Source organism: Seriola aureovittata, chromosome 4 (assembly GCF_021018895.1).
Source record: "Seriola aureovittata isolate HTS-2021-v1 ecotype China chromosome 4, ASM2101889v1, whole genome shotgun sequence".
Lineage (NCBI taxonomy): Eukaryota > Metazoa > Chordata > Actinopteri > Carangiformes > Carangidae > Seriola > Seriola aureovittata.
Genome location: NC_079367.1, coordinates 4,030,003 through 4,143,599, shown reverse-complemented (window position 1 = coordinate 4,143,599; position 113,597 = coordinate 4,030,003). Strand labels below are relative to the sequence as shown.

Sequence of the window (113,597 nt, the reverse complement as noted above, 5' to 3'; positions counted from 1 at the left end):
CGCATATTGATTTTCTACTTTTTTTTTTTTTTTTTGCTAATAGCGCTTCGCTCAAATCATTTAACCTCCATCAAAAAAAACAACAACAACAAAAAAAAATCTATAAAATTTTTATGGACCCTGTCTACGTTTTAACAGACCCTCTTTAAGTGTCTGTCATTCGGGGTGCGCATGAGAGTTTGCAGCATGCAAGTGCTGGGTTGGGTTCACTGGACAATCAAAAGGTGTAATCAATTGTTTGAAGGTGAAGCAAGCAGTGGAGGTGTACAGCCTATACTGTTCACACTTAAAATGTCTTATACAGGCCATGGTATTATTTGATAATTAATTTAATGTTCTTGCATTAATGCTATGTAGGTGTTAAAGAGTATTTATGACGCTATACTTTGACAACAGACACTAAAAAACGAATGACACTAAAAAGAGATTGCATAATACTGTGGTATGTGAATGCTCGAGAATACTATGTTGGAGTGATGGCATGGTGTAGATTTTGAATTCAATATTATTTGAGACCTTGACCACTATCAAGGTCTCTGCTCCACACCTCCCTTTCCATTAACCTTTAAACAAAGACTTCCTCTGAGTTGTTTGTTAGAGAGTAACTAAAGATATTGAGTTGTGCAAAAAGTCAGAATTTTTTCAGTGGTTTTTGTTCTTGTTTCTTCATAATAAAAAACATCTACGTTTTTATAGTCTAATTGTTTAGCAGCTAAACAACATGTAACAGCTACAGTGACAACAGTGTATTAACACTGGGCAGGCGACAGTTGAAATATGTCTGAAGTTAATCACGATGATGTCACTTACCTTTTGAAAACTGAGTGGAAACCGGCTGGTTTGTTTTTATGGAGACAGCACGTTGACTCTTCCCTTTAAACAAAAGACTAATCAGCGCGAACAATACAGACACTTCCCGCCAAAGCCTTCAAACAGACGTGATTAAATTTCTCTAATTTTTTTTTACTTCTCTCCACGTGGTCGCTGCTAAATCAAGGTGTTTAACTTTACAACGAGGAAACGTTACCGTGTTTGTTACCTGCTCGGACTCGCCTTTCTCTCTCTCTCTCTCTCTCTCTCTCCTCTCTCTCTCTCTCTCTCTCTCTCTCTCTCTCTCTCTCTATGATGCTGCCACAGACCTGGTTGTCACGCACTGGCGAGCTGCTGAACCGGCTCACGTTCTTTGTACGCACACCGCTGGAAAGTCGGGCGCGCGCTTTCTGATGTAGCACAAGGCGGAAGTGAAAATGACTGAGTCGAGAGGAGGACTTTGAAATGCCAACCTATTCCTGTTTCATTTTCTTCCAAATGTAGAAATGTCTTTTTTTTTGTTTTGTTTCCTAAATCTTATTCTGCTTTGACGTCATAGTATTTCTTCCCCTTTGGCTTATATTTTATGGCATGAGAAAAAAATGGTTTTCCACGTGCTGATTCACGAATGACTCCCTACCATTTAGTTTAATTTTAATTTTAACTTTACTTCTTTTATTAATTTGCTAAATGCAGCCGTCAGTTGAGGGGAATGTGTGTTTTATAAATATATACACTATAAAACTTAACCATAAACTTTAAATACTGACTGAGTCATACACAATTTGAGTACCCGTCAAAACAATCTGGTATAGGCAACATTTTTTAACCATCAGTGCATTTAAGTAATGACTTCCTAAAAGTTCAAGTTCCTGTCCCTTACACAACAAGCTGTAAACATGCTTCCTTTTTTTTTTCATCATCATGAGAAATAAACAAAGCAAAAGAAAGTAGGGAAAGTGGACTGATTAATGCGTTCTGTAAAAAGAAGAGGAAACACTTTCCTTCTCCTTTAAGACTATTAATGCACTAGTGATTGCACTAAGGTGTGTGTGATGTGAGAAAAACTTTTCTTCTTTTTCCTTTTTTGAATATATTTTTAGTATATTTAATTGTACAAATCTTAGTGACCATGACCACAAAAATGCACTATATATTTTAAATTTCAAAAGCATCACTCATACAGTTATACGCAGACCCACAAGTAATTACAAAGATAACATAAGTGAAAAAGAATATAAAAAAAACAATAATTATAATAAATAATTTTTTTAAATAAAATATGAAATAAAATAAAATAAAAGCAGATTTGCAAATTGCTTGGAGGGCATGCTGGCAGGAAACAAATTTAAAAAAAAAAAAAAAAAACAAGTAAAAAGAGAATTAATGTGGAGTATTATAATTGACAGATATCTGACTCATGCTGTTCTATGGCTGAAACATCAACTTTGTGTTTACAGCTTTTTGCTGCCTCCAAGTGGCCAAAATAGGTTTAAGGTTCAAGTTAATCTTTATTATTCCAATTTGTTGCACAGCCAGCAGTGAATGAATACAGTTACTACAGTAATCACACACACCGACCTACACTAAAACAATTTACACAAAAGACAAAGAGTTAAAATTGTTCAAAAAACCAATAGTAGTAGGGACAAATTCATTTTTGAGTCTATTAGTCATCTAGAGATAATATATCTGCGACCAGATGGGATCAACTTGTACTCAGTGAACAGGTTTCTGTTTTCAGGGTAAATGACTCAAACCAGCAGATAAATGAAAAGGTTAAAACAGACTCAATAAAACAAGAATAAAACATTTTCATAAAAGAGGTGTCGGCAATAAAACTTCTAAGCTTTCGGTAAAAGTACATACACTGTTAAAGAAATCTTTTTAAAAACGGTCAAGTGACTGGCAGCAGTTCAATTCAAATAAAGTGTAAAAATAATACATTTATAGAAAGTTTCTTTAATATTTCTGCAGAGAAAAACTATTATTTTACAGATTTCTTCTGATTTATTATGATCAAACACCATCAATAAAGTGACACCACTAAAGTTTCTGCAGAGAAACTTTTTCCAAATAAAAAAAATGAAGTGTCCATCAATTAAATATTAACACAAGATTAATATTGTAAACTTGCAGTATATGTGTTAACATTGAATCTTTAAGTGTAAAGTAATGCTAAAACCTGTAGAAGCACAATCTAAATACAATATTTAATGATTCAGATTTAGATCAATTTTCTTACATTTCTCATAAAATATAATAAACTGAAGAAAAATGCAGGTCAAACTGTTAAGTCTCTGTATGTCGTCTTTCAACTACAGTGGGGTTGGAAACTTAATTACAAATAACAAACACACCACTATTGACTTTATAACACTTTTATTTAATATATTCAGATATAAATTTACAATATCAACCAATTATTCACAAATAGTTCTTCAGAGCCCCGAGATGATCTGAAGAACTTGGTCTATCTGCCTGTTAAGGTTCCTATAATCAGGAGGTGATGATCCAAAAATCCACCTTCAAACTGCCAGTAATCATCTGGATCCTTGGAACATCTGGGGGGGAAAGAAATAACAGGAGACACTAAGATTCACTGTAAAGTCCTTAAATGCTTTCATTATTTTGTGTTTACATTATGTAGCAGGATGGTCTTCTGTCTGTCCCATCCCCCTCCTTCTTGCTTGAGCCACATCAGGTGTGGGTGTTTAGCTGATTGCGGGGTGGAGCCACCAGCACTACAGCTGTTCAGGTGTGTTCAGGTGTCCCTTTGTTCAGTTTGCTCTGGTGTTCATGTGTGGTGTGGCGCTGCCTGTGGTCTGAACCGGGTGACGGTTGGCGTGGCTGATGTGCTGGATCTCCTCCACCGCTCCAAAATTGTAAGTCCGTCCCGCTTGGTGGCATTGGGGTATCTTGGGGTATCTTGGGGTATCTTGGGGTATCTTGCGGTCTCTGGGCATGACACCTGCTCTTTATTGTGCCTTGCAGTGGGTTGGTCTGCTGGCTGTGAGGAACCGGAGTTGATTCATTTCCTGTTGAGTTTGCATGTTCTTTTTTTTTTTTGCGTGTATTATTAAATGATTTGCTTTTGCTTTCTTGTGTTGGTTTGGTTTTCTTGTGTTTACATATTTTGATTTGCTTGATTTATTTGATAAATATTTTGTTTGTTTATTTGATAAATATTTTATTTGTTTATTTGATAAATACTTTGTTTTGATTGTTTTATTTTATTTTCCTTTTCAAAACGTCCACAACTCATGTGCTAAAGCACCTGTTGTGAAGAGTGTCTGTGTTTAATGTGTTGCAGCATTGAAAAAAAAATAACGTCATTGTTGAATTGTTTTTTTGTTTTTTTTTAAATTCCCACAGGTGGCGTTGTTGGTAACCCTTACAGTAATTTATCAATTTATTTTATTCCTTACTACACCCCTCGCGCCACATTCACTTTAATAAAGCTTAAACAAATGTTATTTGAATGATCTGTACCGACAAAGAATGTTCTGACCTTCTGTGGCTGCTTTCTAATGTTCCACCGGACAAAACATCACACACCTGAAGCTCATGCTGTGGACACACAGCTGTGGACACACAGCTGTGGACACACAGCTGCGCTCACTAACCGGAGCTACAAACAAAACAGCTTGTTAGTTATTACTGACAAATCCCTGAGTTTTCATCTGGAACATGGTGAACAATGAGGAACTGGGTGATGATGGGAGACTTCTGCTCCTCAATGTGTTTCCTGGTCTTCTCTAAGTGAACAAGTGTGTACAAGACAGTTTTCTCATTCACTTCACTCATTTACCTCTCATCAGTTCATTTAAGCTCTAAACCAGCTGACAACATTAACACATACTAGCAACACACAGTAAAATAAGCTGCTTCTACGTTGAAAAAATGCTGTTATGTCCAGCGTGCTAATCGCGGTTAGCTTTTCACTTTAACACGTTAATGACGCAGTATAAACATACAGACATTTGTTTGTCCGTCTATAAAATTAATGAACTACATGAACACAAACAACGTCACCAAAACAATAGAGTAAATGTTTTTCTTACCTGATATTTTTGCAGGATATAAATTCACTTAACTTCTCTAAGGTGACCGAACAGATTCTTTCCTAATATTCCAGTTCTCCATTAAAACCCTACAACTCAAATTCGCTCAAAATAAGAATTTGGCAGATATAAAATGATCCAGGAAACGGAAGTCCGAGTAGCAGTGCGGAGTGCCGACAATTAAGTCAATTATTGTTTTTGTTGGGTATGAATAAAAATGAATAATGTATGGTAAAGTTTTAAATGTGGTACTGTCCAGTGACGGAGCGCCATAACGCATTCCGATGTGACCAACACTCTCCGCGCGCCATGACGCACGGGATACAGTCTGTGGGGAAACCACCCAACGCTGGAATGCCCTCATGTGAAGGCGAGCGAGACGGATTGCGAGGATGGCAGAAGCACATCAGTCCCAGTAGTCGAAGACACGATCTGAATTGCACAGATTTGGATGAAAGAGTCACGCGCTGAAAACCTGTATCCGCTCCGCCGAGAGGCGCGCGCTCTGAAACACACCGAGTCCAGCACACCAGAGAACCGGAGAGAGGACGGCATTTTATTTTATTTTATTTTATTTTAATTTTAATTTTGGGCCGTCTCTTGGTGACGTCAGTGACATCATACTGTTGTTTTCCAGTAGGTTAAGTCAGGAGCCGAGTGTTCTGCATTAGCATCCGTGCTAGCTAGCGCTCCCAGTGGGTGGATGCACAATGTTGACCAAATGCCTGGATACAAGAATTTAGCATTACTTCATATTGCATTTAAATATATCCTGTGTTTTCCTGTAGCCTAGCTAAAGAGATGGCACTTTAAGATTAAGCTGCATTTGATATCTAGTCAGGGTGACAATGTGGCGTAAAGGAAGCCAGAGCTGTGGCTTCAGGCCCATTATTACAGCCTATGCTGACAGTAAATATACAGATGTGGTTACATAATGCATATATTCATACATACAGCACGAGGACTCTGGAAATAGCTTCCCTCATGGGGATGACCTCCTCTCTCCCAGCCTTGGACATTTCATTGTCATTGTGAGAAATTTCTCGGCTCTTTCCCCGATGTATTGACCAGAATGGATGGTGACAATCAAGTCAAACAGAAGAGGAATGTTAATCTCATGAGAGAAATACTACAATGACCAATCAGATAATCGGATTAATAGGGGCCAGGAAAGTGCTGCCCCACATTAGCCCCCTCAGTCTGAGCATGAACAAACGCACAACTGTTTGGAGACGTTATCATCAAAATCATATGCCTCCTCTCTTCCTCCCCTGGCTTGTTGTCATGTGGCTTGAGCCCAAGCAAACCATTAAACAAAGCTTCAGTACGGGCCGAAGCAGGGATCTCTCCAGCTACCTTAATTATCATTATAGTTTAATTAACATGTATTAAAACGATCTCTGTGAATATTTGTTTCAATAACACGAGTAGGCAATTAGAATGAGCGCTTGAACTATGTCATGCATGTGTTGAAACCGGGCTGCAGCAACGATTTTGAGCGCTAACGTCTTCCAGATGTGCTGCGACACGCTGACGGATGACGTCATGAATGCATAAACCATTTTGTGTTGGAGCTCGCTGCGGTGGAAAGTCCCTCTGTTTCTGCTGCGATGTGACAGCGATGATCACAACACTCGCTCCTGACCTCAGCTACCTCCGCTTGTTTTATATATATATGTGTGTGTGTGTGTGTGTGTGTGTGTGTGTGTGTGTGTGTGTTCCCAGGGGCCTGCAACAGGTGCAGCTGATTAACTAATTCCCCTTTGTGTCTGATTTGTTGTTAAGGAACTTATTGTGATGGAGTTTAACCAGTTAATCCACAACCATGTAATATGTAACATACCTGCTTTATGCTGAGAGGTGTGTATTAGTGAGCAGATGTTTTTAAAAACCTTTTCATAAGATTGCTAAACAAGTTGGGGGCTAGCTAGCATTAGCATTAGCAGCTAGCGTTAGCATTTTTTTCTTTATTAGTGACAACCACACAGAATAATTGTAAAAATAATGACGACATTGATAACAAGTATAAAGCTAACAATGATATATAACAGCTGCAATAAATCATAATAATGATAATGGAATTTGTCATTGATGAATGAATTTGATGATTTCATTACAAGATTGCAAAATAACAAGTGGGGGGGCAGCTTGCTAGCATTAGCAGCTAGCCTGCTGGCATTGTTCATTGATGAATGAATTTAATGATTTATAAGATTATTCAAAATAATACAATGTAAAAAAAAAAAAGTGAGTACTTTCTACTTTCTTCAACTGATTGATCTGTCCAACAGCCGTCTCTAGTTTTCTTTCCCACCTGGGAGTTTCTCTAGGATGAGGTGTAATTCAGTTCATGTTCTTACAGCTGCTTTTACACCACTGCTGTGTGTGTACTAAATTCACACACAAATAGTAACATTTGAAACCTTTCTGTCTTTCTCTCTCTCTCTCCCTCCAGGTGACAAAGAAGCTGCTGGTGCTGCTTCTGAAACAGTTGCCTGGGTTACCGATGTTGGTGTGTTGGCTTTCCAGGATGGCGGCCCGATTGACGACGCTGCATCTTCGAGGTGGATCCTCGGAGGAGCCTGTTGTCACGTTGAGGCATAGCGGTCCGAGCTGGAGGGGAAGCTCAGGATGCTCGGCCTGACTGTTGCCATGGTGATCCAGAGGATCTCCTGGGAGGAGTGGAGTCTCCACTGTTGGAGGAGGACACATGGGGCGGAGGAGACGCTCCTCCTCATCCAGGATCTCCACGTCACCCTGGACGTCTCTTTGCTGGATTCTCTCTGTATCCAGGACACCTGGAGGAAATGCCGATAAAAGGTGAAAAAATTCCCATGGTAAAAGGGAATTATTGGCTCTGTTGTACAATACCTTATGCAATTTATACTGCCAAGCACAGAAGCACCGACACTTTCAAAAAACAAGAGTCTCAAAAAGTTCGATCTTAGAAGCGATCGTCTATATGGGGATGTAGTGGTAAAGCTTTGTTGCAGATCAGCTTCTGTTAGGACATGTACATGTGTGTGTGTGTGTACATGTGTGTGTACATGTCTCTCTGTGGTTTGGGGACAAATTTGTGTTTGAAACCATCAGTGAGGTTATTATGGCCAGTCATGACAGCTTCAAAAGGCTGTTTGAGGGACATCTGCAGTGACTGAGGTCAGTGTCAGGATGAGTCTCTACGACATGAATGAAACTTAAAGTAACGTCCTTTGTACAGATTGAAACGAGAGGAGTGAAGTTCAGGCACCAAGCAGCAAGAACATTAAACATTTCTCCAGGAGTTTTCTAGTTGTTTATTATTCTCTGACCTCAGTGTTCACAGATTCAGCTTCTTGCCTTTTACTTCTTTTCTACTGTTGTTGATAGATTACAGCTACAACATGTGAAGAGCAGAATGTGTTCAGCTCCAGCACAGTCACCTCCTTCACAGGTGAAAGTATCGACCAGTTTAACATGAAAACGGTTCAGTAGGAAACAGATGGAACCGACCCACCAGAACTGCAACCTGGAGCAGAACCAGACTCTTCATGGATGTGATGCTGTGACCTCAGAGACGGATGTGTTCACCTCACACACTCTTTAGTGTGAACTGAACACTGACAGTTCAGATTGTGAAGCAGGTGTCAGTGTAGTACAGCTCATGTTCATTAGTTTTATTCACAACTTCATTGTTGTCATTGAAAAGGTTTTTTAATAAATAAACCTTCTGTGATTAAATTGTACTGAGTGTTTCTTCATATTTACCATCTGCCTCATGATGAATCTAACAGTCACTTTGGTGAATTAGTGTTTTCATTGTTATTAAAATTGGTAAGTTCATAAGAGAAATTAGAAAAGCACAAACTCTGGTATCTGTCTCTAGATCCTGTGTTGTCACTGTTGAAGGACGGACACATTTAAACATTTCTATCATGTTTGTTGTTGATTAAATCAACATAGAAAGTCTTTGATTAATTACAAATTCAGTAAAACTTCAGTGTGTTGTGATTTCTATACTGCGCTGCTGCTACTGTTAAAATTCACACCAGACACGCTCCATAAAAACCATCAACATAGCAAAGCTTCATAAAAAACTTTATTTCACATTAAAACTACATTAATTTCAACAATTTACAATCAACTGGAGACGTGTACAAAAGAATGTGATGAATGGATGATTTAAATGTTTGCAATTTACAATCAACTAACTTCACAGCTCAGTGAGGACGGTGCATCAGTCCGACAGGTCGACTGGAAGCTGTTGCAGCCGTCCATAAGTGATAGAGGGAAGGTGCAGAAAGTCCAGGAGCCGTTATTCATCAGTCTTAGTGTTAGAAAATGTTTTACACTGTGGTTTTACAGTTTAACGTTAGCACACATGCTAACTTCAGCTACAATAACATTACAAGTTACTGAAAAAAAGTTTGCTACATTTGCATCCAGAATTACAAAGTTTGAATGTAGAAGTCACATAAATGTAAAACTAATAAGATTTACTCTAAAATTACAGAGAAAATCTTTAAAATGTTAGTATGGACATTAACCTTTATAATAATAAGATACACTTTCAATTACAGATAATTAGTCATTTTACATAGATTTGTATGTAATTTAAAAAAGCTGAAAAATACTGTGTAAATAATACAGTAATTTTTCTTTACAAAAATGGGAAATAAATATAATTCATTATTATTGGCATAATGCTTAAAATAGAAGTTTGGCTGTTAATTCACAGATAATTTCTGTAATTTTACAGACTTTCGTACTCACACCAGTCATTTAAATCATCCACCACTGGACCAGGGTCAAAGTCTTCATCACTGAGCAAAGACACAAATGACAGGATCATCCACAAACTTGATGATGTGTCAGGACGCACCCTCTGCGATTTTACACCTGAATTTGACAGGAAAATGACAATAGACAGAAAATACAAACCACTCGGCCATCAGGTCACGTCAAACGCTTTATTTCTCTAGTGGAAATACACAGATCACTCAGAAATCAAGCTTCCTAACTGGATTTTTTGCAACTATCCTAAGGACTGGAGCCTTCCTGTTAGTAATAATCTCTACAACTGAAACACCAGTAAATCTTTCCCACTATCGCTGGCACTAATTGCTACACGTGGGACGATGGAGAATCTGCCTTCATGAATGGCTTCGATGGATCTGTCCTCTGGATTGGGTGTGGCATGACCAAGTACTGGATCAGCACATTTAGGAAACACAGACCTAAACCCTTAGCGTTTACATAAGATTGACATTGGACCAATGAAGGAAATATCACTTTATCACTAAAGTTCAGAGACAAGACATTCTTATAATAAAACATTGTAATCTCTAAAGGGTTGTCAAACAGTGGTTAAACTCTGTCTGACTTCAGTCATAAGAGATAAAAAACCATAAATCCACTCACTGAAAAGTCAAGAGGTCATATATAGTGTGGTGACTCGGCACTGGGTTGGGTTGCACAAATGTTTATGTTGCACATATGAACAGCTTATACTGTCAAGCCGTTATGAAGCTGCATCCAGCCGTAAACCAGCTATGTGCAAGTGTGGTGTTTCGTCATTGTTGGACGGCAGCGACTACTCACGGTGTAAGAACACTTTTAGTGATTAGATGTAAACACAGTGGAGCATCTAACTGCTGCAAAGCCAAAACAGAGCTTTAAGGAGAATAAACATTGGTTCTTGATTTGTTAAGTGGCCAGAAACTGAACTCTGAATGAACGGTAATGTTGCTCCGTATCTGCTGGATCTGTAAATACTGTAAGGATTTTAATACCATTACAATACTTTTAATAGATAGAATAGAGAAATCGTATGTATGTATTTTTAACGAGGCTGTACTGAAGTTTCCAAGTGTCAGAGTAAGAGCTCATTGAGCTACTGTAACATGATTATCAGGGTAACAAAATAATTCACACTGACAGTTAGACATCCTTTTATTCTTTTACAACTCTGCAATAAAATACAAGGAGAGCGAACCAAGTATGTATTCTTCAATAATTACATCCAACATCCACAATATAAATGACATACGCTGTTGCCCATAAAGCTGGAATAAAATATGTTTTACCTCTTTCATGAAATGATTGTGACAATGTGATTTAATCGTGACAGATAAAGTGTTTATCTTCTCAAAACTTTAGTAGTCACTCTTCCAAAGTGATTACTGATGCATTTAAATAGGAATAAACAGAGGATTGTGTCTGAAAACAAAATGATTCCAAATTAATGTGCAACAGTGTAAATACACATGTATTAACATGTTTATCACAGAACTGCAGCAATAAACAATAACTAAACCAAACAGTACTTGTCCACGTTTTTCTTTAACCAGAAATAATGACATTATGTGTCTGCAAGCTACAGATCCGTTACGGAAACATGGCTCCAGCCTCCCTGGTGTCTGTGTGAGTAAACCTTTGTGAAGCACTTTGCCCAGAGCGCTCCTCGCCACAGAGCTGCTATTTCTGGGATGCAATGTACTGGGGCAACAGTGGCTGGCCTTTCCCTCTATTTCCTGCTTCGCTCGTCTGCGCCAATAACTGAACACTTTATATAAGAGGATGGATTAATTGTCTGTGAAGCAGCGTGTAATGACTCGTCAAAAAAACATTTTAATCTAATAATAATGATGGTGATGGTGTTCATTACATTATTTACATGGATTTGGTTGACCTCAACATTTTTAAACTTAAAGAAAGAAACAAGTTCAGAGATAAGCTGTAAGTAAGTGTTTCTCAGCACATTCATTTTGAAATTAAATTCTGAATACTACATGAAAGACCCGAGTCTCAGCTTTAATTGAAGTAAGCTTACATTAATAAAGAAAGAACTGCATGGGAGATATTGTCCTTTTAACATATAGTGCCCTGAGTTTAGGGGTTCACAAGTAAGTGAACAAATACATATGAAGTCAAACAAAATATTTATTAATTATATCATTTATCAAAAAACACAATTAAATGTAAAAAAAAAAAAGAAAAATAATAAAATAAAAATAAAATAAGTTATATGTCCCTATATCAAAAGTGATGTTGCCATATATGTCACCTATATTAGTATCACATATATACATCCTCTGGATATATATGAAGATATAAGTGACATATGAAAGATATGAAGTGTACATATATGATAATATCTATATTATGAATTTTTATATGGTATAAGACCATATATGTTAATGATATTTATTTAATTTATATATGCAAGATTATTAAAACAACATACATATAAAATTCTATATATTGTAATGACACAAGCCATTAAAGAAGTTCACTGTAAGGACATGCAGAGTTACGGAGCCACAACTCACACTTTGTGACTCTTCCCAACTTCAAACTGTCAAAATGACAGGAAACAGAGACGAAGGACCCTTCTCTCACAAACAGACCGTGCTTTTATCATGACAGAGAGATACACAACGAGGCCGAGGGTCAAAGGTCAGCTCCAGTTTCTAACACTAAGACTCTGTCTAATGATATTTGATTGTTTCTTATAGAGGACAAGTAACACCAAAAGGACTGATTATCACTAAGGTGTGAATCCTGTGAATCCTGGCCTCTCTGTGCCATGCATGAACACACACACACACACACACACACACACACACACACACACACACACACACACACACCAACCTCCCTTCCTCTGTCCGTCTTTAGATAAGAATCATAAACTACAACCCACAGTCCGACCCTGAGCAGTGACCAGCTGAACACTCTGCTCATCACTGGGTTGATGTCGAAATATAGTAATATTTAATCATCAAATCTCATTCGTAGACGCAGTATCATTAGCTGTATAGCCATAACATATTCTCTCCCACCATTGCCAACTCATCACACCGCTCATTTCATTATGGTTTTCATCTTTATGATTATTACATGTTGCATTTACTCTGCAGATCATAGTTTAGTTTATAAACTCCTTTATTTACACCCAGTTGTTGTCCTGTTGTCTTCTTTTGATGTAGAGACTGGAGATCCACTGAATCAAGAAGTCATGGCTTCTGATATGAGATTGATAAATTTATTAATGAAATAATTCACTGCTGTCCTCCCAGAGGACTGGTGCCCCAATTCAATGTATATTTTAATGACCCTATTGTATATAATATCCATATATATTGACAGGCTTTGGGAAGGATATGTATCTATGTAACATATAAGAATACGTACCTAAACATAAATATTTGTATGGGCTAGACATGTATGTCAATATATGACATTATTCCAATTTCTAACAGGTTTCATATATAATTTTTCCATATGTCCTTTTATATTATATTTACATATATGTCGTTTTTGGAAATTCAATAGATGCATATATATTACTGTACATACCCCAGGTCCATAAGTAATTTTGATTTAAGTCTTGTGCTGCAGTGTTTTCTAAACAAGTCGTGGACTCTGAAAAACCTTCTGTGACAATATTGTGCAGCAATATGGATCCTGGGTTATTATTAACCAACAAGGAGCTGATTGTTGGTGTTGGTGCTGTGGTTTCAGCTATTTTTTTTGCTGCATGTTTCCATCAGCTGTCATTCTTCAGCTCCAGTCGACAGACACAGGCTGCTCTTTGTTCCCCATCATGCTACAGTGGGTATTTTGAGGTAATGTCCTAAATGTATCATAGAAAAGAACAAAATAGCTTTTTTTGTTTTTGTTTTTGTTTTTTTATGTCTGTGAAGCACTTTGTAAACTTGTTTTTTGAAAAGTGCTGCACAAAAAAGTTCATTATAATCATTATTATTATTATTATTATTATATTCGTAAATCAAGTGTTAAAAAATAAAACTGCTGCTATGCACTTGAGGAAACACAACTTCCTCCTTCCATCTGTTTACCATGTGCAGAGATCTGACTAAAACACAAATATGTCTGTGAATGATCTTCCAGTTTTTTTTCTGATCCCTCTATATTACACATTTCCTCATCCTTATCAAACAAGCAGAAAAAAAAGCATTTACAAGGTTATTGAGGTGATTTTCAAGCAGTGACACACAACAGCTTCAAATATGCTTTACTAATTGCGTTCAATCTATATTCAGTGATGAGACTGCTGTTGGGCACAAGTTGTTCTTGTGGGAATTTCCTAGATGTAGGGACGGTAAAATGAATTCACTATTTATATTCAAGTTATAGGATCTGAAACTAGGCCAAGGCACAAACATGGGGAAGTTACACTGATGTTTCCTCATTCAGATACTTTACCTATCTTGAGAGGGAACTGAGGATGCAATGATATGTACTGATTCAACGTTGGAAAGTTGACTTCATCAGTTCAGAAACAAGATTAAATAAAACTAATAAATGTTTTGCAAGGCGATAGTTCGACGTCTTTTGGGAAAATGCTCACTTGCACAATTGTGGAGATTAAGGTGAGAAGACTGATACCATGAGAAGTAAAGCAGGTTCTGGCACAACTTCCCCTATCTACATACACAAGGTGGGTGGAGAGAAGAAAAAGTCTAAAGAGGTCAAAACTCCAGCAGCACTTTTGTAGACCTACATCAGGGTCATCACATAACATATTACAAGCTACAACTTAGCTTAGCATAAAGACCGGAAACAAGGAAAAAGTTGGAGACTAATCTGATGGCATCTATTTTATCTATAATTGTCTATAATGTGAAAATGTGATTAATTCTAAAGGCCAAAACTCATCCTACAATGATATTTCCAGATGGGCACCATAAGCGTCCATTTTATTTAGCTGTATTTTTATGGTTGAAACTAATAAATAATCTTAAACTTGAAGGTGTTCTCCTGAACTTCTATCGACAAAGCAACTCATTTAGAGGATTGTGTGATGTCTCTTTCTCAGACTAGTGCGGACTAGAGAGACCAATACATAAGAACTGATGAAGCCGCTTGGATAAGAGGCGAAACGTCTTCCACAGACAAATACAAGTCCAGTTGCCTTCGATTTAATTCGAAAAAAGAGATAACAATGACCTGGACGAATGAGAACTTTCACAGACAGATTGTGTGATGTGAGTGATTTTTAGCTCTCGATGAATCCTAGAAATTACTACCACTCTTATGTAGCTGTGCTAAAATTCATCCGCTATCAGTAGAGGAGTATAAAGTTCACATACATTATGTTGTATGTTATTTATTGTTGCTTTGAAATTATTCAGCCAAACTTGGTCCAAACCCCTTCAGATGAATTCAATAATGAGATTAACTGTCTGATTGTTGATGGTGTTTGCTGTGTGATACAGTGTCTGTGCTATTTCTCTTTTTCCTGAAGGTTAATGTTATATATTACTGTACTGCCGCACAATCACCTGCCCTTAGTTTCACCTATACTATACAATGTTCATTGGCGTTCATATAGATAACGCAAAGTGGGAGCTGATAAAGCTCTATGATGCATGTGCTTCCAGCTTGGAGGAGGTTCTGTCTTGTTAAGTAAAAAACATGAAGGGAAAATATTGAACATGAACTGGCTTGTAAACCCATTCTGATCCACTTTTCAACAGTTGGAGCTGTCAACTTGTCAAGACAGCCATATTGAATATATGAAGTAGTAAAGATTTCAGACCTACTTCACTTTTTTTCCCCAGTGAAAATGTATGAAATATCTTTTGATTGATCAAAGACACGATTCCCCCATGAACTCCTGACTCCTTAGTTGAGTAATAACCCTCTTGTCTATATGAGCAATTTAGATTCTGCAGGAATCTGACCTGCACTTCTGCAACCTTTGTGAGGAAACACAAAGAGCATCTCTCGTGCTGATCCACCTTTCACTGCCCCCAGTGCAACCATAAAACCCTTAGTACACCTCTCTGGGTGATATAGATAGATTAATTGTACTGAGCGACAAGCAGATATCAGGCACTGATTTCACTCGTGTTCCATATAAATTCAAAAGTACAAAGAAAAAAAAAATCCCCAAATGCTTCAATTATTCCAGAAATAGAAGTTTGCAAAAACAAAAACAGGCGGATGGTGCATGTGCTTCTTCCTCCCTCCCAACTACTCATCCAAGTTCATCTGTTTTCCCTCATCCCGACACATCTGCATGCACACTTTAAAAAAAAAAATGAAGTAATGACTTTGTGAAATAAAGAGCTGCTTTCAAAAACTGATGAATGCTGCCACGGTGATTTTGGTACTTGTCAGTAAGATCAAGTGATTATCAATGAATAAGTTACCATTATCTTGTGATCACAGAGTACTTCTGTTTTGTGAAGGCTTACATAAGAATGAAATCGCTGTGTGCTTGCCTAATTATCTGACTGTTTCAAGGGGGTGTGACAACCAGGAGGACAATATAAAGTCTTGGAGAAACAGCAGCACCACAGGACAAGTGTGCAGGCCTTCGACACTGCTACATACTCAAGAGATAAAGCTACAGCCATGGATACCATCACTCATCAACAGAACAATACCGCAGGTAAAGATCTGACCAGCTACGCACAATTCAACTTCACATCAGATATTCAATCAATTGATAATAACATCCTTTGTTTTGTGTGAAGAAAATCATGGAACATTTGCTAACTTTTTTTTTCTGTAGAACTGAAAAAATCCAAGTCCAGGAAGCACATCAACCACTTCACAGATGTGCACGGTCTGCCTTCCATTGAGAAGCTTGTGAGCTCGGTGGAGGACACCCCCGAGCCCATCAGCACCAACATCACCGGCAGAATCCCAGAATGGATCGACGGGAGCTTCTTGAGAAATGGGCCTGGGAAGTTCGAGATCGGGAACCATAAGTGAGTGCATTTGAGAACATTTGTGATTTGAAATGTTGGGCTTATTTGGATAAAAATTGTCTTGACTTGACTTGATACATCTGCTGCACAAAGATGACTCCTCTCTCCTCTTCCCTCCACTCTCATCAGGTTCAACCACTGGTTCGACGGTATGGCTCTCCTGCACCAGTTCAAAATATCGAATGGTCAGGTGACTTACAAAAGCCGCTTCCTGTCCAGTGACAGTTACCAAGCCAACAAGGAGCACAACCGCATTGCAGTGTGTGAGTTTGGGACCATCACCATGCCGGACCCCTGTAAAAACTTCTTCCAGCGCTTCCTGTCAAGATTTGAACTTCCGAGTGAGTCTCTTATCGTGACGAATCTTTTAACGCAGTTAATAAGAGACAGTTTACAGTTTACTTCCACATATTCAGAGGCATGAAAAGCTATTAACTTTGGCAACATCTCCCTCCTCTCTAGAGCCCACAGATAATGCCAATGTGAGCTTTGTGACCTACAAAGGTGATTATTATGTCAGCACGGAGACCAATGTCATGCACAAGGTGGACCCTGAGACACTGGAGACGACCAAAAAGGTAACACGATGTTGAATGTAGTTGTACAGCGTGAGTTTGTAGTTGATATTTCTTCAGAAGCATAGCTGTGCACAGCAGTTTGTTTTATTGGTCTGCTGCTTTGCACAAGAAAGTCATAAATGAGCACAGTATCACTCAGCTGCTGGATCAGTCAAAGAAAGAGAAAATAAATTGTTAAACAAAGTCTAGATCTATCTTTGCACTCATGTATTTGTTCCTGTAAGGTGGACTGGAGCAAATTCATTGCTGTCAATGGAGCCACTGCGCACCCTCACACCGAGCCTGATGGAACAACGTACAACATGGGGAACTCCTACACCTCGAAAGGTATTTTAGAAGCATCAACTCCGTTTGTTCACACAGCTTCATGGGAACCTGAAGAGTAAGGGTCACTCTGATGACCTTTAGCAAGAAACTAACCGTATCTGTGCTGACAGGAGCGTACTACAACATCATCCGAGTGCCTTCCACCAAGAAAACAGCAGAAGAAACCCTGGAGGGAGTCACAGTGCTGTGCTCCATTCCCTCGGTGGACAAGACCAAACCCTCCTATTACCACAGCTTTGGTGAGTAAAAGGTTCTGGTGCTCAAACCAAAGCCCTCACTGCTTTGACCCTTTAGCCTTGACTATACATCCATTCATATGAGCAAGATTCGCTGTTCATGTGTAAATTTACTAAGCTTATTAAGATGCCGGATAGATGTGACCGATTCACATTAATAAATTCAGTTTCAAATATTAAACATTTAGTCGTAACTGGTTGGCATAACAATCCCCGAATTTCACCTGTGAAATGTCAAGAAAATAGTGAATCTATTGCTATCGCAGCTCTCCGGAGGGCAAGGTGCCATCTTCAAATGTCTGATCAATAGTCCGCAACCTAATGATATTCAGTTTACTATGATATATGCAAAAGAGAAGCAGCAAGAGGAGCTGGAACCTGAGAAATTGAGGCATTTCTTCACTATTTTTGCTTGATAAAAGACTGAAATGATTACTCAATCAAAAGGTATTTTATATCTAATACCTCAACTCTCGTTCAGAACTTTGAATAGATACTAATATGATCTTCTCAATCCATCACAGCAATGTCTGAGAACTACGTGGTGTTCATTGAGCAGCCCATCAAAATGGACCTGTTGAAGATTGTGACAGGAAAGCTGAGAGGAAAGAGCATCAGCGACGGCTTTTTCTGGGACCCAAAACTCAACACGATCTTCCACTTGATCCACAAGCAGACTGGGAAGGTAAAGCTCTAACCCGGACCCCGAGTCCTCGTAAATACAGTCTGTTCACTAGGTTTGTAATGTATATAAAACAAACGTGGGTTGCTTTCATTCCCCTGTTCAATCTTGTGTTTCAGTTGAGCTCCATCAAGTATTTCGCCAAGCCACTGTCAACCTTCCACCAGATCAACGCTTACGAGGAAGACGGCTTCTTGATCTTAGATATGTGCGCTTCAGATGATGGACAGGCGATCGCTAACTACAACGTCCAGAACCTGCGCAAGTCCGGAGAAGCACTTGATGAGGTAAGCAAGTTAAAAGTCACTACCTGACAAGGTGTACCTTCCATGACTTTTCCTGATGCAGTAGGTGCTTTCTGTTCAGTCGAACGTTTGCTGGTTTGCTAAAAAGCTTCATATTTCCTCGTCAGGTGTATAACACCTTGTGTAGAGTGTTCCCCAGGCGTTTCGTTCTGCCTCTCAACGTGGACAACGATACACCCTATAACCAGAACCTGAACGGGCCCAACAGCACAGCCACTTCTGTGAGAATTTCCAAGAACAAGGTAAACTGCCAACATGATCCACAAGCATGCAACACACAGGAAACTGTGGAAGTCAGGTGTGTAGTAAAAAAAAAGAAAATTGATGCCGGCTCTTGCTGATAGCACGGATGAACATTAAGTAACTTTGGCTGATAAAATAGTACCACTTACCACTTAGAGAAGGGATACGCAGTTTCTGACCTACGTACAGTCTAGACCTGCTCTTTATGAAAGGTTTCCTGAGATAACTTCTGCTATGATCAATTAAATTTGAACAGACATGTTCATGCTTTCCACATCACCACATACTTTTGAATACATATACTGTGTTGTATAGTTCCTCACTTGTTTCATACTCATACTATTAATGAGTATGAAATTGCACATACACTACCTCACAGTATTTCACACAGGATTGTCTCTGTTTGCTGCTGTTTGGCACTAATTCATTAAATGCCATAATGATATAATTTAGAAACTATACACTTCTTCTTAAACTTGGGATGTTATTTTAATGATTTTTTTTTTAAGGTTTAATTTAATTTTACCACAAAATGGATTTTGATGTCATGAAAATCAAACCCATTTTTGATACTATTTATGGTCAGCATTTTTTTTTTGTAATATACATTCTATGTATTTATATTCAACAATTATCTCTCCAGTATAGATGATTATTACAGAAGATTTGATTGCTGCCATCCCATGTCACATTCACTTTGCGTTCCTGCACGAGGGATTCACAGGAATCAGTATGATTTTATCTGACTGATACCAGCTTTGTGGTTCAGGGTTGTTATTAATTTATTGCTAACACAAACAGAAAGTTCTGCTGTTTCACATTTAGTGTTACACCAGTGATGTATCAGGTAGTTTTTATTGTGAAGCAGCCAATGGAAGTTTCTCACCACCACTTTGTCATCTAAAAGGAAGTATGTTTGTTGTATCATTGCGCCTTTCTTGGTGTACAACAAACTGTAGTTTCTCTGACTGCCAGTTTTCTCCAGGTCTCATTACCTCACGTTGCTTTTTCTCTCATTTTTCTCTCGTTGCAGGTGTTCTGTACCCATGAGGACCTCCACAGAGAGGATCTTCATCAATACGGTGGTCTGGAGTTCCCTCAGATCAATTACGGCAAGTACAACACCCGCCCCTACCGCTACTTCTACGGCTGTGGCTTCAGACACCTCGTAGGAGACACGCTGATCAAGATGGACCTCCAGGGGAAACACATGAAGGTGAGTCCCGCAGATGTTTCCAGCTGTTACAGAACAGCAAAATCAATCAATCAATCAAATTTGAAGCCAAACTGTAAGACTCATGAGTCGCTATTTTCTCACAGGTGTGGGAACAACCCGGTCTTTATCCCTCTGAACCAGTCTTCGTACCCGCCCCTAATGCCACAGAGGAGGACGATGGTGTCGTCTTGTCTGTTGTCATCACTCCAAATAAGGTCGGTCGGGTTCAGTCAAAGATTTTGGACAAGGGGGATTGTTTGTCTGTACCTCAGGGAAAGGAAATCCACGGTCACACATCATTATTTTGTTAATTAATTTCCTCCCAGCTCTCTGTGCAGTGAGCTGGGAGGACAATGTAGGATTTGGGGAAACTATACTGTACCAGAACCAAGGAGAAATATTTCTATATTTACAGAAGCTCATTTTGAATACACTTGAATATATCAAGTGTGTAAAATTTAATTTTGAAATGCAAACAGCTGATAACTGGAATGTGGAAATCTTAAAACAGTGAGTAATTCTTTGCCTCTTGTCTTCACTATTTCCAGGACAAGAGCACATTCCTTCTGGTTTTAGATGCCAAGACGTTCGAGGAGCTGGGCCGGGCTGCGGTGCCTGTCAACATCCCCTACGGTTTCCATGGGACATTCAACGCCACAGCATAGACGTGTGAGGACGAACCCAACTGGGACCTCACATGAATAAACAGAGGTCGTGGCAGATGTTCTATAATGTAAATACTATCTTTTGTTTGTGTCTTCATACATGCAGTTTTAGAGGTCTCTCTGCACCGATATGAATGTATAGTTTTCTTGGATTGTTATCAAGAAAAAGAAAAATTTCCAGTGTGTTAGAAATATTGTTGTAAATAAGTTGCTTTTTTTCTATATTTTCAACCATTTAAACCATTGTTTTCAAGTGCATTTAGAGTTTAAGACAAAAAAAAAGAAATATAAAAATATTTAGAAATAAAAATACAAAAAAAAAAAAGTATTGTTTTTTTATATGCATTCCTGCTAGTCTATAAATACTATTTTGTAAGAACCAGAAACTGATGGGAGACTTGACCCACATGTTGGAGTGAGCTATGTTGATATAATGAATTAATAATGCATGGATTAAAGAAAATGTGCATTTCCTAATACATGAATAAAACCCTAAATATCCTCTGAATAAAAATCTCCACTTTAACATCATATGTGCATTCATCTCCTCCTTGTAATAATGTTTCCATTAGCTCAGTTCATGTAACACAAACACTTATCAAATGTTTGGCAGACACTGATATCATACTAAAATATTTACAGAACAAACCTTAACTTCACAGCATCATGAGCTTACGTCTTCTAGATATTTTTAAGTACTTCTTAATTTCAATTATTGAGGCTGAGGCAACCTGGAACGTGGCTCAATAGCACTCTCTGCTGGCCACCTACTGAAAATGAATATATTGAGAGCAGAGAACACATGGAAACACTGAAGTGCAACAAAGGTTTCTCCAAAATTGTTTTAGTCATGGATCTCGGTCTGTGCAGCTTCTGTTCTTTCATAGTTGCCATTTGTGTTTTCTATTTGGTGTGTGCGTGTTAACCTTTTATATTAGTTACCAAATGATGGTGGCATAAAAATATTTTTACTTGATAGGCACTTTAATTATTAACAATTATACATACACTGGTGAACACTGAACTTTAAGTATTCTTTAAAAAATAATGGCATTGAGTGTGTTGAGATTTGAGGAGGAATAAATACAATCCTATTCTAAATGAGTTCTTACTCAAACTCATAACTCAGCAAGTTTATAACAGTAAACATATATTAGTATATAGTATATAAAGCGTGGCACGTATTACTTAATATGACTAACACATGAACTGCAGAGAGCACGTGTACACAAAACTGTTGACAACAGAAAACAATTCCTGAGTAAAATGGACTGTGACATGTTTCATCATGTTGGCGACAGTTTAACCCAGAAGTTTATCAGAAATCAGAGCTAACGTTTGCTTCAGGTGCTTTTTCTTCTCTTTCAGGAAGGACTCCAGGTTTCGAGCTTCTGTCAAAATGCCCTCCAGCTCTTTCATCTGTGCCGTATCAGCTTCAGCTCTCTCACTGAAACAAACCATTAATACTGATAATACAGTTGTGCAAAAATGAAGATATAATAGCTAAAAAAACCAAGCACATGCTTCTTCAATGAAAACTGTGTATTTTAGAAGAATAAGTGCTCACACCTGAAGACTATTGTTACTGAGCTGGTGGGTAGTTTTACTGATGAGAACGAGCGACTTAACTATGTGCAGAATTGCAATATTCATGTGTTCAAGTCTGCAAACCTGCAAACATTTTGTTTACTTTGTTGGCATTCATTTCAATGTAGTCATCAGTAAGAAATGTGACTAATGAGGGGATCAGTGAAGTCATTAGAACTGAGTTCCTGAGTTTTCATCACAGTTTCCTCTCTTCAGCAAAAAGCCAAAATCTATTTACTGCATAGATTTTAAAATAGCCATTTGGTTTAGATTTATTAGTGATCTGATTTCTCCCCCTTTACTTGATGTCTAAATATGATGAACCAGCACCTAACCTCAACATTTTTGGGGAATATTTTTTCAAGTTTTTAAGCATAATTGATAATCAAAAGTAGATTAAGCAAGTATACAACTTAAAGTCACTTAAATGTAGTTGTTTAAATACGACCTACCTTACCACTGCAGCAAGTTTTGAAAGCAGCATGCTGACCTCTCTGCTGCCACCTGTGACAGAAAGCATATCATATTTCATTCAATGGTGAAAACATCCTAGCTCGACAATCAGAATGAATCCCCATTTTGTTTGACTACATTATTTGTCCATTATACTTTTTTTTCAATATTCTACCAAAAACTAGGCGTGGCCACTGAGCAGCAGTTCAAAGGTGCAGAACCAGGACAAACCTGGACTGTGTGATTCTGAATATTTCAATCAGAGGAGCAAAGAAAAGCAAACATACATCAGCCACAATGTGTCTTGGTCATTTCACAGCATGTGTTTACAAGACGACCACATTCATGACACTTGCCACATATTCTGTTCTTGTTTCACACCTCTTGAGTTTATGGGTACCTTCGTTCTAACTTCCTGTGACCTGTTGCTCATGTGGCTAGCAGCCTGAAAGCAGCTTGTTTGTTGCTTCTCTCATTAGTTCAGGTGTAAATAAGACGTATGAAAAAGTATGCATAAACACAACCTAACAGTGTTATATTTCTCTGTAGGCTAGAATGTAATTCTCCATTGCAACAATAATTTGTGTAACTGGCAGTATGACGGTGCACATACCTGCAGCTGTAGCGTCAAATAAATCTCCTGACTTCAAAGTGGATGGTTTGCAAGGCGGTTTTTTCTTTTTAGGTGGAGATTTTTCTTTTGCAGGTGTTTGTTCAATCTATTTCAATGGGGGAAAAGACTGGCTGTACTAAAAAATGATTTATATCTACCTATCTGAAGTCAAAATCTCAATAATAAAAATGCATTTCCAACACAAACACTACTTTGACCATTTATTGTTTTGTTGGACTTTGGTTTTCTTTTTACTTTAAAAAAAACATGATCATTGTCATCTTACTGAAAGAAAAATAACATTTGGATGTATGTGGATTACAAAGTGTAATATTTTTTCACATATATACTTTACTAGACTAGGACATCAGGGGGCTATTAGCAGCTACTACTACTACTTACCTCTTGGGATGTTGTCTGTACAGGGCTTTGGTTGTTCACTGCCCTCTTGTTTACTTCTGTTTGAATCAGGTTTCCTGCCATTGTTGCTTCTTTCATCATGAAGTAATGTTACTGCAAATATAATTACACCAATTAGTTTCTTTCATCTGATTGATACAGTATAGTTTGCACAAAAATAGGCCTATAAAGCATCACTTTAAACTGATGATTACCAAAACATTGGTTTGTTATAAACCATTAGCTTAGCTAGCAAAACGGGCCCAGCTGATGGTCAGGAATACACATTGTTGTTTTAAGTGTTGTTTTTAACCTGAAAGTATTGACCTTGTTATTGATCATGTAGGCTGATAATAACCTATGACTGTGAACTTAGCTACATTTAATAATAATGCCATCTTCTTGGTTACACAGCTAATAGAAATTAGCAGTGTAACAAAAAGGTGAAATTTGCACAGTGACTAACTTGATGCTGCTAATAACATTTCTGTCTTAGATAAGTAAAACCATCATGACTAGTTTGATTAACGCTAGTTAATAATATAACTACTTCACCCCACCCGGCCATTCAATTCAACATCACAGTGTTTATCCAACGAGTGCTACTGGGCTAACTAGCAAACACAAAGCTAAAGATTAAGTTAGCAGGTAAGCTAACCGCCAAATAACTGCCACTGTATTAAATAGCTAACGGTGGGGGTTTTAAATCGTTAGCTAACATCTACTTACAAGACACAGAAGTTAAATATGTCATATATTCATTCAGCTAACAGACGACAACACGGACTGTCTGTTAGTTCATTGTTAATATGAGAACAATCGATACAGTTTGGAGGTGGTTATCGATTTTTTCTTTTTAAAGTAAAATTCAAAATAACGCTCGTGCAGTTGCGCGTGTCTGTCACTTGCTGCATTCAGGGAAATCTCGTAAATTCAGTTGTTCAACATTCACTGTTGACAAGTGAATATCTCTGATGGATAAGATAAGAAAACACACTCATTTACTTTTTATAACAATAATTAATGATGATCATACACATCATTGACCAAACTTTGCTTTTAGCTGTTAATGGAAGTAAATGAGAAAGTTGTTTCAGACTTTTAGACCCCACTATTTCTCTCTATATATACAGTATCTATCAATATATAGATGAATTATTTTCAGATATGTGATCAAATTTTTTCAAATATGTGATCTGTATGTATCTATATCACACATTAAATATTGTATCCCTTAATAATACAATACCATCTGTTAGGATACTTTATTTGTTTGTTGGTTGGGTTTATGAATTGAATTTCTTATTCCTGTGCCCCAGAACAGTTTCGTGAATATTTGTGAACATGCTGCACTATCCTCTAAAGCTAGAAACCAAAGGGAGAACCTTAAAATGTGCAATGTCATCCTGGTTTGTTCTATAACAATGACTGGGGCTCTGAAGCTGTGAGGCCTGAAAATGTTTGTCTAATTTCTCACACCAAAGAGTGTTTTATATCTTAAACCTGATGTCCAATTTAAAATCTGGATGAGACCTTTTAGGATGTGCACTACACAGCTACTGTAGATTATTGGGTTAGTGAGGTAATGCATTTCTCACAGTGGCTCAAAGTAATTTCAGCTTTATAACTTCAGTAGCCTGACTGATGAAAACAAGCCTTTGGCGTTTTTAGAATATGACATTTGCAGGTTTATACTTACAGAGTCTGTTTATCTACTGTATTAGTTCATCACTTGCACTCATTAGCTCTTAATGTGGGGGGTTCAATTAAAAAGTGCAATCAACATTTTCATTAGTCACTTATGACATTTAATCGATATTTTAATGGATTACACAACTGTTGACACAGAACAAAGTCAGTGCCCTTGTGTTGTATGTGGAGGATTTGGGGATTCTCTGATTTCTAGCTTTAAGACAGATAATACAGACTTAACTGTCCTTGGGCACAGGAATAACATGTGACATTTAAACCTTTTATTTAGTTAAAATTGCTTTCAAATGAATGAACTGTATGTTTATGAACGTTGTGCATATTATTTCTTAGTATTTTGAACTTCATGCACAGCTGCTGTTGGACTTAGGACTGGGGCAGCTTATGAATTTTGAAACTTCCTTTAAGGATTTTGTGTCACTTGCAGCTGGACTTCATGTTTGCTGGATCACTCTTTCCTTCCCTGTGCCCATGACACATGACATGAATAACAGCATTAGAAAAATAAACAGCCTATTATAAGACATATTAGGTTGAAATAATACAACCACGGTGGGGAACAAACACACACCTGTAACAGACAGCTGAGCAGGAAGCGGAGGGGAAGAAACCTTGTTAGCATTAGCAGCTAGCTTACTGGCATTGTTCATCAATGATTTAATTATAAGAAGGTAGCCTTAGCACCTAGCATTAGCAGCTAGCTTGCTGACATTTTTAAATTCATTCATTAATGAACAATTTCATTGTGTAGAAGAAGAGAGAAAAAAACAAAAACAAAATGTAAAGTGACTGAGAACTTTTAAATGCACTGTACGTCTAACTGATCTGTCACCAATCTCCAGTGTTCTCTCCTAACAGGTGCTTCCCACCAGGGAGTTTTTCTAGGAACGGGTGAAATTCACACACAAATATCAACATTAAGATTTGAAACATGTCTCTCTCTGGCTGCATCCAGGACATATGGAGACACATCAGCTGCATCAAGGACCCAGCAGGTGTGCAGCTGCACACAGAGACTGGTAGACTGACAAAGGGCGGGGTCAGCCTTCTGGTTTCCACCTTCACCACTTCATCCCAGGTGCATGAATGTGTCTCATAGCTTGTGGTGAAGTATATTGTGTATTATCCTTTCATGCAAACATAAAATTCTGCTAGAGCAGGAGAAATAGCGAGTTGTCTTCCCTCCCAGACACCAGGAGAGGCAGCCCAGGTGACGGGTCAAGGCAGCGACGAGGAACAACACCTCCTGTCCTGGGAAGGAGAGACTCCAGAGGTGAGATCAAACATCTGTCTGAGATCTGTCTTCATTTATAACTTTTAATTTACATTGTTTGTATTATTCACCTGATGTCTCATGATGATCTCAGTCCAGTGTTCCCTCTCTTTCAGCTCTGTGTTTGGTCTCCACCGGCTCCTGAGGGAAATCTGTCTCTTTAGCTGCTAAATGCTCCACTATGTTCAACAGCTGTTCAACGCTGCCACACCCGCAGGCTGCTGGAAACCGATGTCCTTTGTTTGTTATTAATTATTGTTTATTTCTTTCAAATTATGTTTACCTTCAATGAATCTTAATTTATGATTTTATTTGACTTTACTTGTTAGTAAGGCAAATGGTTGTAATTTAGAAGTTGTATCCTGCATTTAATTTTGTTCTTTGTTAACAGGATAAACAGCATCCTGGTGAATGTTTGAGATTCTTTTTTCTTTTTTTTCTCCCCCCTTTTGATGCATTAAGAGCTTAAGATGTTTTAGTTACCCTTTCTTTATTATTTGTGTGTTTCCTGAACAGAATATATGGTTAAATGGCTCTTGGATCCATGTGTTTAATGTGCACACCAGTCACCCCTGGTGACCTGAACGGTTTAATGAGGATGAAATGATGTGAATCTGATGCTGTGGCCTTCAGGCACCAGTTTTCAGCCCAGTTTAACAACTTTTTGTGTTGTTTTGTCTCAACATCTTACTACTACACTTTATCTTGGTTTCTTCATTCATTTATCAGCCGTCTGGTTTATTATACATCACTGTGACGTTTGGTGATAAGCAGCACACAGCTCTTGTGTGGCTCTATACATATATAGCCTTTAATGTTCACTCAAAGTAACACATTAAGTAACCTTACTCAAATCAATAAATTGATGAATAGCTACATACATGAATCGTTAGATATTATAGTAATTCCAGTGTTCGAAATTTAAACCCTATAACAGTTGTGAATTATGTTCATTTTTTAGACAGTCTGTTTATTTAGTTTAGCTCTCCTTAAATTGGCAGCTGCAGCCGGCACTTTGTCCAAAACGTGCAACCTTTACTTTGAAGACGATCCTGACTTCCTTGTTCAATTTTTATTGTACAAGTTGGATAGTGGAACAAACTGGAGGTTTGGTGCGCTGAATTGAATTGCATGTCTTCATTCAGTGGGACAATAACACACGTAAAGCTCTAACAGCATTAATGCAGCATCGGCTACTGAAGAAAGACGTCAACATACATTTACACTCAGCACAAATAGGTCAATGAAATTAGGCAAAACCCCTTAAACTTTTCATCATACAACGTGAACAACTGCAGAAGAATTATACTTCATGCACGGACTAATAATACAACTTAATAAAAAGACCACAACTTACGATGGCAAATAAACACAATGCATAGCTCAGTCTTAATATACTGTACACCTTTACCTACCAACCAGCTGGGAAAGTGACAGATTAACAAATTAAGAGTTGTTTACTTTTTTACAAATGGAAAATATCTCTTTTAATGAGACTAAAATAAGATGGCTGTCATGGACATGCAGTGTGTCCCAACCCCACCATATAGTCTCAGTGGATAACATCAATGGGATTATACAAAGGACGATTACCACACTGTAAGTAAAGTGGAAGCAGCTTAAGTGGTGGGTTTAAACCGCAGATCAATGCTGCTACCCAGTGGCAGCAAAGTGGATTATTTCACTGTGTCAAATCAAACCATAAAGCAGCAACATAAACCAAAGAGTAAATTCACAACATCAGGATACACAGCATGTTCAGTTCTGATGAGAGGTGCAAACGTCTTCAACAACCTCAAGAAACTCCAATTACCTTTGTTTAGCCCCTGAGGGAAACCGTGACCCGGACGACTGAGAATCTTCACACACTCCTGGAACTAACTCATGTAAATAGACTGAAGTCATATATTATGTTATTAATTACACCTGTGCTTTTCCTGCTAGGACAGGCCAATATGTCTGCTGTGATAAGCATCTATACTTAGGACTCAGAGGTCAAGAAGGCCTTGCATGGCCACACCTCTCAAATATATGCTATTTAATAATTAGGTATATTTGGTGAAAGGACTTGTAAAAAGAAAAAAAACACATTTCACACAGCTCGGATATGAAAATGTTTAAATTACAGTTAAATTTTCAAGACGTGCAATTATCTTAACTTGCAATTTGTTTATGAAAACTTGACCTCAAGGACCTGAAACTTTATTTGAGACTCTCACACTCTTGAAACTTTACTGGGGACCTAGGTTTGGGGCCATATAATGATATATACTGATATCATAGTTTTTAAACAGACGTAAATATCCATTTAATATCTCTGGGTATATTAGGCCATTGTGGGCAATGCAGCAAATCAATGGTCATTGATTGGAACAGTCAAAACCAGACATTTCTCCATAAAAAAAAATTCTTCCATAAGAAACAGAAACAGGATTAAGATTTAAAACAGGTGAGGAGCCTAATACTTGCACATTATTCATTTATTATCATTATTGTTGTTGTTATTAGTGAGTAAAATGCTTCTGCTTGTCCTTAATTTTACATAAATGTATCATTCTTACGTTTCTTTTCACAATAATGTCAATACATGAAATATGCACACACAATTTGTATATGCATATATTAACAATATCTATATGATGCATTTTTATATGGTATAACATGTTGCAACCATATATATTAACGAAATATATTCAATTTATATTGTAATTTACATACATAAACATACATATAAAAAATTCTAGAAGCCTACATATGTTTTTCTTATTGATTTCAAACATGCCCATCTCGCACATACATAATATATGTCTAAATACAAGCATACAGATACAATTTCTAACACGTTTCATATCAATTTTTAAATATATATTTTCATTTTAACCTCCTAGGACCTGGCGTCCACATATGTGGACCTCACATTTTGGGTTCTCTAGACCACAATACTAACTTTTTCTCAACAAGGGCCTGGTGACCACATATGAGCCATGTTCAGAAATTGAAATGAACAGTTTAGAACAGTAACAATGCAAAATGTTCTGAATGTTTTTTACTTCGTTACAGACATACGTCTTTCTGCAACTGTTAGCAGTACTTCAAATGAGCCATATTGCTCAAAGGGGCACAATTGTTCTTTCTCATTTTGTTTTTGCACTCAGGAAAATGCTGCTGTGTTCTGGCACCAAATAAATAGTTTTGCACATCATTACTCAATTGTCTCTTTATTGGTTTCTATCGAAATTTAAAACTAATGTCCTCATATGTGGACATCATTTTTCTCAGAAACTACATCATGTAAAAAGATAATTCTTTGTTGTTACACTCATCAGGTCCCAATCAGCCTAAATAGCAAAGAGAAATTAAAAATACACGGGTCTTAGGAGGTTAAATGTTCTTATATTTCATATATATGGAAAATCAATATACTGTATGAACACATATAACATTTACATATGAGTAGGTTGAATATGGCTGTGTGACGTTTGTTTCTGTTTTCATGTGTTTTTTTAAATTTTATTTTTTATTATTGTTTTTTTTTATTCGTGCGTTTTTAATGGTGTGTTTCTCTTTTATTTTTGTCTTTCAATAAAAAACAATAAAAACTAAAAAAAAAATGCGTGGAACACCTTAGGCTTGCTAGCTGCCTTTTGTGTGTACCACTAAGCCGACAGATGCATGCTTTGTGGTGGGAATGCTAATCTTCCCGACATTCCCATGGTTCGTGAACGCAGCACCGGGGACATCGCCGCCTGTAGAAGGAGCTCTTCAGTCTTACCTAACCCAGAGCCAAACGTACACAAACATGGCGATAACACAAGCGGGCAGGATGCAGTCGTCTCTTCGGTGTTCGTTGTATTTATTAGTCCTCGGGGTCGCTGGAATAAATTCGTCGACCCTTCGTCTTCACCCGGAGCAGAGCTACGTGCTGCCTCAAAACAGAGGCTTTTTCACGATAGAAGCGAATGAGGATTTCCCAGACGGAGATGGAGGAGGCGCCGCGGCTCCAGCGCTGCATTTGGCCGACCGCGGTGCCTCCGAAGGCGGGTCAGACTCCGGCACCTACCCGCAGCATCGAAGCCGCCGGAGCACCGGAGAATCGACCATGCCGAAGGTGTACGGGCAGGTAATGTAGAGCATCCCCGGTGATCCTGTTCACTTACAGTCGGAACATTGTGCATCACCTCAGACTGGCCCTTAGCTGGCAAAGATGTCTTGCAAGAAAAATTACGCAAGCCCCACTGTTACTGTTGTTTTCTAAGTCACATCATTTCTTTGCACCTTTATTGCTGAAGTGGCTCCGGTTGTGTTCACGGTCGTCGGGAGGGAAAACGGCGTAAAGTGACTCGTTTTAACCTCAAAGCGACGAACAGAGCAGTTCACCTGGTGTTTCCAGTGCAGCTACACTGCGTTACACTTCACTAAACATGTGTGCAAATGAATGCCAGCTCTCATACTTGCTTTCTCTTTTCTTTTTTCTTTTTTTTTTTTAAAGTCTGTTAATGGAAACCTGTCTGTGGCAGTGAATTAGATGCAGAAAGTACACAAAAAGTAAGAATTAACCAGGAAATATGGAGATTAAATGTGTGCCAAAGTTACCAGAAAACACTTAAGAGTCTGTAAAGGTTGTGAGCTTCCAGGTGTTGTGGTTTGTGAACAGGAAAATGAAACAATATGGTTGTTGTTGTTGTGGTTGTTGTTGTTGTTGTTGTCAGTAGAAGAGAACAGGAAGCGAAGTGTAGGTGGCAACGAAATGGTTTGAAGCTGCTCTCTCTGCTGTCTCAAGAGGAAATGCTGAAATTTTGGAAAGTTTGTTAACAGCAGGAGTTCCCCAGTCATGGATCCCTTAGAGTCAAAGTAACTGTAAGTGAAACCCAGTAAAATATCACAAAACTTTTTAGAAAACTTAGTTGTTTTTCTTCTTCTTTTGGACATGCATCGTTTTGGTTGGAGCAGAACAAAATAACCAAGAGTTAAAAGTTTTAACTTTCAAGTCATTTTTTTTTTTTAGTTGATAAGATGTTGGAAAAACGGTGAAATAATCCCGAAGGCACCAAGTGGACGTCTTCAAAAGAGCTTGTGTTGCATCCAAATAAGCAAATTCTCACATTTGAGAAGCTTGAACCAGGAAATATTTGACTGCGTTCCCCAGGAGGTTCCACTTTTTGAAAAGATTTGAAAATGATTATATATTAATTATTATATATTATACTATTATACCAGCAGACATTTTGAGTCGTCACAGTAGGAAAAGCTCAGGTGTGTTACTAATAACATTCAGGTGTCTCAGCAAAGCCCTGACAGTGATGGCAGCGTGAACGACACCAGGACTTTAAGCCTGAAGCAGCTAAATGGAATTCAGCCGTCATTGTTTTCACCTAATAAATGTTTTTTAAACCTCCACATTCGTTAACAGAGTGGTTTCAGAAATATAATCAGAATCTCAAATGGCCAAGTGTGAAAATTCAAATTACAGGAGCTGCAAAAGTTTTGGTAAATTTTATATGTTTTCATTGAAAATAAAATGTAAAAATGATCAATCCAACTGGAATCACAGTATCTGCCAAAATATAATATAATGCATTTCGTGCGGCCCTGTTTCTCGCCGATCAATCTAGACTCAATATCCCACCATGACAAAGTGAAAACAATATTTTTGCAAATCTCTTGAAAATTTAAAACTGAAATCTCCCATTTACAAAAGAAATTCAGGAGCTTAATTAATTACTGTTGTAGAAGTCTTCTCGGTTAATTCTCTTCAAGCTTCGCTCATCTGCGTTTTCAGCAGTTTATCTCATCAGATTGGACGGGGAGCGTCTGAGAGCCGCCGCCCTCAGCTCCCGTCACGTGGTCGTCAGGGTTTAAGTCTGGGCCTCGGCTGGGACTCGTCCTGAAGACACTCCCGTGTTGTCCTGGCTGTTTGCTCCGGGGTCATTGTGCTCCCGACAGGTGAACCATCACCTGAGTCTCAGGTTGCGTGCACTCTGCGTTCGGCTTGATTCATCCCTCCCTCAGTTCTGACCCGTCTCTCTGTCCCTGCAGCTGAAACCTTCCCACACAGAGTTCTGCCCAAAGGTTTCGATCTTTGTCTCATCAGGCCGAGACGGAGAATCTGTTTTCCCTCTCGCTGTCGGAGGTTAAATGCTGTTTGAAATCGAGCACGCCGTCATACAACTTTCTCTCAAAGTGGCTTCAGTCTAGAAGCTTCTGTCCGTCTGTCGGGTCCTTCCCTCTCTGCAGAGGACTTCTGAAGCTCTGTCAGAGGGACCATTGGGTTCTTGATTACCTCCCTGACCGAGGTCCTTCTTGGGCCATTAGTCAATTTGTCCAGACGCCAAACTCAAGAGTCCTGGTTCCAAACTTCTTCTATTTCACAATCATTGAGGTCACTGTTCTCCTGGGAACGCTCAGAGCTTTAGAAATAGTTTTATACCTTTGGCTGACCACAGTTTTATCACACAGCTCCACAGAGAGTTCTTGCACTTTGTGGTTTGGTTTTCGTCCTGATGTGCACCTTTTTATATACACAGGTGTGTACGTCCAATCAGTTCAGTCGACCACAGGTGGACACATCTCAAGGATAATTAAAGCAAACAGGACGCACCTGAACACGAGTGCAGACAAACACAGTGTGCTTAAGCTAATAACACAAAACAAATATAGTGTTTCATGTCCTTGTTGAACACAACGAGCTGAAACCAGCTCTTCCAGTAGCTGCTCAGTGTTCAGGAGGAAGTCTGGACCCGTCTTCCTCGTAGAGCTCGGACACATTCTCAGGATGTCTGGTGTTTTTCTTCAGCTCAGTCCACGGCGTCTCCACTGGATTAAGGCCTGGGCCGCTGCAGAAGGTGGATTTACTGTCTGTAGTAGATTTACTTTGCTGTTCGGGGTTGTAGCTTCTCCTGAGCTTCAGCAGGTGCACAGACACCCTGACATTATCCTGGAGGAGACCCCCCCCCCCCCCCCCCCAAAGACCCAGATCATGAAGCTCATAATGCTGCACATAGATCTGCGTGTTCTTCCCAAACAGTTCAACCTTAGTTTCTACTTGGAGAGCAGCAGCTTCCTCCGTCGCGTCGCGTCGCCGACTCCGTGCTCCGGTGATTTGCATATGGTCGACTGTGGTCAGATGAAGATCTAAACTCTTTGAGGCGGCTCTGTAACTTCTGAGATCTTGTTTCTGTGAGACATTGTTCACATCAGCAGATGTATAGATATAAATGAAAGCGTCTCTAACCCTCTGATCTGGGGCCAGTCTCACGAAGGCGCCTTGCTCCATGTCTTCATGTTGCTCATAGATTAATGCGAGTCAGACCGTTCCACATAAATAAAGACTGACTCATTTTTGAAACAAAAACATTAGACACCTTTCCCCCAGACTAACTCAGGCCTAAGACCAACGTTACCATGGTAACAATCAATGACGTCTATCTGAAGCGGTTTTTAAAGCCGAACAATACAATGATTTGTGTTTTATCGGCTTAAATAGATTGTGATTGTTCATAACTGTAATTTAGATGAAGTTGTGATCATATTTTAAGACGAATTGATATATAAATTCAGGAAACTCCAAACGGTTCCCTGACTTTTCTTGCCACTGGATTGTGGAACATTTTGAGGTTGTTATAAAATGAGCGTGGAGGAGAATCAGCACCTGTCTGACCGTCGCTCTATAAAGAGAGAAGGTCATCGTCATCGTATCGTGTGGAACATTGGGTGGTTGATTGTTGCTGCTCGGTTGTGTGGAATTAATCCGCTGTATTTCCACTGTTTAGAAACACGAGGCAGGTTTGCAGAGGAGCGTCCTGGTGAAAAGTCAAACAGTTTTAAATCCTCGTGTCTGCTGTTCTTTCACCAGCTGCTGCTGCTGCTGCTGCTGTTGTTGTTGTTCAGAGACGTGTCACTGCTATTTCTGGTCTCCTGATGTTACAATTACCCCTCTTAATCACCGTGTGGAGTGTAAATAAACAGTGAGAAGCCACATGCAGGTTGTGCTGCACGTTGTGGCGCGTTAACCTGTATTTTTACCACCATCTTCTCATTTCAAAAACACAATTTCTAAAAAAGTACATTTGAACTCTCGTCTGTTTCCCTTCAAATCTTTTACATATATTAATGTATTCAGTATCATACACAATAATTAGAAGAAATAGAAAAAATAGAGTGTCTGTTTGGTTTTTGGAAGAGGAAGTGATGGTTCCCCTGTTTCAGTTTTAGTATAAATGAACTGAGTCTGATGATGAGTCTGTGGCACAACTCATGTCCAGTGTTGCTGCTGTTGTAGTGTGAGAGAGATCAGGGTGATGGGGTTCGCTGTGTGGCAATATCCACCTTAACTATTCTGGAGATACCACGTACAGGTTCTGCAGAGGCTTTAGTCGATATATATGTGATATTTTTCATAATATCACATTTTATTTTATTCTGACTCCCATTTCACTGCTTTGCTCATTTCACATTTTACCTTGGCATGTGATAATTAAACTTCCTCATACCTGAAACATAAGAAATAATAATATAGTTATATATAATAAAAAATCTGAAAGATCAAATACAGTAATATATAAATATATTATAAAAAAGCAACTAAAACATTAAATTCATAATATGATTATATTATAAAAATATTTTTTTATAATAAAACAAAGATATTAAACAAAGATACTTGGCTGGACTGTATCAGACATAAATGTTGGATATCTCCCAGGTCTATAGTAACTGGTAAAAGAGTTTCTGTAAATCTCAGAAATATTGAAACTGAATGTAAAACAGAGTTTTATGTTGTCCCGTATCTGTTTGTTGATACCGATCATCTTTGTCGTGCTCTGCAGACGCCGTACGTTCTGTCAGTCCCTCACGCCTTGTTCCACACGGCCGACATGTTGTTTTGTTTTGGTGGCGCAGTGAACAAGGCGGGAGGCGGGACTACACCACACAGTGCTTCTCTCAGCCGCAGACACCAGGTATTAACCACAGGTGATCGGTGACTAGGAGCGTTAATGCTGATCTACAGATCACGTATTTATAATGAAAACTGGCCAATAGTGATTGATACTTCTGTAAATGAGAGATTTCAGTTTCTGGTTTTTAATAAATCTGCAAAAAAACTTTGTCATTATGAGTTATTGAGTGTAGACTGATGAGCAAAATGGCAATTTTATTGATTTTAAAATTAAAATTGTAAGGCCTGTGTGTGTGAAAGTGAAGCCCCTGTAAAGCTGGAGTCACATCCAGGTGACTGATGATTATTTCACCTTGTGTCAGTGCTTCAGGAGACTGCTGCCGGGCAGTCAGTGTGTTCACAGTATGATTTGAAGCGAAGGTGGCTTCGCTAGATGTGTGTTCCTCTTCAGCTTCTCTAATGTTTCCAAGGAAGCAGCTCGTCATGACGAGTGACAGCTGCTGCTGTAGCCTCAGCACGTACTCGCCTTTCTAAGGAGGTGAAGCTGTAACCCTCTGAACACGCAACCATAAAAAGGTAGCTCGTTGCTAACTTTGTCTGCGGTTTAGATCGCGGCACGTAGCACGTCTTTGTTTACTTCCTGTGGCCGATGAGAGCTGAGAGACTGAATCAAAACAGTGAAGCCGCAGGATGTGAAACCAGAACAAAGAGTTGAAAAGCTCCATAGAAACTGAGAGGAACTGCAGAGTCGGCTCATAATTCTTTGTGGGTTACGACGCCACTAGAAGCCCCCGTCACAATAAAAGCAGTGATGTGATGTGATCATTGTGATTATTGTCATTTTATGGGAAGAAAATACAAATTAAAAGTTGTCAACATGGTGGATAGAGATCTACAGCAGCATCAGCCTCCCAGAAGCTGCACTCATGGCTGGAGGCACAACAGCCCACTGCGTGTGTGTGCGTGTGTGTGCGTGTGTGTGCGTGTGTGTGTGTGTGTGTGTGTGTGTGTGTGTGTGTGTGTGTGCGTGCGTGCGTGCGTGCGTGCGTGCGTGCGTGTGTGTGTGTGTGTGGAAACATCTTCATTAGCTTTTTGCCTCTGTTCACTTTTTGGCTTTGTGCTGCTGCTGTTGAGCTGTTTTGTTGCGGAACAACTTCTGTCGGCGTCTGATTCAGCCTCAAAGACTTGAATCTAATATTTATCACTTCTTTCTACCCGCTGCCTCGTTTCCACACAATAACTAATGTCCTCCACACAATCACAGCGGCCAACCTCCACATCCCCCCTAAGTAAATGATAATTATTTTGTCTGGAGTTGTCAACACCTTGCTTTCTATCAGTGACGGCTCCTCTGAAGAGAGTCTCACTCCTGCTGTCACACAGCGCTGAGAGCAGTGGCTCAGTCATGCCTCCTCCCTGTAGCCGCTAGCACAATGGTCGCTAACAGCACAGGCTAACTTACACATGCAAACTGTGCTCAGCAGCGCCTGGTGAGAGTGCAGCCAGCCTTCAATGCCTGCCAGTCCTGCAGAGATGATGTCATTGTTTGAGATCGGCTATGCCGCCAATGCTCTGTTGGCCATGATGCCCCCCCCCCCCCCCCCCCCACACACACACACACACACACACACACGCACACACACACACACACACAACCCCTCCACCACCACCATCCCCCCTTTGCTGCTGAATAATGGAGAGCTGAGGAGAGGGGAAGGTGGAGAGAGGAGTGTGGGGTAAATACCTAAGCTGGTTGTTGCTCCCTGTAGGAAATGAGCTCAGTTCTGAATGTGGGGGAATGTTAATCAGAATTACCATCATGCACCGAGGTGGCTGCGTAAAGTCAAGACTGATGATTTGTCCTCAAGTTGGGTGGAGGTCCTTTTGGTCCAGAGGAAGGTGCGAGTGGATGTGTGTGCATGACTCCTGGACCTGGTCTGCCAGTTTTACTCCATGTCTTTGATTTCAGATTTTTACTTGAGTCGGTCCTGTTGTGCTGGAGAAGGACGGTGTTCGGGGTCAGGCGCTGGTCAGCCGTGGTTTACACACACTGGCGTGGTGATCAGGCCGAAAGATCATATCGCAATCTTTTTACTGATAATCGCAATCCAAGATCTGCATTCTGTGTCAGCTCGGATTTTATTGTGAAAGTCTTGACTGGAAGTTGTGATTTTGCATCTTTCAGCCAGTGTGACGCTTTCTGTGACGCTGCTTTTCTCCAGCCCAGTCCTGTCCTCCGTTTACGGATTGTGTCACAACCATTTTTGTTAACAACAAACATTTTTAACATTAAATATCTATATATAGAACCTTTTTTAATGAGGCGATCTGTACGATTCATCTGCAGAAAGTAAAAAAGTAGGATCATATGACAAAGTAAGATCGTCCACCACTAGTTGCGCACACTTCTTCCCTTTGGTTACACCTTCATGATTCTGTATTTTATAACACAGTCTTAATGAAAGACGCCCTGGATTGTGTGTTTATTGGAACCCTGATCGATTTTCAATTAAAGATGGTCAGAGCGAGGTGTAGCTCATTGTTATCTGTCTGTTAAATCCCTCACCGCTCCGTGGTCTGTACCAAACACCGAGGCCGACCCCCCCCCCCCCCCCCCCAATAGATTGCCAGTGGCAGAAAGGCGGGAAGGAAGGAGAGGAATGCAGCAGATAGCGATAAAGTGGTTTCCTTATCTGCTCTAAAGCCTGAGATGCAGAAAAAAGAAAAAAAAAAAAAAAAAATCCTCTCAAGTCAAATCAAGAGTCATTTCCCTGATGTGTACGTTCAGTTTCTGTTTCCTTATAAGATCTTCTGTTCCCAGACAGTTCTGAGACGAGACGGCCTGAAATGAACTGAAATGATCGAACCTGAGCTAACCCCAGCGGGATGATGGGAAGTGACACTTGTCCCTACACCTTTCCAGCTGGTGCTGAAGAGGCTGGGTTAACAGCATTGTCTAGAGTTTATTTAACTGCATTTGGTGGTTTCCAGGTTTCACATGCATTGCTAATACTCTGACAGGATGTGTCTGGCTTGGACTTGTCTGGTGTAGATGACTAATCCTACAAGACTTATCATGGTATTACAGCTAGGCTTTTTTACTTCCCCATGCCAATTAATACGCTTTGTGAATATAAAACACTGCAGGAAACTGTTTATGGGCTTTTTCCATGGCTCTGCTCCCATCCTAAATAAGCAATATACATTAGTGGAGCTTGCATAACCGGTGAAGATGCTTCTTAACTGTTGTCAGACGGCCAGATTGAAACGCCGCAGCTACACAAGACCAGCGGCTTTTCCTTTTTTTTTCTTTTTTATTTGGATCCAAGCGCAAATGAGGAATGCAGCCAGTTTCTCTGCTGCATGTAACGGCTTGTTAGTGAAAAGAAAAGCCTGACACAAATAAACATGTAAAGGCGAAAAACACGCCGTTTTAAAAGTGATTGAGAAGAGTGATGTGTAAGGTGGGATATTAGAGAGAGAGAGAGAGAGAGAGAGAGAGAGAGAGAGCATGAAAGGCGGTGATTGTTTATCTGGTTCAGCGATGCTCTGGGAAATTAGTTGAAAGTGCAGAGTAGTGACGGACCTCCTGCTCGGGCACAGTGAAGTGATTTCAGGCCAAGTGATTCAGCTTTTTCAGGACTAAAAGTTTTTTCCGGCAGCAACTATTTTATCTTTTGTCTCATCCATCACGAGGTAAACAGTAGATATGTGCCCCTTCATGTTGCTCAGTAATTCACCGGGAATGTGTGCTTGTGTATTTGATCGGTCCGTGGTCAAATTTGAATCGTGGACGTTTTAGGTCGTGGTTGGTGTCTTAATCCATAAGCCCCCAGCGAACCCCTAAGCTGTTTAGTATCAGTCCACTTTTATTTAAAGCTCCATATTTTCTTCTTCTGTGTTTCATTTGAAGTGTTGATCCATTAGAAGATATATTTTTGTGGTTTTAAGAACCAAAAACCATCTCAGTGTAGTTTTACATCTCCTCTCTCAGGCTTCTCTCTGGAGCTCTAGTATCAACAGGTCTGTGAGCCAATCAGAAGAGAGGAGGCTCTGAGCCTCTCTTCTGATTGGCTGACTGTTTTCTGCGTGAAACAATGAAAATACAGCAGATTTCAGGTAAAAACACTCAGAGAAACCAAATCCTGCAAGGTTTGGATGGTGGGTCCAGGTGGGCGGGGCTTGGTGACTGCTTTGTTGTGACATCACAAAGTTCCAGAAGTCCTGACGGCTGGTTTTAAGGCTCAGTTTCTGAATACAGGCTGTGTGCATTTCTCTGTGGACTGAGGCTTTGATACTTTCACAGTATTAATATAGAAGCTAGAGCTGATCTATAATCACACTACACATGGACACAGACCTTTACACTGGAGGAGCTTTAACCTCTTCTGCTAAACTGCTCCACAAAGGAGGCAACGGTTGGTGCAACACCTCCGTCTCTGGAATAAACTGTGTGAATTCAACTTTCCCATTAGCAACAGCACACAGCTGTTAATAGAGCTATTGTGATTAACTAGCGTTAGCATGTTCCTGGCAGGACAGCATTTTAGAGGTTGGCTCGGCAGCTGCAGCAGTTCAGCTAGCCTAACCGTTAGCACCACCTGTTTCTGCTGTAACTGGCTTTTATAACAAAGAACTGCACACTAACTCAAAACCACAAATTATAATTTTAACACTTTAATCCCAGTTGGATCTTGATCAGATTAAAGAAGATGTACCAGCAGTGTTAAACTGGTGGAGTCCTCTTCAATTCAAACTCAGGAATATCATTTTGTCAGTATTACTTGTTCAAACTGTGTTTGTTATTGTGACAGCAGTGCTGAGTGAGATTCTGTCTTTTCTAGGACTCTCAGATCTATAATGGTGAAGCAATAAACTTAGATTTTCTAGTGCAATTAGGGGCTTCAGATCGGTCTCATAAAAATCAGTCTCATGAATGATTAACCACACACTTTAGAATTTTAATTAATAATTAAAATAAATGGAAAAAGTAGTAAAATGATCAGTGTTTAAATTTAGTCATAATCATATTACAACCAGATCTATAACACTAATGAATGCAGGCAGTTGGAGATTGGTGAGACGTGTGTGAGAGAGACCGAAGCCCCTTTTATACAGCGTGTTGAATGAAGGTAAATGACAAATAAAGCTTTTAAAAATGTATTTTTAGAAAGTTTTTTCACAATAGATAATATGCATATTTTTCAAAATCTGAACTCTTATTCGCAAAACATTCTTTTTTTTTTTACTGTATTTTTAACTTCACCGATCTGAAAATGTCAGGTGGTGCAACCAAATGTTTGTAAAAATATATATTCTTCTTCTTACTTCTTTTTAATGGAAATATGGCGGCATCTCGGGGGGTGGGGCGGTTCTGCAGGAGGGGGAAAGAGTGGGCTGTGTGAGAGCGAGCAAGACAAAGGACTTTGAGCATGAAACAGGATTTTCCCACTTGGCCTCAAAGCAAATCTTTCTATTGTAACTGGCTGTTAACACTGAGGTCTGATGTAGAAGAGAGAAATCATACAAGATCTTTACAGTGATCGAACTAAAACACAAAATGAATTCCCAATAAATCATCCAGCACTGATATACGACCGTTTAGCATCTGTCAACACATGTTGCCCAGACGTCGGCTATGACTGGGCGATTAATCTAATTTTATTTTTTCGATCACGGTTTTATTTTCCAACGATTATGAAAACAGGATAATCGAGATAAAACGATTATTGTGTCGCAACAGATTTCATCCCCCCGTGTAAAAACCTTCAGCCCCATCCACTTCCTGGTTACGTCTCGGCGCATGTTAGCGACGTACGTAGGAGTGCGTCATCTTGAGTCGGAGCAGCCTTTAATTTCCTTGGACTGAGTTACTGAGCAGAATATGTTGAAAATTATTTTAACAAAATGTTGAATATATGTTTTGGAGTTTTCAGTCTGTTGGTGCGGATTTATTTTGGTCTAATTTATTTTTATTTATCATTTTTATATACTGAATATTTGTTTAGTTGTTTTCAGGAGGTTGTGGAAGTACATTAATATTACAACATAGTTGATCTAATTTATTTTTTATTAATTTTTATATTATATATTTACATATTATGTATTATTTATTATTTTATTTATCTAATCTTTTTAATTTTTTTAATTTAATTTTATTTCAAAGTCCAGTTAAAAATACCTTTTTTTTTCTTAAAGTTCAATAAATGTGTCAAAAAGTCAGTGAGTAATCATGTTAAATAATCGTGATCTCAATATTGATCAAAAATAATCCTGATTAAGATTTTTACCGTAATGTCAGCTTCACTTTGCGTATTTATTAATCCCTCTGCATCTCGATGGCATGGAGCAGATCCAGAGAGGAAGGTGTGAGGGCCTATTTTTCCTCGCCTGTCAGCTGAGTCAGGCCTCGTGTCTCTGGCGCGGTGGAGGGATCCCAGAGAGTCGTCAGCGTACGGAAATAAAAGCGAATCGATCGCCTTCTCTTTCCTGTTTGAAACTGTGAGGTTTTATCAGATAATTAGCGGATGAACAACACGAGGTTATCTTCCAATAAAACCGGGGTCAGTGATAATGTAAGAAAACACGGCTCTTTGTTCTTTGTCCTTTTTGTTCTGCAGAAAAAGGGTTGAGTCCTCAGCGCCGCGGGTGGCGCAGCAGAGAGAGAAACAATTTAGTGTGACCGTGGGTTTTATTGATAAAATCACATCATGGATCACCGATCTACAGAACCAATCACTGACAGGAGAGGAATCCTGGTCTGCTGGGTTTAGTGGAGCCTATCTGGCTTTAGGTGAGACGAATACATTTTGTATGTGGCTGTGAGAGAGACGAGCAGAAACCGTGACTGTATAGTAGCCCCCCCCCCCCCCCCCCCCCCCCCCCCCCCCCCCCCAAATCCTCCATCCAGCTCCCTACTCCTAAATTGACCAGAAAGCTGTCACAATGATTGACGGATGGGAACACCTCTCTACCACCTCTGCGCAACCCCCCATGTTGGAAACATACCACATACCACAGTATTATACTGTGCTCCTATTGGTCTGAAGGTGCCGTCATCTTCATCATGGTAAAGGAGCTTCGTCTGTCTCATCATGTGTCTCTCTCCTGCTGTTACTAGGCTACAGCTTCTCCTCCTAAAGCAGCGTTGACACTGTTTCCATGAGATAATTGCCTCAGATTAATGTTGTGATGTAGTTTCCCATTTATTTGATTGGTTGGAGTGTGAAATATTTATAAAAATTTTATTTTTTATAAATACCTTAATATGTTGATATTGAAGTATTTTAATCACCATCATGTTAAACTTATTAACAACAGAAGAAAGATTGTTTAACTGTTGCCTGTTGTAATTAAGCTAAGTCTATCTGATTCGGTGACATCCATGGTTACCTTGGTAACAGCAAGAGCAGTTTAAAGCTCCATATTTTCCTCTTCTTCTGCGTTTTATTTGAAGGGTTGATCCATAAGAAGATATATTTGTGGTTCATCTCAGTGTAGTTTTACATTTCCTCTCTCAGGCTTCTCTCTGGAGCTCTAGTTACAACAGGTCGGTGAGCCAATCAGAAGAGAGGAGAAGAAACGTTGATAGTTCGTCATGCATTCATACACACTGGAAAGGTGAAGAAACATGCCAGATAAACCACGGTTTTGTCTGTTCTGAATTTCGTAACGGTGACTGAAGGTGAACTCGCGCACGCCTCACCCATCTCCGACTTTATTACATATGCGATACTCAATATTATCGAATATCGGCCCAAGCCTATGACGTAGCGATAATAAAATAGTGATTTGTACCTGCAGCACATCACCTTGACAACGAGTGCTGGTAAACATAGTGGCCTGTTTATGAGCTATGATCATATTTCACACTAGAAACAGAGAAATATGCAAATAGGTAAAACTGTATATCATGAATTATGTGTAGGTGATCACAGACAGAGTCGGAGCGCTGTCGTCTCTCCGCCTCCTTTTCTCAAATTTCTTCTTCTTCTCATTATTCTCATTCAGCATTAAAAATGAATTTCACGCCTTAAAGACGCGAGGCACTTTTGTCAAAAATAGACCCGGTGCGTAAAGATAACGAGAGCTGGGCAAGAAGAACCGGGTGTGAGACCACACACACACACACACACACACACACACACACACACACACACACACACACACATCCAGCCACAGCAGGGCTGTGACGCGTCGTTTGCTGTGCACATCGCCTGTAAAGAAAATGAAATGAAAATGCTTGCTGGTCAAGCCTACAGTGATTTAAAGCTTGTGGGTGTGTGTGTGTGTGTGTCTGTGTCAGTGTGTGTGTGTGTGTGTGTGTGTGTGTGTGTGTGTGTGTGTGTGTGTGTGTTGTGTGTGTGTGTGTGTGTGTGTGGTCGGGGGGGTCATGAAAAGGTCAGCCGAGCTTGAAGGAGCTTGTGAGTCAACAGCACTGAGCCAAACCACACAGCCAGCTCTCTGCAGGCGGAGAGCAGCAGTTTATGGAGCTTATAACAAAGATGCTGCGCTGCACACGCAAATAAGTCCAAGCTTTTATGGTGCGCTACACAAGCGCTCCTCATTATGGTCGAGACGGCCAATGTTTAGTGGTGCTGCCTCCATTTTGAGCCACTACCTGCGGACAGAGCGGCGAGTTAACCCTTCGCTGGTAGTTCTTACCTCCACAGTCATCATCCATGTCTAGGTTCAGCCGTGTTGGTCTGCAGAGCTGCTCGCCCCCCTCTTCTTCTTCTTCTTTTTTGGCCTGTTCTCATCGCGGTCAATGAAGCCGAAAATGCAGAGATTTACTGCTGCAACACCTTGGCCTGACAGGCAGCCCCGGCTCTCACCGAGGCGGCGGCCCTGAGGGAGGGGGCAGAGCAGAGGGCTGTTTACTGAAGCCAGAGGTTGAAAAGCAGGTTGTGTGTCAGTGGAGCTGGCGTCCTGACAGCGGCCCATAGTCGTGCCTTTGTCAGGAGCTACACGGGGAAACGCTTTAATGTGTGTCTGGCCCGCGGCACTCAGTCTGGTCGCCTCGCGGTGACATCATCGTCACACTAAAGGAAAACGCATCATCATCATTATCTATCTATCTATCTATCTATCTAAGTATTGTAATACTCTCTGCAGTCTAACCCTTTAATGATTTCCTACATTTCCCAGAACCCCCCCTCCCTGTTGTTGCTGCATTGGTGTATAGATTTCTGAGTGCAGATATTAGTGTGTCTGCCTTTTCTGTCGATGCACGTCTACTTTTTTAAGATTACTGTTGAATGTTGGTGAATTTAAAACCCGAACGTTAACAACACGACAGGCCCAGCGACGCAGCAGCTGCTCTCAACTGCTGACATGTTTCAGGATGAATAGTTTATTTGGCTCCGTTTCCTCGTGCTCTCGAAGGCGCCAGCGTTTTTTTGGCACCGTCGTCCGCATCGTTGTCGTGATAGTAGAAGTTACAAAGCAGAACTGGGTCGAGGGTTGTGTCTGATCGCAGCTGACAGGGGCGGCAGAGATACTTGTTGTTTACTCCACAGTGTGAGACGCTAGGAAAGTGCAGAAAAAGGCTTGGAAGCAAAAAAAAAAAATATAGTCCTTTCAGAGGCCGGCCCCTCGCAGGATCATCAATAAAAGATAAGGGAAGGAAAGCAGCGAGGAGATGAGATGGCGAGGCAGTGACAATGAAAAAGATGAAATAGCCCATTTCTTTTCATTGATCTATGTGCCCGATGGGAGGTGCGCTGAAGGGGAGGCCGTGTGTGTGTGTGTGTGTGTGTGTGTGTGTGTGTGTGTGTGTGTTTTAGAGTAAGTTATTGTTGCATTATCCAACCTACACATGGGATGCGTCCATATGCACGTACACACACTGTCAGAGCTCGATCAGCCAGGTGTTTACACGGTTAAAGGAAAAGTCTGCGTCGTGTTTATTTTTTATCAAAAAGACCAAAACCAATCTTTCTGGTGTCCGTCTGTGTAGCTCATTTTTCTCCGCCAGCGTTGGCAAAAAACTATTACATCACTGAGCCTCACTATTGCACTGGGTGACACCTGCTACAGTTCGACCTTCTTTTCACTGCTTTCCTTTCTGCACATTGTAACTCGGCATGTGCTAAATAAAACTGCTGTTTATTGGCAGCATCGTTTACACATGAAACATAAACTACAATAATATAATTGTATATTCAAAAAAATACCTGAAACATAAAATACAATTATATAATAATATATTTTAAAAAATTAATGTAACATAAACTACAATAATGTAATTATTTATTTAAAAAAATAAATGAAACATACAGTACAATATAATTGTTATAAAACATTTTTTTATTTATAAAAAAGATATTTATATATATAGATATTTATATATATATATTTTTTATATATAATTTATATATGATAGAACAATAACATAATTATGTATTATTAAAAACACAAAATGAACTGAAACATAAAATACAACAATAACAATATAATTATATTAAAACTCCTCCTTGATAATATTGTGTATCGTGATATTTGATCTGCATGGAGATATTACATTTTGGATATCACCCAGGCCCAACATGTACAAACACACATTGTAGTTTATTTTGACTCAGTCGGTCCTCACTAGAACACCAAATGTGTATTCATCCACAGCAGGAAATAGTTCCCAACAAATTCACTGTTTCCTCCTGTTTGAGTGATATTTGTTAAAAAAAAATAAAATAAAATAAAACAAATAGTTTCCAGCCTTTTTTAAGAAAACAAAATATTTGTGATGTGTTTTTAAAGATTTGCACTTTCAATTGGAACCAATGGGTTTGTGCCATAGACAGAATAAAAAGGCCACACCTGCCATTCCCTTAAAGACTGTGAAGGTAGTAATTATAATTTTATTGAGCTGTAATATTCAAATACTCTGAACTGTAACGCAGGTTTAAAGTGCAGTGTGAATGTTACTGACACCGTAAGTGACGGTTATGATGTTGTTAAAAACTAAAAACACAGTGTAACAGGAGCACGAGGAGAGAAGAGTCGGACTAACGTCATATCTGAGGTCTGCAGACATGATCCTCCAACACTGTAACAGCAGAACCAATGTGTGAGTTCAGCTGAGCCAGGGTGTGTTTTATTGATTATGGATTTAATTTCTCATTTGTAAAGGGAAGATGTCAATCAACAGATGAATATATGAGCAGATAAATTCCAGCTAATCTTCATTGATTAGCTCAGTAGTACACCGAGCGTTCTTACAATGATCAGAGCTCTTAATCCTTCCATTTGCTGCTTTTTCTGTTTTCATTTTTTCCATTTACTTCCACGGTGTCTCTGCAGCAAAGTTTCATCTTTGCATCAGTCTGAGGAGAGATTCTGTGCAGTGTTTCCCTGACATGCATTTCCTCCTTCCCGCAGGCCAACCTGAATGACTCCCACAACCAGATGGTGGTCCACTGGGCGGGAGAGAAGAGCAACGTCATCGTAGCCTTGGCCCGAGACAGCGCTGGAGCCACCGGGCCCAGAACCAGCTCAGTGAGTGCACCTGAACACATCACACTTGTTTAACATGTTTCTCGAGTTTCCGGCATTGTTATGATTGTTGAGCCACACGTGAAGCGCAGTCATTGAACGTAGCCTCCTCTCTTCTGTTTCCACTTCCTGGTCCGGGCTGCTGCAGACTTCAACAACTTTAAGAGCTTAAGAGACAGAAACTCTCTTTAATCTCTTTACTTATCGGGAGTTTCCAGGTTCAATACTAATATTGATATCTTTGGATGGAAGCTGCTGTTTTGTCTGATTTAAAAAAGAATATCTTTCATTTTTAATGTTTTCCTGTTGCGGAGTCCCAAAAATCATACACCAAATGTTTTGACAGAATAGACATTTTAAAATGTCAAATTGTCTCCAGTGAGATACTTCAGCCTTTTTGGTTCATTACAGCTTAATTCATTTTAGTATCTCATGTCTCAGTGAATTTGCTTTTCCATTTCTTCATCAGAGTTTATCTGATTGTGATTTTTATGACCAATATTGCCATTTACATTGGGATTATTTCTTTTAATCATCAATTAATAGAAATAATCCCAATTTAAATGGCAATAATGGTCATAAAAGTTACAATTGTGGTCCGTTAAACAAGGTGTGTTTGTAGTGTTTAGTCGCCAGCATAAAGAGAATATTGCATAATTCCTGTTAATAAACCACAGCTGAGTAAATTTACCTGTGACAGGTGTCATTAGAGCAGTCGAAATCTTAAACTTTCCCTTCCTTAGCTCATTAACTTTTACTTTCAAACCATATCTTAGATATAAAAGTAATATCAATCATTCAGCTGTAATCCAGACGTTTTTTTTCCCCCCAGTTATCGTGGAGCGTGATTGTGCAGGTGTTGATCACCTCCTCCCCTCTTTGTCTCCAGGTCTACGTGTCCTACGATTACGGGACAACCTTCACGCTCGTCTCAGAGAAGTTCCAGCTTCTGGGGCCGAAGTTCAAGGACGGCAGCAAGCAGGTCATCTCCCAGTTCTACCACAGCCCAGCAGACAACAGGAGGGTGAGTCGCAGTCTGGGACCAGCGGCTGGTGTTACAATATGGTCGTCACATGATCCAGGATACAGATTAAGTTTTTACTGTTCTCAGGCAAATGTAACTGTGAAGGTGGGGTTAGGAAAATGAGGTGACTGGGTTTATCCGGTCAAAATTCATGCACAATGAACACATGTAACACCAGGTACAAAGGTGGAAAATGAATTTAATCCTGTGAGATCTCTCATTTCCCGCTTTGCTCTTTGTGTCATCTCTGTTCGAGACACCCTTTTTTTTTTTCAGCCAAACAGTGTCTCAGTTTTTCTGTTTTACAGCGGCGTTAACCACCGTGCTCCTTGGTGTTGTTTATGTTGAAGGATTGTGGTTATTTTATCACACGTCCTCTGCGATCTGTTCCTCAACACCAACCTCTCTTGGCGATCGACCAAAGATCAGACATCTACAGACTGATTTTGACTTTGTGGCTTTGGATTCTTAAAGCTACAGTATGTCTTTTTTTTTCTTAAATTTTTGTGTAGTTTAAATATGCTCAAAAAAAATGTAATTATTAAAATTATTTTATTTTGACTCGCACACAATTGGACCATTTTAAAAAATAAAATAAATTAATTAATGGTTTTCTCGCTTTTTGTTTAGAAACAAAAAAAAAAATAGACCATGTGATTAAACTCAAACTAAATAATGATAAAAGAAAGTGCTGAAGACAAAAAAACAGACCAGTTCATTTTTTGCTTCTGACACCAAAAACCTTTTGTCAACAGATTTACGTTTTTTGTTTTGTTTTGTTTTTTAAATTACAAATGAATTATGGATTATCTGATGACACCCAGACCTGAGGTGCTGTCAAAGGCGTCTATGAGCCGGACTCATTGAAGCAAGTCTTGCCCTTCTAACCAATAAGAGAAGGCCAAAGTCAGGGGTGGGATCTCCAGCTGTCAATCAATACATGAACATCGTCCTGGTCCACTGCTCCTCTCGCACTCAGACTTCAAGTTGTTATTACCAGCTGGGAGACGTCGCTATGGCTGATTCACAGGCTGGCAAGCTCCCAGTTCCTGCATTATGTGAGGCAGTGAACATGACGAGGATGTAGGATGAAGGGCTGGGCGGAGCGTAAAGGAGCAGGAAGAGGGAGGGAGGGAGGGAGGGGCGGAGCTAACACTAGCATCACTACCTGAATTTGCATGTTGCAGGTTGACTTCCGTTCAAACGGCATTCAAACATGATCAGATATAGTACAATCTGAGTCACATAATGGAGGAGGGGCCAAGTCATTTAACATTTTATACACAAAACAGAATATATTAGAATATAACATGATGTTTCTCCAGTGTCCTGCAGTGATGATGGTGAATCAGTTTTTTACGTAGAGTCTGTTTAATACCACATTTAAGTCACACGTCAAAGAATCATAGCATGCAGAAACATCTTTCTAATTTTTTTATAATTTATCTATAATTTGCCAAGTTGTATTTGATGGTTTTACCTCTTTTGATATGTTGTCTCAAATTAATGTTCAGATCCTTTATTGCACCAATTTTTATTTAAGTTCAGGTAATCGTGTAATCGATCTTTGTATCCTTAAAGAATGTCAACATTAGGGGGATGTGCACATTACTTTATTTTGCAAGTGCATCCTGGGACATTCTTGTGGAATAGATAAAATAACCAGGGGCCTAACACAGATCCCTGAGGTACACCCTTTGTAACTTCATGTTGCTGGATTAGAGTATCATTAACTCATTGTGGGTTATTAGACATAAGACATACATACTCCAGATAAAAAGATAAAAAGAACTTAGCTTAGGTTTTGAAGCTACACATTTATAACAAAAAGCTTGAGCTGTGAAGTGGAGTTGAGTTGCATTGTGGGTAATGTAGAATCCAGTGTTTTTGCAGGTTAACCCACACCAGGGACTAAAAGTCAGGATATCTCAGCCTCTGCTGCTTTGCTGTAGCACGTCTTGAAAGATTATTAAATGCAGCGTTTTACTATAACGTCAGTAATGTTTCCTGGATAACAGATTACCACAACCCCCCATATTGGATATTATTCTTCTTTATTTCATCCTTCTTTATTTCTCCTGTGAGTTCATCCTGATCCTGCCTTTCGTCAGTGAAGCTGTACTGTACCTGCTCACACACAACTGAGGGTTTACAGTGACACAGCACATTAAAGCGAGCTGAGAAAAGTGGGATTAGCGCAGTACAATAACATAATCAAACTCCGTAATGAGGCTGGGGAATACATCTGACGGAGCATCTCAATGCTTTTCCTTTCCAAGAATATTTTTTCTTAGGACTTGTCAAATTAGTTTAGAGATTACATCATATTTCGGTTTCATATATTGCCTCCAGGATAAAGCCTCACATCTCGTTTTGGTGCTTTTCTTTTCCTCTTCTTCTTCAGTACCTTTTCGTAGACTCCACCAACAACTACCTGTGGAACACCTTTGACTTCTGTAAGAGCGTCCAGGGCTTCTCCCTGCCCTTCAAACCCACAGACCTGCTGCTGCACAGCAGGAGATCCAATCTGGTGCTGGGCTACGACAGCTCCCACCCAAACAAGCAGGTACCGATCTTTGTTTTAAGGTCAGATATCATGCGAGAATGACATTCAGTATAAATCTGATTTGAAAATATTAATTTGACAGCTCGAGCTGCTTCAGAGCTGTGCTGCCGTTTTGCTTTACAGGCAGCAGTCGGTCGAAGTTCGACCACAACTGTAAACGTAACATAAAATTGTCTATGACGGAATAAGTTCATTCATTTTCCTTTTTTTCTCATTTGCACCAGTTTAAGACGTTTTCTGCTTCTCTCCAGCTGCTGTTACATTTTAAAGCGCTTGTCAGATTAACTGCTTCAGGTGTTGTTATGGTAACAAAGAGACGAAACTGTTGGTTACTTTTGCACGTGAGCTTTTTCAGTTTCATTGTCTCCAGTTCGGAGCTAAATGTCTCTCCTCAGTGTTCTTGTCACATGTGAAAGAGCCAAAGCAAAGGAATGAGCTTGACCTACATTTTACATTGCACCACCCCTCCTCCTCCTCTTCCTCCTCCTCCTCCTCCTCCTTCTCCTCTCCCTGTCTCCCTCCTCCTCCTCCCTCTCCTTACACCCTCTCTCTCCCCTCCCTCCTCTGTAGCTATGGAAATCGGACGACTTTGGGGAGACATGGGTGTTGATCCAAGAGCATGTGAAGACCTACTTTTGGTAAGACAACCACTGAACACACGAGCTTCAGGAGGTGATACTGTGGCACGTTATTACTGCACAGTAACTGTATGAGGTTAAGAGAAAAGCAATGAGCTGGTTAAAGGAGATTCATTTCTACAGTAATTCAGCAGGCACAGCTGACCATCGTAAAAGTCTCAAATATTTAGACTTTTTTGCACCAGAAAATCAAATTTCAACCATTTCTAAGCTTCAGTTCAAAGGACAAACATTTGAAAAATTTTCCAGATAATTGAAAAAAGAGCCAGAGATTACTGGTTGATATTATGTGTCTTTTATATATTAATGATATTTAAAAGATTAAAATAATTATGTTGATAATACACATATGATAAAATCATTATGGCAGATCTTTTATTAATAATAATTATAATAATAATAATAATAATGATGATACAAGAAATGCAGCACAACCTGCTTTACAACAAAGAAATGACATGAATCAAGTGCTTCAGCTGTGAGCTGGTCATTCTGGTTTTTCCTCTTTACCCTGGCGTTTGATCAGACGACTTTTCCCGTTTCATGTGAAGGCAGCGCTGGTCAGTTCCTGTTTACGGTGGTTACAGACTGTGTTTGTCTTTCAGGAAGGACAAGTGAACGCTTCATTATTCACTGCAAAGAGAAACCCGGTTTTAAATGTGACGCCATGAAATTTGCGGGTTTAAATGAGGAAGTAGATGTTGAACCTTATCGTCACATCATCTTCACTGATGTGACTATATTATTCTGAGTGATATAATTTGCATGGCAGGTTTATTTATACAGCACTATTCAAAGTGCTTTACAGAGGCATGGAAATACATTAAAATAGAACATTAAAATGACATTAAAATGTTTTTAAAAGAAGTGTTTTAGTGATAAAAGACATTAGAAACAAGCAAATGCAAACATGGCACAAGATGAAAAAGATGTTACGTATGTAATTTATTAGTGAGCTGCAGTAAACGCTGATATTTCTTAAGCCTCGATTTGAATAAACTAAAAGCTGCTTCAGGCTCGGCTCTGAGTAAACCTGTCCGGATGACCTGCAGCCTGGGGGGGGGTTGCACAAAACACCTTAAGTTTTCTACTTAAGTATGTCACTTAAGGGTTAATTTCTCCTTAGCTGAGGGAGTAATCTCTTAAAAAGTTTCCTTAGTTAAAGGAAAAAGTTAAGGTGTTTGCACAGTCCTTTTTGGATGCAAAGGTCTTTTGTGCAACAGTTAAACTGACTTGAATCCTTAAGTATAAGACGAAGACAAGGAGAAAAACTTAAATACTGAAGTTAACATCTTAAGGAAACTTTTGTGCAACTGTATTAATTTAAAGAAACCTTAGCTCAGACTTTAAGGATTTGTAGTGTTGTCATTATATCTATTTTTTTGATATCAGAGTTGATGATATTGTGACAGTTATTTCATTATGTTTTAATAGTGCTGTTTCAGGTGAGAACCAGGTGAAAACATTTTGTTTTTACTGTTTCCGCCCTGATGAAGACCCGGTGAGGTCAAAAAACAAGTCGTGTGTTTTAGCCAAAGTTCCCCCTAGATGAACTGAATGAAAGCTTTGATCTCCTCCTGAAGAGACCCTGAGGAGCTTCTTTTTTATTTTGTCTTTATTTGTGTCTGAATTACATCCTTTATTCAGTTTGTGCACAGATCCCTCCTGGGTTCATGACAAAATACAGTTGGATTCATCTAGGACTGAACATGTGTTGCGTTTAAAATAGTGTACATGTGTAAACTTGTCACAGTGACCTTGCAGCTTCAAGTCGTAGCTTCAGTTGCGTTTGAATTATTTACTTTTTTACAAAACACAACACGAGTCACTGCAGTCGAATGCAGATCTTCAGCTCTCCGTGGGACTCTGGGAAAATTAACCTGCTGTGAATCAAAATAGTTGATTCAATAGTCATTTTCAGTTTGCTATAGCTAAAGCTAGCTGAGGAGTAGAAGCAGTCATTTGAGCTGTACAACTGCAAACAGTCAGACAATGAAATCAGTGATTGCACGTCCCTCTGTTCCTGCCAAAAGCTTCAGCAATCTGAGTCTGTTACTTTAAATTTAAATGAAAGCAGTCGGGTACAAGGCAGTGATTCAGACTCAGGGAAAACAAGGGCTGAGGGAAAATGAGGACGCAGCCCTGAACAGCACCATCACACCGCTCTGATGGCTGCCTGTTGATAAATGAGTATTCAGATGAATAAACGTCTCCCAGCTCCTCGTCTTTTAGACGGATCACGTGGAGCCGCAGGTCGCCCTCACTGCTGCTCCTCGCCGAAGCCTCATCACTTTTTGTCACTGATAACAAGATAACACTCATGTACCTGGACACACCTAGATCTTTTTCACTGTGTTGTAGAATTGAAGGGCACCTGATTAGTTGTGTTGATATCTGACAGTCGGCACTTCCTGCTTTGAAAAAAACAAAGCAGAACAAAATGTATTCAGGACTGAAACTCAGATTCAGATATCTCCAAGTGTGTTTGGTATTAGTATAAAGTATTAATCGTATTTACTGTAGCAAATAGAAGAAATTAGAACATGCTAAATATTCACATACATTCATGACGTTTAATTGAAATTCGACGATCGTAGATAACGGTGATGCTGTGCGCTGACTTTGTAAAATGCAACTGCCTTACTGTAGTGTTAGCTTGTCACATTAGCTTGTTACGTTAGCTGATTACATTAGCGTGTTATGTTAGCTTGTTGTACTAGCTTGTCACATTAACTTGTCATTAACGTCATTAACTTGTTACGGTAGCTTGTTATATTAGCTTGTTATATAAATTTGTTAGAATAGCTTGTTATGTTAGCTAGTTATTTTAGCTTGTTACCTTATCTCGTTATATTACCTTGTCAGATTTGCTTGTTATGTTAGCTTGTTATATATATTTGTAATTTTATCTTATTATGTTGTCAGATTAGCTTGTTATGTTAGCTTGTTATGTTGTCAGATTAGCTTGTTACATTATCTTGTCAGATTATCTTCTTATGGTAGCTTGTTATAGTAGTTAGAAACATTAGCTTGTCATATTAGCTATATTAGATTGTCAGATTAGCTACTTGAGCTGGTTGTATTTGCTTGTCACATTAGCTTGTTATATTAGCTTGTCCAGTTATCTTGTTATATTAGCTTGTTATAGTTGTTTGTCACATTAGCTTGTCAAATTAGCTATATTAGATTGTCAGATTAGCTACTTGAGCTGGTTGTATTTGCTTGTCACATTAGCTTGTTATATTAGCTTGTCCAGTTATCTTGTTACGTTAGCTTGTTATAGTTGTTTGTCACATTAGCTTGTCATATTAGCTATATTAGATTGTCAGATTAGCTACTTGGGCTGGTTGTATTTGCTTGTCACATTAGCTTGTTATACTAGCTAGGCAGCAGAGATGTGAACCAAACTTTGTTGGTTTTTTGTTTCAGATTAATACAAATAAATTACATGTTAAATCAAATTTGTCTAGTATGTTGTTTTGAAAAAATGACAGGCCTGTTCACTGCAGAGTTGTATATTATTAAGTATAAATATTTAATTTGGCATTAAATGTTGTCAACCTCAGATTTGATGGCTTATTTCATTAGATGTTTTTGTGTCACAGTATGAGACGTTACAAATGTTCGGCCTGAAAATAAACAGATTTATTGGCTCTTGGCAGTTCAGTGTAAAAAAAAAAAAAAAAGGTGGTATTTTCCTACAGAGTGTTTTCGGGAAAGCCCTAATTGAATGACAAACAGGACTGGCAGAAAAATGAGAAAGTGCCAAAACAGTGGAGGAGGGGTGTTTAGGAAGCGTTTAAAAGGCGGGGGGGGGGGGGGGTGAATTCAAAGGAAGGGACAGAGACGGACTGCGAATAGCCCTCCGTGCACTCTCAGCTCAGACAGCGTCCATCAGCTGAACAGGGGCCTTTGAAAGAAAGCCACAGACGCAGAGCCGAGCCAAGACACTGCTCCCTCTGTTCGGCTCTCGAGACTCCAGAGGAAAACACTCCGATTCGGACGGCAGACGATAAGATGCAGTGAACCTCCTTCATTCATTCTGTGCGCCACAGATTCTGAACAACCTCGGTCATAAATAGTTTGACCACGCTGTTTTGTCAGGGGTTGTATTTTTGGTTCGATCATGCTGATAGTCCGTATTTGCTGCTGACATTTATTATCTAGAAGAGGAAAAAAAAGGCCGTATCTATAGAAAAGACAAAAATGACAAGGATTCTTTGTCAGTGTGAAAAGCTTCTGAAACAGTCAGTGATTTTCGGTGGTGTGGCCGTTTCCCAAGGCTGAATTCAGTACATGTTTTTGAGACTGACACCTCTGAAGATGTTCTCCAACACCTCCTAAAGGAGAACGCACCGGGTAGCAACATAGGGTGGATCAGATTTAATAGATATTTTTGTCATCTGTGCGCAATTTAGAGTCTCAAGTTCACATTATATTCATGTCTGGGGACTGTGGGAAGAAAACACAGCACCCCGAGGAAAATGACACGACTCCAAGGCGTCAGAGTGTCAGTCAGTTTGTCACTCCATCAGGAGGTGGGGAAATGGCGCTGTATTAAAAATGCACGACAGACTGCGCTGGTAGGAGCCGAGGGGGGAAAGAAAATATGTGAACTTTGCAACAATTTGCACCTTTTAACGAATAGCAAGTGGAGCCATTGTGGGTTTTTTTAGCTGTGTCATCATCCAGCGCCGGCGACAGCCAGAGCCGGAGCCATGTTGTTTTCAGGTTGCCCGTCCCATTCTCGTGAACGCCATATCTCAGTTACGCCTTGACGGAATTTCTTTAAATTTGGTAAAAACGTTCACCTGGACTCGAGGAAGAACTGATTAGATTTTGGTGACTAAGTGTTAAAGGTCAAGGTGATCTCACAGAACATGATTTTGTCCTTGTGAACGTGATATCTCCGTAACGCCTTGAGGGAACAAGGATGAAATGATTAGATTAAGGTGATCAAAGGTCAAAGGTCAAGGTCAGTGTGACCTCACACAACAATTATTACAAAATTTCACACAAATGGTTCATATTTTATCTGACTGCGGATAAAGCGGCGGAGGCAGACAACTTAGTATTTCTCTGTTGTAGCGTAAACTGCTCAACAAAGGAGGAGTGGTCTGCCGTGGAGATCCCGACGAGCCGGATCCGGATATATAATAGATCGGTATCTGCAAAAAAACCTGAGATCAAAACCTGATCCTTTCTCTACTGTCCTCCACTGTGTTTTATCCAGCTCAGCCTGCTGGTGTTGCAGCGCTGCTCAGCCTACAGTACGAGCTCTCTGCTGCATATGTGAGTGAAAATTGGAGCATGCGAATGTGAAAAATGCACCAGAGACCGACTCTGTTCTGACACCACGGGCTGGCTAAATCCTCTAAGCTCCAGCAGGAACAAATCTGTTATCTCTCCTTTGTCATTAGCAGAGGACGGCGTGCAAAACATAAAACTAAAAGCTTCTCAGTTTTGACCCTCGCTTTCATCGGTTTAAAGGACGGACACACATGTCTCCAGAGGCAGGACGTATTAGCTGATGCTAATAAGACATTTTGTTTCAGTGCAGCAGATACTGTAATATGTAATCATCATTTAAATAAGCATCAGAAATGTCCAGTATTAAAGTTCCTCTCCACACGTTTTAAACTCTGTAAAAATCATCTGCCGTGATTAATATTTTGTTTGTCATCTCCTCTCACTTCCTCATTGAGAAATCTTGATCAGGCCTTATGCCCCGCCCACCACCACCTGCTGGCTCCAGGTGGACAGGTGAAAGAGCAGAGAGCATCAAGATGGTGAGAGGAGGAAACATCAGAGAGACTCAGAGTCTGAGACCAGAACCAGAGACTAGCAGACGGGTCAGAACCATTAGCTCGTTAGCATCTCTTATTTTTTTATGTTGTTTGTTAGCTCGTAGCTGGCAGTGGCTTACACAGTGTTAGCGGTTGTGCTAATGCTAACTCTCTCTGTACTGACAAGGTTTCAGGTTTATTTAGCCCCGCCCCCTGTCCCTACCAGTTGACAGGATTGGTTGCTGAGGTTTGTGGCGTATGAAACCCTCAATCTGTGTTTATGAGACTGTGATTGGTTCACTGCAGGTCAAGGTGGAAACACTCAGTCATGGTGCTGATGATTATTTCACTCATCATATGTCTTGTATTATATAAAAACATCATATGGATATGTTGATTTTCGTTGGAGGGCTCTTTAAAGAACTTGGACTGGGATCAGACAGACTTCATCAGGACATCTCTAGTACTTGTCGTCTCATTAGCAACCAAGCTAACTTGGAAGGTCAGAGAGCTATTGTGATGTAGCGTGTTCCCAGCTTGTAAGAGTATTAACTGTTAGCTTACTAGCGATGTTAGCATCACTGAGTCAGCGAGCATCCAGCACTGCATCATTTCTAAAGATACATTTTTACATTTTACACCTCACAAATCTTGGGAATATCATGTAGATATTTTGAATCTAGATTAAAATATATATATAGTCAAAATTAATTTTCAATGCAATGTTTATGTTTACATCAGTGAAAACAAAAACAAAAAGGTCATTCTTTAACTAGTTTGGTTGGAATCTATTTAAACAGCAGCATTTTGGAGATGAGACATCTGATGTTCAGGCCCATGAAGAGGATTTAGGAAAGGATTCCCCCCTTTGATGTTGAGAGGGAGGTTTTGGTGCGTGGCTCGGGTGGAGGAGGGGGTGTTTAAATTTTTATGTGGGCCTACTGGCGCTCCATTAAATAACTACTAAAAATACTGTGTTACGAAGGAAGTAAATGGATTTCAATAAAACTGGTCATGTTTTGGCTTCTGTAAAAACTGTGTTTGTTTTCTCAAGAACAACTGGTTAAAATATTGGATCTGTTGTCCTCCCTCCCTCACCTGCTCTTGCTTCTTCGACCCCTCTTCCCTCCTGCTCTCCTCTCCCTCCATCTTTAGGGGTGTGGAACCCTACGACCCCCCCACCACAGTGCTGGTCCAGAGACACGAGCCCCAGGGAGTCTCCACTATTCTCAGCAGCACCGACTTCTTCCAGAGTGAACAGAGCCGCAGAGTGATCCTGGAGCAGGTGGACAGCTTCCAGCTCCGGGACAAGTACATGTTCGGCACCACCTCACGGGTAAGAGAGAGAGAGAGAGAGAGAGAGAGAGAGAGAGAGAGAGAGAGAGAGAGAGAGAGAGAGAGAGAGAGAGAGAGAGAGAGAGAGAGAGAGAGAGAGAGAGAGAGAGAGAGAGAGAGAGAGAGAGAGAGAGAGAGAGAGAGAGAGAGAGAGAGAACTTCTGAAGGAAAAAGTGGTAGTTTAATATCTCATATATCTGTTTATATCTGTGACACGACACTTTTATTTTAATTAAAGTTAGTTGGCCGTGTGCCAAAGAGAAAATTCAGCCCTCAGACTTTTTGGCACCGTTTTCTGGCATTAAAAAATATTTGACCTGATCATGATGATGACTTTTATTACAAGTTAAAATTATGCCGATATGATTAATTGCTAAGTCAATTAACTCTTGACAGTTTTGATAACTAATAAATCAGATAATTAGTAACTTAAAATAAGTAAAAATTTTTCAGTTGTGGACTGGAGGACATTTTTAAGACACAACCACGTGACCCCTAGCCTGTCTCTGATTATCTGTGCCTTCAATGTAGATCTAGAGTCTGGATGTGGTTAGCCTAGCTTAGCATAAAGAGTGGAAACAGGGAAATACCTAGCCTTTAAAAAGATAATCCTATCATCTCTTTTAATGCAGAGAAATTAAAACGGTACACAAACAGAAAAGTACAAACGACAATTAGCCGCTAGCTGTTTCCCCCTGCCTCTAGTCTGTATGCTAAGCTAGGCTAATCACACCACAGCTTTAGCTCTATAGTAAATGTACAGACAGGACAGTGGTATCAAGTGCAGTTTTCCTAAATGTGTGTGTGTGTGTTTTTTTTTTTTTAAATGCCATAAAATATGCAGTTAAAATCCAACATCCAGCTCAGGAACCCTGTAAATTTAAGTTATTCTTTAATTAGCATCATGAATTATGCACCTGCTGAAAAAGCTTGGTCCAAAATGATTATTTCATTCCCTCTTTATTAAGTGAATGCATGAAAATAAAATGTGCCCATTTCGAACGTGTCCCTAAACTGAACTCGACCTATTCAGACGCCGTATTTAAATGTGAACTGATGACATTACTTTTAGATTCCTGTTTTGAAGCTGAAAAACCTCCCTGTTGTTTGCCTTGAGAGCAGCTGGCACGGTTGAATAACATTCACTGTTATTGTTGGAAACTACTTGTTCAAGTGGGGCCTTGAGTCCTTGTCAAAGCTTCTGAGTAAAAGCAAAAGAAACCAAAAAAAAACTGGACTGTGAAATAAAAGAGCTTCAAAGTAATGATTTTAGGAGTGGGAGTAAATTAAAAAGACAAAGCATGTTCTGTTTTTTATTTTCTTTGTTTAGTCACCCCTGGTTTCCCTGGTAGTGTTGCAAGGTTTTCTGCAGTTATAGATAGATATCCTTCCTCATTTAAAACTCTTTAAACTCCCCGGCACCAGTACTCAGAAACGTAATTAACATTTTAAAGAAGTATGTTCCTGCTGTTCCCACTGTGCATCTGCATTTTAAAAAGCCCACATTGTATCACAGGCAGAGTAAAGCGATGTAGTGAGCAGCCACTTCCCCACTTCAGCGTAATCTGCTGAGTCTGAGAGATGTTAGATCAATATTTGGCCGGCGGTAACGTGAAGCGCTGCATGTTTGTCATTGTTTGTGGCCAATGTTTGTGTAGCAGGAGCCTCGTTTAGGCAGCAGACAAACAGACAGCGGAGCAGATGGTGGAAATGATTTGGATCTCACCTCCTCCCTTGTTTCACAGGCAGCCTTGGACAGATTTGCTTCCCTCTGCGTCGCGCGCGTGTCGGCCCTCGCTGTCGGTTTGACGGCGGCCTGTAGCGGCGGATAGCTTAGAAGCAGCTGATTGTAAAGCGAGGTCGGCTGTGAGGGATTTGTCTGATCTCATAATTAGCATCAGATGGTTGGTGATATTAACTTAATGCATCCAGCTGCACCTCGAATCAGCAAGGAAATCAAAGGGTGGCATGAGCTACCGCTGCAGTGATTAAGTGACTATTTGCATACTGCTTACACGCTTTAAGTCACGGATTTCTACCCAACTCTGCTTCAGCTGGAGATTGATTTCTATACATTTTAATTCCCAGTGGAGTACTACACTAAATACACAGTGATCTGAATGAATACCTTCACCGCAGCTTTGTTTCTATCTGCTGCACTGTGTGCAGGTGACACTGATTGAGAGGGAAATTGATCCATTTTTAGATAATGTAAATGTGTTGTCGTACAAATGCATGATGCATGTGGTGCAGTTTCCAGTGTGCACAGCGAGCAGGCGGTGTGAAGCGCTATAGATCCTAACAGCATAGAACAGCCTTAAAAATTCCCAGTGGTTAAAGTGGTCAGAACTAATGAGTGCTGCTCATTATGTTGTCTAATAAGACGCAGAGGTTAACCTCACACAGCCTAAAATGTAAGTGTGGTTTTGTTTACCACTCAGTGAGGCAAGATGTTGGGAAAGCAGGAGCTGAGCCACACAATGATTCGCTTAAACAACAACAACACCACCCGTTACTGCCATCTTCCTCCACCCAGTTATTCTCTATTTATAAATCATGAATCAGCATTTCACAAAATTAAACTTCTATACCAGTTGATTTTTTATCTTTCTGCTGTTCAAAAGGAGCAGCAGACAGATGAGTGTTTCAGTTAATAAACAATCTGGAGTTAGACTTCCAGCCTGATCGACAGCGGGTAATAAATACTTCACGCCAGAATCTTTCACTTACACTTTAAACACATCACACTGTTGCCCCAGTTTAAAACAGGACTCAAAACGTACTTGCAGAACGCAGCTTTTAATTCTTGATTTCAATGCTTTTATCTTCGGCTTCTACTTTTTGGTTTTATTTTCTTTTGTGCTTTATGGCTGCACAGTTAATTGACTTATAATCATAATGGCATTATGGCCAAGAACATGTTTGTTTGATACAAGTCCCAAATTAAATAAATATTATTATCAATATCTTAGTCACTTTTGAGTTCACCGGAAGATTCAGTGCTGATCAGCTCCTCGTTCTGTCAGTTTGTGTAAAACTAAACACAACTAGGACAGAAAGCTTTAATTGTCAGACATGTCTAATTAGCAGAGTGTCATTATTACAATAGGAACACAGCTACATGAGAGTCACCACCACAGATGCAGGTTCACGCGATCAGATGTAGCTGCTGCAACAGTAAAAGGGAAGTGCGTTATCTCTAGTGGGTTTTTTATCTGATTGTTGTGCATCGTCTTAAGCAACGAATATTTCACAACAGGATTGTTGCACAGTCAATAAACCTTTTCTGGTTTGGCTGTTTTGAGCTGGTTCAATTGTCATGAGAAAAAAAGCGTTGAACTCCTGTAAACTGTCTGAACTTTGTTTGTTAAAGATGTAATGTTTTCTCTATGGACGCCTTCGTTCTCGTTCGGTATGGGGGCCCAAAAGTGACATGAGAAATAAATTAATATAAGGGTAAATAAATTGTTCTGATTAATTTAAAATAAAAACATTTCAATTTAGGCAAATAAGAATAAATGTGCTGTTTATTTTTTATTTCACATATATTTATTTCTTCTGTTATGATAATAAGGGAGGCTGTCGCGTACCTACGCCACGGTAACATTTAGTTCTCACTGACTGACCGATATAGTGTGTTAGAATGATTGCACTGCCCTCACCACATTAGTGTTGATTGCATAAACAATATTAGCAGAATACTAAACGACTTGATTAATCAGGCCACGCCCCATGAAATTGGGCAATTGATCTAGCAAGAAATAATTGTAGAGATAAATCAATTTGGAAATAAGTAAATAAAATAAGTAATTTATTTATTCATGCTGAAATACAATAATGTGGAAATACTGTGATATGAAAATAAATTGATTGATAATTTAATTATTTATTTAGTCTTGTCAGGACACAAACAATGTATTTATTTTTTATTACTCATCGTTGTTTATTAATTAATTTATTTCCTGTGTCACTTTTTGGCCCCGTATTCGTCATTAATCTGCAGCTGAAACAGCCTCCAACACATGCTCTTATTTTCTCTGAGTTGTGTTTGTTAAAAACTACAGAGCTCAGTGGTTTTAGGTAATTATACCCATTTATTATGTCTTCATTAAGAATGTATGGGTTTGGGGCTCGCTGCCTTGGATGTGGTAGGTAAGTCAGAAAGTACTGAGGTGGTCTCACAGAGCCTGGTCCCAGACTTTGAAGTGATGCGGTGTTGTAACCATTGACAACCATTTCAGCTAGTTAGAGAACCAGTTGACCGATCAGATCTCTGTTGGTGGGATGGAGGGGAGCTACATCTTTTGGTGACGTAGCTAGTCGGCTACCTAGCCACATCCATGAGTAATAGTGACAGTAAAACGATGACGGGCGTAATCCCATTCTAATAGGATTAGAATAATGGAATTAAAAAAAGATAATTAAAGAGCCATAAAATGGAGAGTTTTACCCAACAATAGGGATCCTGAAGAATAGAGTCCTAATCAGACTCAAAGACCCCAGCCTTCGGTCCCATCGATGAGACCAGGGGTAGATAACTGGCTTAGCTGATGTAATGGGGGTGTTGATAAGACACATCCCTTCTCCTCCCAGTTATCTGTTAGTCATGTATTCCCTCTCATTTAGATCACAGCTCCTCTCCAAAGAAGGTCCGGGAGAGGCAGAGAGAAAAACAGGAAGTGCAGACTGAAGGAGTGATCAAAGTGCATCATACTCTCTAGTAGCTTCTCATGCTTTTGATGATTTTCAGTTCCTTAGAACAATTTAGTGGATGCCTCAGACTTCTGAACGTTCCTGACAGTGCTGCTGCTCAATAGAGACACAAGTTGTATTATCCCCCCCCCCCCCCAAACTTTTTCTTCCCTCTGTTTTGCCTCTCAGGCTACATACATGGTGCCTTCCTTGGACTTTACACACTCGGAGAGGAAGATCTGCAGATGCTTAAAACATATCGTGTTAAAAGACACTAAAATTGATCAATAATCAATCAGTGAAGTACATTTATTTTTTCTTAAAGGTGCAAATACATTATCACCATGATTAAACCTACAGTAGTAGGTCCCAGTAGGGGGCAGCACAACAAGGTGTAAAGTACAGACATAAGAACTTTTAAAGATGGTTCGTGTTGTGTTTCTGGAACCTCGCGAGGCAGCTGCATTTCTTGCAATTGAGAATCCATCTTGTCTCCGAGCCGAACCACAACGGTTTGGACCAACCGGCGTCCTATGAGGGAGGAAGTACTGGCAGCTACAGAGAAGCATCTGTGACTTTTATGCGCAAATTTTCCTTACAAAGAGAATTGTCCACCGACTTGCTAACTAGCTTTCACACCTGCTTGGACTGAGGTTTGTTGTTGAGTTGTGTTTCCTCTTTGTTGTTCTCATATGATGGACAGATGGTTCATCCAATCACCTGCCAAGTGTTTTTTGAAAGTGCCTGCAGTTTTCCAACAGTTTCAATACAATGATGCATGTTTTAGCTCTGTTTTGGTCTTCACAAACTCCTGAGGAAAATATCTTGAACTTTAGATTTTAATGCTGTGTGCTCTGTAGCTAACTGCTAACTGTGTCTGCCTGCTGTTTGAGGCTGGGTAGAAAGTGCATGGTGGGTTTATGAGAGGCGTTTTAACTGAACACTGCTGATAAGAATGTATTAAAACAATGCACAGCTGTTGAGGGCTGTAAAACCCTAACAATGAGCTGTACAATGCAAACAAAAAAAGAAAAACTCTGTACCGCTTAAGTGTCGGTGATACTTCTCAGTGGGTTCATCTTAATGAGCAGCACCTTTCACATCACACTGAATAGTAATTTAATTTATTGTTCATCACGGTAAACACTTACTGTTACTTTCTACCTTGATGTAACTGTATATAAAAGCTGGAACTAGCATTCACATAGTTCAGTCTCAGTTATTTCTACTTGTTTGAAGAAGCCCTGACTTCATGCATCTTCCCACTTCTGATCTCAAACCTCCACCCTTGGGAGGTACAGAAATATCAGAGGCTGGAGATGAAGTGTGCCAGTTGCTGCATGTACATTTCTGGCTTCTTAGCATTAGGTAACTCCTTGAAACTCATCTTATCCCTGTATGAACAATTTCTGTCTGAGAAACCCAGTTATTGGTGCAGTAAAAGACATATCTCCAAACAATTTAGTCTTAAAGGTCCCATCCAGTGTAAAGGTCTGTGTCCATGTGTAGTGTGATTATAGATCAGCTCTAGCTTCTATATTCATACTGTGAAAGTATCAAAGCCTCAGTCCACAGAGAAATGCACACAGCCTGTATTCAGAAACTGAGCCTTAAAACCAGCCGTCGGGACTTCTGGAACTTTGTGATGTCACAACAAAGCAGTCACCAAGCCCCGCCCACCTGGACCCACCATCCAATTTTGCAGGATTTGGTTTCTCTGAGTGTTTTACCTTAAATCTGCTATATTTTTTTATTGCATCACTCAGAAAACAGAGGGGCCAATCAGAAGAGAGGCTCAGAGCCTCCTCTCTTCTGATTGGCTCACCGACCTGTTGTTACTAGAGCTCCAGAGAGAAGCCTGAGAGAGGAGATGTAAAACTACACTGAGATAGTTTCTGGTTCTTAAAACCACAAATATATCTTCTTATGGATCAAACACTTCAAATAAAACTGTGGAAAAATATAAAATACGGACCTTTAAAACCCCTTAAAACTTTGTTTCTCTATAACATTAAATATTTATGACTGAATAAGCAGGAAAAATAAGGTAAGGAAAAATTTTAGTAGATATTATTTATTAAAAGTTTAACTCAAAAATTCAGCCAGTCTTTTTTGGATGTGATCATGCAATATGTGATTGGCATTTACCTGGCAACATAAACAAACAACCACACAACTGTCAATACATTAAGATTACAGCGTTGCTAAACTCTTGATTGGTGCTACAGAAGTGACATCACCTGTTTCTAAACAGATGCTGATCCACTTAAAGGCAGTGAAAAGATCTTAGAGAGAAAAAAATAAAAACAAACAAATCAACACTGTTCTCGCTGTGGTAGGAAAAACCCACAAACTTAATACAAAACCAAATATATAAGCACCTTAGATCCCGAACAGAGAGACTGTGTATGAAAGAAGGACATGTCGGCTTTAGCCCGTCTGAATAACAGCATTGTTGGTGCATTTGGCCAGCGGGCCATGAATATGCACCAGATGATCCCTGAGATATAGGCTGGTACTCAAAGGCCGGATGAGATTCATTCTACATCAGTTGGGTGAAACAAGCAGGAGCCACTTTGCCTCGCAGCTTTGACTTGTGACATTTCCAGGTTGTTTCGGTGTCGGCGCTGGCACCTTTTTGTTATGATAAAATGTCAGCCTTAGATAAAGAGAGAGGCAACAGTGAACACGTGCTCTTCCTCTGGGTTATTCGTTAACAAATGTCACATTGTTCCTGTTTGCTGTGTGGGAAAGTGGAGCTTTCCCTCTGTGGGTTTGTGGCTTACAGGGAAATATCAAGGATGTATTTGAGTGTTAGTGGAGAGAGGTTTATATGAACCCTGGAAAACGTGACTCGGCACAAATACTGGTGATTGTTTGAGAAACTGGTGCTTTGCAAGGGTCGTATCAGCGTGTACAAGGGTTTGACCGTGAGAGGGGGACTGCTACTGCAAGGTGAGGGTCATGAGATGCGTGGAGACCATAGACGGTAAATAAAGATGGACGCAGCTTCTGTGACGTCACCCATAGGTTTGGCTTGGCCTTGTCTGACCCCGCCTCTAACTCCCAAAATGGGCAAAGAGGTGGAGCCGAGACTCCTGTGCGTGTCGGTTTGTGTCACCGACCTGTCACTCAAAGAGGCCACGCCCTCAATTATGCAGAACTTTAAGCTGTTATCAAATATAAACAGGCGTCATGAAGGAGGAATTAGCTTTAGAGGCCAAAACAGTTTCTGTACCAGGCTGTAAACATGTTTAATTCTGCTGTAAAGTCGGACATTTTAACATGGGAGTCTATGGGGACTGACTCACTGTCGGAGCCAGACTCTAGTGGCCAATCAACAAGCCCACTTGCAATACCGTTGTGACCCAGCATGGAGAACTATTAGATAACAGCAACAGGGAGCAAATGATGTGATCTCATGTGATCTGAAACATGGACTGGTGTGCAAAAACTCTGGGAAGTTGGAAACCAGAATCTCGCCAGAAGTCTGGTTTGTTGGCTTTAGATGGCAAACTTTGCCTTTATTGTGAAAGCTATGCCTTTCAGTTTCCTGCTTCCACTTCTTCTCTGAATTTCCTTTTGTTAAAATATCTCCCTTATGATTTCAATATCCCCTTCCAACTCACTTTGAAAAATTTGTGCAAGGACACTGCTGAGAGCCCTTCACAATAGAAACAGGAAATGACACTGAACTGTTGCCAAGGACCTGCCCGATCAAACAAAAGAAGCGATGACCCACCTTTTCTGTGAATCTGTGATTTGTTTTCGCTCAGGTGTTGTTGTTTTTCTGAAATATTGTTGTGTTTTGACCCTCAGGGCCACCGTAGATGAGCCTTTGTTTTCCCCAGAGACTCTTTAGCTCAAACTTTCCTTTTTGGATCATTTAAATGGTCAGAAACAGTTAATGAAAGTCTGATAAACAAAGAAGACATCGACGTTAGGTAGCTGAATGTACTGTAGCGTTTCCCCCTGTCTGCTTCAAGTTTTATGACAGTAATCCATTTATGTCTTTAGGAATTTGATAAAACATATAAGTCTCCCCCTTTTATTTGCCCCGGGGGTTTTTCCTCAGCATCCCGAGCACACAGCAGGTTTCCACGATGTTCACTTTCTACGATTGCTACTGCCGTTAACCCGGCAGTAGCAATGCTCCGGCTGCTCCTGACAATATGGCTGCATTTTGATTTGGACTGATGAATGTCAGGGTTGTGTGATGTCAAAATGATCGTAGTCGTGTGTGTTTGCCACCTGAACCACGTCTGGATTCAGACGGATCACGAGCTCAGTGTACTGCAGCTCTCTTACGGCCGCCGCTGGAGTCCTGTCTGTGGTTTCAGTGGAAAAATATACCATCACTTACATGTGAAAATACATAGTAGACGTTCTCCTGTCCAACTTTCCCTCTCGACTCACGAAGTAAACTGAGCTGAAAACCCTGACTGAGTTACTGTATATACACCAAAGAAGTACAGCAACTTATATGTTTTATTGTTTAATATATTATAAACCTTTCTAATCACAGTCTTTCTCCCCTTTTATCTTTTTATCCGTCTGTGCTTTGCCTCCATTTATCCCTCTCTCTCTCCACTCCTTCCATTTGTCTCAGTTTAGATGCTGCTTTGCTTTCACATCACACCACACAGTCGATGTGGGCACTACACCAGATAAATCAATAGACTGAATGGAAAAGGCTGACATGCTCTGCTGGAGACTGGGGATGCTCAGGCACTCAAGGATGGTCACAAATCCTTCCAAGACACACACACACACACACACACACACACACACACACACACACACACACGAACAAGCCGAACTGTCGGACTGAAACAAGGTTTTTGTTTTTTTTTGTTTTTAAATCTTCCTTCACTGTGTTGGAGTGGAAGTTGCTGATGGCTGATGTTGTGACTTTCAGTAACTTAATATTGTAGATTTTAAAGCAAAAACTTGCTTCCCCAGAATTGTAGTCCTGTCTCTGACTCCAAAACAGAAACCATTAGCCACAACTGACCAACATAATAATACAGCTTTACACATTTTATAATAATAATAATAGTCATGATATAATACTCTTCTATAGATGCCTACTCTGCACCATATCCATCATTCTGTGCTTTTTGGTTGGTTGGGTTTTGATAGTTGGTTCTAATTCGGGGCTTTGCTAAGCTGTCGGTGCTATCAAATGTCAAGGCAGATTTCCTTTAGCTTTAGACGGAGCTAGGCTAACAGTTTCCCCCCGCTTCCAGTCTTTATGCTAAGCTAACCTGACCATCTCCTCGTGCTAGTTCAGTGTTTAACTGACAAATTTGAGCGTGGTATCGATCTTCTTGTCTAACTGTTGGCAAGAAAATGCATAATTAATAATAAATATTTGAATTGTACATTTAATTTCAGCTCGTGTCACTTTCAGGTTGTGCACATTAATTATGATACCAATAAAAACTCTAGTGTTTTGGTCTTTTCTACCGCTAAAAGGCAGATAATGGATAAAAAAACTGAATGTTAAGTTACTCGCACATATTTAAAGCTAAATCAAATCAGATTCAACGAAGGAATCAGAAGGATTTGGATTTGATAAAATGCTATTAAACCCCAACCCTATCTCTCCCAGAGGCTCACACTCTGAATGGCTGATATGCGATTATAAAAGATGTCTAGAAATGACCATTTATATTCCTCTAACTAGCACATTTATCTCCTTCTAACATGCCAGACAAAATGAATAGTGGATGTGCGGCTCTGCTCTCTGAATTCCAGTCTGACTTCTTTGTTCAAAACCAATTTATAGCTTTCTAAAGCTGGCCTCCTGCTCTCTCCTCGCGTCTGATCTTTCTCTCGTTAGCTTCATGATGGCTGTTTTTCTGCCTCCCTCTCTGTCTCTGTCTCTTTCTTTTTCTTTTTTTTTTTTCAATCTCTCTCTCTCTCTGTCTTTCTCTCTTTCTGGAGGGTGCTGCTGTTGAAGGCTCGAACAGGGTGGTCCAAGCTAATTCAGAGTAAAATAATGAAGCTGCTCGGCTCTGTGTAAGTTTGAACTGAGCCCAATCACAAAATAAATTTACAGCTGGGAGCGGGAGTGAGATGGAAATGGAGGTCAGAGTGGAGTCTCAGGGTTTATTCACAGACTCTCTTGCTGTAACTATAGATAAGAAGAAAATGTGGAGGTAAAATAGTATTTAATATGGCTTTAATTTGGGGTGAAACTGTCAGTGGCATAAAAACAATTCCCAAAATTTGAGCCGTCTTGACCCAGAAATCCCTTAACGTGATGTCAATGAAGTGCACACGCCTCTGAACTGAATTTGTTCTCTGTGGATGATAAAGGCTCAGGGGGGGAAACAAGTCAGCAGCCATCATCATTCATCGTCTGTTTTTGAGGAAACAATTTTATATTTTGGGCCTGAGGTCTTGATTCATCCTCCCTCTGTGTAGAAAGATTTCCAGAACAGAAATGGTTCAGAAACACTTTCTGATTGTACACAGTAAAGTTAGATATCACAGAACAATCCTTCACTTCATTCTAATACATTTCTTACCAAAATATGCTGGAAATTTGTTCGTATATTGAGAATTAACTTCTTAATTTATTTCAGATCTACTCAGGTAAGCTGTTTATATGAAAAAATATGTTGAAGCCTCAATATGGGGCTAAATTACTTTCTTTTAAATGGTTCTTTTCCAACTAGATTTTAAAATAAAATATTGACATTATAATAGACGAGGCTGTTTTTCAGCTTAAAGATGCTTTATGTAAGTTTTTGCTATCGCTACATAAGCCAATGTTTATGGGGTCATAGGAGTGCCATAAAGAAGAATAACTGTAAGAAAAATAAGAAAATAAATGTGGAAATGTAAACAGGAGTAAGTAAAATAATAAATAAGATAAAAATGCTTTTTATCTGTTGCTTTTGTTGACAAAAACCCTTAATTTATTCCTCATTATATTTTCATTTTTCATTTTTTTATTTACTAATTACCCCCTTATATGTATTCCTGTTTATATTTCCACATTTATTTTCTTATTCTTTATCTTATTGCAATTTATTATTTTTGATGGCACTCCGATGACTCCATACATGTTAGCATTAGCAGCTGTTTACCAACCAGGAACTGTTGCAGGTTCAGCATCAAATCGTCAGAAACAACAGTGTTAATCTTTGCTTTGCTTTAATTTATTTTGTTCACTCCTGTTCTTCTACTGAAGTTAGCATGCTAACCAGCTAGCCCCGCCCCGGGCCGTCTATTTAGAGCGGCACAACGTCACATTAATGTGGCGTATGTCTCCACCACAGTAAATTTATCCTGTCGTCATCACTGTGTGTTCGGATGGAGGGAAGTTCACTCTCATATAAAAGACTGAGTCACCTCTCCAAAAATCTGGAGTATTTCCCCAGCAGTCTGTTTCTGCCTCTCTCACACACACACACACACACACACACACACACACACACCAGCCACAGAAATGAGATATGCTCAAGTCCTCCTCTCAGTCTGCTCTGTATGCTTGTAATTCATGAAAGATCAGAGCTTGGCGTCGGCTCCTTCCAGCTGCCAATTTCCTACTGTATTTGTAATGACAACGAGTCGTGCATTTTGAGTTTATCTCTCTCTCTCTCTCTCTCTCACACACACACACACACATGTTTCTGAACCCCACTGGGAGTCTTTTCAAGTCTAGACATTTAATGTTTTCCCAACTGTTGAGCGCTGCACTGCTGGGATATTGAGACAGAAAAACATCATCAGGACACGGATAACAAAAGCCTCTTCCCCTTATCCACAACCTCCCAGCTCCAGTCCAGCTTTAAAGTACATGTGACGTGAATGTGTCTTCTGTCAAAGAGACAATCTGGTTAAAGCTCCTCCAGTGTAAAGGTCTGTGTCCATGTGTAGTGTGATTATAGATCAGCTCTAGCTTCTATATTAATACTGTGAAAGTATCAAAGCCTCAGTCCACAGAGAAATGCACACAGCCTGTATTCAGAAACTGAGCTTTAAAACCAGCCGTCAGGACTTCTGGAACTTTGTGATGTCACAACAAAGCAGTCACCAAGCCCCGCCCACCTGGACCCACCATCCAAACCTTGCAGGATTTGGTTTCTCTGAGTGTTTTTACCTGAAATCTGCTATATTTTTATTGGATCACTCAGAAAACAGTCAGCCAATCAGAAGAGAGGCTCAGAGCCTCCTCTCTTCTGATTGGCTCACCGACCTGTTGTTACTAGAGCTGCAGAGAGAAGCCTGAGAGAGGAGATGTAAAACTACACTGAGATGGTTTTTGGTTCTTAAAACCACAAATATATTTTCTTATGGATCAACACTTCAAATAAAACACAGAAGAATAAGAAAATATAAAAATATATATAATCTATATATATTAATATTTAATCAACATCTCCGTGTCTTCCAAACAAAAGTATAATAAGTTACTTGAATTAAATAATTTTACATTTGTTTTGGGGGGTTTTTATCATCTCGATTTGTGCTAACTCAACATTTTTCCTCTTCAGTGACAGATGAAGCCTGTATGTCAGTTCCAAGTTGCGGCTGATGATTCACAGCATGTTACTAGATTGGCTTTTTAATGGTTTGGACTAGTTGAATGAACTGTGCTCTCTCTCTCTCTCACTCTCTCTCTCTCTCTCTCTCTCTCTCTCTCTCTCTCTCTCTCTCTCTCTCTCTCTCTCTCTCTCTCTCTCTCTCTGTGTCCTCTGCCTCTCCAGAAACTGTTTGGCAGCCACGAACCTTCATCTGTTCAGCTCTGGGTTTCCTACAACCGCCAGCCGATGAAAGCCGCCCAGTTTATGACCCGCCATCCGATCACGGTGAGTCTCCTTTTTACGCGTTGAACAGTGATTCACAAATAAAGATAAATGTATGAAAGCAGCAGACGTTGAAGTTGGACCGGGTGTCAAACATCGACACCTTTTTGGTGCAGACTGAAACGTGGAGTCAGGTGGACAGTCTCCCTACGTTGACTTATTATCTTGTAACTGCCGCACACATCCTCATCTACAACCCCACCGTGAATTCAGGCATAGAGGATTGAGGCGGGTATACAAATACCTTGACTTCAATACCGATTTCCATCTCCAAAAATATAAGACACAAGCGACGCTCTTATTTTGGTGGAAGTACCGCCTACACTCCTCTGCACAGCGTCCACTCTGATATCCAGCCTTTTCCACACTGTGTCTTATGTACTGTGTCTTCCTAACAGGAGTACTACATAGCAGACGCATCTGAAGACCAGGTGTTTGTGTGTGTGAACCACCTGAACAACGTCACACACCTGTACATCTCAGACACACAGGGCCTGTCCTTCTCCCTGTCGCTGGAGAACGTGCTGTACTACAGTCCTGAGGGCTCAGGGAGCAACACACTCATCAGGTGCTGCACACACACACACACACACACACACACACACACACACACGCACGAACACACATATTATCTAACATATATCAAAAACCTGTTAAGCTTGTTGGAGAGGGAAGTTTATTGTGAAGTAAAATCTCACTAAAAACACGTAACACACTTTGAATAAAAACCATTTCCTGATATTAAACTCAGCCACCGTTCTGCCCCAGTATAATATATATACTAAATATATATACTTTATGTTTTCATGGCTTCGTCTGTGGTGGAAGAAGAATTCAGATTTCTCACTTTACTTTAGTTTTATATTTGATTTCCTTTAATAGTCATTTCTAAGCATTTATATACAGAAAAACAAACTCCAGACCCCAGACAAACAATATAAAGTGCAACATTAACTTAACTGGAATATATACGGTTGATAAAGGTAATACATGATAAAATATGTGTAGGCCTAAATTTAAATTAACCTGCATCCATTCACCCTGCCTCTCGTGGATCAGCTTCTAGTAGCATGTTCCTGGAAAAGCTTCTCAGGGAGGGATCCAGCAGGTGTCCTTAATCTGATGCCTGATAACCACCAGAGCGAGGAGCAACGCCCGAGCTGCTGCTCCTGTTTTCAGTGCACGGAGATCCCATCGAACCGGAGACTCGCCCTAACCACTCGGTTATCGGGGTCGCCCAGGGTCATTTAAAAATGACTGTACAGTTTTCAGGAAGGAGGAAACATGTTTATTTCTGCTGTGAAGTTGGACATTTAAACATGGGAGTGTATGGGGATTGACTCACTGTTGGAGCCAGACTCTAGTGGCCATTAGAGGAACTGCAGTGTTTGCTTCTTCATCTTTCAGCCCTGGACGTCTGTCTCTTATACAGGTTGTAAAAAAAAAAAAAAACCTGACGATGTTGAAAGAGTGAAAACTCTAATTACACCAGTTACATAACTTAATTGGAGTTAATTGGAAAGGGAGTTCATGCCTTACGCAGCATAAAAAACTGTGGACAACGATACAAGGCATCCACAGTTTCATTACCCAGGTTCCTCATGAACATCTTAGTAACTGAGAAGTTCCCACGGCAACCTCAGGAACCGCCAGATCTCTAGTTCCCGACACAAATGCGTGATAACAGTGACGACGCTTTGGAAACATGATGTTTCCTTATCTAATAAAAAGAGGATTTATTGATGTGGAGCCACAGCGCTGTGCGGCCTCTCGGCTCCGTGTCCATTGTGTTTCGCTCCATAATCGCATCAGGAAGATCCTGTGTCGCTTTGGCATCAGCAGTGTTGGCTCAGGTGTGTGTGTGTGTGTGTGTGTGTGTGTGTGTGTGTGTGTGTCTCCGGTTAATGAAATTAGCTGTGGATCTTTGTTCCCTCTGTGTGTCAGGTTGTTTTGGGTAAACATTTCTTACATCACATCAGTTCTGGGTAATGAAGGTGTCCTGTTCACCTCTCTGCTGTGTGTCATGTCAGCTGGACATTTTGAAATGCTGATGTTAGTTTGTGTGTCAGTCCTCCTGTGTGTCTGAGTCTTCTGGAACAGGAAGTTTAAATTGCTTCTTGTGTTTGACTCTCCCTGACTCCTGTTGTCTTGTGTCCCCTCTTGTGTTTCAGGTACTTTGCCAATGAGCCGTTTGCAGACCTGCACCGCGTGGAGGGGCTGCGAGGCGTCTTCATCGCCACGCTCATCAACGGCTCGGTCAGCGAGGACAACATGCGATCCGTCATCACCTTCGACAAGGGAGGGACGTGGGAGCTGCTTCAGCCGCCCGCCGCCGACAGCCTGGGAGGAACCGTGGACTGTCAGGTACGACGAGCTTCATTTCTCTATTAGCTATTTGTAACTTTTGCTTTTGCTACATTGCTAACGTTAGCATTAACTTCTGTTTACTTACCGGTCTAGAAGAAAACGTTGCAGCGTTCCTTTACTCGCCAACATCCGTCTCCAGAAAGTAACACCAGTGTCAATTCTTGTCTTCTACTGAAGTTAGCATGCTAACCAGCTAGCCTCAGCCCGTCACTTTCCGATAGCGACTCACTGTGGCCTCCAGTCTCCCATGAAGACGTAGCGCTGCTCAGAGGACGTACTATAACCTCTTGTATTGTAAAGACATAGCGATGGCCGAAAGCTCTTGTCATGTGATCACTGTATCTGCTTTAGTAGCACAGCGTCTTGCACAGTTCGCTCATTGCTCCATCTAAACCAAGCTGGAAAATGAAGCCAACACTGACTCTGCAGTTCCTCTAATGGCCACTAGAGTCTGGCTCCAACAGTGAGTCAATTCCCATAGACTCCCATCAAACCTCCATCACAGAGGGAGACGGCCATCGCTTTTTAATTTTGATCTTTATTGAATTCCAGTATCAGCCCAACGTACCGGCAGATCAATAGTTTTAACCTTGGAGAGAAACTGTCTCGTAGTCGATCTGAATACCTCATGAGAGAGACAGAACATCATCATGTGACTCTTCTCTCCTGCAGCTCAGTAAAGGTTGCTCCCTTCACCTGGCCCAGCGCTGGAGCCAGCTGTTCAACATCCAGCTGAGGAGGATGCCCATTTTATCCAAGGACTCTGCGCCGGGAGTCGTCATGGCTACAGGTGGGACAACGAGCGTTTGGTGATGGTGTAAATGTTGGAGCCACGTGAATCCATTTGTAATGGTTCAAATCCAGTGGAACTTTTAAATGTGTCGCTGACCCGTCCTCATGCAGTTTAATCTTACTCTCACAAATCTAATAATTAGAGTAATAATCGTGGACGCGATATCTCAGTAACGCCTTGAAGGAACTTCTTCAAATTTGGCACAAACATTCACTAGGACTCAAGGATGAACTGATTCGATTTTGGTGGCCAAAGGTCAAAGGTCAAGGTCACAGTGACCTCACAAAAAACAGCAATTATGACAGAATTTCATGTAAATGGTTCATATTTTATTATATGACTCTGGATAAACAGGATGTCTGATGATCTGAAGCTAGTCTGAGTGGCGGAGGCAGACAGCCACGGGGAGGTGACTGTAGGTTGTTTTTTTTTATTGATTAATTTGCCTTGGGTTAATAATTAGGATCAACAGATTAATTTGTTTTTGCCGATTGGTGATATCAAGTAAAAATATTGCTGGATCCCAAAGAACTACTGCGATGTGCTAATGCTAGTCAATAGGTGCCTTTCTAGAATATACAGTAACCACACAGTAATCCAACAAGGTACAGAATATAGAATAAGATAGGATCAATATAAATGCATAAAATGACAAAGTGGAATCTGTGTGATAATGAAGAAAATAATAATATTATATTCAGTAATTTAAAGAGTCATTATGAGGTCAGGAGACTTTGGGCACCAGCTGTAGGACGATGGTGTCAGTGACGGAGCTGACCTGTTATTTGATGTTGGAGCCAACAACTTCCTCTCGTTTTGATAACGCACATGACTTTGTTCAACACAGGAAACAAGCGATACAAACCACCACGTCTTCCTCTGCTGTGCTCGAGCAGCCTCCGCTTCCTTAAACACAGGAAACGACGAGAAAGTCTGGTGCTAGAAGCTCGTGTTGTTTAGCGTGTGTCAGCGCGTCAACATGTTGCAGACACATGAGTTTCTCTCCTCTGCAGCTGGAGGCATCGCTGCCTCCTCACAGCTGCTGGAAAGCATTGATTTGTTGATACTCTCTAGTGTCTAGGAGACTGCTTTCCCTGCACTCAGCCAGTCCCTCTAATTAAATTCTTACTAGATAATGGGAAGAGAGAGAGAGAGAGAGAGAGATGGGGAGAGAGAGAGAGGGAGAGGGAGGACTGGCAATCGCTGGTGCCATTCGCTTTATTATCACTCTCAAACAGATGGGCTAATTACTGCTGCAGCACCCAGCGAGCACTCGACGGGTCAAACACACTCATGAATAGAGGAAAGCACAAAACTACACAATCATGTTTATACACACAACAACTTCAACTGGTCAGTGCTCGACATGTTTGACTAATATGTCCGTTTGGGATTATAATGTTTTTATAAAAGTTATGATGAATGATGTTTGATTAAATGAATTCAAGGTTATTTTGAATTCCAACTTTAATAAGATGCAGCTGAAGTTTAGTTTCTCAACATATACGGATGTTTTTTTTGCAAAAGTTCGTCACAAACTTTTCCTCAGTGAACAGAAGTCGATACGACCCCTGCAGCAAGCACACATTAAAAATTAGCCTTTCTTCAAATGTTAATGTTCTGTTACTTTTTATTTCATGAACTTTTAAAAAATAGAAAAGTAGAATCACCTCCTCACGGCTGTATCCCTCCGCCAGCCAGTGAAGCTGCAGGAAATATGGTCACAACCTCCTCTTCTGTTCCTGAGGTACAGTGCTGAGTTTGTTGTGTTTTTGCAGAACATTAAGATGTCACAGTGCAGTTGACCTTTGACCCTTTGGATTCATCATTTTATCGATTAATGTTAAATTGTGTCATCGTTAGCGCATGAGGCCAAAAACTTGTTTTGTGTGTGAGGTCAAAGCGACCTTTGAGCTTTGACCTTTGACCTCCAAATTCTTATCAGTTCATCCTTGAATCCTAGTGAATGTTTCTACCAAATATGAAGAAGTTCCCTCGTGGCGTTACTGAGATATCCAGATCCTGAGATGGACGGACAACCTGAAAACGTAATACCTCTGATTGTTGTTGCCATGGAGACATAAAAATAAACAGTAAATAATTGAGTCATGTGCAAAAGTTTGGTTGCCTCAACAAGTTCTGGCTTAATTCAATTAAATTAAATTTGATTTGTATTATCTTAAACTCCTGTACCTTTAAATGTGCAACAGTACAAACCAAGTTTTTAGAGAGTCTGTTTTCGGCTGATCTGGCGGCCGCAAAACCGCACAGACGGAATATTTCCACCGCCATGTTTAACAGCTGGCAAAGGTGTTCTCCAAACATACTTACCTGTAGTGACTGTGGAGATCGATTACATCTTCATCTATCCACAGCGGTTTGTTCCTAGACGATCCAGATGTTGCTTTACATACGTTAAGAAGTTGACTTTAGTGACGAGGTCGTTGATCACGTTTCCGTTTGAGGACCATCGCTCCATCGTCATTTCTGTAGTTATCTTAATTTGATGATGATGCTGATGCTGATGCCTGCACCATCAGGTGATGAGCAGCGTCTTGTATTAGCCTGTTGTAGTGTCTGGATTTCTGCACATGGGATAAAATTTTTATGCCTCCACGCCGGAGATGACCGCAGCTATGAGAAAATGGTGAGAAGAATTAAAAAAAAAAAAACAGGAAGAAAAACCAGAGAGATTACTTTTCACTTCTGCGTTTGATTTCCTCATGTTTCTTTTGTGAACCGCCTGCGCAGATCATTCCTGGTGATCTGCCTTATAAAATAACACACTGTCAGAGGAAAGTATTCGCCAGTGCATGCAAAGGCCACATGCATGAAAAGATACAGAACGCCACGGTTAGACTTCTTGGGTTACACATTTTCCGTGCGTGAAGGCAACAACAGCGGCCACATGGAGTCTGTAATATTCGGGGGGGAAACCCCTGTAATGTGTGTCTGTGTGAGTGAAATGCCTATTTGTCCTCTGGTTGCAGGATCTGTGGGCAGGAACTTAGCCAGCAAACCTAATGTGTACGTATCGAGCAGCGCTGGAGCGCGGTGGAGAGAGGTCAGTATAAAATCTGACACAGATGACAAGAAAAACACAGTGTGCTCGTGTGTTAAAGGGTTTTCAAACGTCGCAGTGAATTTCATTTCAGTGGCTGGAAATGTGAGCAAGCATTTCTTGAATATACTGTATAATTAACTGATAAATATATTGTCATTATTGTTTGATAGAAATAATCATCACAATAACTCTTTTCATGAAGCCTCACTTGCATTTCAACAACTTATTTAACCTTTAAAACTTTGTTTCTTTAACGACTTTAAAGCTGCATTAATTGGATGATTTAGCCACCTCCTGGAACAAGCAGTAAACCCAACATCTGGCTTATTATCACCTTATAAAGTTCTTATGGTGCATGTGTTAACTTTCAGTTCCTCATCCAGTGGAAACAGAGTAACATCAGCAAGAACTTGGTAGAGTGGAAATATTGATTAATGCGGCTTTACATTGTTTTAAAACTTAAAGATTCACAGAATCAAAATCTCTGGTTTTGACTGAATATAATGGATTTGAAAGCTTCACTGAAAAGTTCTCATTTACAAACGAGCAGCACTGGAGTTTGTCTGCAGGATGATCTTTTATAATCTTCCATCGCTAGTGGAGTAGATCGGTTTTCATGTTCAGCATGATGATGTTTAACGTCCCCGACTTCCTCTGTCTCATTTAAACACTTCAGCAACCGTCCTTTTTTATTTAAGAGACGTAAAAGCTGAAAGAAACCAGGACTGGGGTATTTACTGATGAATTTAATGTCGGAGAATGAAATAAAAATAAAAATAAAAATCTCTAGAGCTCGTGTTCACCACAGACCATTACTTCAGTCATCTCACCAAACACCCAGAGAGAGAGGAAGTGCTAAAATGCAACTAGCTCCTGGGTTTTAGGACTCATTCCTGCAGCACTCTCTTATAAAACACACTCTTTCTTCCCTTAACTGATATTCCATTAGTTTAGATTCAAGCACCCTGACTTCCTGTTTCAGCAGGACATGAGATGATTTGCTCTTGCAGATAAACAAAGTCTTGAATTGACGTTAAATATCAGAATATTTCAGGTCACAGATGAATTGTTTTGTGTGTGTTATTGCTCAGTATGTTGTGACTGTGTGTGCTCCCTGTCATCCAGGCTCTGGCCGGCCCTCATTTCTACACATGGGGAGATCACGGTGGGATCCTGATGGCTATCGCACAAGGAGGCCCGACCACACATCTCAAGTAAGTCCAACTGGCCCGAGTCCAACCGCCTCTCCTGATCCGTCATTCAACAAAACTGTGTCACGCTTAAACCCGGAGATTCCCTTTCCCTTTTTCTTCCTTTAATTCCCAAACAACTTGAGGGAAATCTGGGGAGTGAAGCTCATAAACAGCCGCTGCCCCTCGTTAATCAGCAGGAGCAGATTGTGAGAACGTGAAGCAGCTTGTTGTGGAGGAAAAGCAAATAAAGCTTCCCTCAGTAAACGAGAGGTGGGGGGGGGGGTGAAACATCTCTGTGCCGGCAGCAACACTGCAGGCGACGTGTATTCATGTGCAGGTGATACAGTTTGTTAATATGAAAGCAGCAGCTGAAGATTCACTTTTCTTACCCTGGTGAGGCAGTAATCTGGTTTTCCCTTTTGATGGATTCAGTAATCATCGCAACCGGGTTCAAACACCTGCTTAAACTGAAGCGATGAGTTAAACGTCGGTCCGTGTCCCCGTCAGGTTCAGCACCAACGAAGGCGAGACGTGGACCGACTTTCAGTTCTCAGACAGGGAGGTGTACGTCTACCAGCTGCTGACGGAGCCGGGGGAGAAGAGCACCATCTTCACCATCTTCGGCTCCTACGCAAACCAGAGACACAGCTGGCTCATCCTGCAGGTCAACACCTCCGACGTTCTGGGTAGGTGGACGAGGAGGAGGAGGAGGAGGAGGAGGAGGAGGAGGAGGAGGAGGAGAGGTCTCAGCTCTTAGCAACAACAGCAGCAGCTACTTGTAGGTTTATACTTGAGCCGAAGTTTTCAACAGAAGATTTCATTTAGCTGGAGGTTCTGAATTTGAACTCACCATTAGCAAAGATGTAATAACCGTGTGAGGCTAGTTTACACAGTGTGACTTCTTATGGAAGCCTATAGGGGACTGTATTCAAATGATAATGTGATTCCACAATAGCATTATAATTTTCCAACAATACGTGTGTTTATTTGAGTAAAAACTGAAAGTGAAAATGTAATAAACCCATTTTCATTTTCACGTACTTGCACAGTTCGGAGGAGCAGGGATGTCACAGGAAAGTAATAAAGCATTTCCTTAATTTCATATTTCTAAAAGGAATTAAAAATAGGAAATGTAAAAAGAATTTATAAATGAACAATTAGTCAATCATCAATAAATGCTTCATATTTAAAAATGGATTTACAAAACAGCACAAAGGACTTTATTCATGAATAAATAGAATCCTAAAAATGGAAAAATGGATTCCCTCTTCAATTTCCATTTCGTTTTCCAGCTGCTGTTCCTGTTCGATTAGCTAATAGTATTTATTGATGGATAATTCGTTAATTTTTTTTCTTTTTACAATTCCTATTTTTAATGCATTTGTTTTAGAAAATGCTAATTTTTAATAATCTGAAAATGAAAATAAAAACAGCATTTGACATTTAATTTTCAAAGTCATCACCTGCTGTACAGCGAATAATATTTAAATACAATATGCAAAACATCTGTTGTATTTTCATTTACATGTCACTGCGCAACAATCTTATGTATGTGAACATGAAAATGTAAATTGGATTATTGCATTTTCATTTTTTACTCAAATAACACATCCTTATAATTCTATTGTTGAATTACATTATCCTTTGAATATTGTCCCCTGTAGGCTTCCATAGCCTTTATCCAGTTAGCTCAATAAAGACACGTTAGCTTCTTTTGCTGCCTAACATGTGGGTCATGAAGCAGCTGTTTGTTTGGATTAACTACGATGACTGTTTACAGTTAGTTACACTTGTCACTACAATTGAAGGAGCAGTTGTTGGAGGATCATAAAGTCGAGAATAAATGTCTCTTAAGAAATTATCTTTAGCGTCTTTAGCATGAGTCTCGTAGCAGCTAACATTGAAAATGAGCAGAAAGAAATTTGTTTGTGCAAAAATCAGGAAATGTGGATTAAATAAACTTTACATGGACATTGCAAAGTTCAGTTGACTTAAGTCGGTGTAAGGTTTGTACAAAGTATAATAAAAAAAAGTCATTATGAAATGTAGAAATGTACCAAATTAGCGACTTACTACATTGTATATTACCAATCTAATTAGTTAGACTCCATCATGTCAACATCAGATGTCTGTAGTTTGTCTTTTCCCGTTGTTCCAGGTGTGCCGTGTTCAGACGCCGACTACAAGCGCTGGTCTCCGTCGGACGAGCACGGTAACGAGTGTCTGCTGGGCAGAGAGATAACCTTCAAGAGACGAGCTCCTCACGCCACGTGCTTCAACGGGGAAGACTTCGACCGGCCCGTCACCGTCTCCAACTGCTCCTGCACACGCCAGGACTACGAGTGGTGAGGGAGGGACACGCACAACATATATTATATTCCTCACTTACTCCCAGTGTCATCAGTGATCGTTATTGTCTGTAACTCAGTCGGTCGTAAAGAAACAAGACATGGCGCCACAGTTGTCCCTCAGTTCGAGGAACAGAAGTTATAGTCAGCACCTTTCATTCCCTATCAGTCGATTCACTTTGAGCAACATATGAAAGGCGAAAACCCCCGATGCAGCGGTGGATCACGGTCCTAGCAGAGAGGACAGAACGAGCCAACGACGTAAAACCATCTGCTGCACAGAAATCCCCCGCGGACCGGTCTTTACACAAAGCCCGTAGCCTCGGTCAAAGGCACCCTCACGCCAGGAGGCGAGGGGACACCTTTGCGGGGTGTGCTCCTCCTGCTCCTCTGGTGCAAAGGGAGGGGGGACGGAAAATCAGAGACCATGGAGCTCGTTGCTGTGGAGGCAACCTTCAGACAATTAGCAGCAAACTGAGTTCAGGTAGGACAGAGTGTGGAGATCAGCAAACGTCAGAGAGAGAAGGAGCGAAGAATGGAGAACCACAAAGGGCCTCAAGCACCAACAGCAAATCCCATGAGGAGACGCTTGATTTAACCATAGGCCTTAGCTGGAGCACTCCAGCGCCTGGCGTCACTCCATCAAAATCAACATGACAACAATGACACAGCCGCCAAGTACTCTTTGATTGTGGAGCTGTAGAGACTCTTTTTGACCCTTAAGTGAAGTCAGAGACAAAGTCTGGGAACACAACTTCTTTTACTGTTGCTGGTTCAGGCAGGAGGAGAAACCCCGTGTCCAGGCCTCACGCTGCGCTGGGCCTTAGCTTGAAAAGAGAAGTCACACATCGGAGGAAGGAGGACTTCTTCTGCGCGGGGTTAGCTTTAGCGCTCATTGCGGATAGTACAGTTAGTGTTATTAAACAGAAAGCAGCCGATCAGTGACGCAGGAGCTAACAAGGACCAGACGATGGACTCCAAGTCTTGCTGCTAACACCGACTGAAAAGGTTAAACCAGCTTCAAAGCTAACTAGCAGTAGCTACCTAGCTCTGAGGTGAAGAGCATAAGAACCAAAGGACATCTGGTGACAGGCTTGTACAGATGTGCATGAGTAGAGGTGAAATGTGTTGCACCAAGTCAGTCGACTGAAAGGAAACACGCCTGTGTAAGCTGCAAACAGGAAGCGTTTCGTGTCTGAAAAAGCTGTTTTTCACTTTAATTTTAATATGAGAATGAACAAAATGTCACTGTTTTGTTCATGTGTCACACCTCGGAACGGAAATGTTGAATTTCAAATGCAGAACTACCTCATGGTTGTTCACTGTCATGTGACACTACAGGTAGAGCTCAGGTGTGCACTGGTTCCTTTTATCATCCTTGAAATGTCTCTCGAAGTCCAGCTGACAAATTCATCATATTTTTAATTCAAACACTTTTTTCTTGTGACTCAACAACCACTGAACAGAACAAACTAACTCTAAACATCTGTTAGAGAAGGATTTTTCTGGTTCATGTTTTTTAATTTTTATATATAAATTTATATTTGTCTTTATTTTTATTTAAACTCGGAAATCATTGAGGGTAAAGCTCTCATTTACAATGATGCTGAGTAGATGAAAGTACCAGTTAAAAACAGAACATCAATTAAAACAGACATATAAGTACAATTAATAAATAATGTAATGACAAGAATCAATTAAAACGTTCAAACAGAAATTAAAAGTCACAGATGAAGAATTCATTTTGTCCAAACAATTATTATTGATTGTTAAAGAGTTCTTTAAGACAGTGACTGAGCTAAAAGAGTTAGAAATCAAAATCTGTATTCATTAGCATTAGTGTGGGCGGGGCTTCTGTCATATCACAGGTAGATGGGACTGATGGGAAACCAATATATTTATCTAAGCCTGAGCTCCTGTTACAACTCATTTAAAATGCAGGTGCTGTCAATACTCAGAGGGCAGAGGTTAACTGGTTGTTTTTATTCTTCTTCCTCCTCTTCCTCCTCTTCTTCCTCTTCTTCCTCCTTCCAGTGACTACGGCTTCAAGCTGAGCGAGGACCTGTCTCTGCAGGTGTGCGTACCTGACCCCGAGTTCTTAGGCGACCTTTACGCTCCTCCAGTTCCCTGTCCCGTTGGTACGACCTACCGCCGCAGCAAAGGGTAAGCTGCAATTAACCAACCACAGAGGAAGAATGTGGTTTGTTAGCACGACGTGTAGCAGCTAAGCTAAACCATCAACCGCTGCGAGACAGGTGGTCGTTAAATTGTCACCTTGGGCTTAAAGCCATAAATCTGATTCTCAAAGTGCAGATACAAACCTCTTCACCTGCTGCTTACAACATGATAATTAGGAGCTGCAGTCATCAATTATTATTATGTTAATGAGTTTCTATTACTTGGGGACTTCCTCCGAATGCAAACGAGCCTCCGTCCTCATTGGTTCATCACCTCCGTGCTGTTGCTGCCGGCGGATGTGTTTGGTGAGAGCACCACCAAGTGTCCGACTGAGGGAAATGCATCTCTTCTTCTCTTTCTTTTCTTTTCTTTTTTTGTTGCTGCTGCAGCTACAGGAAGGTTCCAGGGGACAGCTGCAGTGGAGGAGACGTGGAGTCCAGGCTGGACGGAGAGATGCTGCCCTGTCCCGTCGGAGGTAAACCTGCACTTTATTAGATTTAAGAAAGCAGCACACATGGGACCACTTTCTGAAAAGTATCGCGTCTATCATTGAGGTGTTTCCTTTCTTATAAAACTGATTTAAAAAAACAAAATCCTGGATATTTTACTCCCATGTTTGCTCCTTTTCTTTGTTGTCAGCTTGTGGAACGAATGAAGTTCAGTATAATCACAGGATTTGATGCATCTGTCCTTAATCTGCGGCTGAATGTGTCTCAGTGGGATGTTGCTTCATAAACACGTCTGAAATCAAACCATGAATCTGCTGAAACGAACTCTTGTAACATGAGACTTGCTGGAAAGTGAAGAAAATATATATATATATATTCTCTAAATCTAAAGGTGTAACTGTAGAATAAAAACTTTTAATAGGAGGATGAAGATCAGAAAACTGTGTGAGTGAATCTGTGAATTCTTCTGAAAATAAAACATAAAATAATCTTGATGTGACGAGAACGTCTTTGGAAAAAACCACGTTAAGATGTTTAAGAAGTTTTGGGTGAACGTGGCTCACCTGGTGGAGCGAGTACCACGAAGGCTTAGTCCTAAGCGCGGCGGCCCAGAGTCCATTTTGGCGCAGTTGTTGTATGAACGAAGCGAAACGTATCTCCCGTAACTAAGAGAAGGAAATGTCTCTCAGTCTCACGGGTGAACTCTACAGCCTCGGGATTCTCCGCACAGACGTTGTTGCGTCTCCGCTCATCAGTCCTGTTTCTCGTGTCCTTGCAGAGAGTAACGAGTTCATCCTGTACGCCGTGAGGAACTCCATCCACCGCTACGACCTGGCCACGGGCACAGACCAGGCCCTGCCTCTGGCAGGACTCAGGGAGGCCGTGGCCCTGGATTTTGACTACGACAAGAACTGCCTGTACTGGGCCGACATCTCGCTGGACACCATACAGGTTCACCGCCGACTCTGATTTTCTCTGACGCAGACCAGAGCGCCGATACAGTTTGTTTAGGCGGAGCTCGGTGTTTATCACGGGTGTTCTCCTTGTCTCCTGCAGCGTCTGTGTCTGAACGGCAGCACGGGTCAGGAGGTCGTCGTGAGGAAAGACCTGCAGAACGTGGAGGCCCTGACCTTTGACCCCATCAGCAGACTGCTCTACTGGGTCGACGCTGGAGCGCAGAAGATCGAGGTATCGAAGTGTTGCACAAAGCAGTTTAGTTCTTTACTATCTTAAGCCGGATTGTGTTACAATGAATTCTGGGTAAATTGAGACTTTTTTTCAATAATAAAAAAAATGGCCGACTGAGAAAGAGTGAAACAGTAAAAAGAAAAATCTAAAAACTCTTTTCTCTTTTCTCTCCAGAACAACATCAGCAAACCACAAACTATGAGCCATGTTTTTGTTTTGTTTTTTTGTAGCTGGGTGCTACTGGTGTCATTGATTGTTACCATGGTAACATTGGTCTTAGCCCCGAGTTAGCCTCGGGGGAGGGGGGTTAAGGTGTGTAATGTTTTTGTCTTAGAATGAGTCAGTCTTTGTTTTCTGGACCAACACGACGGACCAGTCCCACGTCTCTGTGTGAAACCGGCCCAGAGGTTATCAGAGGTCAAACACTGAACATGATGAAACATACAGGTGAATAAAACAGTTTCTCTGTTCTTGTGTGTTTGAAGGTTTCTAACCCTGATGGAGATTTACGCCACACTCTGCTCAACTCCTCCATCCTGGAACATCCCCGTGCTCTGGTTCTGCTTCCTGGAGAGAGGTGAACACACACACACACACACACACACACACACACACACACACGTCATCTTTAATTTAAGAAACCAACATAAAGAAAAACCAACTAATCTGGTCTGGTAACCCTCAGCCCTCAACGTCCGTCTGATGGGGGGAGGGGGGAGGGGGGACCAGACACTATCCAGACACACCCACATTGACCATCACAAAGATTTGGTTCCACTTCTGCTTTCGTTTACGATGAGCTCAGCTGGTCATTTTTTCTTTTTTTGTTTCAGTCGGCAAATAAATTTTTTGCTGCCTCACCGCTCGCTTCCCTCTTCTGCCTCTGTCTCTCATCAGGGGAAAATAAGGCCGATCACTCTCGTGTTTATAAGGAAGGAGTCGCTCAGGATCGATACACCAGGCAAACTGGTTATTTTGCCTCCGTACACAGTTCAATCTCAATTAGAATAAATCAGATTAAGCACAAAATGCCTGTTTTAGGATTTAGTTTTTTCCGACAGTAGAAGAGCAGATGAAAGTGTCCATGCTGAGCTCATAATAACCATTAAAACAATGCACCAGTTTTTAGATGAATCAGTGATAACTCCAGTTAAATTCACGCTGTAATCTTCCCTCAGCATGATGTTCTGGACCGACTGGGGGGACCGAGCGGCCGGCGTTTACCGGAGCTACATGGACGGAACCAACGTTACTTGCATCGTGTCGGACGGCGTCCGCTGGCCCAACGGGATCACGGCCGACGACCACTGGCTGTACTGGACCGAAGCCTACAGCGACCGCATCGAGAGGGCCGACTTCACCGGGGGCCAGCGGAGCGTCCTCATGGAGGGGCTGCCCCACCCGTACGCCATCGCCGTCTTCAAGGTGAGCCAGTACACACCGTATAAACGTCCTTGTTGGATTCGATGTTTAAAAATGTAGAGAAACAAACAAGTTTATTGGTGAAAATCTCTCTGAAGCTCCTCCCTGCTCAATGGTTTCTCCTCAGAACGACCTGTACTGGGACGACTGGTCCAGGATGGGAATCTTCAAAGCTCCAAAAGCTGGTTCCCAGAACAACGAGCTGATTGTCGGGAGGCTGACCGGAGTCATGGACCTGAAGATCTTCTATAAGGGGAAGAACCGAGGTAAAAGATCAGAGAGTGGAGACGAAGCTGAACAAGAATCTTAGCTCGAAGTAAAAGATCCATGTTTATGAACAAACACTGAACACTGTGTTAATTAAGGCAAATAGTTTAGAGAGTTTATGTCTTATATCAAGACCTGCCACTGTGATAAGACAATGTTGTGTTATGTTGTCGGACCACTTCCTGTCCTTGTTTCCTGTCTCAGTCTCACTGACAGATTACGTCCATGACAAAAACTAGAAACAGGAAGAAAAACAGTTTCTCCTGCTTCCTGTTCATCCCCAATGTTCAGTCGTTCTCATTAAGATAAGAGCTGCTCTGAGAACGTGTTATTTGGCGTCCGTGTTGTTACGGGGTCGGATGTGGGTCGTCTTGTTTGAGATTTGGAAAATGTCTGGAAGCGCTGGGTTAGAGAGAATGAAAAACTGATCTGATGCTCGTCCTCCAGGCCACAACGCCTGCGCCGACCAGCCCTGCAGCCTGCTGTGTCTGCCTCAGCCCGGCCACCGCCACACCTGCGTCTGCCCGGACGGCGCTCCGACCGTGACCATGCCCAACGGCGAGCTGCAGTGTCAGTGTCCCAGCGGCTACCAGCTCCAGAACAACACCTGCGTCAAGACCGGTGAGACACAATCATAACGGTGACGTGCTGTGAGACGTACGAGCTCGTCTCTGTTGGAAACCGGCTCATTAATTAGCGGTTTGCGTGTGATCCTTCGTTTTCCTCCAATCAGAGCACAGCTGTTTGCCCAACCAGTACCGCTGCTCCAACGGCCGCTGCATCAGCAGCATCTGGAAGTGCGACAGCGACAACGACTGCGGAGACATGAGTGACGAGCAGGAGTGTCGTAAGTCTCCAGGAGCGTCTCTCTCTTCTCACAGCGTGGATTAAAAAATATTGTTTACATACGTATTTATCCGTCTGTCTCTCTCTGTTCGTTTGCGTCCCGCTCACTCGTAGCCACGACGACCTGTGACCCGTCCAACCAGTTTCGCTGCGTGGCGTCAGGCTCCTGCATCCCGCTGGCCTTCAAATGTGACCATGAGGACGACTGCGGAGACAACAGTGATGAAGAGCACTGTGGTAAGACAGAACTGCTGGTTGTTCACTCCTGAATGTGTTGACAGACTGTTAGTGTTAATATTCTGTAGTTAATGTTCAGAACGAAGCTTTTGGTGTTTTTTACAGTTAATAAGTAAAAAATCAACAAAATACAAAAATTAAATCACAATTTAAGTGGTTTTTTTTTTTGCATGTTTTCGGGTTGTTCGTCCTTCTGTCTGTCCCATTCTTGTGGAGACAATTTCTCAACAAAGCCTTGAAAGAACGTCTTCAAATAAACCACACACACATTCATTCGGACTCAAGGATAAACTGATTAGTATTTGGTGGCTAAAGGTCAAAGGTCAAAGGTGACATCACAAAACACTTTTTAGCCGTTTCTCAACACATTTCTTACAAATGATTCATATTTTCCATGACTCTGGATAAACAGGGGTGTGACCTGAAACTAGTCCGAGCGGAGGAGGCAGAAAACCACGAGGACGTGATTCTAGTTTTAGTTTTATTTTTATTTTATTTTTCTATTTTCGAGGACGTCACTGTCTAATATACATAATATGTGTTGTAGGCGTTGACCTTTAGCATTAATGTTATGTAGTTAAAATAACGTTAATAATGTTCACAATGAAGTTTTTGGCTTTTTTTTTTTTACTATTAATAAGCAAAAAATTAACAGAATATAAAAATAAAAACATTATTTAAGGGTTTTTGTGCATCAAGAAATGTTTAAAAATGTGTTTTAGGGAATTGTTTTTTAAGCTTAAAAAGTAAAATTCTAGTAAAAAGCTGAAAATGGAGGCTAAACCTTGCGAGTTCGGATCTCTACTTTCTCAATAATCTGTATCTGCTGCAGGGATTTCTACGTTTCTCCAAAATCAAAGAATTGTAATTCACTTACTGTCAGATACAGTAATTCTCCAGCGACCCTGGAGGCGTCCGATTTAGCAGCTAATGCACATTCAGACAAACTTTAAAGTTTATGACTGGGCCCAGAACAGAGCCCTGTGGAACCACATTCACATTTTATATGTAAAATGTTCTAAAAACATGGAGATTAACAGTAAATTCTTCTGTATTACCACTTGTAATTTAAAAAAATATATAAGCATGTGCTTAAATTTTGTATTGCAACCTTTTCGAAGTGTTTATTGTGCAAGTTAGTTGATCCCTAAAGATCTTTATGTGAATATAATCTGTGTTTTCTTGATTTATTTGTAGTTTTTTACTTCTGTATCTTTGTATTTAAAACTGATCCTTTATATTATTGATTTTTTGTTGGTACATTTCTCAGAGTCTCACCAGTGCGGCCCCGGGGAGTTCACATGTGCTCGAGGTGTTTGTATCCGCGAGGCGTGGAGGTGCGACGGAGACAACGACTGCAGGGATTGGTCAGACGAAGCAAACTGCACAGGTGAGCGACCACATGACGCCTGTTAGAAATGAAACTACACCGTGTGTTCCAGTGGGAGCTGTTAATCTCTCTTGTGTTTTTCCCCTAGTGGGCCACCATACCTGTGAGGCCAGCAGCTTCCAGTGTCACACGGGTCACTGTATACCACAGCGCTGGGTGTGTGACGGCGACGACGACTGTCAGGACGACTCGGATGAAGACCTTCGATACTGTGGTGAGTTCTTTACTTTAAATGTCTTCTTATTTAATGCTTTATTATTTTATTCATCATTTTATCTGATTTTACATTAATGTTTTTAATGTTTTTCATTTTAGATCAGTGCTTTTAACATGTTTTTATGTCTTTTCTTTTCATTTCTTGTATGAACGAATAAAGCTTATTATTATTACTTAAACAAGTCAGTTTTGTTTGTACTGAGCACTTTATCAGGAGATAGAAATAGACAGGAAGGTCAGGGAGAGAGAGACAGGGGATGACATGCAGCAAAGGGCTGTGGGTCGGACTCGAACCCACGACAGCTGCAGTTAGGACTAAACCTACGTGGTAGGCGTTCTAGCAGGTGAGCCGGCGCCGCGGCGCCCCATAATAGTTCTTCATTTCGTGTGTTCGTTTCCAGAGGGAACTCGGTGTAAAGGCTTCCTCTGCTCCAACGACACCTGCCTGCCGGCCACCGTCCACTGCAACGGCATCCAGGAGTGTCCGGACGGCGCCGATGAACACAACTGTGGTGAGCGACCCCTCCCGAGGCGCGAGGCGTCAGACGTACACAACACACACAGTCCTACACTCTGTAAACACGCAGAAGTGACGCACACATTCAGATTCAGTGTGAGTTGCGCTTTTTGAAGAGGCCACTGACTCACACAGACCAAGATGGCGGCGTTCCGGCCTCCCTAACAAAACAACAGGGTTACCTGGAGACAGGAACATATAAAGACGCCGGGAAACAGCAACTTCTTCTTTACGCTGCGTGTTGTTGATGCGTCATTTCGTGTGTTGCTTTGTTTCTTTCCCCCTCAGACCCCCTGTGCACCCGCTACATGGAGTTTGTCTGCAAGAACCGAGCCCAGTGTCTGTTCCAGTCTCTGGTCTGTGACGGGATCAAACACTGTGAGGACGGATCCGACGAGGACGCCGAGTACGCCGGATGCGGTGAGGAGAAATGACAAACGCAGCCCCTGAAAACAGGTCGGGACGCAGAACCACGAAACCCGTATTTAAACCTGTAAGCCAGATAAAATCAGCACTGACACGAAACACTGCGCGAGAAGAGGAGGCGTGTTCACACCGGACCTCTCACACACCTGTGCACCTCAACAGTGACTCTTTAAATCTGTCTTTTTGTGCCGGTAACATCTGGAACAGCTGCTCCGTCTCTCTTGTTTTTACTTGGTTGTGAAACTACTTGTAGCGTATCAGCTTGTCTGATCATGTTTCTCTCTTATTTCCTTCATTTCTTTACCAAACAGATTCATACTAGACCTTAAATTAGACTTAAAATCCTGCGGTTTATAACCTGTGTTTACGATTTTTAAATGTTTTTGCCCTAAAATTCCCGTTTACGCTCTGATTTGGTCACCTACAGATAATGTAAATAAAAGTCTGATCTAATATGTGCGTTTTCTTTTCAGCCACACCGTCTGAATTTGGCAAAGTGTGTGACTCTTACACCTTCCAGTGTGCCAACGGAGTGTGTGTGAGCCTGGAGTGGAAGTGTGACGGCATGGACGACTGTGGGGATTACTCCGACGAGGCCAACTGTGGTGAGGAGGAGGAGGAGGAGGAGGAGGAGGAGGAGGAGGAGGAGGAAAAGATTGTGTTCGTCAGGAGTGATCGACAGCTGTGTTGAACTTTAACTCTCTGTGCTGCAGCCGCTCCCACGGAGGTCCCGGGCTGCTCCAGGTATTTCCAGTACGAGTGCAGAAACGGACGCTGTATTCCCACGTGGTGGAAGTGTGACGGGGAGAACGACTGTGGCGACTGGTCTGACGAGGCCCAGTGCACAGGTGCGTCTGTCGGCCGGTGTTCTTCAGAAGTGACGTCACATCTCATTGTTAACAAAAACAAACCAAATAAACACATGACGTCCCCGCTTTACCTCACTCTCCATGTTTTCCTTCACTCCTGCACTGATTGATCTTCAAACCATCAACCACAGATCTAATATATATTTATATACTAACAAACATTTGTACTGCCGCTGTGTGAAGGGATCTGGCTGAGTTTGATAATTAAGAGTAATTATTATTATTTTTTCATTTACTTTTTCTTTTAATCTAGCAAACGCACATACATCTGTCTGATACTCAGATCTCTCTCTTTTGTTTCATCCCCCTCTCTCCTCCTCCTCCTCCTCGTCTTCCTCGTCCTCTCTCCTCCTCCTCCTCCTCGTCTTCCTCGTCCTCCTCTCTCCTCCTCCTCCGCGTCCTCCTCTCTCCTCCTCCTCGTCCTCCTCTTTCCTCCTCCTCCTCCTCGTCCTCCTCTCTCCTCGTCCTCCTCGTCCTCCTCGTCCTCCTCTCTCCTCCTCCTCCTCCTCCTCCTCCTCGTCCTCCTCTCTCCTCCTCCTCCTCCTCCTCCTCCTCCTCGTCCTCCTCTCTCCTCGTCCTCCTCTCTCCTCCTCCTCCTCGTCTTCCTCGTCCTCCTCTCTCCTCCTCCTCGTCCTCCTCCTCCTCCAGGTGGCGTTACTCCTCACACCGTGGCCCCCGGCCCCTCGACCTGCGCCCCCAACCGCTTCCACTGCGGCTCTGGAGCCTGTATCATCAACACCTGGGTGTGCGACGGCTACGCCGACTGTCCCGATGGCAGCGACGAGCTCGGCTGTCCCACAGGTACCGCCCCCGTCTGCTGATTGGTCGAGAGTTTTTTTGTGCTTTATATCTTATTATTATATATTATGTGAATTTCTTTTTGTTTTAAATGTTTTTTTATCAGGAACAGAAAATTATCCAATAACATGTGTAACATATGATATACAGTGTCTCCTCCCACCAATATGTATATGTTAATATCATGAAGGAAGAGGATAGAAAACAAAAACAGAAAAGATCCTTAATTTAGAAAAGAAACAACAGTTGTCGACATCATGTTTCTATAAGTGATATTTTAGTTTTCTTCTTTCTTTGTTAATTTTAGCAGCTTAGCAATAAATTCTAATTTAGCATAAAAGAAGAAGTTAATTAATAAAAACAATAATTCCCACTCTTCTGTTCGTTGTGTTTTCTCTGACAGCTGTGAACGGCTCCGTGACGCTGGCTCCCGCACCCACCCAGGCCCCTCCTCCCCCGCCCTCCCCCGGCCGTTGCGGTCGGGGTCAGTTCCTGTGTCGCCGACCCCCCCACTGCATCCCCGACTGGCAGCGCTGCGACGGGCAGCGCCACTGCCAGGACGGCTCTGATGAAGCGCACTGCCGTGAGTCTCGCCTGTTTGCGATTCAAGGAGGAAGGAGGGATTCAGATTAGACGATATATACTTACTGCTGAATGTGAGGCACCTTTAAATCCTCCAGAGTCACAGTGTGAATCTGTCCTGCGTCCTGACATCAGCTGAGATTCATTCACCAGATTTCGCTTTTGGAAATTAAACTCAAAACCTGCAGCTGAAATCTGAGCAGATAAAAGATCTCAGGAGACGTTTGAGGTCGTTGGTGTTTCCACCACTTTATCATTTCCGTCAACACAGTGAACGTTTAATGGTCGTTGGCAATAAAGACACAAACAGGTTAATTGTTTGTGTGTTTTTAGCTCAACAACATTGTGTTTATTTGTAGTTGTGACTCAGATGAAGATCCGATCACATTTTATGATCCATTAATACAGAAAAGCATCTGATTCAGACGATTCGCGGCACATCAGTTACACATCATTGAATAACGACAATATAAAACTGTTTTCTCCCCCCCCCCTCCGCCTGTTCTTCTCCAGCCACACGTGGGCCTCTGTTCTGTGTCAACGGGACTCGCTGCTCTGACGGCGAGGCCTGCGTGCTGGACAGCGAGAGGTGCGACGGCTTCCTGGACTGTTCGGACCACAGCGACGAGGACAACTGCACCCGTACGTCCACACTGTCTCTCACCCATGAGCCGCTGGACAGTCTGATGATGCATGATGTTAGGAAGCTGGTTGTTTAAGTAATCAATCAATCAATCAATCAATCAATCAAACTTTATTTGTACAGCACTTTTCACACAGGTCAGTGCAGCTTCACAGACTCATGAATCAAATCAAGTGAGAAAGCTGAGAATGAGATACAATGAAATGAATTAAAAAAGCTTTAATAACATGAGCAAACAGTAACAAACAAGAAAGTTAATAATAAAAGAACAGATAAAATATGATTTAGAACATAATTACAATAAAATAAGTGAATAAAATAAAATGAAATCCATGTTTGATTAAAAGCCAGGCTCCAGAGGAACGTTTTCATACACCTCCAGTTGCTCTGGCCGAAGGGTTTAGACCGGTACCAGAAGTCCTGACGGGCCGCACTGGTTCATGCTCCATGAACAGCTTTAAAAACTATTTCAGAATCAATACAGAATCTGACAGGAAAAAAAAATGGAGGGACTTCTGGTCCTGGTCAGAACAGCAGTGCAATGCTGCCACCTACTGGTTGTTATTGTGCACATAACCTCTCTCTCTCTCTGTCTCTCTCCCTCTCTCCCTCTCTCTCTCTCTCTCCCTCCCTCTCTCTCTCTCTCTCTCTCCCTCTCTCTCTTTCCCTCTCTCTCTCTCTCACTCTCTCGTCTCTCTCTCTCCCTCCCTCTCTCTCTCTCTGTCTCTCTCCCTCTCTCTCTGTCTCTCTCCCTCTCTCTCCCTCCCTCTCTCTCTCTCTCTCCCTCTCTCTCTCTCTCTCTCTCCCTCCCTGTCTCTCTCTCTCTCTCTCTCTCTCTCTCTCTCTCCCTCTCTCTCCCTCTCTCTCTCTCCTCTCTCTCCCTCTCTCTCTCTCTCCCTCCCTCTGTCTCTCTCCCTCTCTCCTCTCTCTCCCTCCCTCTCTCTCTCTCTGTCTCTCTCCCTCTCTCCCTCTCTCTCTCTCTCTCCTCCCTCTCTCTCTCTCCCTCCCTCTCTCTCTCTCTGTCTCTCTCCCTCTCTCTCTCTCTCTCCCTCCCTCTCTCTCTCTCTCTCTCCCTCCCTCTCTCTCTCTCTCTGTCTCTCTCCCTCTCTCCCTCTCTCTCTCTCTCTCTCTCCCTCCCTCTCTCTCTCTCTCTGTCTCTCTCCCTCTCTCTCTCTCTCTCTCTCCCTCCTCTCTCTCTCTCTCTCTCTCTCTCTCTCTCTCTCCCTCCCTCCCTCTCTCTGTCTCTCTCCCTCTCTCTCTCTGTCTCTCTCTCTCCCTCTCTCTCTCCCTCTCTCTCTCTCTCTCTCTCTCTCTCTCCCTCCCTCTCTCTCTCTCTCTCTCTCTCTCTCTCTCTCTCTCTCTCTCTCTCTCTCTCCCTCTCCCTCCCTCTCTCTCTCTCTCTCAGTGGACACCCTGGCCTATAAAGTCCAGAACCTCCAGTGGACCCCTGACATCCTGGGTGCCATTACTCTGACCTGGTCTCGTCCCAAGAACCTTCCCGTGGACTCGTGCTACTTCCTCATCTACTACAGGTGACTTCCTCTCCGAACTGTCCAGCTGCTGAATGAGTCCAGAGTCACTGTTTCACAGAAACATCTGGAGATACTGACTCAGTATCAGTCGGCCTCATCACAGCTGCACCGGGAGCTTTTTCCTCTCTGGGTCAAACACTGACACCAGAAGCATAAAAGACGCATCAACACACACTTTTCCAAAAGAGATCCGAGTCACAGAGAAAAACACAAAAACGAGCCGAGACGTAATTTAACATGAAATAAAATCACGGAGCTTCATTCATTCAGTTCATGAAGGGAAATAAATGTGTGACATCTTTTCATGTCCTTATTATTTATTGTGAGTCGTTCTGTAGCTGCTTGATCCTGTTTTGATATTTACTGATCACAGTGTTGGAGTCTGGAGCCTCGTTAAAGCGTCTCAGTAAAGTTCAGAGTAAATTTAGGGGGAGTGTCTTCATCCATTTGTGGCTGATAGTGGGAGTGGAAAATGAGGTTTATAAAGCGTGTGTCGCTCCTCAGACTCGTGGGCATGCAGCAGTGGACCATCATGGACACTCACAGCAACAAGACCAGCTACAAGCTGACGGTGCTGAAACCCGACACCACCTACCACGTCAAGGTCCTCACTCAGTGTCTCAGTAAACTGCACAAGACCAACGAGGTGATCACGGTCAGGACGCCAGAGGGAGGTGGGTAATCACCTGATCGCCGTACAGGAAGTGATTAACTTGCTGACGTAGTTCTGTCTCATCTTTAGTTCGTAGCTATTTGTGAAATGATGCTTCACTTGTCAGAAACCTGATTACGGATTAAGGAACAAGTGCACATTGTAAGGTGTGCAAGTTAAAATTCAAATGAAGATTTTAAACAGAAAAGTCTGTATCATTTTAAATCTTTTAAGATTTAGAGACAAATCTGTCCAAACTCCCTGTTAATACCAAGTATTCAGGCTTTTTACCTGAAGAGAAGAAACGTCCAGCTGAATATAGCTTATCTTATTAATTAATTAATTAATTAAAAAGCGATAAAGTGAGCAGAAAGGTAATGATTATTGATTATTGTATTGATGTTACAGTTACAGATGTAGTAACAGGTTTAACACTGTAGGCGACCTTTAAACACTTTGACTGACGGGGGAAAAAAACAGATGCATAATGAGCGTGTGTGTGTGTGTGTGTGTGTGTGTGTGTGTTGTGTGTGTGTGTGTGTGTGTGTGTGTGTGTGTGTGTGTGTGTGTGTGTCGTAGTGCCGGACCCTCCCAGGAACCTGCAGCTGTCTTGCGATAACGGTGAGGACGGGACGGTGGAGGTCTCCTGGAGTTCCCCCGACAAAGGACACGGCCTCATCAGGGAATACATCGTGAGTTCTTCTTCTCTGCGTCAAACCGCGCCACGTGTTAATGTGTCCTCTGAATATTTTACTGATAGAGGTCACAACGTGTGTGTGTGTGTGTGTGTGTGTGTGTGTGTGTGTGTGTGTGTGTGTGTGTGTGTGTGTGTCAGGTTGAATACAGTGAGCGTGGAGATCTTGATTGGACGTCACAGAGATGCATCACAACCAGCACTGAGGTGAAGGAGCTGCAGCCGGACACTCTGTACAGGTTCAGGGTAAGACACACACACACACACACACACACACACACACACACACACACACACACACACACACACCAGTATCACGTCCAGTCTTGTTGATGTTGCTGACACGATGTTTCCAGGTGGCAGCAGTGACCAGTCGAGGTGTTGGGAACTGGACGGCGGTTAAATCCATCACTCCTAAGAAAGGTGAGCCGGTCTTCCTCCAACGCCGTCACCTGCTGGTGTTAACCAGGTATTTAAGGTCGTGGTGATGTGAACGCCAACATGGGAGAGTGGAATCGTTTGGATCTCCTTCAGGGAGCGCAGCTGTTTCTGTTTTCAGATCAGAAATCACCAAACCACACGACTTTAAAACCTTCCACATGTTTCCACTCATCTCCGAGCAAAAGTAAAACGTTCAGATGAAATCAAAAGAATTACTACAACACATGGTTCAGCTATTTAAAGCATTTAGAAACCTTAAATTAAATTAAGATTTAAGATTAGCAGGAAGTTGCACAGTATAAAGTCTCGTAATAAACCTGGAGGAAAACAAAATGACGAGTTGCTTTTGTGCTGAATTCAACAAGCATCACTGTTTTCACTCTGTTCTCGTTAATTCAGATTCTGCTTGATAAAACTCAGCGTTTCCTCCGGATGTTTCCTCCCTGGAAGGACGGGGGGGCTTTTAATGTGAAACACCTGTTGAGGGAACATAAAGACTCAAGTCCCTGAAGACAGAAAAAAAACCAAATGGCACTGAAAACATGTCAGTAATAAAATAAATGTGCTGTTCTCTGCTGCAGCTCTTCCTCCGCCCTCCGTGATCGCCGACAGCATCACCGCCGACTCCATCAGCCTCTCGTTCAGCTTAAACTCCCAGTACGATGTAAGAGCCTCTCTGCAAACTCTGATTCCTAATAAGAAGATGTGTGTGTGTGTGTGTGTGTGTGTGTGTGTGTATCTGTGTGTGTATCTGTGTGTGTATCTGTGTGTGTATGTGTGTGTATATGTGTGTATCTGTGTGTATGTATGTGTATCTGTGTGTGTATGTGTGTGTATGTGTGTGTATCTGTGTGTGTCTGTGTGTGTCTGTGTGTGTCTGTGTGTGTATGTGTGTGTATGTGTGTGTATCTGTGTGTGTATGTGTGTGTATGTGTGTGTATCTGTGTGTGTATGTGTGTGTGTCTGTGTGTGTATGTGTGTGTCTGTGTGTGTATGTGTGTGTATGTGTGTGTATGTGTGTGTGTCTGTGTGTGTCTGTGTGTGTATGTGTGTGTCTGTGTGTGTATGTGTGTGTATGTGTGTGTGTATGTGTGTGTATGTGTGTGTCTGTGTGTGTCTGTGTGTGTATGTGTGTGTATGTGTGTGTATGTGTGTGAGCGTCACTGACGGGTCTCTGGTGTTTGTTTAAGGTGAAGCAGTACATCGTGATTCTGTCCTGGCAGTTTGACAAACACGTGAAGGAGAGCAAGAACTACACGGTCAGAGAGGGGATCCTCAAAGGTACCGTGACTCATTTTAGGCGCCTGAACGCACCGTCATCATCATCATCATCTCAGTCCAGTTACTCAGCGTGTCCTCTGTGTGTGTGTGTGTGTGTGTGTCCTGTGTGTGTGTGTGTGTGTGTGTGTGTGTCCAGCTACGAACCTGACAGCAGGGACGGTGTACGAGGTGGCCGTGTGGGTCCACACCAGTATCGGAGACAGTCCCACCGCGCTCTCCCACCATCAGACCAACGGCACCCAGCCAGAGAGACCCTACCTCAAACTCAGGGCCCTGAACCAGACAGCTGTGGACTGCAGCTGGACCATCACTGGAGACCCTGCACAGGTACGACACACCTGAGATCACTGACATGGACGTCGAACTGTTCAAGGTCATGGGACCAAAACGTGTAAAAACACAACATAAATATTACATTTATATTATGGTGTTTTATGATGTGTTTGTTTTTCTTTTGTTTTTAATTGCATTTTTTTTTTTCTTTCTGTAAATCACTTTTAAAAGTTTATTAATACGTTGTTATTTCATCACTCACCCTCTCTGGGGTTTAATTTATCTTAAGAATATTCGCTTAAGCTGTAAAATTATATGAACAGAAATGCGTCCTTGACGTTACGCTTTGATATTTTACACTCTAAAGGAAAATATAAATACGCCTATAGACTCTCTCCTGTGACCTTTAAACCCAAATCATCCTGTTTTCTTTTTTTTAAAGTCGTAAAACCTGTTAAATTCAGGTGACTGACCCTTTTTTGCAGGTTTTTTTGTCCAGTGTAAACGAGTTTTACTGCGTTATGTTTGGTTCTCAACCTGTGGGTCAGGAGACCGAGAGGGGTCCAAGATAAATCTGAGGGGTCACAAGATGATGAAAAAAAAAAAAAAATATGTGTATTTCATAGTGAGAAATGAATATTTTACCTCTTCAGGCCTCTGATTTCTTTTAAACTGAAACAGTGTGAGAGAGAATAATCTGTTTCTAACTGTTTACAACTCCAATAAAACCTCACATGTGGCTGCAAGTAGCTTTAATTTAAGAGGTCATGAGTTAAAACATGTTGTGACTCTAAATCACTGCGTTTAAATGCTTCCACATAAAGTAGAACCTTTAGATTCTCAACATGTTCCAGCTCTTTAACAGAGACTTTGATGTAAAGAAACTTTTACTGAGTCGACACTGTGTGTGTGTGTGTGTGTGTGTGTGTGTGTGTGTGTGTGTGTGTGTGTGTGTGTGTGTGTGTGTGTAGATGTATGGTGTGTATTATGCCACCTCCTTCCTGGATCTGTACCGGAGTCCTCACCTGGTCCGCAGCTCGTCCCTCGGCCTCACGGTCACAGTGGACAGCGACGAGCAGTATCTCTTCCTGGTGAGTCTGAAGTCTTTTTTACGGACTTTATTTCCCCGCACTTAAACGCCTCGTCCCCTCCGAGTCCGGACGTCTTGACGGGTTTTCTTCGTCTTTAATCATAATGTTTGAGTTTCTGCTGACGCCGAACAAAGCGACACCAGGTTTGTGTCGAAGTGAAGTTTTTCATTCTCGGTTTAGTGCGGTGTTAAATCAGGAGAGACGCTGGGCAGATGTCTGAGCTCCCAGAAGTCTCAAATAAAAATCTCTCCGTCGGTCCCAGGCTGCAACACCGAAGCCAAATTTGTCCCAGCAGCCTGGAAGTCTGTTTAAAGACGACGTTTTTGAACAATCTTTTTTACCTAATACAGAAAAAGTCGGAACAGAAGTGGTAAATTATTCTGCGTTAAGTTTCACAAACCCAGGTGCAAATGGGAACCAGCTCTGCCAAAAACCCTGAGTGGTGTGAGAGGAAGAGCGAGCAGCTGATCTCAGGACGACGCCTGTGAGGGATTTAACTCGTGTGTGTGTTTAACTACAAGTGCGGCCTCATTCTGATTAACAGCCACAGTTAAAAACAAATATCACATCAGCATATTCCACGTGTTACCTTTCTCGATTGGCAGCGGCGATGATGAGATGTTCAAATGCTACGGAAAGTGTTTCTTTAATTTTAGTGTTTTCATGGGCGGGAAGATGTTTTGTTTTTAATCAGAGTTAAAACTTATTTATGTGTTTACTGTCTGTTTTATAAGCACTGGACCTTTTTATCATGTAAAACCTCCTTAAATAAAATGTTCCACAAAAATTCCTTTTATAAATTCCTGTTGATAAAATGATCTCACTCAGATCTGGTGAGCAGTGGATTGAATACACTGATAAATGAATTAGGGCATTAACATTATCAGTATATATTGATAATGAAATAACAGAAGAACAGTTAGACAATAGAAAGACAGTGAATGATAAAATATGGAAATGAAAACCAGTAAGAAAAGTAAAATATAGGAGAATTAATTAAAAGTCAAATTAAACAAATAGTTTTTCAGCCGTTGTTTAAAAATGTTCACAGACAGGTGATCAATTAATCTAAGATTTTGTTTTGGATCCTGATTTGAGAATTAAATTTACTGATATAAACTCAAACATAAACTTTGTGTTGATATGAAAACATCTGGAAACCAGATGTGTCTCATGCACCAGAAACCGGGTCTTAATTAAATAAGAAATGTAACAGTTTAAATTGCAAGACGTGAAAAAGTAAACATCATTTAATTACATTTTTTTTTTATTGGTCTGAGGATGTTTATCAATTTTATCATTGTTTACGTTTGGAATGAGAGGTGCATGATGGGATACGCCATTAAAATCCTGCATGACACATTGATGCATTAATCAGTAGTACTGTAGTATTATTACTTCCCTACAGGTAATAATACTCAGTGATTATAGGTGATTTATGGATATGATTGATTGATGACAGCACTGATCGGTATCGGCTGTGGGATTGTGTTGCTGTTACTCGGTCACCGTCGCCTGAGCAACGTCTTGTTTGTCGTCTGTCCCCAGGTGCGCGCCGTCCGTCCGTTCCTCGGCCCTCCCTCCGACTACGCCGTGGTGAAGATGATCCCCAACGAGAGGCTGCCGCCGAGGAACCTGCACCGCGTGCGGGTGGACAAAACGCAGGCGACGCTGAAGTGGCAGCCGCCGTACGACGCCCCGAACGCACCTCTGGTACGACGCCGCCTCACGTTACTATGGCGATAAGCATCGGAAGTATGATCTATCTATCATCTGCTACGATGCTGCTTTGATCTAACGCGTCTCTGTGTTCTTCCTGTGTCCTGTAGACGTATGCGATCCACGTGCGGGACGTGATCCGTAAAGTGGAGCGGGATTACAAACTGACCACGCAGAACAACACGGTGGAGTATCTGCTGAAAGGCCTGGAGGCCGGAGGACGGTACAGCGTCTCTGTCCGCCTGCGCAACATGAGCAAAGAGGCCAGCTTCACTCTGAGCACAGGTGACACCTGCTTCAATAACTGCTCCATTATTTAAGTCATTTATTGAATGAATACGTCAAAGATTTGTGGGTTATTTGACTGTGTAAATGCAGGGCATGGTCATAGTTGCTTAGATCTGTAATTACCACTTCATATCCCATGATGCAGTACTGTGTGTTTGTAGCTGTGCTGCAGACTCATGTCCTTCAGCTCCCACCGTACTTCATGCAGCACAGTACAAGTCTTTGTCTTTACAGAGACACTCCTGTTGTTTGAAGGAGTGTTTTCTCTTCTGCTGCAGTTCCTCTTCCGGCTCCGGAGGCTCTGAAGATCCTGACGGAGAATGACCACGTGTTCCTCTTCTGGAAGAGTCTGGCTGTCAGAGAGAAGGGCTTCAACGAGAGCAGGGTGCGGCGCCGCCGACCGGCATCTTCCGTGTCGCAGTCACCGTGTTTCCACTGACCTGATTAATGCACGATTTGAAAAAACACGTTTCCCACATTTAGTCACATGACATCCGAAAACATTGCAGGCAGTTATCTCTCAAAAATATAGATATAGATATAAATACAGATGTAATAGTGCAGCAGGTGGCCTTCGATCGAATGGCTCCTGCGGTGGATGCAATCGTCCCAACAATTAAAAGATGCTGGAAATCCATCGCGATGTTTAATTGGAAATGACATTGCAAGAGGAGAAAACCCAGCTTTACTCACATGACATCACTCAATGGAAACACAGAACATTAACAATCATGTTTTGTCGACTTTTCTAAAATAATCGCTTCTATTTTGAGCAAAACTGTGACGGGAACGCGGCTGTTACAAGCTTTTTCTTCCTCCTTATGGAAACCCAACTTTAACTTTAATCTAACTTTACATAGAGAGAACAGGCACTTTATGTATAGTAGTATATAACCAGTAATACTATTATATTTGATACTGAGATTTGAACTAATTCTCAAAGCCTCAGAATCTTTTTTGTTTTCAGATATAATCAGAAAATACAGAAGTAAAAACTCAGTGTTAATAAAGACGAATCTCTTGTAGTGCTACCGTCATGGCCGCTGTATTTCTGCTCTCATTTCCCTCCACTGACGTCCTTGTCGTCCCGGTCACAGGGGTACGAAGTGCACGTGCACGACAGCGTGACCAACCAGACGTCTTACCTGGGAAACACCACGGAGACCTACTTCCGGATCAGCAGCCTGCTGCTGGGACACAACTACACCTTCTCTGTGCAGGCGCGCTGCCTGCTCAGCGGGCAGCTGTGCGGGGAACCTGCTCTGCTGCTCTACAACCAGCTCACAGCAGGTACTGGAACACATTCCTGTATATATGTTTTTTAAAACACCGTTGCTACGGTTTCGCCTCCCGTCCACGCAGCTCTGCCGTTTTTCAAGCACCGAAAACAGAGACTTTCAGAAAGCGATGCTGACCCCGATTTAGTTTGAAAACTCCGGGGTTGAGACCTTTGGAAACGATGACGTAGACACCAGCGGTCGCTCCGACTGGGCCTCGTCCACCAGCAGTGAAAGCACCATGATAATGAAATACAGGTGTTACTGACCTTGTTGTCTTTGCTAGCAGCTGTTGTTCAGTTAAACTCTGTATTTAAACTCTGCAGCTGTCTCTGTTGTTCCTCGTTCATGCAACTAATCAACTGCAGAGTAACAATCTGCTTCCTGTTCACGCCGGCTCGCACGTGCCCAGTGTCTGTGACGGCTCAGGTGTGTTAGTCGGGACGGAGATCGTGTCTGTTGCGGAGCTGTAGTGTGTACGTGGTGTAAGTCGTGAACGTGAACTTGATTTTCCCTCCTGTGCAGGGGCCAGTGATGCCTCCCACGGTGAGGGCCACTCAGGGGACACGGCGGCCGTGGTGGTCCCCGTCCTCTTCCTGCTGCTGCTGGGAGTGTGCGGCAGCTTGGTGGCGCTCTACCTCCGACACCGCCGGCTGCAGAACAACTTCACAGCCTTCGCCAACTCCCACTACAACTCTCGCCTGGGCTCCGCCATCTTCTCCTCTGGGGACGAGCTGGGTGAGAAAAGTTTCTCCTCTCAGATGTGTTTGTTCTCCCGACTCTGCAGCGAGGCCGGGAGGGTTCAGGACCCGTCTGTGGCGCCGTCTCTCGGCTAGATGCTTCAGGGAGTGCGATTTACACAGCTGATTGATGGGAAGCCTGTTGGGGATCATGTCCTTGTCACTGCACTGAAAACTCTCAAGTGGTTGCTCAGGTTGCCGGGGAAGTGAGGGAGGAAGGTGTGGATCCTGAGGCTAAATAAGAAATAAAAAAAATAATTTGCGTTATATAATATGATTATGTAGTTAAATAACAACAGAATTTTCAAAAACTGCGAAAATAATAATGATATTGATAATAATAATAGTAATAATCTTTATTTTCTAGTGCTGTAATTATAAAATAGAATCAATTAATTCAAAAGATTTCAAAAAGAAGAAAAACAGATGAAACAATTAAAACGAAGACAGAAAACGTTCTCGTATAAAAGTTTGTTTTAACAAGAGTATTAAAAGAGCCGGTAAAATAATCAATAAAATCTTAAAATAATATAAAATAGTCTCTGTGTCTTTCAAAAGTAAAACAAGATTGTATTTTAGAAGATATTTCTGATAATAGCGTGTAGTGGGATGACACTCGAGCTCAATGCTAATATCGTCTGTTTATCAGCGTTTCTCCACAAACAGCAGCTGAAAAAACAAAACAATGAGCGATGAAATGATCCATTATTAATATAGAAAAATATTGATAAGTGCAGCCTTAACTCCTACAGCAAAGACATTTTCACAAACATCTCTCTTTCCTCTTCCTCTCCAGGTGACGATGATGAAGACGCTCCGATGATCAGCGGCTTCTCGGACGATGTTCCCATGGTCATCGCGTAGCAACACATCCCTCCATTACCTATTTCTCTCTCTTCCCTTCTCCCCTTCTCTTCTTCTCTCCCATCACTCCCCAACAATGTCGCAAATCTGTTGATGGGACCCCAACCCCCACCCACTTTTCCCACCCACGCACCCCCCCACCCCACCCCACCCCCCCGCCCTCCCTCCAAATTCACAGGAAACATGAAGAAAATGGAAAAGTGTAAAGAGAGAAAGAGATATTTTTCAAATATACAATGCACTTTTTTTTGGATGCGCAATAACTTATTTTTTATAATACTAAATATATATATATATGTATATATATATGTATGTATGGGGTCAAAAAAGGACTGTGAGGAAGAGGTGGACACTGAAACAAACTGTGAAGGATTTGAGTTTGTGGAGCGTGCCAGGGAAAGAGAGACCCTATTTGTAATGCAAACTCACCATCCATAGGAGCGGTTCATTGCTTAAAGCCAAAATAAGCATCCAGAGACTGGAATATAGAATGCAAAAAATTACACACAGTGGAAAAAAAAACACACAAAAAATAAATATTTAGAAATTTGCTGTATACAAAATGTACAAATAGAAAATATCGGCGCAGTAACTGTTGCATATGTCGGTGATAGTACAGCGTGTGCTACAGCGGCGTATGTAACACTGGCGCCCAAAGTGAGACGGGTGGATGAGTTAACTGTGGATCGTGTTTCATCATTTACTGAATCTGAATTGTTGTGTCTTTGATCACCAGTTTGGGAACTGTTGACTCTTGTAAACGTTATTTTAAAAAAAAAAAAGAAAAAGGAAAGAAAACGTCTGTGACACTCAGCTCAACCAAACAGATCAGTGATTGGATTGATTGACCATTGGCACCCCGTAGATACACTTTTACTTTCCACCACCAGCACACTGTTGTACGTCTGTTTGTAGAGGCAACACACGTCCCACGATACAAGAATATCCCTGACTTTGAGGGGGGGATGAATCCCTCACAGCGTTGCCAAGATCGTAACTATTTGTAAATATTGGGCTTTTAATATGTTCTCTCCTTGTAATGCTGTACCATATCATTCTGTAAAATTTGTAATTTTTTTCTTTTTTTTTTTTATCATTCAGGACCACAAATTATCGTCCCCAGCATTTTGCCATAGCTGTAGTCGTAGAGGAAATGTATTTGGGGTTCTCAGGGAACTGTGTCGGAGCGGACACCAGCGCAGCACCACCATCACCCACCACCATGGCTTAGGCAGCACTACTGTCCATCTACTGTTGAATAGGTACAGAAAACCCTTGAGGAGGTACTGGATCAGCTGTGGGTGGAACGACTGGCAGACACATTGTCGCTGTCAGTAGCTGTGATGACGAGTCAGGTTCAGGTTAACTGGTTTAGAAAAAAGATTGAAAGGGTTAATTCATGCAAAAATAAGTATATTTTCACATACCCCTGGTGGGAGCTAGTCATTTGGTTTTATTTACCCGGGCTTCCAGACGTCTGTCTCTGAGATTTCAAGAGCTACATCCAGATCTCACTGTGTTGATGCTGCTTTTTTTGCTAATTAATAAGCAAGTGGTACAGCTAAATTAATCTCCTTGTTCTTGCAAAGTAGGTGGCGCTGGAAGCTCAGTCACTTAGTGAGCACTTGCAGGGTTGCAGGAATTTACCTTGAGAAAAATTGGCTCACTTGGTGAGGCAAAAAATAAAACAACAAAAAAAAACCAGGTGGTACAGCAAATAGTGTGGGCAGAGTTGTTAGCATGTACTGTCTGAGCTAGCATCACTTCTTTGCTTCCTGTATTATTTATGCAGTTATATAAACAGTCAGCATGATATGAAGGAGGGTAACCGCACCTTAAGTTGGTTAGCTAACCAGCCACAGTAGCTCACTGTGTAGCTAACCGGTAACATGCTAGCTATCTGGTAACAACTGGAACTCATGGTAGATAGCCACAACATCATAATAACCATAACATGCTAGGTACTGCCAGAGCTAGCATGGTTACCGGGCTAACAACAGCACTATAAATCACACTGCTTTTTAGGAAACATGGTAGCATGATTTTTCTTCGCTGCTTGTATTATTTTGCTGTGCAGTAACTAAAACAAGGATGGAAACAGTCAGTATGAAATGAAAAAGTGTAACTGTAGCTTAAGGTGGTTAGCTAACCAGCCGCAGTAGCTCACTGTTTAGCTAACTGGTAACAAGCTAGCTAGCTGGTCACAACTGGTACTCATGGTAGCTAGCCACAACAATGTAATAACCATAACATGATTGTAAAATGCTAGCTACTGTCGACGCTAGCAACAGAACAGCCTTTTATGAAACGTATATGTATTGTTTCATGGTGCAGTTACATAAACAAGGATAGAAACAGTTAGTATGAAACGAAAGAGGAGTAAAATCAGATGTGGCCGCACCTTTAGTAGCTAACCAGCCATAGTAGCTCACTGTGGCTGGTTAGCTAACCAGTAAATACTAGCTAAATGGTAACACCTGGTGCTCATGAGAGCTAGCCACAACAGAGCACTCAGTAGCAGCCCAGCTAGCTGCTAGCTAGTAGCAAGCTGTTTAGCTCTTATATTTGTGTCACAACTAAATGCTGACTTTTACACTGTGGTAGAGTAGGGTTATATAAAATTGAATAGTGCAATATAACAATGTAATAGCTTCCTCCACTTTTTTTAAACAAACTTTATCAACAAATGGTTAGTACAGCAATTGGACTGACAATTTCCTTATATCAATAAAATGCAGTTACAGATTTTAATCATTTAGTTTATGTCACAAAATAGTGAGAAATTTCTATCTGAAATTTGCTAATTCTGCTGAGACCAGGGGCTTAGAAATCTCAGAGACTTATATCTGAAAATCTGAAAAAATAAAAATATGTCTAGATACTTATAGAGATATGTGAGAAAACATGTAATTTAGAAAAAATAGTTCAGTTTATTTCCAGTGAGACCAATCTTTGGTCAGTACCAGCTGATTGGACAGAGATAATACCCTGTGAGGATGTTATCTCTGTTTCACTGTTGTGTGTCTATAAATGTATATCACAGAAACCATTTTGGGGAACCATCGTCTTTGTTCTGATCCCACCCCCCTCACCTGACTCTGCACTAAAGTCCATTAACTGATATTTGTGATTTTGCCTCTCAGCTTGAGCCATTTGAACTGATGGTGTTCTGCTCTTATTGACCTTGTTTTGTTTGTCGAGATGTCTTCATGAATGTATTTTATACTTGTTAAGGTATTGTCCCAGATCATTATGCTACTGTCACCACCTGTGAAGTTGATGCACACTCTCTGGTTTTGCCCCTACAACAGTGAATTTGTGAAGCTCCCGTTCTGCACTGGACAACGCAGGCGTTATGTTGTTCCTCTGCAGTCGGGCTTCTGCAGGCAAATTTCAGCTGTTACAACCTTCAAAGCCCAAATTATTAACCCAGAGCAACATACCTTTTCTTTGTCAGGAAAAGCCCGGAAACTTCCTGCTTCATGTTGCTTTCATCATCCCCATATCATTTAACGGTGTCTGTACTAACATTTAAAGGTTTCCTCAAGACTTTAGCTTGATTTCACGCGGCTCTGTTCATGACTTTATTCTGTTTCTTGGCCTTAAAAACAGATTTTTCTGGCATTGATGCTGTTTTTTGCTCTGTGGAGTTTCTGATTTTGTGTTGTGCCACATAATGCCTTATTAGAACACATTTGGTTTCTATGTAATGGTACTGTTTGTATGATAGAACACAAGTGCACATGCATGCATACACACACACACACACACACATATATACACACACACACACTTTACCCATACATAAGGCTGAGGAGGATTTTCTTGTTAGGGCATTTGGTTAACTTTGTCAGATCACTGCTCCTTCCTGCGTCGGCTGCTGTAAGCTGCCCACTTAGTCTGTTTTTAGTCAGGTTTTACTCATGTACAAAGTATAATTATTGGTTATTATGTGATCGTTTGCTCCCCACTTGTCTTAATGTCGACTCTTGTCAAATAGTTTGCTTCAAAATGTCGTTTGGCACAGAGTTTAATCATGTTGGACTTGGCCATGTTTGAAGATGTTAATGTCTTGCTTGCTTATCTCAGAGGTTGCAAGAAAAATGAGATGTTTGGAGAAACAGTGTGAGGTGTTTTAAAAACCACTTATACTGAAATAAACTTGCTGAAAATTAAACTCCGTCGTACTCGTCTTTTATGCAGCGGAAGAAGGAGGTTTTTAAAGCCCGTAAAATATGCAGAAATAAAACAAACATTTCTGTTTTGTTATTGAGGAATGTCGAGGAAAGATGAAGCATTGTGTGTGATGAAAGAATGAAGAAGTATACAGATGGCGTGTTCAGTCATGCATGATGATTCAACAGTTTTATGAACCCTGGGAAACCATGAGTGGTGCCCGAAAAGTGACCCTGAACGATCCTTTTGTATGGAGGCCGACGGCCGCTGTCAGAATAAGTATGTTGTTTTACAGTGTTTAATAATAATTGATTAATAAATTGACTTCTCAAAGAATAAATAAACGCATTCATTAGAATTTAAATAAAAGATTAACACGATAATGAATGTTTCTAATTAATAGCCTGATGCTATTTCCTCATTTTGTCTTTAAATGGTGAATTAAAAACTTAATATTCATTTTAATTTAATTTTGAATATAATAATAAGATTATAAGATTTTTAAATGTTTTTAAAGCTCTATTTAACAAACCAACAAAATAAGAAGATAATCTTTTTTTTTCAAAAAAACAAAAATAAAAAAACAATAAGATGTTAATGTAGAGCCTTAAAATTACACTGATATATTTTGAGAGGTACAAATTGTAATAATAGTAAAGACCACTGTCTATTTCTTAGTTTTATACTCTAGACTCTTTTCTAAATATTATATTAATGTTATGTATATTCAAATCTTTGCAAAACTCCAGGAAAAATTCACAATTTTAAAATAAATGTATGAAAAATGCTTCTTTCTTTCTTTCTTTTAATCAGTCAGTAAATCTTCCAATCATATGAGTCACATTGTTACAGGGATGTACAGTATTTTGCAAAGGATTTTTAAATAAATTTTCTAAACTTTGTAAGCCAACCTTGTTTTTATCAGAAATAACACGTCTTACCTCCATTTTCTACCCAATATTACTTGAACAAGATTTATTTTTTCAATACAATAATAACAACTCATTGGACATTTTTAGACCAATCACAAGAAATCATTGGCCAGACATCCAGGACTCATGCAGCAACATTAGCATTCATTTGAAGATGTATGTGTCCACCTGATGAATCCTAGTAGTTCCCTGTAGCTCTGTTTTGGTTTCCACCAGCTCTGAAGATAAATATCTGTCTCTTTAGCTGCTAAATGCTCCACTGTGTTCACTGTGTCTGCTCTTTCACTGCTGATTGAAACCAGGTTGATGGGTTAAAAAGAAAAAAGAAAAGTTGCGGGCTGTTAAACCAAAACAACTTGACACAGTCAGCTGTGAAAAGCGATGAAGCCACAGAGAATTATTTCCTGACTCTGCAGTTCCCCTCAGCTTTACAGAGCTCTGCAGCGTCTTTGAGCTGTAGTGTGTAGCGTGGCTGAAAACATGACTCAGTGACGGCTGGGTTCGTTTCTGGCTGTCAAAACCAACTTTCCAGTTTGTTCTCTGTTTGAGAACAAAGACCTGTCTGTGCACACGCCCGTCACTGAAAGGACGAGTCCGGTAAACCAGTGCATGACTGTCCAAAACACTCACATCGGATGGGACTATCACTTGGGACGGATGATCGTCTTACTCATCACACAAAGTTCAGGAGGGTTGATTGTGAACTGATGAACTGTTCACAGTCTATGACCTTCGGAAATGAAGTCACTGGTTTCTGTTTATAGACATCATCAGCCTCAAAATTCATGAAGAGAATTACTTTAGAAAATAAGACCATTTCACAACATGGATATTTATATGCACGTTCTTTTTCTTGGCACCATCTTTTAAACGGTTCTCAAGGGGTTTAGTATTGAAGTTGATGAAGATGGTTAAAGATAATGCAGCAGAAGCTGAGATTCCTAAACGTTCAGCCCCCCAGTATAGAGACAACAAACACCTGGTACAGCACCTCCATGATACAGCAGATCACATGACGAGACGTGGACTGAAGTCAAGACCTGGACTCCAGTTAGACTCAAGTCACAAAACTGGTGACTCAACTTCAAAAAAGACTTGCACCTGCACTTTGTGTTTAACATCGATGACTCGTGACTTCACCTGGACTTCACCTGGACTTCAGCCTTTTGATTTGAAACACACAAACTAAACAAAATGATGTCATAAAAGTGTGAGGCATTCAAGATACAGTATGTTTCGAATCACTCTGACAGAAGCGGGAAGGAAAGGTGTCGCACAGACACACTTTAAGACTTGAACTTGACCTGGTTTGAATTGAGTTTTGTTGCTGACCATGTTCATCCCTTCAGGGTCACAGTTCACCATCCTCTAATGGCGAATGGCAAACTGGTTTCATGAACATGACAGCGGGTCCAGTGAACATCAGAACCTGGGATTGGGGGGAGCCGGGGGACCAAACTACCAACCCAGGGATCTGCAGCCAACCTGCTCCACCACCTGAGCCGTGGCCCCCCCATCAAATGGAGCTACGAGTAAGTACCTTGGAACTGTACTTAAGTAAAAGTGCCATTAAAATAAACCAGTCGTTAGGACTTTGGTTTCTGTCACTCATCCTAAAGCAAAAAGTAAACTTGTAAACTTTAATTTGAAAATATCAGAGCGTCGTGTTGAAAGCAGCACTTATCAGACTGTCAGTTTACAGACTGACTGTGTGACTGGCTGTTGATTGATGATGATGAGTGGGAGTGAATCTGGGTTGGGGAGTGGAGGTCAGGGGCCATAGATAAACAGTCCTAACCTGTGAGTGAAGCACCCACACAGAGCACAGTATTGACTAAAATGAAGTAACTCATTAACAGTTTCCTCCTTTCCATCCCAGTTGAGTCAACATTGGAGTCATCTGTGAAGCTGAAGCTGAGACCGGGCTGTGTCCGGCTCTTCGGGGCCCCTCACATCGGCCTCAGGTTGCCGAGGAACGAGGATCCACTGTGGACAATACGGACAGTCAATATTCACAGAACTCAGAGAGTGAGAGTCAACACAGTCATGTTTGTATAAGAGACGGCCACAAGGGGGCAGGAGTGGCTCTACGGCGACTCGGTCGTATCAGATGACGTTTAATTAAAGCTGCATTTCATTCAGTCTGTGTCATTTCACTGCTCTCTGCAGCTTCGACATCAGAAGAGCAGCTTTCAGATCTTATTCTAAATTCTTAACAGAACTTGCACGAGAAAGAAAATGCACAGAAAAGAACATGTGAAATGTAGTTTCAGTGTCACACAGGAGGGTTTTGCATCGAACCGAGCTGCAGAGGGTTGTGTTACATCAGCAGATGTTTAAAGGAGAAGAGCTGAAACCCTCAGCATTAAACAGAAGCTGGTGGTGTGACATGTTCACTCTGACAGGAGTCAATAAGTCTGGAGTCACATGTATGGATCTCATTCATACATACAGCACATGTATACATGACTGTCTTATATAGAGAGAGTCTTTGCTTTTATGTTTAGTGAATATTTTGGCTCCATTTGTGTCTAAAGGAGTTTTGACAGTTTGCAAAACATATACTTGACTTATTTACTTTTTAGCCTGACTGAAAAATCTCGACTCTCAGATGGTTTATGTAGGAGTTTCTGAAGCATATCAGAACATTTAACAACAGATTTTGCTCCTAAAACAGTTTAAACATACTGTATGTCCACATGATCCAGCTGAATAAAGTGGGAAGTATATATATATATATATATGTATATATATATACGAGTGTGTGTGTGTATCTCTATTTTGTATCTGAAGGGCAACCTTGAATTATTCCTTTTGTTAGAATGTATAATAAGAGGTGACTAGTCGTTGCCTGCCAAACAAGAGAGGTCAAGTAATCTTAAAGGACCAGTAAAGAGTTTGTAAAGACATTCACGGTCTCCAGAGGATGAATCCTTCTGACTGTGACTTTTCCTCTAGAGCCACCGACAGGTTGATATTTTTTGGCTTTTAGTGAAATATGCTGTAAAACTTTGTGCAGAAATTCATGGCCACTCAGAGCGAATTGTAATAAATCCATTAATGTTTTAATCTGGCACCATCAGGTCTTTGTTTTTAAAGCCAATTAGCAACAGCATGCATTTCCTCTGCTGTTGCTTCAAATTAAAAGCCTTCAACAAATTAACTACAACTGAAATATTAACATTTAGAACTTTAACATCTGAATTTTAGCATTGTAATTGTGTCTGGGGACCATGAATGTACAAAAATTTCCTTGCAATCCATCTGATATTTGTTGAAATATTATTATTATTTGTAATTGTCTGAGTGAACAACAGACACCGAGATCCCTGATATATGTAGCAGGAGTGGTGAAGTTGTAGTCAATGTATTTTAAATGACTGCACTGTTTTGATACACTAATTTTAATCTTAAACCTGAAATTGTAGATTGTTTACTTCTGTTTTCACTTACACTTATTTCTATTCTTTTTTTTTTTTTCAGTTCAATAATTTCTGGATCTAATCGCAGACACACGCCAAGACAGGTAGGTACAGTGAGGATACTTTAATTGGCTAGCATGCTGGAGGCTAGCAGGCCGAAGCCTAGCTGACTGGATGACAGGCAATTATGATGCAAATTGGAGGCCGGATGACCGGGGTGCAGACTGAGAACTTGGATGCGGGCTTGGAAACAGGTTGGGGGGGTTAGCAAGGCTGGAGCTAG

At 41.0% G+C, this 113,597-nt stretch overlaps 2 protein-coding genes and 1 long non-coding RNA gene across 3 annotated transcripts; 2 read left to right on the top strand and 1 right to left on the bottom strand.

The window, feature by feature from the left end:
• The first annotated feature begins 16,729 nt into the window (after positions 1 to 16,729).
• LOC130167994 (carotenoid-cleaving dioxygenase, mitochondrial-like) lies at positions 16,730 to 21,078 on the top strand. Its single transcript, XM_056374552.1, has 10 exons — positions 16,730 to 16,941; positions 17,063 to 17,178; positions 17,403 to 17,505; positions 17,616 to 17,744; positions 18,266 to 18,426; positions 18,543 to 18,710; positions 18,836 to 18,970; positions 20,005 to 20,187; positions 20,292 to 20,402; positions 20,736 to 21,078. Exons 1-10 carry the CDS (start codon positions 16,752 to 16,754, stop codon positions 20,850 to 20,852), a joined length of 1,413 nt encoding a protein of 470 aa, XP_056230527.1. The 5' UTR covers positions 16,730 to 16,751; the 3' UTR covers positions 20,853 to 21,078.
• Positions 21,079 to 23,522: 2,444 nt separating this feature from the next.
• LOC130167399 (uncharacterized) lies at positions 23,523 to 24,803 on the bottom strand. The gene is made up of 3 exons (XR_008827290.1): positions 24,634 to 24,803; positions 23,908 to 24,018; positions 23,523 to 23,611 (listed from the first exon to the last, which is right to left on the bottom strand). It is a non-coding gene; the product is annotated as an uncharacterized LOC130167399 (long non-coding RNA).
• Positions 24,804 to 29,267: 4,464 nt separating this feature from the next.
• Positions 29,268 to 108,961, top strand: sorl1 (sortilin-related receptor, L(DLR class) A repeats containing). The gene is made up of 48 exons (XM_056373555.1): positions 29,268 to 31,007; positions 47,163 to 47,279; positions 48,166 to 48,300; positions 50,705 to 50,866; positions 51,437 to 51,504; positions 58,446 to 58,626; positions 72,041 to 72,142; positions 72,538 to 72,707; positions 74,311 to 74,503; positions 75,179 to 75,296; positions 78,290 to 78,363; positions 79,489 to 79,577; positions 80,064 to 80,242; positions 81,715 to 81,901; positions 83,939 to 84,067; positions 84,472 to 84,557; positions 85,310 to 85,482; positions 85,588 to 85,719; positions 86,205 to 86,296; positions 86,898 to 87,144; positions 87,269 to 87,407; positions 87,856 to 88,029; positions 88,142 to 88,255; positions 88,369 to 88,491; positions 89,762 to 89,881; positions 89,970 to 90,095; positions 90,499 to 90,609; positions 90,903 to 91,034; positions 91,514 to 91,645; positions 91,754 to 91,888; positions 92,558 to 92,710; positions 93,111 to 93,290; positions 93,803 to 93,931; positions 95,338 to 95,464; positions 95,969 to 96,138; positions 96,696 to 96,808; positions 96,952 to 97,056; positions 97,167 to 97,233; positions 97,833 to 97,915; positions 98,442 to 98,532; positions 98,669 to 98,859; positions 99,777 to 99,896; positions 101,445 to 101,609; positions 101,726 to 101,900; positions 102,182 to 102,288; positions 103,001 to 103,193; positions 103,706 to 103,918; positions 104,717 to 108,961. Exons 1-48 carry the CDS (start codon positions 30,576 to 30,578, stop codon positions 104,782 to 104,784), a joined length of 6,822 nt encoding a protein of 2,273 aa, XP_056229530.1. The 5' UTR covers positions 29,268 to 30,575; the 3' UTR covers positions 104,785 to 108,961.
• Positions 108,962 to 113,597: the final 4,636 nt, after the last annotated feature.

Coding starts and splice junctions, on each gene's coding strand:
- sorl1 (XM_056373555.1), top strand. CDS start 30,576: ATGCTAATCTTCCCGACATTCCCATGGTTCGTGAACGCAGCACCGGGG. Junction 74,504..75,178: donor GAGGAACCGTGGACTGTCAG/GTACGACGAGCT, acceptor TCTCTCCTGCAG/CTCAGTAAAGGTTGCTCCCT. Junction 91,646..91,753: donor CTCCGACGAGGCCAACTGTG/GTGAGGAGGAGG, acceptor TCTGTGCTGCAG/CCGCTCCCACGGAGGTCCCG.
- LOC130167994 (XM_056374552.1), top strand. CDS start 16,752: ATGGCTCTCCTGCACCAGTTCAAAATATCGAATGGTCAGGTGACTTAC. Junction 18,427..18,542: donor TCCACAAGCAGACTGGGAAG/GTAAAGCTCTAA, acceptor CTTGTGTTTCAG/TTGAGCTCCATCAAGTATTT. Junction 18,971..20,004: donor TGAGAATTTCCAAGAACAAG/GTAAACTGCCAA, acceptor CTCTCGTTGCAG/GTGTTCTGTACCCATGAGGA.